This window comes from Oncorhynchus clarkii, chromosome 32, assembly GCF_045791955.1.
Source record: "Oncorhynchus clarkii lewisi isolate Uvic-CL-2024 chromosome 32, UVic_Ocla_1.0, whole genome shotgun sequence".
NCBI lineage: Eukaryota > Metazoa > Chordata > Actinopteri > Salmoniformes > Salmonidae > Oncorhynchus > Oncorhynchus clarkii.
The window spans coordinates 34,273,184-34,393,290 of record NC_092178.1 but is presented as its reverse complement, the minus strand read 5'-3'; the positions used below and the strand labels follow the sequence as shown (position 1 = coordinate 34,393,290).

General features: G+C 42.1%; 6 protein-coding genes across 8 annotated transcripts; 4 read left to right on the top strand and 2 right to left on the bottom strand.

The window, feature by feature from the left end:
* Nucleotides 1-554: 554 nt before the first annotated feature.
* LOC139391767 (large ribosomal subunit protein uL5-like) lies at nucleotides 555-2,891 on the top strand. The gene is made up of 6 exons (XM_071139304.1): nucleotides 555-605; nucleotides 1,315-1,465; nucleotides 1,590-1,696; nucleotides 2,075-2,206; nucleotides 2,335-2,445; nucleotides 2,812-2,891. The coding sequence occupies exons 1-6, from the start codon at nucleotides 600-602 to the stop codon at nucleotides 2,839-2,841; spliced, it is 537 nt and encodes a 178-aa protein (XP_070995405.1). The 5' UTR covers nucleotides 555-599; the 3' UTR covers nucleotides 2,842-2,891.
* Nucleotides 2,892-4,878: 1,987 nt separating this feature from the next.
* On the bottom strand, nucleotides 4,879-14,097 carry LOC139391765 (kelch-like protein 31). 3 transcript variants are annotated; one of them, XM_071139302.1, is made up of 7 exons: nucleotides 13,887-14,039; nucleotides 11,428-11,496; nucleotides 9,335-9,839; nucleotides 8,842-9,188; nucleotides 8,188-8,487; nucleotides 7,338-7,513; nucleotides 4,879-5,694 (listed from the first exon to the last, which is right to left on the bottom strand). In XM_071139302.1, exons 3-7 carry the CDS (start codon nucleotides 9,777-9,779, stop codon nucleotides 4,908-4,910), a joined length of 2,055 nt encoding a protein of 684 aa, XP_070995403.1. In that variant the 5' UTR covers nucleotides 9,780-9,839; nucleotides 11,428-11,496; nucleotides 13,887-14,039; the 3' UTR covers nucleotides 4,879-4,907. The 3 variants fall into 3 exon arrangements, with proteins under 3 accessions (XP_070995403.1, XP_070995402.1, XP_070995401.1); XM_071139301.1 differs by having other exon boundaries at nucleotides 11,428-11,536; nucleotides 13,887-14,032; XM_071139300.1 differs by lacking the exon at nucleotides 11,428-11,496 and having other exon boundaries at nucleotides 13,887-14,097.
* A 2,283-nt stretch (nucleotides 14,098-16,380) lies between these two features.
* Nucleotides 16,381-33,651, top strand: LOC139391766 (elongin-A-like). Its single transcript, XM_071139303.1, has 12 exons — nucleotides 16,381-16,490; nucleotides 17,533-17,589; nucleotides 18,184-18,299; nucleotides 18,420-18,946; nucleotides 19,358-19,698; nucleotides 19,909-20,020; nucleotides 21,459-21,614; nucleotides 22,034-22,131; nucleotides 25,277-25,457; nucleotides 29,795-29,924; nucleotides 31,321-31,466; nucleotides 32,818-33,651. Exons 1-12 carry the CDS (start codon nucleotides 16,419-16,421, stop codon nucleotides 32,877-32,879), a joined length of 1,998 nt encoding a protein of 665 aa, XP_070995404.1. The 5' UTR covers nucleotides 16,381-16,418; the 3' UTR covers nucleotides 32,880-33,651.
* Nucleotides 33,652-34,914: 1,263 nt separating this feature from the next.
* On the top strand, nucleotides 34,915-38,877 carry LOC139392261 (PITH domain-containing protein 1-like). The gene is made up of 6 exons (XM_071140117.1): nucleotides 34,915-35,170; nucleotides 36,705-36,748; nucleotides 36,876-36,953; nucleotides 37,168-37,238; nucleotides 37,372-37,473; nucleotides 37,979-38,877. Exons 1-5 carry the CDS (start codon nucleotides 35,000-35,002, stop codon nucleotides 37,467-37,469), a joined length of 462 nt encoding a protein of 153 aa, XP_070996218.1. The 5' UTR covers nucleotides 34,915-34,999; the 3' UTR covers nucleotides 37,470-37,473; nucleotides 37,979-38,877.
* A 166-nt stretch (nucleotides 38,878-39,043) lies between these two features.
* LOC139392001 (acyl-protein thioesterase 2-like) lies at nucleotides 39,044-47,778 on the top strand. Its single transcript, XM_071139630.1, has 10 exons — nucleotides 39,044-39,105; nucleotides 41,269-41,361; nucleotides 44,123-44,154; nucleotides 44,882-44,947; nucleotides 45,147-45,194; nucleotides 45,714-45,784; nucleotides 46,062-46,135; nucleotides 46,319-46,420; nucleotides 46,660-46,836; nucleotides 46,970-47,778. Exons 2-10 carry the CDS (start codon nucleotides 41,284-41,286, stop codon nucleotides 47,018-47,020), a joined length of 699 nt encoding a protein of 232 aa, XP_070995731.1. The 5' UTR covers nucleotides 39,044-39,105; nucleotides 41,269-41,283; the 3' UTR covers nucleotides 47,021-47,778.
* A 2,130-nt stretch (nucleotides 47,779-49,908) lies between these two features.
* LOC139391750 (titin homolog) lies at nucleotides 49,909-106,084 on the bottom strand. Its single transcript, XM_071139259.1, has 5 exons — nucleotides 105,874-106,084; nucleotides 105,323-105,396; nucleotides 104,683-104,931; nucleotides 95,073-101,107; nucleotides 49,909-93,285 (listed from the first exon to the last, which is right to left on the bottom strand). Exons 2-5 carry the CDS (start codon nucleotides 105,342-105,344, stop codon nucleotides 51,409-51,411), a joined length of 48,183 nt encoding a protein of 16,060 aa, XP_070995360.1. The 5' UTR covers nucleotides 105,345-105,396; nucleotides 105,874-106,084; the 3' UTR covers nucleotides 49,909-51,408.
* Nucleotides 106,085-120,107: the final 14,023 nt, after the last annotated feature.

The following is a 120,107-nucleotide window of genomic DNA, read 5'->3' as shown; positions in this document are numbered from 1 at the left end:
AATGTAACTCTAGGCAGCACCCAAGGGCTTGAATTTTCGAGCTGTCCCCTTAGATTTTGCGGTGACGTAGTGTCCCCATGAGTGACAGTACACTGAGCCAATCACGGCGCAACTAGAGGACATTACCAACCCCTAAGCTCCATATTTTCCACTTCTGCCCCACCACCACAGAAAGCACTGAGCTAGGCAGAAACACCTGCATTTTGGAGCAGCCTTAGTCCAAAAAAGAGACCACGTTTGCATGCAGCTTTATTAACTCAATTATTATTTTTATTTTTTACATTGTTTGAAAACTAATATGTGACACATATTAATTAATGCCAAAATAACATGCAAATCAGGCAAAAAAATAGGGATGACATTTTCCACTTGTAATTTTGCTTTAAATAAACAATTTTATTGTGTTCTTGAATCTAAACAGTCTTATCTAAGCGCAATTGAATAATGATATATACTGTTTTACTGTACATTATTATTGAATTTGTGCGCCTATGGAACCTTTCTTCAAATGCGTGATTTTACGTAGGGCTCATTTAGTTAAACACTTCCCTATAAATGCGCTGGCCCGGAAATGTGTCGTCCTCTTCAAGTGATCAAACATGGCGGTGAGTGCAGGTTTTACGTATAAGGAGGCAAGATTTCGCGGGTTACCTTTTAAATCCACAATCATCAGCGTTATACGGCCAAAAACCCATTGTTTTTATAACCAGATATGAGTAGGTTAATGTGCACTATTGAAACAAAGTTGTATTACGCACAAAATATGGGTCCTTGCTTTTAATTGAAGCGTATGTTGGGGAAAGTGACATGGCTGTTGAAGTCGAGGTTTCTCTCCGAATAGGTTTCTCAGTACTTTGTTACAGTTAACGTTCTACCGATGTCGCGTCAACATGCGAACAGTGAAAATATGAACATAAACGAAATTGTACAATTGACTGCAACATTGTAAACATGATACCTTAGCAAGGTGGCTAGTAGCAGCCGACGATAAGCCATAGGATATGCACCGGCATGTCCTGTTGGCAGGAATCTGGTTATTTAGCCAGGAAGTTAAACACATTGAATCACGTTTTTGAATATATTTGTCAGTGTAAACATGTGTGGCTGCTTGGAAACGGCCTAAAGATCGCCAGTTGGGTATCTATTGACATTGACCAGGATTTAATAGCTAGTTAATATCGACATGTTTCTATGTTGGCAACTAGCTAGCTATCCAGCCTGGCTGCATAGCGGACAGCTGATGTGGCTAGCGAAACTTACGAAACGTAACTGTTAACCTCCCAGCCACCTAATGCCAACGTTTGATTTCAACAGGAACAGAGCGAGAAAAAGGAGAACCCCATGCGTGAGCTTCGCATCCGCAAGCTTTGTATGAACATCTGTGTTGGGGAGAGTGGTGACAGACTGACCCGTGCTGCTAAGGTGCTTGAGCAGCTCACAGGCCAGACCCCTGTCTTCTCCAAGGGTAGGTATCCTATGCCTGTTTTGTTTATGATCATCTGTGGCTGTGTGTTTGATGGTTACCCTGTTGATTGACATGTTAGTGGAAAATGTTTGTGCTGAAGTCTTCCTCCCCCTGTACCCCTCAGCCCGCTACACTGTGCGATCGTTCGGCATCCGCAGAAATGAAAAGATTGCTGTCCACTGCACCGTCCGTGGAGCTAAGGCTGAGGAGATCCTGGAAAAGGGACTCAAGGTGAGTTTTCAATATTTTATACACTGTCCATTTACTACAACTATTTATTACAGCCACTGCATGGGTGTTTTGGGATGTGGGTTTGTTGACTATGCAAAACTCTTAATCACCATTAATTTGCCAAGGGAATGTTTCTTTCTGACACCCTTTAGGGTAGGGCTTAGTGTAGTCGTAACATTTACCCCTATTTATATTTTCCTAGAGTTCTGTATACTTATGGTTAAGTTGAATCACTTGTGTTCATCCTCAGCCAATGGTGATTTGATTTGGCAAGGTGTCAACTTTGACCATTGTCCACATTAGCAATGTATTTAGGCATATTGCCTAATGTTGCAACATGTTGCCCCTGCTAAATGGAATACCTCGTTTCTTCCAAAGGTGCGTGAGTACGAGTTGAGGAAGAACAACTTCTCCGACACCGGCAACTTTGGCTTTGGCATCCAGGAACACATTGATCTGGGAATAAAGTACGACCCCAGCATCGGTATCTACGGACTGGACTTCTACGTCGTGAGTGGCTTCACATATTTTAAAATAAATATTTTTAAAGTTGATTTTACCTGCCAGTTGGATACGATAGGGTTTTACATGTCTTCTAATCTGAACCACACTCTTTCTTTCACTCTTTTTGTTTTCAGGTCCTGGGCAGACCCGGTTTCAGCATTGCTGACAAGAAGCAGAAAACGGGCCGCATTGGTTTCAGGCACCGCATCCGCAAAGAGGAAGCCATGCGCTGGTTCCAGCAGAAGGTGTGTGGGTTCTCTTATACAGGGTGGGCAGTCATACCTGCAGATTATTTGCTGTGTGTTGCCAATTAAGCAGTAACGCACTCCTGAGTCTACTAATCAACAATTTAGTCTTCAATGTTGACTTTGATCATTTTGAATTGGCGGTTACTGTTTGGCTAAAATAAAAGCCTGCACTCAGTGCCCCCATGCAAGTATGATTGCCTTCTGCTGATTGAATGCTGTTGGTAAGAACTCTGCTGACTCGTATTGTATAGTAAGTCTGAATTACCTACCTGTGTAATATAAAATTGATGGCTTTTTTTGTGTGCAGCTTGAGTAGACTTCCTTGCTAAGCATCTAATTTTTTCCTTTTTTTCCCCCCTTTAGTATGACGGTATCATCCTCCCCGGGAAGTAAAGAACAATCGTTGACCTTGTTTATAACTATAATAAAAAGGAAAAATACCAGTGTTTGGTTCTGTGGTCATTGAAGTGATATGAATCATATGCTGAATTTTATGTTGAGTAATCCACATTTATAATTCTGCATAATAGGAGACTGTTGGCAGTAACCTGACTCAAAGGACAGACTGCGCTAATGGGTCTAGATTCTGGAAAGAATGGAGCTTGCTCCTTACAAGCACATGTTAGTATGTTCTCTTAGTCTCTCAAAATCAGAATACTAGGGGTCTGAGAAGCTTTTGCCTCTGAAGCTAAAATTTTAATTATACCATAAGCTGTTAAAGGGGAAATTAATATAAAATCAGAAAGCATGATGGAGACAATGTATTTGATTTGGAGTGATTTGCCCGATGTGTACTTTCCTAAGTGCAGCCAGTTGTATTGAACGGTTTGTGTGTGTAATACTTGGCGTTTCATTATTCTGGCACATGATGGCAGTATTGGCTCTTAAAATGAGTAGTCTGGGTGACTTGAGTTTGTCTGATACTATTTTTGGAGGTCACATGGCTCTTGAAATCATGAATTTAAGCAGCTGTCTCCTAGCTCTTCAGAATGCTTTTGGGAGGCTGTCGGAGACGAGTTGGTGCAGTCATGGGGGATTTTATGCTTCCAAATGCAGCTATTTCATGCCATTTTAGAGAAAGTGGCAATAGACAATGCAGAAATTGTTTCCTGGACAATGTGACCACAAGTTACCTTTGAGGTTTGAAATAAACCGATCCACCAAAGCCCCATACACTACCCACCATTGCGACCTGTATGCTCTCGTTGGTTGGCTCTCGTTTCATACTTGTTGCCAAACCCACTGGCTACAGGTTATCTACAAGTGTCTGCTAGGTAAAGCCCCGCCTTATCTCGGCTCACTGGTCACCATAGCAGCACCCACTCGTAGCACGCGCTCCAGCAGGTATATCTCACTGGTCACCCCCAAAGCCAATTCCTCCTTTGGTCGTCTTTCCTTCCAGTTCTCTGCTGCCCATGACTGGAACGAATTGCAAAAATCTCTGAAGCTGGAGACTCACATCTCCCTCACTAGCTTTAAGCACCAGCTGTCAGAGCAGCTCACAGATCACTGCACCTGTACTTAGCCTATCTGTCAACAGCCCATCTACCTACCTCATCCCCATAATGGTATTTTTATTTATTTTGCTCCTTTGCACCCCAGTATCTCTACCTGCACATTCATCTTCTGCCGATCTACCATTCCAGTGTTTAATTGCTATATTGTAATTACTTCGCCACCATGGCCTATTTATTTCCTTAACTTACCTAATTTGCACTCAATGTATATAGACTTTTTGTTTTCTTTTGTTCTACTGTGTTGACTATGTTTTGTTTATTCCATGTGTAACTGTATGTGTCGAATTGCTACGCTTTATCTTGACCAGGTCGCAGTTGCAAATGAGAACTTGTTCTCAACTAGCCTACCTGGTTAAATAAATGTGAAATAAAAAAGATCCTCTTAGGTCAGTTTGGCTTTATTCAGTGAAACACCAGGGTTACGTTGCCTCTGGAATTGCTTGTCTGGACAGACAATGGCTGTTTACACAGGCAGCCCTTTTCAGATATTTTTCTTTTTGTTTTTTTTAAATGAGAAATGTTTAACGTTTTGCTGAAAATCATATTGCAATATTTGTCATAAGATTGTATGACTTAATGTAGAACACCCAGACACTATCATTCACTCCAGAATGTTCACACACAAACACAAACACACACACGCAATCACCACAGTCGTTACATGTTCCACCTTACTAACTGCAATACATATTGTACACATACTGCAAATGTATTTAATTTACAGTCATATTCACATTCAACAAACACATAGGCCCCATTCCATTGAACTCCCTAATGTGCTGTTGTCATACCAGTATAGGAGTTAATTCACTCTGCCTTCCATCTTTAATTTTCCTTTCTTTACTGCTCTGTTCCTCTATCTACAGCTCTCCTCTCTCCTTCATCTCTATCACTCCTCCCTTACATCTTCCTCTTTTATTTTATTTTTTAAAAATCTCGCTCTTAGGCAGTGATGGACTGTGGGGCCACACTGCTCTCTCTCTGTGGCAGTTGCTGCTCCTCTTTGGTTGTTGGGGTGTTGCAGTGCTGTTGCCTGCGGGGGGTGTGGCGGGGTGGGAGGGTCAGGGTGCAGCAGGACACGCCCACAGTGGCCTCGGGCAGATTCTCCTCCATGGACCAGCTGTCTGTTGCCGGGGTGTACTTCTGCACGGCCGCCTTGTAGTGCTTCTCGGCCTCGTTCCAGCCACCCATCAGGTACAGCTGTTCCCCGAGGGGCGACAGGCCTGCCGTGCTCACGCCCAGGGGCAGGGGGGAGGCCCGGCTCCACTCACCGTTCTCTGGGGAGAACACCTCCATGGACAGGACGTCCACGCGGTCTCCGCTGGGGCCCAGCTGGCTACCACCCACCACGTACACCTTCCCTCCCAGGGTGGAGGAGCAGTGCCATCCTCGGGGGGTCTCCAGGCTGGCCTTCTCACTCCAGGTGTCCGTCTCAATGTTGTAGCAGGCCACGGAGCGCGAGTAGGCGCAGTTGATGTAGCCGCCGGTCACCAGGATGTCTCCGGAGGGCTGCACGGCACTGGCGTGGCAGCAGCGTGGCATCTCCATGGGCGTCTTGAGCTGCCAGATGTTGGAGGAAGGCAGGTAGCTCTCGGTGGTGGCCAGCAGGCCCTCCACGTTGCGGCCGCCAACAGCGTACAGGCGCCCACCGGTGGCTACCAGGCTGAAGTGGGTGCGGCGCTGGCGCATGCTAGCCAGATGCAGCCAGGTGTTGAAGCGAGGGTCGTACCTGAGGAGGAAGAGATAAACAGGGATGAGTAAGAATATGAAGTTGTCTAAATTGAAATGAAATCTACACATAATCAATGAACACTCAAGTATGCTTTGCTGCCTTATAATATGTTAAGGTCTGGACCTAGTCAGTGACTTTTCTCATGTGTGGGTGTTTGCTAATACATAAACTCAGCAAAAAAAGAAACGTTCCTTTTTCAGGATCCTGTCTTTCAAAGATAATTCGTAAAAATTGAAATAACTTCACAGATCTTCTTTGTAAAGGGTTTGAACACTGTTTCCCATGCTTGTTCAAAGAACAAACAATTAATGAACGTGCACCTGTGGAACGGTCGTTAAGACACTAACAGCTTACAGACGGTAGGCAATTAAGGTCACAGTTATGAAAACTAGGACACTAAAGAGGCCTTTCTACTGACTCTGAAAAACAAAAACAAAAAAGATGCCTGGGTCCCTGCTCATCTGCGTGAATGTGCCTTGGGCATGCTGCACGGAGGCATGAGGACTGCAGATGTGGCCAAGGCAATAAATTGCAATGTCCGTATTGTGAGACGCCTAAGACAGCGCTACAAGGAGACAGGACAGACAGCTGATCGTCCTCGCAGTGGCAGACCACGTGTAACAATCCGAACATCACACCTGCGGGACAGATACAGGATGGCAACAACAATTGCCCGAGTTACACCAGGAACGCACAATCCCTCCATCAGTGCTCAGACTGTCCGCAATAGCCTGAGAGAGGCTGGACTGAGGGCTTGTAGGCCTGTTATAAGGCAGATCTTCACCAGATATCACCGGCAACAACGTTGCCTATGGGCACAAACCCATCGTCGCTGGACCAGACAAGACTGGCAAAAATACTCTTCACTGACGAGTAGCGGTTTTGTCTCACCAGGGGTGATGGTCAGATTTACGTTTATCGTCGAAGGAATGAGCGTTACACCGAGGCCTGTAATCTGGAGCGGAATCGATTTGGAGGTGGAGGGTCCGTCATGGTCTGGGGCTGTGTGTCACAGCATCATCGGACTGAGCTTGTCATTGCAGGCAATCTCAACGCTGTGCGTTACAGGGAAGACATCCTCCTCCCTCATGTGGTACCCTTCCTGCAGGCTCATCCTGAGATGACCCTCCAGCATGACAATGCCACCAGCCATACTGCTCGTTCTGTGCGTGATTTCCTGCAAGACAGAAATGTCAGTGTTCTGCCATGGCCGGCGAAGAGCCTGGATCTCAATCCCATTGAGCACGTCTGGGACCTGTTGGATCGGAGGGTGATTGGGCCATTCCCCCCAGAAATGTCAGGGAACTTGCAGGTGCCTTGGTGGAAGAGTGGGGTAACATCTCACAGCAAGAACTGGCAAATCTGGTGCAGTCCATGAGGAGGAGATGCACTGCAGTACTTAATGCAGCTGGTGGCCACACCAGATACTGACTGTTACTTTTGACCCCCCCTTTGTTCAGGGACAAGTTATTCCATTTCTGCTAGTCACGTGTCTGTGGCACTTGTTCAGTTTATGTCTCAGTTGTTGAATCTTACGTTCATACAAATATTTACACATGTTAAGTTTGCTGAAAATAAACGCAGTTGACAGCGAGAGGACGTTTCTTTTTTTGCTGTTGTTATACAGGATATCCATGTACCTGCTGAGGGTGCTGACAGCGTGCTTGGCCTGGTTGCGTGCATCGTTCTGGTCCTCTCCTCCTGCCACGTACAGAAAGCCGTCCATCACAGCCACACACTGGTTGAAGCTCTTAGCGGGTAGCTGGGAAAGGTGGCGCCAGGTGGCCGCACCCTCACGTGGATCTCTCCACAGCACCTGGAAGGGAACCAACGTCAACAACATAGCACTTCTCATTTCGGATAATACGGTTGGTGATTGGTGAAACAGTAGTTTTCTAAAATGTTGGTTAACTTCTTCATCATGTTTTTTTTTTTTTGTTTTTTTTTTTTTGTGTGTGAATTTTACCCCTTTTTTCTCCCCAATTTCGTGGTATCCAATTGTTGTAGTAGCTACTATCTTGTCTCATCGCTACAACTCCCGTACGGGCTCGGGAGAGACGAAGGTTGAAAGTCATGCGTCCTCCGATACACAACCCAACCAAGCCGCACTGCTACTTAACACAGCACGCATCCAACCCGGAAGCCAGCCGCACCAATGCGCCGGAGGAAACACCGTGCACCTGGCCACCTTGGTTAGCGCACACTGCGCCCAGCCCGCCACAGGAGTCGCTGGTGCGCGATGAGACAAGGACACCCCTACCGACCAAGCCCTCCCTAACCCGGGCGACGCTAGGCCAATTGTGCGTCGCCCCACGGACCTCCCGGTCGCGGCCGGTTACGACAGAGCCTGGGCGCGAACCCAGGGACTCTGATGGCACAGCTGGCGCTGCAGTACAGCGCCCTTAACCACTGCGCCACCCGGGAGGCCTCTTCATCATGTCTTTGACCTCTGCCTAATGTTTAGCCCACCACAAGATCCGCCACACTCACCACTCTGCTCAGTGCCCGCTCGGTGATGGAGGGACGCCCCCCAACAGTCAGCAAGGTGGCCTGTCCTCCACGCACCTGCGTGCGACGAGACTGCAGTGTGTTCTGTTGGTGGGGCAGCAGGTGGTAGTTCATGGCATCCACTAGCAGGCGGTGGCAGTGAGGGTCCATCATCATCCTCGCCACGGGCTGGATCTCGCTGACCAGCTCGCTGGCAGGAATGGTCTCGAAGCGCACGTGGGACAGCAGCTCGGCGGCGTGCACCTGGCGCTTGGGGTCGAAGTCCAGCCACTTCATGGCCAACTGTGGTTGAATGAAACCAGAAATATACTCCTATTCGATTCGGCTTATAAATACCACTCCCTCTCTGCTTCCTTGCTATGTCTCTTATTCCTACTGGTATTGTGTATTAATAACCATGCATACAGAGAGTTATACTGACTGAGTATTTCTATTCACAGTAGGATGTCAAATAGCCTGCCAAGTGTCTGTGTACTAGGGTCATGTGGCTATATCATGTCCTTAACAGCTGGTCTGAGGATTGATTTAGGTTTCACTCAAAATGGTTGTAGTTGGGGGTAGGGAATGAGGAGACCTGATCCTAAGTCAGTTATTACATGCAGAAAAGTAGGGTAAAGCAAGGTGAGCGGAGCTGACCTGGAAGGCGGTGACTTCAGATGGCAGCAGCAGGCTGTCCTCCTGGAGGAAGGCTGTGATCTGTTCCAGGGTCAGCTGGTTGAACAGGGGCGTCTCTGTGAACGCGACAAAGTTCTCCAGCACAAAGCGGCGGGCCGCGTCGCGCACGGGAATCAGGCCGTAGGCGGCGGCGATGTTCCACACGTACACGCACGTCTGCACGTTCATCTCGGCCAGCAGGAAGTCCATGCACATCTGGAGCAGCTGGGGGATCTGGAGGGTGGCAGCGGCGGACACAGTGCAGCCGATGGTGTACAGGGACATGTGGACGCGGCCCAGGTAGGCGAAGGTGATCACGTTGGCCAGGCCTGAGAATAAGTGGAAAATATCATCGCTTTATTCATGTGTTTTTATCTATTCATGTGGACTTTGACAGATACGTTTCCAAACAAGACAGTTCCTGCCTTTAATAAATGTCAGCTATAGATGCTAGGCGGTTAAGTTTGAAACCTACCGAGGGGGGAGAGCGACGACAGCTCTAGACGCTTCATTCCGGGGTCCTTGGCCAGGATCTCCCGGAAGTACTGGCTGACGGAAGAAATGACCAGCTTGTGCACGTCGAAGGCCTTGGTCTTACAGGCCAGCTCCAGGTCAGTGAGGAAGCGCTCCTGGCGCATGCGGCTCAGCTCCTCCAGCAGGGCGTTGCCGTGGAGGGGGCGGGTCACTTCACAGCCCAGGCCCAGGCCCTTTTCTCCGGGCTTGATGATGGGAGGGGGCAGGGGGAGGTTGATGTGGTTGAGCTGCACGATATCCAGTGCAGCCATCTCCTCGATCTTCTTCACGCCCTCCACCACCACCACTCCTCCTCCTGTCATCTGAGTAGTAACAGTGCTCACCTGGGTGACAACTGGCTCCATGGCAATCTCCTTTGTACGATTGATCTTCTTCTTGGGGGCCATGGCGACAGCTACTTTAACAGTTGGGTTAAAGATTTTGGCTCTCGAGTTCTGACTGAAGCACTGAGGGATGAGGACAGACCAACTAATCAACAAATTGACAAAGTAGATGTTTTACTGAGTGTGATAACGGTGGACTTTCTTCATTGATAAACAACCACTGAAACACTGAGTGACTGTTGGACTAGCTATGTGTTCTCTACTGCTAACAGAAGGGGAACAGATTGACAGACACGTGTGTGTAAGGGTGGTGGGTAGGTGGGGTTGGTCAGTTTTAGTGCGACAGCACACAGGACCTGAAAAAGAGAAGTACTAAGTACCACAGCATCAGAGAAAAAGTCCATGGCGAAAAAGTAACGACATATACTCTTTATCTCGCTCTCTATCACAGACGGAGTCTAAAAAAAGAGGGGTGTGTGATTGACAGCTGCAGATTTCTGAGGGTGCTTTGGGTCAGGTTTATGGTTTATAGCAGCCAGACACACGTGCTTGTACTCATACTCAAATACAGACTCCCACTATATTTCAGCAACAGAAAAACTGTGAATCTTATTCATGTTTTAAATGGTCCTATATAAAAATGTGAAAAACTTGAGGGGAGTTTTAGAAGGACACTTGAAAAATATACCGTATGATCCTGTATAGTCTCTTAGTTTTGAATTAGAAATGAAGTATAAACGTTGCTTATACACATGCTGGTTATTCAAGTTTCAAAGTGTCTCAATCATTACGACAAACTAAGCACACACTTGTAACACATACTTGGAAAAATACACACATCTCACTAGCTCAACATCCATGGCAACTTCAATTACAGATACACAGGCGCGCTCATGTCACCTAAAAATACACGAAGGGCAAAGCGAGTATAGCTTTGGATTACTACCCAGTAAACCACCTCTCTGGTTCCACACCCCATACCTGCCCCTCATCATATCCTCCCAGTGATTTGACACACTATACCTAAATTACTTTCATTCAGTGCTTATCACTTTGTAAATAAACACAGAAGGACAAGCTGGGACTGTGGCCTTTATAGATATAAAATACAAATGACCACGGGCAATTAAAATGATCATAGTGGGACAACCTAATCATGACTAACCCTTTGATTACAAGGGTACAGTGTCATTATCATCAACAAGATCCCTTTACCCTGCCTTCATGTAAATATCTACCTCAAGTACCTCGTACCTCTGCACATTGATCTGGTACTCCTCATTCTTGTTTATTTTAATCCTCCTGTTATTATTTAAATTGTTCTTATTTTTAACTCTGCATTGTTGGGAAAGGACTCGTAAGTATTTCACGGTAATTTGTTGTAATGGAATTGACCCCTGGTTGTTCTACTCTGGCAAAGAGTCTCATTTTGAGTCTGTTTTGACATGTACAAATAGAAACAGAAATTCAGCATTTTACCTTGTGATATTCCTCTGCAGATTCATAAAAAAATAAAGTGGCAAGAAAGGAGATAATATGTATATGTTTTGTGTGAAAGGTCATTTGTTTCTCTCTCAAAAACCATGGAGATTTTTCACTCCATGCTGCTGATGTTCTCGGTAAACGTTATACCTTTCCATGGCCAAAGTCAGAGTAAACAACATGTCAGAGTGCAGGTGCTTTCCACCTTGTGTGTTATGAAAATACATACATGGAGATCCTGTCGGAGATTGACCCTCAGCCAAGGTTATTTATGTCCAGACTGTTGTTTACAGATCACCTACAGAAGCAGTGGATATGGGTCACCAATCATCCTTGACCTATCAAAGGGGTGTACATCTCCTCAATATATGAAGTACCAGTACCAATTTCATTGAATAAATAGATGTGCTGCTATTTCTGGTTCCTGTGATGAAGTCGGATGTTCTATTGTTGTGTCTATTTGCCATGGGGCGTCCAGTATGGGAGATGACACAGCAGCTGTGACTCCCACCAACCGTTGTTACAGATATTTGTGAGGGTTAATGTGCTATGTGAAGGTTATTTTCATTTGATGTAATCATGTCACATTGTTAGCTACATTTCTAGAACCTTGCTGAACATTCTTAGACCTTTGCAAATGTCTTCCTTTGGTGGTCAGGTTCTTGCCCACCAGCGGAGAAGATTTAAGAAAGTGGTCTCAGAAATATCAGGTTCTTTCTTACATAAGCAGCCTCTACTTGTGTTGTTGACGTTTCAGTGGATGCTTATCTTCACTTGCACTTCTCAAGAAGGCCTGGCCAGGCAACAATTTAGGTCAAACTGTCAGGGATCACTTTCCCCCATCATTCCGATAGTTATCATCCCACTGGGCACACACTGGAACCAACGTGGAATAGACGTTGAATTGACGTCTGTGCCCACTGGAATCTCTGGTGCAGACCAGCTATAGGTCAGTAATGGTAGGTTATAATTTTGGCACCCAGAACTAATCTTGAGTAAGCGGTGGCCTCTGGCCATCTACTCGATTTTGGCAAGTCTGTCACAGGATATTATTAGTGGTACAGTACATCACTGGTCACTGCTGTTTCATCTCTTTTGCGGTGTGTTGCGACATCCAACTAGGTGGCTACTCACACCCGCCCTTTGGCATGTAACTAACTATCTCCCAGTGTCAGCTCTCTATCATATGACACCAACAACAGCTGCTGTCCTGTTCCCCTCTCCATATGGGGGGGAACACAGCCCAGTCACAAGCATCATCCACTGCACTGACCGGGGATATTTGAAAACATCAAGTTCAGAGAGAATGAGTAGGAGGGGAGTGAGAGAGGCAGAGAATCTAATACAGTATGCATGTGAATCTTTGTGAAAAAATAATGTAAGCTAGTTGAGGTCTGAGGCAGAGCTTAATGTTGGGAGGTAGTGGTGAACATTTTCATTGGTTGCTGTTTGTGGGTTTAGCCTGGGTTTCTGTATAGCACTTTGTGACATCTACTGATGTAAAAAGGGCCTTATAAATAAATGTGAATGATTGATTGAGTGTACTTCTCAAATGTGTATTGGAGTGACCGAGTATGCCATAACCTCCATACGGAAAAGGTGTCTTTGTCGAGGATGATGAGGGTCAGAGTTGGTAGGAAAACAGGACAATAATGTGAAGGAAAGATGAAATACCAGATCCTATGAAAAACATCATATGAGATAGGCTAGGAACAGACAGAACATCTTATGAAGCTAAAGAAAAAGGAGGACAGAAATGAAAAGGGGGCATGAACATAAGGAAAATAGCAGAGATGGATCAAAATCGACAGGAAAGATATTGGAACGTGGTAGAGGTAGCTGAGTAGGTGACACCGTGACAAAACAAAAACAAAGCCTGAAAGAATGTTCCTTAGCACTAACACCACCTGTTGTCTAACAGTGTTGATGCAAAATTGGGCTCCTGAGTGGCGCAGCGGCCTAAGGAACTGCATCTCAGTGCTAGAGGTGTCACTACAGACCCTGGTTCGATCCTGGGCTGTATCACAACCGGACGTGATTTGGAGTCCTATTGCACATTTGGCCCAGTGTCCTCCGGGTTAGGGTTTGGCCGGGGTAGGCCGTCATTGTAAATATGAATTTGTTCTTAAGTGTCTTGCCTGGTTAAATAAAATCTCAAAGCTCAGAACTCTGTGCGGTACACAATGCCATCATGCGTCCGAATCCCACCTCCCCCAGTGTCAGATATCCTTTGCCTATCTCCAGAGATTATTTATAGATGCTGAGCAACACTGTGCCTTTGAGGCTATAGCTCGTATGCATCCTGCTATCAACTTGGCCTCACGTGAACTGTTTGTGAGTGTGAGTGAAATAAAATGCAACTTCAGATTCTACATAGTGTGTAATTGATGCTATAGTCAATGTGATTACATCCATTATTTTAGGTGATGAAATGTTTGAAAAGGTTCTTATTTGGGTATGTCTTTCATGCCAATGTCTGCACACTTGTAGTTTGTATTATTGGCAATGGTTAAGTTGTAAGGTTCTGGTGAAATACAAGAGCGCAGCAGTGCAACTTCTAATGTCAACATATTACTTAATATATATAAATGCTTTATGATTAGGATAGGCTATCTCATTAAGTTGGATAAATCATGAGTCGAAGAATCATGCAAATAGTTAGAGAAAAATACAGTCAATATGCTTTACCTGTCTCTCCACCCACTTTCCTCTCACTCTTCTTTCTTTGTTTCTTGGCTTTCTTTCACTTTGTTGATTTTCTCTCACAGGTTGCTCTCTCTTCCTCTGTCCCTCCGTCCTCTGTCTGTCTTTCAGTGCACTGTGGTTCAGTGTTTGAGCGAGTCGGGTTCCAACCAAGTCTATGAAATGAGACCCCCTCCCTCCCTAATTTCCAGCTCACACCACCTACAACTCCAAATGCAGGCACCCTCTCCCTCCCCACCAAAAATACTCCATATGTGGCCAGCCCTCTGCCATCCACCCCCTTCAGCCACTAGGCTGAGCAGACTATGCCAATATGCTGTGCTCAAGTTTCTGTTGTCTCACAGTCTATCTCTCTGTGTGTGTGTGTGTGTGTGTGTGTGTGTGTGTGTGTGTGTGTGTGTGTGTGTGTGTGTGTGTGTGTGTGTGTGTGTGTACACGCATCAGGAAGGGCCTCCGGTGCTATTTTAACAAAGTAGTGGATAACCTTGATGGGGTTGTTGATGCACAGGATGTTGTAGAGATTCTATCAACAAGAAAGGAGGCATGCACTATGATACTGACAACAACATAATTGTATTGATTATTAATACATTAGCATCTGAATACCAGTATTGTAAAGGCAATAACTAATGATGGCAAAAATATATGATAAAAACTGTAATAGGTAACATTTATATAGGGCCATATCAGTATATTATCACCAATATCATTGAGGTCACAAAGGATATTAAAGGCCCAGTGCAGTAAATACGTAATTCTCCTGTGTTTTATATATATTTCAACATTATGAGGTTGGAATAACGCTGTGAAACTGTGAAAATGATGATAATCCCCTTTAGTGTAAAACAGTGGTTCCCAAACTAGGGTTTGCGAACCCATGTGGGGACGGCCTGATATGAAAATGGGGTCATGGGAGAATTTCCAAAATCCGGAAAAGAATGTAACATTATAGTAGACGATCTTATACAGAGTGACTTACATGAACAATTAGTGTTAAGTGCCTTGTTCAAGGGCACATAGACAGAGTTTTAACCTAGTGGGCTCGGGGGTTACTGGGCGAATGCTCTTAACTGTTGGGCTACCTGCCACCCTGAAAATGCTGTCTTTGTCTCTCAAAATCATTATAATGTGGTTAACATAAAACATCTAAATGAAAATTATTTCAATGTAAAAGTTAAAATTCAACCAGAGAGCCCCTTAGATCGTGGGAACGGCCGAACTTGACCGTTGTACTTGAATCATTCCCACCGTGAATGTGTAAGCCTGCTATGCTATGAAACCCCGTACTATTCCAGATACTTTGATATTACCAACCACAATTAATATGTGAAAAAAATGTGTGGGGAGGCAGAGAAACTCACATCAATACCTTTGTCAGATAACACTGTGAAACTAAGAATTGATGCTATCCTAACTATCAAGAGGAAACTGACTGAACGACTCAAAAACTCCCCACACTATGCTCTATTAGCTGTGACTTTGCATTGACTTTTGTTTTCTAGGGGCATGCTATTCACAAGTAAACATTGTTCTGTCTCACGATTCCCAAGCATGAAATTAAGCAGGGGATATTCAGTGTGCTGCGTGGCTATATTGACGAAAAACAGGTTCCATGAGATCTAATGGTGGGCTATTGCACAGATGGGGCTACATCTATTAAGGGACGGCAGAAAGCCTCTGTACTCTAGTTATGAATATGTCTCCCTCTGCTATGTGGACGCACTATATGATACACCCTCTTTTGCAACTGGCGGCAAAAGAGCTGTGCGCCCAACTCGGGGGATATGCAGCAGGTAACTTCGATTGTAACCTAAATCGCGCACGCCTGTTGGCAAAACTATGTGGAGATATGGGATCAGAGCATGACAATGTTCTATTGCACACGGAGGCTTGGTGGTTATCGAGGGGGAGTGTTGGGGGGAAAAAATAATTGAGAGAGAAACTGCTGTCAATAAAAATGTCTGTGAAACAAAAAAATATACTTTGTTGACTTTCTGTATAACAAAATAAAATGTGGCTATGTAACAGACATATTTGGGAAACTGAACGAACTAAACGCAAACATGCAGAGGGAAATACACCAAAATTCTACGAAATACGTTTGACTATGATCCTGGCTGTGTTGACATGCTGGTAAATCAAATCAAACCGCTGATCGAGCTGTCATGTGACCAAATGCTGCAGACAACACATTAATGGGCCACTGTGTCGATGTTCTGGTTCCGGACTCAAAGGGATATTTTTTTCTTTTTGACCATTTTAATTTAACTCAATCACAGTAAGGTACTTAATTGTTACCCAGAAAGGATTTTACATTGAGATAAAAAATAATTTAAAAAAACGTCTGCATTGGACCGTTCATCTTCAAACAGGTTTATCCTTTGTCAGCTGTTTTATTACGTAGTTCCGTCAATCTCCATGTCAACTGCAGGCTGACTGAAGCAGCGGATAGGAGAGCGCTGACCCATTTCTGCTGTAATGAAGCAGCTTCCGGGTCACAGGACACCAGCACTAAACATGGCGGAGGAGCTGTTGGAAGTGGTGGAGAGACTTCAGTCTCGGCTCTCCGAAAACCTAGAGCCTCGCAAGGTAATAGTCGTAAGGCCCAGAATGAAATGGCAAGGCTGTAGCGGATGGCTTCGCCTCGCTAGAATGTTTTCAAATATTGTCGCGTGGCAGGTAGTTCCGCGAATGTCGCTAGCGACTGATTTTTCTAAGATCACGATGCGTAACTTAGCCAACTAACTGTGTTTCTTAACCATAGTTCATGTTAAGTTTAACCGAGTCCCCGAGCTAGCTGCCAAGTCCGCAGAACTGTTCTTTATGCATTGGAGCCAACGGACATTGCCACTTTCAAATGCTAATAATGTAGCCATCTAGCTAGTGTTCAAGAAACGACACCGATTGTATAAGCTCCACGATCGAGTGACAGCAACATCAGCACGGGCCTAGTTGGTAGATTGTTGCACTTCACTCATGGACCAGTCCAAATTTGAAGGGCAACAACAATACATTGGGTTGTGCTGCGTTATTGTGATGTCGGCAGTTTCTTGATTGTGTCTCATTGAACAACGCACTCCCTACACACACACACACTGCCGTGTCGGGGTGGATTTTTATCAGCTGATCGACTTTAGTAAACACAACCCCCTCTCCGGATATGCGTAACTAGTCTACCTCACAACCCCCATAGGCCACGACAACGGACACATCTTGATGAGCCATGACAGTGCGCAATTCGGGCACATTTGTCAATTTCTGACTCAAATACGTCCTCAAAGTACGACACAGTTTGACATATATAGCCTACAAAGTCAACTACCAGTAGGCCTACACTTTTACACAGATAACGCTATCGTACGCTTTCACACAGTAGACCCATGTCATCAATGCTGTGATTTTGTAAATATTGTTATGTCGCTATGTTTTCATTCATTCAATGCTCAGCAGCCTTGAATTAACCTGACCATTACCTTTAACCAGCTATGTCCTCCCTTTTGTCATACCTGAATTTTGTGCACTTTGCTAGTGTGCAGACTGTCCTGTTTTTCTCAGAATCCGGCTAGTTAGGTCAATCAGTACCAAGGATGTAGTGAGCACAGTGTAAATCTTCTGTATTTGCACTATTTAGCTCCTGAAGACCCTCAGAAGGCTGGGGGAGCTGCCTATGACTGTGGATATCCTTGTGGTAAGATTTTGAAATAATGTGTGGCTGTTGGTAGAGCATGGTGCTTGCAACGCCAGATTGCAGGTTCTAATTTGTATTTATTTTTTTATAAATCAGTGCACGCTCACTACTGTAAGTTGCTCTGGATAAGAGCGTCTGCTAAATGACAAATGTAAAAATGCTCATGTCACGATTTTGATAGTATCTCTTTCTTTAGTCTCAAAGCCCCACATTGATTGCATTGCGCCCTAGTTCCTCAGTCACTGCAAAGTGTTCTTTAGAAGAGGAAGCCAAATACAGTCTTCGGTTATGCAACCGGATGATGTGGCCCTGTGTAGCCAGTTTCCCTATAGGAGTTGATGTGCTTTTTAATATTGTCAAGCAACCTTCAGAGCATGCTCACTTCCTTTTACCATGGGCAATAATGCTAATTTGGCCTATTTTATGTGCAATACTAAGAGTGCTGGCCTGCTCACTTAACCATTAGAGCTCCTGAATCTATACAAACCACCCATGTTTCTATCAGTGACACTAGTGTCAAAACATAATGTACAGATGAGGAGGACACCCTACTACTATCTGTGTCCCGCTTATATTTTGTTCTCTCCGGTGCAGGAAACTGGAGTAGGAAAAACTGTGAATTCGTTCCGGAAACATGATCTTGCTGGAGATCTTGCGAAGAGCCTTGTGGCCAAGTGGAAGAAACTGGTTCCCACCCCGTCTGCTGAAAGGTACATTTATTATTGAGGGGATTTCTTCTGATTCTTCGTCTTCATTTTCTTCATCATCGAGCGTATTTTCATCTGGATTCTACTGAAGTGTAGCTTTAATGTTTTTCTTCTTCCTCACAGACCCGGCAACGCGAAGGATGTACGGACACACGCGCACCCTCGCAGCTCCGAGGGAAAGGACGGGAGGCGCGAACGTGTCCGGGAACTATCCCCGGAGGAGCCGCCTCATCATGTAGAGGACAACGACGAAGAGGAGGAGGAAAGAGGCTACCGCACAAACTACTCCCCCTCCCCCCCTCAGCACCACTACAGCCCCCCACAGGTTGGCCACGGTGGCCAACGAGGGGGGTACCAGTCGGAGGGCTACGAGAGCCCCACGGAGGAAGAGCCAGAGCCCGTGCCCAGCCCCCCTCGCAAAGAGGTCCGACACGCCAAACCGCAAAAAGAGCCTGGGAGGGAGCATCACAGTTCCCACGGCGACCGGGGCGAGGAGAGACGGCAACGTCACGCCCAGGCGAGCAGCCGTGGTGGCGAAGGGAAGAAGAGCAGTGTGGGAAAGGAACCGCAGCACAGTGGCAAGGCCTCCAAGCACAGTCGGCACTCTACGCAGCACGAGAGCAAGAAGGACAAGAGAGGGGGAAGTGATGGTGAGTGTGCTGCCGAGTGAGTTTGCTGAGAGAAGTTCGCTGTGACTTCTGTGTCATTGTGACATTTACAGAGAGGCTGGTTCTCAAATGACATCCTATTCCATAGATGCCTCTTTCAATCTTTGAGTCAGTATTGGTCTGTTAACAGATGGTTTTCCAATTGTATATTATATTTATACATGTGGGATAATAAGAACTTTACTGTATTGTGGATATGGTGACCCATGGTCTTTTTCATCAGAACTCTGTAACAGTACTGCTATGGGTGATTAAAATATGCGATGATAGTAGTGATTGTTACCATTTCCCCATTAATTTGACCCTTAAAAGATGTGGGTTGTCTCACGTCTACACCCCCCCCCCCCAAAAAAAAATATATACATCCCATAACATCCTTCCCTTATTCTTTAGGGAGGTCACGTGAGCCTAGGGACTCTCCTATATTAGCCCAGACACCTGAGGAGCAGGCAGAAGAGGCATTTGATACCCCCACCGTGTCGTTTGAATCCTTCCTCACATATGACGCCCCTACGCCCACTAAGAAGAAGAAGAAGCCCGGCAGCAGCAGTCGGCCCTCCTCCCACCACACCTCCCACCACCACACACCTCGTCCTCCTGTCCAGCCTTCGCCTGCTGCCCCTTCCTCCTCCAAGGAGTCCAAGCCCAGCAAGGCAAACGGGAACCGCAGTAAGAGGGCTGATCCAGCCCAGACCCCAACGGCAACGACCCCGGTGCCTGAGAAACGCAGGAGGGTAAGAACAGACTTTCACTGAACTTTTCCTCACTCAATCATGCGTATGTCCAATTGGAGAATGTTATATTTGCTGTCACTTTTTTTTTTGGTGCTGGACAGTAAGTCCTTTCCGATCGTGTATGTTTTTATTAACCAGTTGCCCTGACCCTGATTTTCCCATAGATGTTGTTCTCAGCTTGTTGACTGAACTCTTCCTCTTTTACCCCAGGTGGTCGAGGTTGTGTCCACACTGCCTGATATCCCTCTGCCGGCCATCCAGCCTTACTACAGACCTCTGCCTTCCATTGATCTCACACCATTGTCCCCTCAGCGGCGCAAAGGTACTTAAAAAAAAAGTTGGTTCCTCCTTCACACTGTGTGTGTGTACTTTCCAATATCCATAATACTGTACAACAGATTGCATTCCCAATACATTGATTAATTATGTGTTATGATAGCGTGGATATTGGTAGTAGAATTTGTATGTGCTGGTCTGGACTTGTAATTTGGGTAAATGTGTATTAAGATACAGTATGTATTAGTCTCTAGGACTTTTGTTTTCTAGGGGCATGCTATTCACAAGTAAACATTGTTCTGTCTCACGATTCCCAAGCATGAAATTAAGCAGGGGATATTCAGTGTGCTGCGTGGCTATATTGACGAAAAACAGGTTCCATGAGATCTAATGGTGGGCTATTGCACAGATGGGGCTACATCTATTAAGGGACGGCAGAAAGCCTCTGTACTCTAGTTATGAATGTGTCTCCCTCTGCTATGTGGACGCACTATATGATACACCCTCTTTTGCAACTGGCGGCAAAAGAGCTGTGCGCCCAACTCGGGGGATATGCAGCAGGTAACTTCGATTGTAACCTAAATCGCGCACGCCTGTTGGCAAAACTATGTGGAGATATGGGATCAGAGCATGACAATGTTCTATTGCACACGGAGGCTTGGTGGTTATCGAGGGGGAGTGTTGGGGGGAAAAAATAATTGAGAGAGAAACTGCTGTCAATCACAATGTCTGTGAAACAAAAAAAGATACTTTGTTGACTTTCTGTATAACAAAATAAAATGTGGCTATGTAACAGACATATTTGGGAAACTGAACGAACTAAACGCAAACATGCAGAGGGAAATACACCAAAATTCTACGAAATACGTTTGACTATGATCCTGGCTGTGTTGACATGCTGGTAAATCAAATCAAACCGCTGATCGAGCTGTCATGTGACCAAATGCTGCAGACAACACATTAATGGGCCACTGTGTCGATGTTCTGGTTCCGGACTCAAAGGGATATTTTTTTCTTTTTGACCATTTTAATTTAACTCAATCACAGTAAGGTACTTAATTGTTACCCAGAAAGGATTTTACATTGAGATAAAAAATAATTTAAAAAAACGTCTGCATTGGACCGTTCATCTTCAAACAGGTTTATCCTTTGTCAGCTGTTTTATTACGTAGTTCCGTCAATCTCCATGTCAACTGCAGGCTGACTGAAGCAGCGGATAGGAGAGCGCTGACCCATTTCTGCCTTCACTGTGTGTGTGTACTTTCCAATATCCATAATACTGTACAACAGATTGCATTCCCAATACATTGATTAATTATGTGTTATGATAGCGTGGATATTGGTAGTAGAATTTGTATGTGCTGGTCTGGACTTGTAATTTGGGTAAATGTGTATTAAGATACAGTATGTATTAGTCTCTAGGCCTAAACCAGTTCTGATTGTCAGCAATTTGTCATGCTTAACTTTTCACCTCTTTCCGGCAGGTCCTGTGTCAAATGACGCCGAGGAGGACACCGGCTTCACTGGGAGACGCTTTAACTCTAAAATGACTGTCTACTCGGGTTCAAAGACGTCTTATCTGCCCAAGATGATGAGCCTGTACGAGCAGTGCATCAGGGTGCTACAAAACAACATTGACTGTGAGTGTTGTCTCCTAGTGACACTGTGAATGCCATGTAATCATAATGCTTAAGTTTTATTTCAGTGTCTTATCACATTATGTACATGTTAATGTCCTACACCTAACATCTCCCAGAAGGCAAAGACAATTTACAATGGTCTATTGTTCAAACACCAACTTAATTGAGTGGTTTCTTATGGCTGCTGGCCAACTTAGATCTACTTGTACACACTCTCAAAATCATTAAAACATAACGTCATGTGTTGCTCTTAGTTAACATTACACTCCCACAAAACATTGACTTCTTATATTTGTATAAAATCCAGGAAATGTGTTCCTGCCACAATTTTCAAATCACATTATCATTGTTTATCTTAGAGGTGCTTGACACCCTGGCGATTGTGTCATTGTATAATGAGATACTGTATGTTTGTCCAGCAATTGATGAGGTGGGAGGCGTGCCTTTTGAGATACTGGAACCAGTACTAGAGCGATGCACCCCAGAACAGCTTTACCGCATTGAGCAGTGCAATCAGGTAACACACACAAGTATGAATGCACAAACCCACAGGCGGTATGAAATGGTCAGTTGTCAGTTGTGCCTTTAAAAACTTTAAAATTCCTGCAAATAATGTCATGGCTAATTGACAATTTGAGTCAATTGGAGGGATACCTGTGGATGTATTTTAAAGCACGGGGTGCTTTGCTGCAGAGGGACTGGTGCACTTCACAAAATAGATGGCATCATAGGTAGGAAAATTGTGGATATATTGAAGCAACATCTGACAGTCAGGAAGTTAAAGCTTGGTCGCAAATGGGTCTTCCAAATGGGCAATGACCCCAAGCATACTTCCAAAGTTGTGGCAAAATGGCAACAAATTCAAGGTATTGGAGTGGCCATCAAAGGCCCTGACCTAATCCTATAGAACATTTGTGGGCAGAACTGGAAAAGCATGAAAAACCTGACTCGGTCATGAGGAATGGGCCAAAATTCACCCAATTTATTGTGGGAAGCTTGTGGAAAGCTACCCAAAACGTTTGACCCAAGTTACACAATTTAAAAGGCAATGCTACCAAATACTAATTGAGTGTATGTAAACTTCTAACCCACTGGAATCTGAAATAAAATCAGTACTATTGTTCTGACATTTCACATTCTTAAAAAAAATTGGTGATCCTAACTGACCTGAGATGGAATTTTTACTAGGATTAAATTTCAGGAATTGTGAACCTGAGTTGATGTATTTGTCTAAGAAAAAAATTAACCAGGAAGCACCAGTGACTCAGTCAATAAAAGTGTACATACCAACCAGAAGCCATGGATTACAGGCATCATCTGAGCTAAAGGGTAGAGCTGCCACTTTCAAGGAGCGGGAATATAACCCGGAAGCTTATAAGAAATCCCGCTATGCCCTCTGATGACCCTTCAATACAGGCCTAAGATCGAATCGTACTACACCGGCTCTGACGGATGTGGCAGGGCTTGCAAACCATTACACACTACAAAGAGCAGCACAGCGACGCGAGCCTACCAGACGAGCTAAACTAATTCTATGCTTGCTTCGAGGCAAATAACACTGAAACATGCAGGAGACCATCTGTTCCGGATGACTGTGTGATCACACTCTCCGCAGCTGGTGTGAGTGAGACCTTTAAACAGGTCAACATTCACAAGGCCCTCGGGCCAGACAGATTACCAAGACGTGTACATGCGCTGACCAACTGGCAAGTGTCTTCACTGACATTTCCAACCTGTCCCTTAGTCTGTAATACCAACATGTTTTAAGCAGACCACCATAGTCCCTGTGCCCAAGAACACTGCGGTAACCTGCCTAAATGACTACCGACCTGTAGCGCAACGACATTAGTCCCCCGGATGTGCCGCACATCGAGATGGAATGCAACATCAAATGTGTCCGGGGCACGACCAAAAGAGGAGCGACCCCTAGGTACATCTGGGTCACCCAGAGCAAACTCTCCCCTGAGTTTTCCTTCCCTAACCAGCTCTAGCCGCTCTTGTTGCAGCTTGATTTTTAGCACGCCCCAAAACCTTTTTAAATTCCAATTCATTTTCATATTTTACACAATCATGCTCTAGGTGTAACAGAAGCAGGTTTCTGCTGTTCAAAAAGAACACTAGGACTAACCGATGGCGTGGCCATTGTGACATTACAGGGAGACGGAGAGTCCTCAGCAGAGGCTGCCCCAGTGGTAACTTCAAGAATACCTCTCCATCAGATTAACCTAATAGAATTTGACATTTATCACCAATTTCAACCTTGTAGTGTTCAGCAACCTTCAGCTGTTCTTTAGTACATAGTTCTAACAGTTCCTCTGATGAAAAGCAAATGAACTCATCTACATAAGACACGATAGTCGCAAGAAAAAAATACAAATAATCTCGCTCTTCCCCTCTGCTGAACACACCAGACCACACAGAGAAATGACAATCATACTGGGCATCACAGAAGAGAGATGAGATATGGAGCTTCCCCAAAACCTACAGTAACTCAACTCTAATCTTTATGTGGATTTGCAGTGGGTAGTTAGGCACTGTAGCCCACTGGCAAGGAAATAAGCCACACTGGCAGAGTCCCAAGCCACGGATGTGCCCCCGAGACAACCGCTCAGTCCAGACACCACACAATAATAAAACTAAATAAGCATGCCCAACGTATTCCAAAGTGAAACATGTCACTAAGCCTAACAGAGTTAAAAAGGCTATAGCTCCGGGTAGCTAGTGTCACTACCGTCCCAAATCGCCCACTGAGGTACACAGCCAATTGTACTCACTTCAGACCGATTAACCAACAGCGAGTAGAACAAGTCTCCAGCCTTTGCAGGGGCCTGGAAACTAACCAATGTACTTTCTCCAACGCCGCACACAAACTATCCACCGCAGTGGCAAGTTTACCAAACAAACAAAGGCAACTAGTACTGGCCACCAAACATTACAACTCAAACAAGCTGTAACAAAAGATGCAAACAATGCCCCTACAGAGTTTAACATTAATTCCACATTTTCTCCCAAACACAACACACATACTAGCAAGCCAAACGACACTAGTATTAGTCCTTCATAATACAATAAAGTGCTATACGCCAAAATGTCTAGGAACCAACCTTATGATCCCGGACGAGCCCCTACTTGTCACAAACGGCTCAAAGTGCGTAACAAAAAGGGAGACAACGTGAAGATAAGGAATAACAAAATATATTTATTAACAAAAGTTAACTAAATAGAATTAACAATGGTGTGAGTGGTTACGTGCATAAATGTGATAATGATGGGTGTTGAAAGTTACCAACGCAAACAACCAAAATCTGTCTGCATGGAGAGAGTCTCCTCAATGAATGGGGAACGAGGTGCATTTATGCTGGGACACACCCGAACCCAGGTGTGTCCCACTTCACTGACGACCCTCCCGGCTCCGCCCACTGACATCCTATTAAGGAAAACAAGAGCAAAGAGAGAGAATTCGGCAGACAGAGTGGGAGGGTCGTCACAATGGGGTATGGGTAGATGAGTGAGGGGAAAAAATATATATTCAATCAATTTTGACAACAAAATGTGGAATAATTCAAGGGATATGAATACTTTCTGAAGGCACTGTATTTCGTGTCAACACTCTTGTAAATTGTATTGTATTTTATAATTTTAACCCAAAATTTTCCTCTCAGTGTTTTATGGAGGACTCTGATGAGCTTTGGCAACGCCACTGCCAGCGTGACTTCAAGCGTGAGACGCCCCAGGAGTACGAATCATGGCGGGAGATGTACCTGCGGAAACACGACGAGCGGGAGGAGCGCCTGCGCAAGCTCACCCAAAACATCAGCTCGGCCCATGCCAACAAGCCCAAAGGTTTTCTATGTCCTATCTATGAACTGGATCCTACTATACAGTACTTATTACTAGGAGTTATTTAATCCATGAAAGTGTACTGAGGGTGTTTATTTTGAGTGAGCATATGTGTGTATATACAGTACCAGTCAAAGGTTTGGACACACCTACTCATTCCAGGGTTTTTCTTTATTTTTACTATTTTCTACATCAAAACTATTAAATAACACATATGGAGTCATGTAGTAACCAAAAAAGTGTTAAACAAATCAAAATATATTTGAGATTTTTCAAAGTAGCCACCCTTTTCCTTTGAAAGCTTTGTACACTTGGCATTCCCTCAACCAGCTTCATGAGGTAGTCACATAGAATGCATTTCAATTAACAGGTGTGCCTTGTTAATTTGTGGAATTTCTTTCCTTCTTAATGTGTTTGAGCCTATCAGTAGGGGTGGAATACCGAAGGTAGCCCTATTTGGTAAAAGACCAAGTCCATATTATGGCAAGAACAGCTCAAATAAGCAAAGAGAAACAACAGTCCATCATTACTTTACGACATGAAGGTCAGTCAATCCAGAAAGTTTCTTCAGGTGCAGTCGCAAAAACCATCAAGCGCTATGATGAAACTGGCTTTCATGAGGACTGCCACAGGAAAGGAAGACCCAGAGTTACCTCTGCTGCAGAGGATAAGTTCATTAGAGTTATCTGCCTCAGAAATTGTAGCCCAAATAAATGCTTGACAGAATTCAAGTAACAGACACATCAACATCAACTATTCAGAGGAGATTGCGTTAATCAGGCCTTCATGGTTAAAATACTGCAAAGAAACCACTACTAAAGGACACCAATAATAAGAAGAGACTTGATTGGGCCAAGAAATACGAGCAATGGACATGAGACTGGTGGAAATCTGTCCTTTGGTCTGTGTCCTGATTTTGAGATTTTTTGTTCTAACCGTCTTTGTGAGACGCAGAGTAGGTGAACGAATGTTATGTTTCACTATATTGGATCACGCCATTATATTGGTATCACTCTGCGGCGGAGGGATACATCCGAGGTGAGGATTTACAGATTTACTCCTGTGTACACCTGTATCACGGCTAGGGTCCGCCCCTATATATAGACCCCATGGCCGCGACACACGTTCTCTTTCATTTTCTCGGTGGATGTCCGTGTGGTTTGAGGTACAAACTTTCTGCGGTTTGCTCTGGTAAGTCACTTGTGTACAAGTGTAATATCTTTCATGGAAGTGCTCCACTCGCTGCACTCGTTTGATCTGTATCTTCCGCCCGTGGTTTGTCGTACTTGTTTCGTTAGCGTTACACTACGATTCCGTATGCATGCGATTCCGTCTTGCGTCAGGAGGTTGATAGGCTGTTCCTGGGGGACGATGCTGGCACTGTTCACCACCGTGAGTGGGGCTGACAGGCCATCAGAAGCCGGCAGCGGGGATTCATCGCCCCCGGCGGCTCGAGAGGCTATGAGGAACCTACTCACTCGGGTAGCCACTGCACTGGACATCAAACTAGTGGATAGTGATGACTCTCCATCTCTGCTGAGTTCTGCGAGGTGTTGAAGAAGAGCTGGGCCTCTGTCAGGGGGTGCTTCTGACTCACAGCAGAGACTGGACCATGGAGTTATGTTTGCAGGCACAGAGTCATTTGGCCTCTGGGAGTACCCGATCAAAGACACCATGATAGCTGCCATGGTCCTCCCGCACCGGGAGATTATAGGACGGAACCTGCGACTGAAGCCGGGACCCCCCAGAGTCTTTGATGCAGACTTGAAAGCCACACATGGGTCCCTCTGCTTTCTTGGTCGCCCTACCAACTGCCTTACCATGCAGCTGCAGGCCTACCTGCATACTCTGTTGCCCCGGCTGCAGAAGGGCACAGAGGAGCTCCTCCGGGAAGCGATGGAGGTGTCTTGCCTGCTTTCCCTGCTCCAGCAGGGATGTGGCCCGTGCCAACAGACGGGCCATGGCGCAAGTGGTTACCTCCTGTCGCCATCTCTGGCTGGCCCAATCCCGTCTGCCAGCTGCTCTCCAGAGCCACTCTCCCAGTGCCACTCTCCCCATCACCCTAGCGCTGACGTTTGGCTTAGGGGTTGATGACATTCTGGAACAGACCGATAAGGTTCGTAGGGATTGGGAGACCCTGAGACGGTTCATGCTGCCACCTCAGGCCATAGGTCCAAGGCAGACGGACCGTCACCTTGGACCCGGGAGAAGCGGCCGTGGGGGAACTCTGGGGTATCCGAGACCCCACCGCCTCAGTCTGTGGGCTTGGCCACTGAACGACACCAATGGTCCACATAAGGGCTACAGGAGGGTGTAATGAACACCATTCAGAGCGCTAGGGCACCGGCTACAACCGCGGCATGCCAGTTGCGCTGGTGGTTGTTCTGCTTTTGCCGCACGGTTATTGAGGTTGTGCCTCGTGGGGTGCAGAGTGTCCTCCAATACTTGCAGTCTCACTTGGATGAAGGCTTTGCAGCCTCTACACTGAGAAGGTATTTGGCTGCTATATCTGCCTGCCATGTGGGGTGGATGGACAGGCCAGTGGGGCGCCATCCCTTGGTCTCCAGGCTTATGAAGTGGGTTCGTTGCTTGCGTCCAGCTAGGACCCGCTCGATGCCGAGCTGGGATCTGGATGTGGCAAAGCTGCCTTTCGACCCGTTGGGAGTCTGCCTCCCTGTAACACCTCTCTATGAAGGTGTTTTTCTTGGTAGCGATTACTTCCATGATGAGGGTGGGTGAGCTCCATGCTCTTTCGGTAAGTTCTGAGTGCTACCAGATGGACCCTGGTGGGAGGAGTATATCTCTCAGCCCCAACCCTTCATTCCTCCCGAAGGTTCTATCAGACAGGCATGTGAACATCCCTTTTATATGCCTACGACCCCCCCCCCCCCCCCCCGGGGGGAGTCTAGGCCTCACTCTGGCATGCTTTGCCCTGGCTGCCTATTTGCCCGGGCACTGGCTGCCTATGTGGAGCGGACACGGTCAGTGAGAACAACAGACCAGCTTTTTGTCTGCTATGGTGAGAGAGTCCTGAGGGCCGGGCTCTCAAAGCAGAGGCTCTCTCACTGGATCGTGGACACGATTACCACAGCATACCGCCTTGACTGGCAGGCCAGTGCTGGGATCTGTGGTGGCACATTCAACACGAGGTGTGGCTGTGTCCTGGGCTCTACTGAGAGGAGTGCCCCTCATGCTTTCTGTGCTGCGGCCAGCTGGGCTTCCTCTTGCACCTTTGCTAGGTACAATCGGGTAAATGTGGCACCTCCCTCTGCGGTTGGTTCAGCAGTCATGGGCGTCGCCTCCCCTTCCAGGGACTGTGCCGAGACCCCCCCTTCCACATTGGCGAACCCTGCATCTCGGTCCTGTGCTGGGATTTCGCTGTTGGCTGGCCAGTTCCCTCTACCACCAGCTAAATCTGGTACGGGTATACTAATGTATTGGAGTGATCCAATAGAGTGAAACATAATGAAGGTTACGTGAGCTATATGGATCACTCCAATCCTCGACATTGCTAGAGGTGCTTCAAAAATTATTTGGAGAACATGTGTCGCAGCCATGGGGTCTATATATAGGGGCGGACTCCAGCCGTGATACTGTGTACACGGGAGTAAATCTGTAAATCCTCACCTCGGATGTATCCCTCTGCCGCGGAGTAATACCAATAAATTGGAGTGATCCATATAGCTCACATAACCGTGGTTACATACATAACCTTTTATCTCCACATGTGTGGTTCCGTCCGTGAAGAATGGAGGAGGAGGTGTGATGGTGTGGAGATGTTTTGCTGGTAACACTGTCTGTGATTTATTTAGAATTCAAGGCACACTTAACCAGCATGGCTACGCCAGCATTCTGCAGTGATACGCCAGTCCCACTAAGTGCAAACCAGATTGGATATAATTTGTTTTTCAACAGGACAATGACCCAACACTCCTCCAGGTTGTGTAAGGGCTATTTGACCAAGAAGGAGAGTGATTGAGTGCTGCATCAGATGACCTGTCCTCCACAATCGCACGACCTCAACCCAATTGAGATGATTTGGGATGAGTTGGACCGCAGAGTGAAGGAAAAGCAGCCAACAAGTGCTTAGCAAATGTGGGGACTCCTTCCAGGCTGTTGGAAAATGATTCCAGGTGAAGTGGGTTGAGAAAATACCAAGAGTGTGCAAAGCTGTCAAAGGCAAAGGGTGGCTACTTTGAAGAATATAAAATATATTTTGATTTGTTGTTTGGTTACTACATGATTCCATATGTGTTATTTCATAGTTTTGATGTCTTAGATATTATTATTTAACTGGTTGTGTGTGTGTGTGTGTGTGTGTGTTTGTGTTTTCCTCGCAGGTCGACAGGTTAAAATGGCATTCGTGAACTCAGTCGCAAAACCTCCACGTGATGTCCGCCGGCGACAGGAGAAGTTTGGCACCACAAGCACCTCCACTGCCAGCTCCACCGCAGCTGCTGCTCCGATCAAGTATGTGGACACTAGTGTGCATACCACTATCAAACACTGCATAGTACTGCATGCACTTCCGTGTTTATTTTTTCCTACTTACATTTCCTTATCTGAAGATATGATTGGCTGAATGGTAACTTTGTTTGCTAACATGTAATTCAGACTCTCAAACTTATTCTCAAAGGTTCACTAGATCATATTTTCATCAACAAGTTGACCGTTATGATTTTCACCCCAATTTTTATCTTGTCTCATCTCTGCAACTCCCCAACTGGGTCGGGAGGCGAAGGTCGAGTCATGCGTCCTCAGAAACATGACCCACCCAACCGTGCTCTTAACACCCGCCCGCTTAACCCGGAAGCCAGCTGCACCAATGTGTCGGAGGCCTGCCACAAGGAGTCGCTAGATCGCGATGAGCCAAGTTAAGCCCCCCCCGGCCACACCCTCGCCTAACGACGCTGGGCCAATTGTCTGCCGCCCTATGGGACTCCCGATCATGGCCGGTTGTGATACAGCCCGGGATTGAACCCGGGTCTGTAGTGACACCTCTGCACTGCAGTGCCTTAGACCGCTGTGCCACTCGGGAGGCCGACCGTTATGAGTCTATGTGAATTGTTACAACGTCATCATGGGAAGTTATAAAGGTTATCAAGTTCACACAGGGATTACGATTCCTTACATTTAAATAAAATGCTGAAACTCCCCCTGACATTTTCTGGCTGTTCTGAACTTGCAGGAGGACACACAGCTTCAGGGATGCCAGAGTAGCCAGAGGACCATATGTTAAACAGGAAAAGCAAGAGACTAAAGTGAAAGATTTCCCAGTGTTCAATCTGGTGTCAGGGTGAGGATGGAGAGGCTGAAAGAGAAGAGCACATACAAACATTCCAGAATTCCTTTAATCTCTCCACCACCATCAAACATTCTGATATGCTGGCACTTACATTTTCATATACACAGAAATGCTTGGCTGAATGCTAACTTAAGATAATATGCACTTCAGCATATTTGTATCCAAAATTTGATGAAAATATGTCCTGTTTTGAAGAATGAATGAGTAGTCATAATATATCATAAAGTTTCAACACACTGGAGGATGAAATGGAATAGAGGCAGACATTCTGACGTTTTCTGGCCGTTCCCGAACATGCAGGGAGACGGAAAGCTTCAGAGACATTGTGAAAGCTTGACAGGAAAAGAAAGCGAGACAGTTGTTCAATCTGACGACAGGTTGAGGATATAGCAGCTGGACTACATGAGTAAAGAAGAGCAAATAGAAACTTTCTTGAAATGTTGATTTTGAGAACTATTAAGTGATGTAGACGGGCTTGAAAACGTACTATTATGAAACTATACTGTTTTGTATATTCCTGTACACTGATTGGATCGTCCTTCCTGCATTTTTTTTCTTCAGAATAAGGCCAGCCATGTCTTATAGCTCTCACTTGGCTGAGCCCAGCCTCTCCTCCTCTCACGACAGTCCCCCTGAGACCTCTCGCTCCTCAGGCCCCAGCGGTGGGGGTTGCCCCAGCGCAAGAGACAACAAGCCACAGGTCAAAAGTGAGTATCGTGTGTGTGTGTGAGAAAATGGGTGCAGAAATGTACGCTAACGTTCAAACGTTTGGGGTCACTTAGAAATGTCCTTGTTTTTGAAAGAAAAGCACAGTTTTTGTCCATTTTAAAATAACAAAATTTATCAGAAATACAGTGTAGACATTTGTTAATGTTGTAGATGACTACTTCCTTCACAGAACAGCAAAAACTGTAGAAAGAGGAGTGGGAGGCCCCGGTGCACTACTGAGCAAGAGGACAATAGTACATTAGAGTGTCTAGTTTGAGAAACAGACGCCTCACAAGTCCTCAACTGGCAGCTTCATTAAATAGTACCCGCAAAACACCCGTCTCAACAGTGAAGAGGTGATTCTGGGATGCTGGCCTTCTAGGCCAAGTTCTTCTGTCCAGTGTCTATGTTCTTTTGCTCATCTTAATCTTTTATTTTTATTGGCCAGTCTGAGATAATGCTTTTTCTTTGCAACTCTGCCTAGAACGCCAGCATCCCGGAGTCGCCTCTTCACTGTTGCTGTTGAGACTGGTGTTTTGTGGGTGCTGTTTAATGAAGGTGCCAGTTGAGGACTTGTGAGGACTCTGTTTCTCAAACTAGACAGACTAATGTACTTGTCCTCTTGCTCAGTGGTGCACCGGGGCCTCCCACTCCTATTTCTATTCTGGTTAGAGGCAGTTTGCGCTGTTCTGTGAAGGGAGTAGTACACAGCGTTGTACGAGATCTTCAGTTTCTTGGCAATTTCTCACATGGAATAGCCTTAATTTCCCAGAACAAGAATAGACAGACGAGTTTCAGAAGAAAGTTATTTGTTTCTGGACATTTTGAGCCTGTAATCCAACCCTCAAATGATGCTTCAGATACTCAACTAGTCTAAAGAAGGCCAGTTTTATTGCTTCTTTAATCAGAACAACAGTTTTCAGCTATGCTAACATAATTGCAAAATGGTTTTCTAATGATCAATTAGCCTTTTAAAATTATAAATTTGGATTAGCTAACACAACGTGCCATTGGAACACAGGAGTGATGGTTGCTGATAATGGGCCTCTGCACGCTTATGTAGATATTCCATTAAAAACCTGCCGTTTCCAGCTACAGTAGTCATTTACAACATTAACAATGTCTACACTGTATTTCTGATACATTTGAAGTTATTTTAATGGACAAAAAATGTGTTTTTCTTTCAAAAACAATTGGACCCAACATTCATGTAAAAAAAAAATATATATATATATATAATTATTATAATTTTTTTCTGTTTTAAAACATTTTGTCTTTAATCTGTGTTGAGGACATGTCTGCGTGGCTAACTTTTCTGCTGTTACAATGTCACGTCTGTTTATCTTGCAGAAATCGCCCCCATGATGGCTAAAACTATCAAAGCTTTCAAGAACAGATTCTCCCGCCGATAGAGTTGGAGAGAGATGAATGTATGGAGTTATTGAGAGGAAGAGAGATTGTAGGAGCTAAGTGAGCTAAGCTCTTTTTTTTTTTTTTTTATTCAATGAATTATGGAAGATCTACAAACCCCGACCAGACATGTGTACACACACACAGACACACACACAGATTTATTCCATTATTTTAGCATTTCTTAAATACACACACAATTATGTCCTATTTTTTTAACTGTTCCCAGTTTGACCCTGGCAAACACACACTTGTACACACACAGACAAAATAACATTTCAAAGGTGAAACTAGTAATTTGTTACAAGTTCATACAAGCAGTATCACACTACAGAGGGACTCTGACAGACAGAACTATTCTTTATTATGGTACTCATAAGTTAAGACATCAAACTACATAGTGCTGTTACAGTCAGTCATGTTTTTTTAAATACAATTGAGTAGACATCCTTTTACTCCAGTGTATTCCCACTTTCTTTTCCTACTGTGTTCAGTGTTGAACCACATGTGCATCCCTACTTTTATCTGGTTCACTGTGATGAGTGAGGAAAGAAGTGACTGTGGGAAGAGGAAAACACAAAAAGGGAGAGAGTAAAGAGCAAGTGATAGGACCCTGCAGCTTCACTCGTATGTATTTATTTTAAACTCTGGGACCCCGGGGTCACCCTGAACCCAGACCCAAATGGAAGTGGATGAAATAGTAATTTTAATAGATTTTAATAAATGTTATATGGACATTTTTAATAAAATTGACTTTTTGCCCTCATATGTTAATGGTCTATTTTCTTCAGTCTGTGTTGATGTTGAAAAACACAGCTCAAATCTAGCAATGGAACCAAGCAATAGTGCACTGAATAAATTGCTGTAATAGGGTATATTCTGTATGCCCCACACTGAGAACAGAGAATGTCATTGTTCAGCTTTATATTGTATCACTGTAATAATGACTACTGAAAGAAATGTGCAATGGATGTTGGGTGCAAAACAAATGGGAGTAGCTTTCCACTAGACACTGATCTAAGCTCAGTTATTGATTTTACATGTGTGTGTGCTTGGGTTGCCACTACTTTGTATACTCAAAGTCATAAACCCTGCCCATTTTTACAATTTATCTTTAAATTTAGATTTTAAACTGAACTTTAACCACACTGCCAACCTTATGCCTAACCCTGACCTTAAATCAAGACCAAAAAGCTAATTTCTGTAGCTAATTTTGACTTTGTGGCTGTGCAATCTGACTGTGCATAAAGCAATTATGTATACAAACCCTGCTTTGCAGATGCTGTGTATTGGCTATTGAGAGGCTTTGAAGCCAAGCCAGTAGGAGCAGTTCTCCACAGGAATTAATGGAATTCCATGGTATTTCAATTAAATGTTTTGTTGTAGTGGGGACGGTAACATTAGTGATCTCTAAAAGTTATACTTTAAAGAATTTTATATTTTTTTATGTTTACTCACCTAGTATAATTTAAAGTATGCATTAAGGCACGTGTCAAACTCCATGGCGGGCCAAGTGTCTGCGGATTTTCGCTGCTTCCTTGTACTTGATTGAGGGGAGTAGGAACTCTCCTCACCTGGTTGTCTAGGTCTTAATTCGACACAAACTGACGGGAAATAACGAAAACCAGCATACACTTGGCCCTCCATGGAATGAGTTTGAAACCCCTGCATTAAGGTGTCTAATAGAATAAACGTCGCAAAAAGGAATGTAGATTTACATAAATGCATTTCAATAGCTTCCAAACTATGTTTTACAATGTTGGGGTAGTGCCAAAATGGAGGCACAGTGGCTTCAACACGGCGTCCCCAATCAATTAGTAATTCTAGTGTATATATAAATGATTTATAACTCATTGGTCAAAAATCTAGTGAAACCTTGTGCTTGTTCATTGGTGTTGGCCAGGCCAATCAGAGAGCACTTTGGCGTTGTGCGTCTGTACGTCAATCTTGATTGGCTATTAACGTAAGCGAAATTTTAAAATGTTTCCTCTCCTGAACGTTGTGGAAAAGTGAAACCAGTCAAGTCAGTCTGAAACAAATAACTTAGCTAGTTAGACAGCCCGTATCATCACTAGCTAGGACTTACATTTCCCTAAAGTGCGATATATAGTTAGTACCCGCGATGTCTGGTCACTGCTGCTGTGAAGACGAGCACGAGCCAGCGGAACGGGGCATGGAGTATACACTTTATCAGCGCATTGACTTCGAGAAACTGCAGTGCCTCAACGAAGCAAGAGAAGGCGATGGGAAACTCGTATTTAAACCATGGGATCAACGGACAGACAGGGAGAAGGTAATGTTATCGACTCATTAAACGTATAACGTAACATCATCTTAAATGAACCATTTTGGTGTAGAATCAATGAACCCCCCCCACTAAAATTACGTGGTTCTGCGTTAAATCAAACATTGAAAAAATGAACACCCATGTTTACTAATTTTGTACACTGAACGAAATATGTACACAGGTGGTGGAATATTTTAGTGTCAATGAGCCTTTCCTTAAAGCTGATCTGGACCTCTTCCATTGATGAAGTCAAATGTCCTCTTCTTCCATTGAAGGCCAATTTCTTATAACCTTTCTAATGTGATAAAGGGGTTATCTCACTCACTGTTGGTTAACTTTATCATAACTGTTATGTGATACTAATTAATTAATAATTTTTTATTTCACCTTTATTTAACCAGGTAAGCTAGTTGAGAACAAGTTCTCATTTGCAACTGCGACCTGGCCAAAATAAAGCATAGCAGTTCGACACATACAACAATACAGAGTTACACATGGAATGAACAAAACATGCAGTCAATAATACAGTAGGAAAAAAAGCCTATATACAGTGAGTGCACATAAGGAAGTTAAGGCAATAAATAGGCCATGGTGGCGAAGTAATTACAATATGGCAATTAAACACTGGAATGGTAGATGTGCAAAAGATGGATGTGCAAGAAGAGATTGTGGTGCAAAAGGAGTAAAATAAATAAATACAGTATGGGAATGAGGTAGATAGATGGGCTGTATACAGATTTGCTATGAACAGGTGCAGTGATCTGTGAGCTGCTCTGACAGCTGGTTCTTAAAGCTAGTGAGGGAGATGGGAATCTCCAGCTTCAGTGATTTTTGCAGTTCGTTCCAGTCAGTGGCAGCAGAGAACTGGAAGGAAAGGCGACCAAAGGACGAATTGGCTTTGGGGGTGACCAGTGAGATATTCCTGCTGGAGCGCGTGCTACGGGTGGGTGCTGCTATGGTGACCAGCGAGTTGAGATAGGGCGGGGCTTTACCTAGCAGAGACTTGTAGATAACCTGTAGCCAGTGGGTTTGGCGACGAAAATGAAGCGAGGGCCAGCCATCTAGAACGTACAGGTCGCAGTGGTGGGTAGTATATGGGGCTTTGGTGACAAAACGGATGGCATTGTGATAGACTACATCCAGTTTGCTGAGTAGAGTGTTGGAGGCTAATTTATAGACATCGCCGAAGTCAAGGATTGGTAGGATGGTCAGTTTTACAAGGGTATGTTTGGCAGCATAAGTGAAGGAAGCTTTGTTGCGAAATAGGAAGCCGATTCTAGATTTAATTTTTGATTGGAGATGCTTAATGTGAGTCTGGAAGGAGAGTTTACAGTCTAGCCAGACACCTAGGTATTTGTAGTAATCCATGTATTCTAAGTCAGAACCGTCCAGAGTAGTGATGCTGGATGGGCGGGCAGGTGCGGGCAATGATTGGTTGAATAGCATGCATTTAGTTTTATTTGCATATAAGAGCAGTTGGAATTATCTTGAATTAATTATCTTGAATTAATTATCTTGAAACGGTCTCCATCTTCTGCAGTTTGTTGAGAGTGATGCTGATGAAGAGCTCCTGTTCAACATCCCGTAAGACCCCCCCCCCCCCCCCCCCCTTCAACCCCCTTTTCACCCTTTCTTATTCTGTCATTTTAACTTTAAACTTGTTTCATCATATTATGTTTGTGTTATTTTTCACAAATCATATTTTTCTCAGGTTCACCGGAAGGGTCAAGCTGAAAAGGATCGGCATCGCCGGTGAAGACGGTGAATCGCATCCTGCTGAAATGAGACTGTGAGTGAGTACTGTTTCACCTTGAGCCAGTGTAGCATGTATCAACTCTTTGAGATTTGGTGGTTATTACTCACAACAAGTCAACAGGTGTGTATTAATTTGTGCAAAAGGGGTTACAACGGGAAATGTTTTACAAGTTTCTATTGGACATATTCCGGTAGGTCCCTCCCTGTTTAATTCTGTTTTCTTCTGTTTGCTTTCGTTTGGTTCATAGTGAATACACCCCCAGCTCTGAGACCGCTGTGCAAACTGAAAGAGCAAGTATTGTAGTTAGCTTATTGCTCCGTGAGTGACATTTGACTCATTCTTCACACCGTGAGATCAAGACAGCTTCTGCTACATCGGCATGGAATTGCATTTTATTTATTGTCAGCGTGTGTGGTTTTTATAACTATGTGTTGTTGCATTCTCCCTGTAGATACAAGAACATACCCCACATGTCCTTTGACACATGCAGAGAACCTGAGGAAGTCTTCCGTCTCAATAGAGATCCACTGGCTCAGCTGGAATACCTAACTAGGTAAGAGCAACAGAAGTGCGCAAACACACTAAAAGTTGTATTGTTTTCCAAGAAAACAATGGGGTTTATGGTCATTGCTCACCCATAGACTATTTCTGAGACAAAATAGCAAAACCATTATGCCTAAGTACCCACCAAACCTAAAACACACCAAACGAATCAATCCTAAATTGACATTCTTTCCAGAGTTGCGCGTTTTTCCAACGTTAATCACTTGTCAGTTCACATATCACGGAACTTTGGGACAGAGTACACACGGGTCTACTACATTGGGCTGAGAGGGGAGTACTCACAGGTGAGAACAAACATGAGACCAACGTTCAGTAAATTATCTCATACAGCTCAGACAGTGTATGCCTCAGCTGAGTTTATTTTTCTTATTGCTCTAAGGATTTCCAGAATTGTTTCACTTTTGTATCAGGCTTTACTTTGACTGTTATATGTTGTCCATTTTTTTAAATGGCAAAACACCTCACCTCTGTCTCATCTGTTTTCTTCCTCTCAGGCTCATAGACATGAACTGACCATCTACAACTACGAGGTGTCCGCTAACCCCGCAGACCATAAAGTCGACAGCATCATCCCACAAACAAATGTCATCTCCTGAGAGAAAGGAGGGGTGGGATAGTTGCATTGACAGAGATGGGTCAAAAGCAAGTGTGATGGATACTTAGGCCTGGTGGGTGAACTTTCTCATTTGGAGGTCAGGTATGCCTAATACTGAACATAAGTGTCTAATCTGGATTTTCTCAGTTACACTTATTGTACCACCGAGTGGAGGCTGAAAGAAGTACGTTTTCGTTTGGTAAATTAATACATTTAATGTCAGTTGCTGGTAACCCTGTGATAAAGCATCACGGTGCTTTTATCTAAAACTATATCTGGTCGCTGTCTGCCACCTAGTGGTTTGTTGTAATATGACAACTTGTCTCAGCAAAACTGGAATGACTCAAGTCCCCTGCAGTGGGAGCTCACTCACATTCTTTCATCCAAGCTCTGAATGGCATGGCAATAATGTGACTATGTAGACATTTTGACACAACCAAAGTAGATCAGCATAAGGTTTTCATTTGATTAGACTCATATACACACACTTACTTTAGGGGTGAGTTGCTTACTATACCACACAGCTTTCTTTGACACCCACCAAACACAAAAGCTAGTTAACTCATGATTTCATTGCATTATTAATGTGGTGTCACATTGCGGTCTATGACCGCCAGTGGCTGAATGTGATGGCTTGGTGCGACATATTGGAGTTGGGAATTTGCTGTATGCGTAGGCTGAGAAATAGAAAATGTCCTCAGCTGTTGTGTGTAATGTAATTATTTGAAGAATAAAGATGCGTTACATAATATATGTTTTAATTAGTATAGAATTTAATTGAAATGTAGATTTTGGATTAATAAAAGGCAGTTTTGTTATGTGTAAAAATATGCTCTTTGCATTTGGTATAATTTATTTGTTTAGTGTAAATTGGACTAGAATATATTGCCTATCGATTGATGGAGGGGTGTACGGTAAGCGCGAGCTGGAGAAAGGGTTTGTACGTCATCATGACATCACGTCGAAGAATCCCCGCCCCTCCACACCAGTAGCGGAAGTTCTGTTGATATTCTTGGACAGCAATTGGTGAGTGTATGAATTTGTATTAGCGGGCCGCGGTTTTACAATAATCATTTACCCCGTCCGTACCGAACCCACATGGGCCTTCGGTTACCACTGGGGTTCAAGGGCATGGGAAAATGATGTATTCAAATACCTGGTCGAATTTAGGCCACATGTCAATTGAACCAAGCTCGAATGGCAGCGGAAGGCAGTGTACTGAGACGATACAGATTGCTGCTGTGTGGTTATCTTTCTAAACTAGTCATTGTGCGGATTTATAGCCCGCTAAACGGGATTAAACTGACTACTTGGATGTAGCTAACTAGCTTTTCCGTGTTTGAAACAATCTAGCTAGTGGCTTTGCACTAATCCTCTCCCGAATTCTCCCACCGGGTCGCTCAACGACTGGGTTAGTGAGCTAAGCTGCTTCTCAGCCCCATTGTTTCTTCATCCCCACCCCCTTCCTTTCCTTTAGCTAACTAATGAACAAAATATCCGTAACCTGAATCGCAGGTTGTCTATGTATAGCCACACGTCTACCTCAAATTATCGAAATAAAGTCATGTAAAAAGAACTGACTTGTGTTGCAAGTAGCCACACCAACTAGCTAGCCTGCATAACCAAGCTGGCTTTTAAAATTAGGGGGTGTAATCATTAGTCCAAACAGTTCCGTTTTGCAACTACAGCTAGATTTTCTATTGGAAAAATTCAGGTAGGTCCCTCCCTGTTCCGTTTAAGAACCGTTTTGCAACATAATCGTCGGAATGAATACACCCATGTGTTGCTGGTGAAAGACTGCTATACTGACTGCCGCATATGACTTGATGCTTGCCAGGTGGATAGAATTTATGCACCGGGTTTACCTTACAGGGCCTTTATCCCAATAATTATTGCTCTTGACTACTGAGGAAATCGAGCCATTAGCTGCTGTAAATGCAAGTGAATAAAGAGCCAAGGCGGGACATTTTCTTACGCCAACCACGGAACCAGTCAACGTTTAGTTTGTCCTAGACAGTTTAATGCAAGTCAGATGGGAACTCGTGATGTTGTAGCCGTGCATGGACGGCATTGTTTGTATCACAAGCAGAAGCCTTGCGCAGAGGGAGAGAGGGGTGACTGAAATCAGTGTATTTCCACCCAATTAGCTATTTGTGGTCTTTCTGTTATCTCTGAAGGGACTGAGAATGTTTGCCTTGCAAACACAATTATAGTCTGCCTAACATTAAGTGGTGGTATAAAGTCAAAGGACTACATTGGCATGCTGGAACAAAGCCTCCTCTGTGTCATTGATGCTAGATGCTACTATCCAAGTGCTCTCTGATAGGCCTGTTCTGAAGCAAATCTCTGGTTAATGCAATCTGGGGTCCTTGGTACGTCCCTACCGTAACCATAACTTATACCTAACCTTAACCATTTTAAATGTCAACTTCAATTTGGTATGGATGTCCCAAGGATCCTGGATAGCAATGGACCAAATGCTGTAGGCCTACCTGCCTGGGGGAATCGTATAGTTTGGTCTATTAACGCGTGCAATAGCTGACACGGTCGCAAGGAAATGAGGCAAAGGCACAATGAGCATGCGTGTCACTGCAGTTCAGAAAGTTATTGTGATGTGTGATGCACGGCCCTGTTCTTTCTCCCTATTGAGCCTGTCATTATCATTCCCCTGATTTGGCTCTTTTCTGTCTCTCCCTTTGCTTTCACTAACTGCCGGTCATTAGGTGGTTGGATTTGTAACTAACTCGGTGTATGATCTCCCTAAGATTAAACCTCCTTATGTTTCCTTTTATTTTCTCCTCCCATTGTTTCTTTCTCTTGCTCGCCACATCTTTTGGTTGTCATATGTCACTCAACCTGACTTTGAGGGTATTAAAAGTTGACTTTGAAAACAATATGCTCTAGCTAGCCAATATCCATTATCAGTGGATAGGCAGTGGCATCAGTCCTAGCCTATTGGCATCTTGGTTAATTACATAAATACAGTTAGGAGGAGTACATTTAGTTGAGTTTCAAAACTTGCTGACTGAAGAGATTCTTCTCAGTATTCAGCCTGTCTCTTTGGTTCAAAGCAGCCATAATCTGTGGGATGTTCAGTTCTTTTGTCATCATGTCTGTCCCTATGCTGAATAGCTGCGTTGATAACCAGCCAACGTCATTGATATGCCACCCCCCCCGTCCTCTCTCTAGCACCCCTTACAGTGTATGTGTGGCAACAACATGTCTCTGCCGCTGCTTGCCGAGGCTGTGACGGTGTCTGGGACAGAGAAGGAGACCGCTGCGGTGAGAGACCACACCAACACCATACTGTAACTTATGGCATCCATCAGCAAATTTGCCCACTTGTTGCAAAGTATCAAAGGAAGGGGAAGAGTTGCCTTGCTAAACCTAATTTGTAGTTCAGAGGCACTGTAAACTAGGGCTGGGACGATACTAGTATTGCAGTATTTTTTTCCATGGCAAAAATTTTAAACAAATCTTTAGTTCTTTAAAAACCTGCTGTAGGTAAAATATTGGGTTCTTTGAATTGGAAAATAAATAAATGATGACAATGATGTTTCTCTAAAATTAGGACTTTTTCCTAAAGAAGTTAAATCTGCTTCGTATTTTGTTTACTTGCCAAGATACTGACAAGTATTTATTTGTTTTCCAATTCAAAGAACACTATGTTTTTATATAATTACATTTTTTATTTGTAATAATGACAATTACAACAATACTGAATGAACACTTATTTTTACTTAATATAATACATCAATAAAATCTCCAGTAAATTGGGGCGGCAGGGTAGCCTAGCGGTTAGAGCGTTGGACTAGTAACCGGAAGGTTGCAAGTTCAAATCCCCGAGCTGACAGGGTACAAATCTGTCGTTCTGCCCCTGAACAGGCAGTCATTGAAAATAAGAATTTGTTCTTAACTGACTTGCCTAGTAAAATAATAAATAAATACATAATGAAACATGTTCAATTTGGTTTAAATAATGCAAAAACAAAGTGTTGGCGAAGAAAGTAAAAGTGCAAAATGTGCTATGTAAGAAAGCTAACGTTTAAGTTACTTGCTCAGAACATGAGAACATATGAAAGCTTGTGGTCCCTTTTAACATGAGTCTTCAATATTCCCAGGTAAGAAGTTTTAGGTTGTAGTTATTATAGGAATTATAATATATACCATTTTGTATTTCATTAAAATTTGACTATTAGATGTTCTTATAGGCACTTTAGTATTGCCAGTGTAACAGTATAGCTTCCGTCCCTCTCCTCGCACCTCCCTGGGCTCGAACCAGCAACACGACAACAGCCACCATCGAAGCAGCGTTACCCATGCAGAGCAACTACTAGAAGGCTCAGAGCGAGTGATGTTTGAAACGCTATTAGCGTGCACTAACTAGCTAGCCATTTCACTTCGGTTACACCAGCCTCACCTCGGGAGTTGATAGGCTTGAAGTCATAAACAGCGCAATGCTTGACGCACAATGAAGAGCTGCTGGCAAAACGCACGAAAGTGCTGTTTGAATGAATGTTTACGCGCCTGCTTCTGCCTACCACCGCTCAGTCAGATACTTAGATGCTTGTATGCTTGTATGCTCAGTCAGATTATATGCAACGCAGGACACGCTAGATAATATCTAGTAATATCATCAACCATGTGTAGTTAACTAGTGATTATGATTGTTTTTTATAAGATACGTTTAATGCTAGCTAGCAACTTACCTTGGCTTACTGCATTCGCGTAAGTCCTTGTGGAGTGCAACGAGAGAGAGGCAGGTCGTTATTGCGTTGGACTAGTTAACTGTAAAGTTGCCAGATTGGATTCCCCGAGCTAACAAGGTGAAAATGTGTCGTTATGCCCCTGAACGAGGCAGTTAACCCACCACCGTTCCTAGGCCGTCCATTGAAAATAAGAATGTGTTCTTAACTGACTTGCCTAGTTAAATAAAGGTATATATAAAAAAAAATTGGCAAATAGGCTACCAAAAATACTGATTTCCGATTGTTATGAAAACTTGAAATCGGCCCTAATTAATCGGCCATTCCGATTAATCGGTCGACTTCTAGTACAGATGCATCAAAACGGGGACCGAGAGACTGAAAAACAGCTTCTATCTCAAAGCCATCAGACTGTTAAACAGCCATCACTAACATTAAGTGGCTGCTGCCAACATACTGACTCCAATCTCTAGCCACTTTAATAATGAAACATTTATTACATCAATTTATCACTAGCCACTTTATATAATGTTTACATACACTACTCATCTCATATGTATTTACTGTACTCTATACTATCTACTGCATCTTGCCTATGCTGTTCGGCCTTCGCTCATTCATATATTTTTATGTACATATTCTTATTCATTCCTTTACACTTGTGTGTGTAAAAGGTAGTGGTTGTGAAATTGTTAGGTTAGATTACTTGTTCGATATTACTGCATGGTCGGAACTAGAAGCACTAGCATTTCGCTACACTCGCATTAACATCTGTTAACCATGTGTATGTGACAAATAAAATTTGATTTGACGTTAGTTAACAATTCAACCAAATGTAAATAACATAAAAACGTTGAACTGCCTGCCGTCTGTGCCCTGGGGGAAATTATTTGGTATGGTTGCACATCCCTATCAGAACTGTGCTATGTTAAAATATTGCAGCTTGAAGGCATAACAAACTGATTACACCAGTTATTTGGGTCTGTAAGCACTTGTAAGGTCAAAACCAACTCGATTTAATTCACTTGTGAATGCTCATATTTGATTTTTACAGAATTAAAATTCATTTTAATTAAAAAAAAAAAAAACACATTCTTACGTTCTATCTGGCTCGCCAAATTCATTTTCTTTCTCTTATGCTGCCTCTGATTAAATACTATTATTTAGCGTTGGCAAGCAGTAATATCAACTGAGTAGGAATTTGCCCTTTGTTGTTGTTTGGCCTGATTGACTTGTACATGGTGTTCATATGCAAATACAGTGCAGTAGCCATTGGTGTTCTTTGTGGTTCGTAATGCACCGTTGACCATTTTACAATCTCCCCAACTCTACCACAGGTGATCTTCCTTCATGGTTTGGGTGACTCAGGGTGAGTTTTCTGTCTGAAGCCTGTTGCATGCTTCCCAGCAAACATTTTGCATATATTTTTACAACATTTTGAGGCGTTTTGGTGTTCGGCAGGTTTTTTTCCGGCTGTTCATGTACACGTTTTTTTTCTTTTTTTCTTGAGGCAAGTCGAAGTTCGGTAGCCGAAGTCTGCGCCCCTTTGTCAGTGATTGATCAACCGTACTACTCCTAGTAGGATTAGGTACTATGGACGGGATTCTTCAATTAAAGTGTTGCTTGTCATTCAACGACAGACGACTAGTTTTCATGCAAATGTTTTCACTTGAGAAATACTGCACCAAACATCTTAGTTAGATGTAAAATTGCGCGACTAAGACATCCTCTGCAAAAACGTGAAAATCAAGATAATTTATTACAGTTAGATTAATTCAGACTATTTTGAGCAAGTGTGCACCTTCATATATACATACGGTCATGGTGTATACTGACTATGTTGTTGCTACGGCGTCTCAAGAGGGACAAACGGTAAAAATGGCTTATTTAAAAAATTTATAAAAAAAAGCGATAGTCTTTTAAGGGAGTATGAGAGGCACAGACATTCACTTTGCCTAGCCAAGTTCTGCTATGAGGAAACCGAACCTAGTATGCGGGCACCTTTATACTCTGTATAAATCGTTCTGTCTTATAGCCTAATCTGTAAAGAGTACAACGTTCTCTCTCTGATTTGCTCTTTTTATTCCTGTTGTCAGGCATGGCTGGGCAGATGCCATGACGGCTATCCGACTGCCACATGTAAAGTATATCTGCCCCCACGCGTAAGTCTGTATGATTATCTGTCATTTTCTGACAAGTTTATTTCTCTGCTTAAGTGCCTCTGTCTCAATTTCCAGAGTAGGCTGTAATAAGAGAGTTGAGTCTTATATTTGGTAGTGTCTCATCTCTGATCTTTCTATACAACCACTTTGTATTCCTCCACCCATGTGTACTTACATTGACTCACTTGTTTGTCCGCAGGCCCAGAATCCCCGTCACTCTCAATATGAAGATGACCATGCCCTCATGGTGAGTCATATGTTTGCCTTGATCTGAAAAATATGTCATTGGCCAATTGACTCTAACCTACACTTCAGTGTGAAAATATTTCCTTTTGGTAAGATTTGTTGAACAAGGATTTCCTTCAAAGACGGATTCACACACACTACCAGGATACCAGGGGCACATAAGATATACAGTGAGCTCCAAAAGTATTGGGACAGTGACATATTTTTTGTTGTTTTGGCTCTGTACTCCAGCATTTTGGATTTGAAATAATACAATGATTGAGGTTAAAGTGCAGACTCTCAGCTTTAATCTCTAAAATATAAAACAAGTGCTGTAATTTCTAAGCGGTTCATCCGATATGGATGAAAAAAACCCACATTTAAAGCTGACAGTCTGCACTTTAACCTCATTGACATTGAATCATTTCAAATCCAAAGTGCTTGAGTACAGAGCCAAAACAACAAAACATTTCACTGTGCCAATACTTTTGGAGGTCACTGTATGAGATGCGTATTAAATCGACTGACCATGGATCTGTAGGTTTGACCTGATGGGTCTCAGCCCAGATTCTCCAGAGGACGAGGCTGGCATCAAGAGGGCAGCGGAGAACAGTAAGTCATTCAGTGTGACACCAGTACTATATATATATATATATATATATATATATATATATATATATATATATATATATATAAAATAGCAATGTAGATGCATATAGGTATCATACCAAGCAAGCCCTATTCCCATAACCATGTTAGATAAAGCACAGTATGCATCATTATTAGACATTATCATGTTAGCTAAAGCACAATATGCATCATTATTAGACATTATCAGCCCCACTATGTACTGTAGATGTTCAATTTCCGTTTTCACTCTATTCCACAGTCAAGGCCATAATCGACCATGAGGCAAAGAATGGGATACCCGCCAATCGTGTGCTGCTTGGAGGGTTCTCTCAGGTAAGCGTCAATGTGAATCACTATGGAGGTGTTGTGCAAATGAAGTCCTCTTTTTCGAGTTCCTGATTCTCAGTGATTTCTTTTTGTCAACATTGCTGTTTAAACTGTGTAAACCATGTGAACATCTCTATAGCTCTAAACCCATTCTACCTCTCTTTCCCTCTATTGTTCCATTTCTCCCAGGGTGGGGCTCTGTCCTTGTATACCGCTCTCACCTGTCAGCAGCAATTGGCGGGCGTGGTCGCTCTCAGTTGCTGGTTACCGCTTCACAAGAGTTTCCCACAGGTACAGCTACACAGCTTACTTGTTTGTACAGTACTCTCGGGGCCCCTGAACATTCCACAGAGCTGTTTCTTTTATTACTGGGCTGGATTCCAAACTGGAAAATGTACTCTCTGTTTGTCTTGATGATTTTGCTGTGTAGATATTAATGAGCTGAATATGTGATTTGGTGTTAGAACCTGGTCTTGGTCTTCACTTTTTGCTTGTATTATTTGGATGTAATGGTCTGTTGTTCCCATTAGGCGGCGAGCGCCAGTGGGAACAGAGACATGCCCATACTGCAGTGTCATGGGGAGATGGACCCCATGATCCCAGTGCAGTTTGGGGCCATGACGGCCGAGAAGCTCAAGGTCATCGTCAACCCTCAGAAAATCACCTTCCGGACCTACCCGGGACTCATGCACAGCTCCTGTCCTCAGGTAAAAGGGGATTTTGGTTGTAACATGCATGAGTATCAATGTTCTATATGTGTTAATATCTTTCTATGAGTATCGGTGTGGAAGTATTCATGGTGTTCGGTTTCTTATAAGCCTCTTTATTTTGATTTTGCAGGAGATGGCAGCAGTGAAGGAATTCATTGAGAAGCAGTTGCCCCGAATCTGACCTCACCTCAACCCCACTGTGACCCTTAAACACTGACTTCTCACCTCTGACCTGCCATTCTCCCACTGGAAACAGCCATGAGCACTGCCCCCTCCCTCCCCATACATACACAGTAACACTTACTTTCACATATCATCATCATATACACACAATAAATTCCATAAAAATCCAACCAACGCACATTATACTGGACACACCATTTATAAACGCACATTTGTTAACACACTGAAGTGCACACACAAGTCTTACCTTTTTGAGCGAGAATCACACACTCGCACAGTACATTCCCCTGGGATTCTTTTCTCTCTTATCCAACCCGCCATTGTCCCCTCTTTCTTTCTCTCAATCTCTCCTCCTTTCACAACCTCCACTCCTGTTTCCCTCCTATGCTGTGTGTGTGTCAGTGAGTCAGTGAAGCAGTTAGTGTGCAGGTGGCCCTGTTGCTAGATGCCACCCGGTGTCAGAGAGCCTGGCTCAGGTTTAGCAGCCTGTGGTTCTGGTCCTCAGGCCCCGAGGTCTGGTGCCGTCTGGAGTGACTCTGGTGCCGTCTGGAGTGACTGGTGCCGTCTGGAGTGACTCTGGTGCCACGCTGCTCTGCATGCTGTTCCCAACGGGTTCACGGCCACTGGTGGGGTTGTGGTCACACCCCAGCTACCCATGGGATGCCCCTGTTACTCCTGGGTGCCCCTACTTGTGCTGATTCAAATATCTGACATTATTATTAAAATAAATAAATAAAGGAAACCTATGGATCATTACTTTTGCCACCATCTTCTGTTCTTTACCGCAATTTAGGGCTATTGATGATGTGGATAAAGTGTACATTTATGATTTATTTTGTTTGACATGAATGGGAATGATAACAAAACTGAAGTGGCAGGATTTCATAAAAATGTATTGACTGACAAAAGATTAAAATGTTGAATTACATGAACCTTAAATGGCTTAGGGCTTTAAAAAAAACCTAGAAATGAAAGCTAAACCTAGATTGGTCGTGTCTCACACCAGATGGAACCAGAACAGGACATAAAGTGTAGTAGACACAACTGGACTCATTTGACTGCAGCTCTTCCTAGCTGTTCCCTCTCAGCATCTAGCATTTGACCAGTGAGTCAAGTTCCATTCCATCCATGTGTCCAGCACAAATCAGTCTCGGCTCTCACGCTGACAGGTCATTTTTACAGTCGGAACAAAACCATTTACTCATTTGACAACTTACTGGCACCCACTAGTAAAGTGTGAAAAGGTCAGAGTTAACGCTGAAAATGGTTATACACTGGGAAGGCTTTGATAGAAAGAAGCTGTTCCTTTTAATTGAAGGGTGATTTTTAAAAAGCATTAATCTTGAACAACTTGTGGCTCTTGGGTGTATGACTTTTAACTGAGTTAGTGTGCTAAAATAAGATGTTCTGTCTTTTCCTTTTGTCAATGTTTTCTCTCTTTATGATGACCTATTCTGTGTTACTGAAACCTCATTTAAAAGGGTAGACATTGGAGAATAAAAAAATCTGTATTGATTGTTCCGCTATTTAATGAATGTCTCTTACTCCTTAATTTGTCTCTTATGACATCTTTCCTCATGTCATCTTCCTTGACCCAACACATCTGTTGTTTACTTTTCACTTGTACTAGTGGGCTACATTTTGTATTTTCTCTGTTCCTTTCTCTTTTCTTTGTCTTCCATCCCTTTTTTGCCTTCTAGTCCCATCCTATCACCTAATTCCATGTGGGACAAGGTTGGATAAAGTGTCTCCTCATATGTTCTCCTGAGTTGTACTTTGTCTTTGTTAGAATTTTTACAGTTGTGACTCATTTTGATCTGTCATTTTGTCTCAATGTGTTTGGTCACTTTGTCATCTCATCTTTGTGTCTGTTAATTTGACTGGCTAAAACATGTTGAGTGACTGCCTGTCCCTCAGGTTATTTTATTTTTCCAAGACACCTGTATGTGTGGAATAAATGATGCAAATAACAACAGTGCATTTGAGTTGAGTGTTTTTGTGGAATGGTTATGGTAGTAATATTCTGGTCTGTGAACTGTGCATCACATCGTTCAAGAAATTGGGGACATCCAAAGCGTGCATGTGTACGTCTCTTGTGCAGACTTCTGCAGTGCAGACCATAGAGAATGATAGAGGCCTCTAGTGGCCCAAAGGGCCATTGAGGGCTTCCACCCCTTTTAAAGTAGCCAATTGTTTGGGACTTCCTATGGGTTGTAGCCTCAATGGCCGCTGCCCATGCTATCACAGATGCTATAATGGCACCGATATAAAGTTGAGTCCTCTATTTCTATGTTGCAGACTAAGAAATGTGTGTATTTGGGTAGTTAAGTGGTAGTTACCACGCTAAGTGAACAGGACAAGCCATATAACATCAATGTTTCAGGGATTGAAATGATCGAGTCTGTTTGAAAGGAGTCTGTCACTTAAGTGTAGCCTAATGACATGAATGAATTGATCTACTACTGTAACGGCATCAGAAAGGTAAACGTAATGTTTCTTGAGACATTTAGCTATATAATAGTTTTTCCTTCGCCTTCTCGAATGTCCTTTTTCTTTTTGCCTTTGAGTTGTGTCAACAAAAGTCGACCTGTACCCCAGAGGAGTGAGGTGAGTTCAGAAACTCAGGAAATGGCATTTGTTTGCAGCACTGCATTGTAGTTAACCAGGCACATATAGTTAACCACTGCCTGCAAATCTCTCAAAATATAATATGTAGGCTAGGAGATAGCCTACCACAGATGCATTCTTGCCACCGATGCAATTGTTAGTCCTTTTTCCAGACATGGGGGTGCTTATTACATTTGATAATGCGAAGCATAAATTAACAGATAAGCTATGATGATGTGAGAGACCAGTATGAGGGATTGACGAAAGAAACAGAACACATTTATTAATGGTGTCTTTATTGGGTTACAGGCAAACAGTAATTTGACAACAATGGTAAATAGTATCCAGGTACATGAGTGATTGGTCGATTTCCCAGGCATTGCAGCTGTGCTTTTCCACAGGAATATGAATGTTCCATCCAATGTCAGAAACGTACTTTTTGTATTGGCGTATTCTCGCACTTTTAATAGTGTCTGTCAAATTGTGAGTGAGAATTGCTTTTTATTCCTCTATCGCCACCATCAGCCTTTGGGTCAACATTATTCAACATTATTCTTATTCTTCATTTAGTTAAACCTATTCCTGAACTAAAAAACTAAAGTATGGATAGTCTCCATAGAGTATCCTTTTAGGTCCAGGAAACCGGCCCATAGTGCATTGATTCTTTTGACATGACATGAAGTTTTCGCAAAACTTCAAACTCAGCTCTCATAGACCACTGTCGTGGGGCAAGAGTGAACTGCCAAGTTCCTGTGCCAACTTTGAGTAACTTTCCTTGCCATTCACGACAAGGAACAGGTTATAACAGGTTATAAGCAATTTCCTGGGTAATGACTACTTTATTAGTGTCCCCTTTCAGTTGCCCCCCGACAACAATGGTTTAGGTCTGCTGAGGCCAACCTAACCCTCTGTGTCTGGGTTACTGTCATTGCTGATTATTGACCCAACCTTGCAATGTAAATGCTTTTCAATTAGGACTGACTGAGTGAATCCCAGACCCCACTGAAGTTCCTGAAGGGAACCATTGCTCATATCAAAAGAATCAAGTGTATTTTGTACTTCTTCAGTCACTGCTAGTATCCATTACTGCACTGTGAATTCATCCCATCTGAGAACATAATAGCACATGTTTGTTGTAATTGTGGATGTATAGAGAAAGAGATGCAGAAATAACCAAATTAAATACATTAGAATGACACGCTTATAAATGAATTTACAAGGCTTTTACACTTACAAAATACTGGCTTAAAGAACAACAGCTGTCCCTGAGAAAATGATAGAATAGCGCTTTGTTTACTGCAACTTCCGTGTGTATAAAAATAAGAAAACTAAAAGTATAAAATAACTTGTTTTGACAAATTATGACGACAAATCGTGATAAGAGTCCATTCAGTATCCAGTGCACCTTTAACAAAAGCTGTAAAGAGATATAATAAATACATGTTTTATAATAAATATAACAAATAAATAAAACGACATGTTGCTCTCTCTAGATCTAATATTCAGTGCAAACTTAGTTGACCATCATTGTAAATACATAGCACTGCAATACTGCACAACCCTTACAACACCGCATATAAATCAGGTTGTTGCATATCATCATCTCGACATGATTTCTTATCACTTGGGCGTTGTAGAATAGAGATCATACGTGATGTAACTGAATGAATGATAACTGATGGTGTTGTTTCACAATTCATATTACTGAACCAGATTTTTTCCCACACAGCCTTTACATAGCAAATTTATTTATTTTAAGCCCCACTGATATAGTTGGGACTATACTATGTTCTCCTCCTCTTCTTCTTCACACTCCCTTCCGCAGCAGTCACAACAGCGGCAGCAGCCACAGCAGTAGCGCCAAAGCCACCGTAGCAACCTGCTGAATGGAGAAGCCTCTGCTCTTACTACGCTCATCTGAGCATCCTCTATCACTGTGTGCTCCTCTGATTGACCCTGGAGCTCCAGTGATGAACTGGCGAATGTCATATCCACTGTGGTTTGCTCTGTTTCTTGACTTATTTCTGCCAGCATACTGTACTCCTCTGTCGTTGAGTCCTCCATCAACCACATTCTCTCTTCTTCTATGATTAATACCACGTCTGAGGTTTGGACACCTTTGTCACTTGTCTCCAGTGTTTCCATCTCTTTTTCCATATGAACCTGCAGTCTCTCGATCTCTCGGAACATCTCCACCTTTAGCATCTCAAGCTCCTGGTCCTTCTCCTGAAGTTTCCTCCTACCTCTGTCCCACTCTGTTTGCCGAGCTTGGCTGTCTCTCTCCAACTCTTCCTTCATCTTCTTTAGCTCTTCTTTCTCTCTTTGTATCCTTGTTCTCTGTACCAACTCGTGTCTCTGAATCACTGCTAGTCTTCCCTCTAGATGTTCTTTCATCTCATGAACTCTGTGCTTAATCTTCTCAATCTCCTCCTTTTCTGCCTGAGCCTCCTGACGGATTTTCTCCAAATGATCTCTCTTTGGGAGCCTTTCATCTGTTGCTCTCATTTGTTCTAGATCATCTCTGTCCTTCTTGACTGAGTCCATCGTTTCGTCCTGTGTCTGAAGTGTCTCAACCGTGCTTTGTTCGGGTTCATCCTTTATTTTTTCTGTCTGTGTTGTGTCTGAGATGAAGACAACTTCATCACTCTGTTTCTGAACGCTGTCTTCTCTTTCCTCCAGCAGAGGCGCCTCCATCATTGCTGCACCCTTTCTTTTGTCAATCTTCTCCTTCGGTCTTTCTATTTCAGCTGCCATGTGTTCCAACTCATCCATCTCCGACCTCGTCTTTCCCAGTTCATCTCTCTCTCTTTCCACCAAGTCCATATTGTTCATCATCTCCTGTCGCTGTCTTTCCATATCAGTCTTAAATTGCTCAAGAGTGTCCCTCTCGTCCCTTAAGACGGCGGTAATTTGTTCAATTTCGCATCTCTGCCGCGTAATCATAGACTTCATTTGTTGCAGGTCATCCTTCTCCCTTTCAATCATGGCCTTGTTAGAGTCTATTTCTTCTCTCTCACTTTGCATCTTAATGTTCATCAGCTCTAAATATGCCTTCTCTTGCTCCATCTCCTCAATGATTCTCACATTGTCCTCCATTTGCTTTTGTATTTGGATAGCCATTTCCTCTGCACCCTCGTTCTCCATGGTTTCCTCCACAACGTTCTCCAGATCTTCCAGCGCTCTCTGGGACTCTATGTTAACCCGTTCTAACCCCTCCGTCTCCCTCCCTGTCTTCTTTTTAATGTCCTTAGTTTCCTCCTTTCTTTCTGTTTCTTTTAGGCGTTCAAGTTCTTCTCTGTCGTGTTTCAGAGTTTCCATCAGGTTGTCTTCCATTTGATCTTTCTGTTCCTCTGTTTCAGCCTTTATCCTCGCCACATCCTCCCTCTCCCTCTTTGTCATTTCAATGATGGCTTCCACCTCCTCTGTTTGTTTTTGCACGCCAGCAAGCTTCTCTTCCAGTTCATTCTTTTCCATGATTATAGCATTTTGTGTTTTGCCCATCTGTTCTATTTGTCTGTCGATGTCCATTTGAATGTTTTCCAGCTCTTCTTTCTTGACATTTAACTCTTCCATTTGTGTTGCAATGTCATCTCTCTGTACTTGTATTTCAGCATTAATCTGCTCTAAATTTTCTTTCATCTTCCCAATATTCTCTTTCATACTCTGCTCTTCCTCTGTCAGTGAAGCCATCCGATTTTTCACTCCATCTTCTTCTCCTTCTAACTCAACTCTTCTTTGTTCCAGCCGACTAATATCAATTTCTGTCGTTTCCTTGGTGTTCTCCAGTTCTTGTATTTCTTTCTCCATCTTCACTTTAATTTGTTCCAAGTTACGTTTCTCCTTTGATGTCATGTCCTTCAGGTTGAATGTTTCTTGTTTCTCTGTCTTTATCTCAGCTTTCAACATTTCCAGTTCAGGGCTCTTTGTCTTGATATCCTCAATAACACGTTCAATTCCCTCCTGACCCTTCTGGATTTGAGCAGCCCTGTCCTTAACATTCTCCTTTTCCCTCTTTGTCTCTTCCACGAGGTTGTCTAGATTATCTGACAGTTTCTGTAAATCATTCTTGATCTTTTCAATCTCAGCCTTCTCATCCTGTATCTTTTGATTGTTCTCCTCTATTTCCTGTCTTTCTTTTCCTATTTCAGACTTCATGGATTCCAACTCATCCCTCTCTATCATTGCCAGCCTGTTGGTTTGTTCCAGGTCCTCTTTCTCTTTGTCTATGTCATGACCTTCAACTTCTTCCATGTCCCCTTTGAGCTGTTCCTCCAAGCTGTCTTCCATGGGCTCTGTCTGTGTTTGTGCTTCAGCCTTTATCACAGCTGTTGGTTCCATGATTTTATCCATCTCCTCCCTTTGTTTTTGCAAGGCAGCATTCCTCTCGTCCAGTGGATTCTTTCCCACAAATATGTATTTTCTCATGTCATCATGTTCTACTTTCTGTCTGTCTAGATCAGCTTGAATGTTTTCCAACTCTGCTTTTTTGACATTTAACTCAGCCATTTGGGCTGCAATGTCCTCTCGCTGTAATTGTATTTCAGCATTCAACTGCTCTTGGTTGTCTTTCATCTTCTCGATATCCTCCCTCATTTGTCGTTGTTCTTCTTTCAGTTGTCTCTCTATTACAACTTTTGTCGCTTCCAGCCTTTCCATATCGATTGCTATCTTGATCTTGGTATTATCAATTTCTTCTCTTTCTCTTTCCATCTCAATCTTCATTTGTTCCAGATATTTCTGATCCTTTAATACAATGTCCTTGATGTTCTCCGTTTCTTCCTTCTCTACCTCCACTTTTGTAAATTCCAGTACTTGTCTTCTTATCTCGGGTTCTACCATGACACTTTCAATTTCCTCCTTTTCCATCTGGAATTGGACAGCCATGCCCTCAACATTCTCCTTTCTGCTCTTCATTTGTAAATCAGCCTTGATGTGTTCCAGCCCACCCTTTTCATCTAGTATATTTTGTTTGTCTTCTTCTATTTCCTTTCTCTGGTTTTGTAGTTCCTCCTTTTCTCTGTAAATATCGGTCCACATGTTTTCCAGCTCTCTCTTTTTGACATCCAACTCTTCCATTTTACTTTCAATACCATCTCTCTTCAGCTGTATTTCAGTGTCTAGGTTTTCTTTCATCTTCCTGATATCCTCCCTCATTCTTTGGTGTTCCTCCTTCAATTCAGCAATCTCCATCTTAATCCTTTCCAGATCATCCTTTTCCTTGATCATCTTTTGTTTGTCTTGTTCAATTTGCTGTCTTTGGTTTTGCATGTCCTTTTTTTGTCTGTCGATATCTGTCATAACACTTTCCATCTCAGCCTTTTGGACATTCAGCTCCTCCATCTTGCTTTCAATGTCTTCTCTCTGTGGTTGTATTTCAGCTTTGATCTGCTCGAGACTGTCTTTCATCTTGCAAATTTCTTCCCTCATTCTTTGCTCTTCCTCTTTCAGTTCAGCCATCAACATTTCTGCTTCATATTTATCATTCTCGATCTCAGCTTTTCTCTGTCCCAGCTCATCCATCTCCGTCACCATCTTGCCCTTGGTGATCTCAAATTCGTTACTCTCTCTTTCCACTTCAATCTTAATTTTGTCCATGTTGTCTTTTTCTTTTGAGATCATTTCCATGATATTATCTGTTTCTCGTTTCTTTGTCACAATCTCAGATTCCATCACTTCCTGATTAGCTTTTGCTCTCTTGATATCTTCAATAACACTTTTCATTTCCTCCCTTTCTTTCTGGATTTGTTCTATTTCCTCCAATTGTCTCTGGGTTTCAGACTTCATCAGATCAAACTCATCTCGTTCTTTCATGGTCAATCCCTTCTTTCTCTCAAAGGCTTCTTTTTCCTTCTGTATCTCCTCCTTTACATCTTCAAGTTGTTGTCTTTCCCTCGTGAGCTTTTCCTTCCAGTCTTTTTCCATAGCCTCGGTCTGTACTTCTGCTTCAGCGTTCAAGCTCGTCAAGTCTTCACTTTGTCTTTTCATCAGTTCAAGACTGATATCAAATTCCTCTTTCTCCTTGCTCATCTTACCTCGCCTCTCTTCCAACTGATCTATCTCTTTCAGTGTTTCATCCTTCCTGTTGTTCACTTCCTTCTTCTCTCTTTCTAGTTCTTCACGCATTTTCTCCAACTCAAGCAATTTTGCATTCAGCTGGTCCTTTTCACTGTCAATTTCATCTCTAAGTCTTTTGATTTCACAACTTTCCTGCTTTAAGATGTCCATCTTCCTTCCTATTTCTTCCCGCATTCCATCGTCTTCCTCTTTGAGCCTAGCCATCTTGTTATCCATGTTGTCTATTTCTCTCGCCATTTCTGCCTCTTTCACTCTCAGTTCACCCATTGAGCTTTGTATCATTTCCTTGTCATTGTTCACCTCTAGCAACTGTTTTTTCATGTCCGTCGTCATTTGTTCCAAATGTTCTTTCTCTTTCCTTTGGTCTTCCATGTGAGATTCTGTCTCCTCTCTCTGTTGCTGTATCTCACTCCTCATTTGTTCCAGCTCCTCTCTCTCCTTTGTTAGCACATCCCGACTGTCTTCGATGTCTTGTTTCTCTCTTTCAATCTTGTCATTCATGAGTTCCAGTTCGTTCTGCTTTTGTTTGTTCTTTTCCATAAAACCCACCATTTCTTCTCTTTGTTTTTGAGTTTGGATAGCCAGTTCTTCAACCTTCCCCCTCTCCCGTCTTGTCTCATCCATGAGCTGATTGATGTCTTCAGACCGTCTTTCTAACTCAGCTTTGATCTGATCCAGCTTTTCCTTCTCCACACGAATGTCTTGTTTGTTTTGTTCTATTTCCTCCAATTGTCCCTGTGTTTCAGACTTCATCAGATCAAACTCATCTCTTTCTTTCATGGTCAATCCCTTCTTTCTCTCAAAGGCTTCTTTTTCCTTCTGTATCTCCTCCTTTACATCTTCAAGTTGTTGTCTTTCCCTCGTGAGCTTTTCCTTCCAGTCTGTTTCCATAGGTTCGGTCTGTACTTCTGCTTCAGCCTTCAAGCTCGTCAAGTCTTCCCTTTGTCTTTTCATCAGTTCAAGACTGATATCCAATTCCTCTTTCTCCTTACTTATCTTACCTCGCCTCTCTTCCAACTGATCTTTCTCTTTCAGTGTTTCATCCTTCCTGTTGTTCACTTCCTTCTTCTCTCTTTCTAGTTCTTCACGCATTTTCTCCAACTCAAGCAATTTTGCATTCAGCTGGTCCTTTTCACTGTCAATTTCATCTCTAAGTCTTGTGATTTCACAACTTTCCTGCTTTAAGATGTCCATTTTCCTTCCTATTTCTTCCCGCTTTCTATCCTCTTCCTCATTGAGCCTAGCCATCTTGTTATCCATGTTGTCTTTTTCTCTCACCATTTCTGCCTCTTTCACTCTCAGTTCACACATTGAGCTTTGTATCATTTCCTTGTCATTGTCCACCTTTAGCAACTGTTTTTTCATGTCCGTCGTCATTTGTTCCAAATGTTCTTTCTCTTTCCTTTGGTCTTCCATGTGAGATTCTGTCTCCTCTCTCTGTTGCTGTATCTCACTCCTCATTTGTTCCAGCTCCTCTCTCTCCTTTGTTAGCACATCCCGACTGTCTTCGATGTCTTGTTTCTCTCTTTCAATCTTGTCATTCATGAGTTCCAGTTCGTTCTGCTTTTGTTTGTTCTTTTCCATAAAACCCACCATTTCTTCTCTTTGTTTTTGAGTTTGGATAGCCAGTTCTTCAACCTTCCCCCTCTCCCGTCTTGTCTCATCCATGAGCTGATTGATGTCTTCAGACCGTCTTTCTAACTCAGCTTTGATCTGATCCAGCTTTTCCTTCTCCACACGAATGTCTTGTTTGTTTTGTTCTATTTCCTCCAATTGTCCCTGTGTTTCAGACTTCATCAGATCAAACTCATCTCTTTCTTTCATGGTCAATCCCTTATTTATCTCAAAGGCTTCTTTTTCCTTATGTATCTCCTCCTTTACATCTTCAAGTTGTTGTCTTTCCATCGTGAGCTTTTCCTTCCAGTCTTTTTCCATAGCCTCGTTCTGTGCTTCTGCTTCAGCCTTCAAGCTCGTCAAGTCTTCCCTTTGTCTTTTCATCAGTTCAAGACTGATATCCAATTCCTCTTTCTCCTTGCTCATCTTACCTCGCCTCTCTTCCAACTGATCTTTCTCTTTCAGTGTTTCATCCTTCCTGTTGTTCACTTCCTTCTTCTCTCTTTCTAGTTCTTCATGCATTTTCTCCAACTCAAGCAATTTTGCATTCAGCTGGTCCTTTTCACTGTCAATTTCATCTCTAAGTCTTTTGATTTCACAATTTTCCTGCTTTAAGATGTCCATCTTCCTTCCTATTTCTTCCCGCATTCCATCCTCTTCCTCTTTGAGCCTAGCCATCTTGTTATCCATGTTGTCTTTTTCTCTCACCATTTCTGCCTCTTTCACTCTCAGTTCACCCATTGAACTTTGTATCATTTCCTTGTCATTGTCCACCTCTAGCAACTGTTTTTTCATGTCTGTCGTCATTTGTTCCAAATGTTCTTTCTCTTTCCTTTGGTCTTCCATGTGAAATTCTGTCTCCTCTCTCTGTTGCTGTATCTCACTCCTCATTTGTTCCAGCTCTTCTCTCTCCTTTGTTAGCACATCCCGACTGTCTTCGATGTCTTGTTTCTCTCTTTCAATCTTGTCATTCATGAGTTCCAGTTCGTTCTGCTTTTGTTTGTTCTCTTCCATAAAACCCACCATTTCTTCTCTTTGTTTTTGAGTTTGGATAGCCAGTTCTTCAACCTTCCCCCTCTCCCGTCTTGTCTCATCCATGAGCTGATTGATGTCTTCAGATCGTCTTTCTAACTCAGCTTTGATCTGATCCAGCTTTTCCTTCTCCACACAAATGTCTTGTTTGTTTTGTTCTATTTCCTCCAATTGTCCCTGGGTTTCAGACTTCATCAGATCAAACTCATCTCTTTCTTTCATGGTCAATCCCTTCTTTCTCTCAAAGGCTTCTTTTTCCTTCTGTATCTCCTCCTTTACATCTTCAAGTTGTTGTCTTTCCCTCGTGAGCTTTTCCTTCCAGTCTGTTTCCATAGGTTCGGTCTGTACTTCTGCTTCAGCCTTCAAGCTCGTCAAGTCTTCCCTTTGTCTTTTCATCAGTTCAAGACTGATATCCAATTCCTCTTTCTCCTTACTTATCTTACCTCGCCTCTCTTCCAACTGATCTTTCTCTTTCAGTGTTTCATCCTTCCTGTCTTTCACTTCCTTCTTCTCTCTATCTAGTTCTTCACGCATTTTTTCCAACTCAAGCAATTTTGCATTCAGCTGGTCCTTTTCACTGTCAATTTCATCTCTAAGTCTTTTGGTTTCACAACTTTCCTGCTTTAAGATGTCCATCTTCCTTCCTATTTCTTCCCGCATTCCATCCTCTTCCTCTTTGAGCCTAGCCATCTTGTTATCCATGTTGTCTTTTTCTCTCACCATTTCTGCCTCTTTCACTCTCAGTTCACACATTGAGCTTTGTATCATTTCCTTGTCATTGTCCACCTTTAGCAACTGTTTTTTCATGTCCGTCGTCATTTGTTCCAAATGTTCTTTCTCTTTCCTTTGGTCTTCCATGTGAGATTCTGTCTCCTCTCTCTGTTGCTGTATCTCACTCCTCATTTGTTCCAGCTCCTCTCTCTCCTTTGTTAGCACATCCCGACTGTCTTCGATGTCTTGTTTCTCTCTTTCAATCTTGTCATTCATGAGTTCCAGTTCGTTCTGCTTTTGTTTGTTCTTTTCCATAAAACCCACCATTTCTTCTCTTTGTTTTTGAGTTTGGATAGCCAGTTCTTCAACCTTCCCCCTCTCCCGTCTTGTCTCATCCATGAGCTGATTGATGTCTTCAGACCGTCTTTCTAACTCAGCTTTGATCTGATCCAGCTTTTCCTTCTCCACACGAATGTCTTGTTTGTTTTGTTCTATTTCCTCCAATTGTCCCTGTGTTTCAGACTTCATCAGATCAAACTCATCTCTTTCTTTCATGGTCAATCCCTTATTTATCTCAAAGGCTTCTTTTTCCTTATGTATCTCCTCCTTTACATCTTCAAGTTGTTGTCTTTCCATCGTGAGCTTTTCCTTCCAGTCTTTTTCCATAGCCTCGTTCTGTGCTTCTGCTTCAGCCTTCAAGCTCGTCAAGTCTTCCCTTTGTCTTTTCATCAGTTCAAGACTGATATCCAATTCCTCTTTCTCCTTGCTCATCTTACCTCGCCTCTCTTCCAACTGATCTTTCTCTTTCAGTGTTTCATCCTTCCTGTTGTTCACTTCCTTCTTCTCTCTTTCTAGTTCTTCACGCATTTTCTCCAACTCAAGCAATTTTGCATTCAGCTGGTCCTTTTCACTGTCAATTTCATCTCTAAGTCTTGTGATTTCACAACTTTCCTGCTTTAAGATGTCCATTTTCCTTCCTATTTCTTCCCGCTTTCTATCCTCTTCCTCATTGAGCCTAGCCATCTTGTTATCCATGTTGTCTTTTTCTCTCACCATTTCTGCCTCTTTCACTCTCAGTTCACACATTGAGCTTTGTATCATTTCCTTGTCATTGTCCACCTTTAGCAACTGTTTTTTCATGTCCGTCGTCATTTGTTCCAAATGTTCTTTCTCTTTCCTTTGGTCTTCCATGTGAGATTCTGTCTCCTCTCTCTGTTGCTGTATCTCACTCCTCATTTGTTCCAGCTCCTCTCTCTCCTTTGTTAGCACATCCCGACTGTCTTCGATGTCTTGTTTCTCTCTTTCAATCTTGTCATTCATGAGTTCCAGTTCGTTCTGCTTTTGTTTGTTCTTTTCCATAAAACCCACCATTTCTTCTCTTTGTTTTTGAGTTTGGATAGCCAGTTCTTCAACCTTCCCCCTCTCCCGTCTTGTCTCATCCATGAGCTGATTGATGTCTTCAGACCGTCTTTCTAACTCAGCTTTGATCTGATCCAGCTTTTCCTTCTCCACACGAATGTCTTGTTTGTTTGGTTCTATTTCCTCCAATTGTCCCTGGGTTTCAGACTTCATCAGATCAAACTCATCTCTTTCTTTCATGGTCAATCCCTTCTTTCTCTCAAAGGCTTCTTTTTCCTTCAGTATCTCCTCCTTTACATCTTCAAGTTGTTGTCTTTCCCTCGTGAGCTTTTCCTTCCAGTCTGTTTCCATAGGCTCGGTCTGTACTTCTGCTTCAGCCTTCAAGCTCGTCAAGTCTTCACTTTGTCTTTTCATCAGTTCAAGACTGATATCCAATTCCCCTTTCTCCTTACTTATCTTACCTCGCCTCTCTTCCAACTGATCTTTCTCTTTCAGTGTTTCATCCTTCCTGTCTTTCACTTCCTTCTTCTCTCTATCTAGTTCTTCACGCATTTTTTCCAACTCAAGCAATTTTGCATTCAGCTGGTCCTTTTCACTGTCAATTTCATCTCTAAGTCTTGTGATTTCACAACTTTCCTGCTTTAAGATGTCCATTTTCCTTCCTATTTCTTCCCGCTTTCTATCCTCTTCCTCATTGAGCCTAGCCATCTTGTTATCCATGTTGTCTTTTTCTCTCACCATTTCTGCCTCTTTCACTCTCAGTTCACACATTGAGCTTTGTATCATTTCCTTGTCATTGTCCACCTTTAGCAACTGTTTTTTCATGTCCGTCGTCATTTGTTCCAAATGTTCTTTCTCTTTCCTTTGGTCTTCCATGTGAGATTCTGTCTCCTCTCTCTGTTGCTGTATCTCACTCCTCATTTGTTCCAGCTCCTCTCTCTCCTTTGTTAGCACATCCCGACTGTCTTCGATGTCTTGTTTCTCTCTTTCAATCTTGTCATTCATGAGTTCCAGTTTGTTCTGCTTTTGTTTGTTCTTTTCCATAAAACCCACCATTTCTTCTCTTTGTTTTTGAGTTTGGATAGCCAGTTCTTCAACCTTCCCCCTCTCCCGTCTTGTCTCATCCATGAGCTGATTGATGTCTTCAGACCGTCTTTCTAACTCAGCTTTGATCTGATCCAGCTTTTCCTTCTCCACACGAATGTCTTGTTTGTTTTGTTCTATTTCCTCCAATTGTCCCTGTGTTTCAGACTTCATCAGATCAAACTCATCTCTTTCTTTCATGGTCAATCCCTTATTTATCTCAAAGGCTTCTTTTTCCTTCTGTATCTCCTCCTTTACATCTTCAAATTGTTGTCTTTCCATCGTGAGCTTTTCCTTCCAGTCTTTTTCCATAGCCTCGTTCTGTGCTTCTGCTTCAGCCTTCAAGCTCGTCAAGTCTTCCCTTTGTCTTTTCATCAGTTCAAGACTGATACCCAATTCCTCTTTCTCCTTGCTCATCTTACCTCGCCTCTCTTCCAACTGATCTTTCTCTTTCAGTGTTTCATCCTTCATGTTGTTCACTTCCTTCTTCTCTCTTTCTAGTTCTTCACGCATTTTCTCCAACTCAAGCAATTTTGCATTCAGCTGGTCCTTTTCACTGTCAATTTCATCTCTAAGTCTTTTGATTTCACAATTTTCCTGCTTTAAGATGTCCATCTTCCTTCCTATTTCTTCCCGCATTCCATCCTCTTCCTCTTTGAGCCTAGCCATCTTGTTATCCATGTTGTCTTTTTCTCTCACCATTTCTGCCTCTTTCACTCTCAGTTCACCCATTGAACTTTGTATCATTTCCTTGTCATTGTCCACCTCTAGCAACTGTTTTTTCATGTCTGTCGTCATTTGTTCCAAATGTTCTTTCTCTTTCCTTTGGTCTTCCATGTGAAATTCTGTCTCCTCTTTCTGTTGCTGTATCTCACTCCTCATTTGTTCCAGCTCCTCTCTCTCCTTTGTTAGCACATCCCGACTGTCTTCGATGTCTTGTTTCTCTCTTTCAATCTTGTCATTCATGAGTTCCAGTTCGTTCTGCTTTTGTTTGTTCTTTTCCATAAAACCCACCATTTCTTCTCTTTGTTTTTGAGTTTGGATAGCCAGTTCTTCAACCTTCCCCCTCTCCCGTCTTGTCTCATCCATGAGCTGATTGATGTCTTCAGACCGTCTTTCTAACTCAGCTTTGATCTGATCCAGCTTTTCCTTCTCCACACAAATGTCTTGTTTGTTTTGTTCTATTTCCTCCAATTGTCCCTGTGTTTCAGACTTCATCAGATCAAACTCATCTCTTTCTTTCATGGTCAATCCCTTCTTTCTCTCAAAGGCTTCTTTTTCCTTCTGTATCTCCTCCTTTACATCTTCAAGTTGTTGTCTTTCCCTCGTGAGCTTTTCCTTCCAGTCTGTTTCCATAGGTTCGGTCTGTACTTCTGCTTCAGCCTTCAAGCTCGTCAAGTCTTCCCTTTGTCTTTTCATCAGTTCAAGACTGATATCCAATTCCTCTTTCTCCTTACTTATCTTACCTCGCCTCTCTTCCAACTGATCTTTCTCTTTCAGTGTTTCATCCTTCCTGTCTTTCACTTCCTTCTTCTCTCTATCTAGTTCTTCACGCATTTTTTCCAACTCAAGCAATTTTGCATTCAGCTGGTCCTTTTCACTGTCAATTTCATCTCTAAGTCTTTTGGTTTCACAACTTTCCTGCTTTAAGATGTCCATCTTCCTTCCTATTTCTTCCCGCATTCCATCCTCTTCCTCTTTGAGCCTAGCCATCTTGTTATCCATGTTGTCTTTTTCTCTCACCATTTCTGCCTCTTTCACTCTCAGTTCACACATTGAGCTTTGTATCATTTCCTTGTCATTGTCCACCTTTAGCAACTGTTTTTTCATGTCCGTCGTCATTTGTTCCAAATGTTCTTTCTCTTTCCTTTGGTCTTCCATGTGAGATTCTGTCTCCTCTCTCTGTTGCTGTATCTCACTCCTCATTTGTTCCAGCTCCTCTCTCTCCTTTGTTAGCACATCCCGACTGTCTTCGATGTCTTGTTTCTCTCTTTCAATCTTGTCATTCATGAGTTCCAGTTCGTTCTGCTTTTGTTTGTTCTTTTCCATAAAACCCACCATTTCTTCTCTTTCTTTTTGAGTTTGGATAGCCAGTTCTTCAACCTTCCCCATCTCCCGTCTTGTCTCATCCATGAGCTGATTGATGTCTTCAGACCGTCTTTCTAACTCAGCTTTGATCTGATCCAGCTTTTCCTTCTCCACACGAATGTCTTGTTTGTTTTGTTCTATTTCCTCCAATTGTCCCTGTGTTTCAGACTTCATCAGATCAAACTCATCTCTTTCTTTCATGGTCAATCCCTTATTTATCTCAAAGGCTTCTTTTTCCTTCTGTATCTCCTCCTTTACATCTTCAAGTTGTTGTCTTTCCCTCGTGAGCTTTTCCTTCCAGTCTGTTTCCATAGGTTCGGTCTGTACTTCTGCTTCAGCCTTCAAGCTCGTCAAGTCTTCCCTTTGTCTTTTCATCAGTTCAAGACTGATATCCAATTCCTCTTTCTCCTTACTTATCTTACCTCGCCTCTCTTCCAACTGATCTTTCTCTTTCAGTGTTTCATCCTTCCTGTCTTTCACTTCCTTCTTCTCTCTATCTAGTTCTTCACGCATTTTTTCCAACTCAAGCAATTTTGCATTCAGCTGGTCCTTTTCACTGTCAATTTCATCTCTAAGTCTTTTGGTTTCACAACTTTCCTGCTTTAAGATGTCCATCTTCCTTCCTATTTCTTCCCGCATTCCATCCTCTTCCTCTTTGAGCCTAGCCATCTTGTTATCCATGTTGTCTTTTTCTCTCACCATTTCTGCCTCTTTCACTCTCAGTTCACACATGGAGCTTTGTATCATTTCCTTGTCATTGTCCACCTTTAGCAACTGTTTTTTCATGTCCGTCGTCATTTGTTCCAAATGTTCTTTCTCTTTCCTTTGGTCTTCCATGTGAGATTCTGTCTCCTCTCTCTGTTGCTGTATCTCACTCCTCATTTGTTCCAGCTCCTCTCTCTCCTTTGTTAGCACATCCCGACTGTCTTCGATGTCTTGTTTCTCTCTTTCAATCTTGTCATTCATGAGTTCCAGTTCGTTCTGCTTTTGTTTGTTCTTTTCCATAAAACCCACCATTTCTTCTCTTTGTTTTTGAGTTTGGATAGCCAGTTCTTCAACCTTCCCCATCTCCCGTCTTGTCTCATCCATGAGCTGATTGATGTCTTCAGACCGTCTTTCTAACTCAGCTTTGATCTGATCCAGCTTTTCCTTCTCCACACGAATGTCTTGTTTGTTTTGTTCTATTTCCTCCAATTGTCCCTGTGTTTCAGACTTCATCAGATCAAACTCATCTCTTTCTTTCATGGTCAATCCCTTATTTATCTCAAAGGCTTCTTTTTCCTTCTGTATCTCCTCCTTTACATCTTCAAGTTGTTGTCTTTCCATCGTGAGCTTTTCCTTCCAGTCTTTTTCCATAGCCTCGTTCTGTGCTTCTGCTTCAGCCTTCAAGCTCGTCAAGTCTTCCCTTTGTCTTTTCATCAGTTCAAGACTGATATCCAATTCCTCTTTCTCCTTACTTATCTTACCTCGCCTCTCTTCCAACTGATCTTTCTCTTTCAGTGTTTCATCCTTCCTGTCTTTCACTTCCTTCTTCTCTCTATCTAGTTCTTCACGCATTTTTTCCAACTCAAGCAATTTTGCATTCAGCTGGTCCTTTTCACTGTCAATTTCATCTCTAAGTCTTTTGGTTTCACAACTTTCCTGCTTTAAGATGTCCATCTTCCTTCCTATTTCTTCCCGCATTCCATCCTCTTCCTCTTTGAGCCTAGCCATCTTGTTATCCATGTTGTCTTTTTCTCTCACCATTTCTGCCTCTTTCACTCTCAGTTCACACATGGAGCTTTGTATCATTTCCTTGTCATTGTCCACCTTTAGCAACTGTTTTTTCATGTCCGTCGTCATTTGTTCCAAATGTTCTTTCTCTTTCCTTTGGTCTTCCATGTGAGATTCTGTATCCTCTCTCTGTTGCTGTATCTCACTCCTCATTTGTTCCAGCTCCTCTCTCTCCTTTGTTAGCACATCCCGACTGTCTTCGATGTCTTGTTTCTCTCTTTCAATCTTGTCATTCATGAGTTCCAGTTCGTTCTGCTTTTGTTTGTTCTTTTCCATAAAACCCACCATTTCTTCTCTTTGTTTTTGAGTTTGGATAGCCAGTTCTTCAACCTTCCCCATCTCCCGTCTTGTCTCATCCATGAGCTGATTGATGTCTTCAGACCGTCTTTCTAACTCAGCTTTGATCTGATCCAGCTTTTCCTTCTCCACACGAATGTCTTGTTTGTTTTGTTCTATTTCCTCCAATTGTCCCTGTGTTTCAGACTTCATCAGATCAAACTCATCTCTTTCTTTCATGGTCAATCCCTTATTTATCTCAAAGGCTTCTTTTTCCTTCTGTATCTCCTCCTTTACATCTTCAAGTTGTTGTCTTTCCATCGTGAGCTTTTCCTTCCAGTCTTTTTCCATAGCCTCGTTCTGTGCTTCTGCTTCAGCCTTCAAGCTCGTCAAGTCTTCCCTTTGTCTTTTCATCAGTTCAAGACTGATATCCAATTCCTCTTTCTCCTTACTTATCTTACCTCGCCTCTCTTCCAACTGATCTTTCTCTTTCAGTGTTTCATCCTTCCTGTCTTTCACTTCCTTCTTCTCTCGATCTAGTTCTTCACGCATTTTTTCCAACTCAAGCAATTTTGCATTCAGCTGGTCCTTTTCACTGTCAATTTCATCTCTAAGTCTTTTGGTTTCACAACTTTCCTGCTTTAAGATGTCCATCTTCCTTCCTATTTCTTCCCGCATTCCATCCTCTTCCTCTTTGAGCCTAGCCATCTTGTTATCCATGTTGTCTTTTTCTCTCACCATTTCTGCCTCTTTCACTCTCAGTTCACACATTGAGCTTTGTATCATTTCCTTGTCATTGTCCACCTTTAGCAACTGTTTTTTCATGTCCGTCGTCATTTGTTCCAAATGTTCTTTCTCTTTCCTTTGGTCTTCCATGTGAGATTCTGTCTCCTCTCTCTGTTGCTGTATCTCACTCCTCATTTGTTCCAGCTCCTCTCTCTCCTTTGTTAGCACATCCCGACTGTCTTCGATGTCTTGTTTCTCTCTTTCAATCTTGTCATTCATGAGTTCCAGTTCGTTCTGCTTTTGTTTGTTCTTTTCCATAAAACCCACCATTTCTTCTCTTTGTTTTTGAGTTTGGATAGCCAGTTCTTCAACCTTCCCCATCTCCCGTCTTGTCTCATCCATGAGCTGATTGATGTCTTCAGACCGTCTTTCTAACTCAGCTTTGATCTGATCCAGCTTTTCCTTCTCCACACGAATGTCTTGTTTGTTTTGTTCTATTTCCTCCAATTGTCCCTGTGTTTCAGACTTCATCAGATCAAACTCATCTCTTTCTTTCATGGTCAATCCCTTATTTATCTCAAAGGCTTCTTTTTCCTTCTGTATCTCCTCCTTTACATCTTCAAGTTGTTGTCTTTCCATCGTGAGCTTTTCCTTCCAGTCTTTTTCCATAGCCTCGTTCTGTGCTTCTGCTTCAGCCTTCAAGCTCGTCAAGTCTTCCCTTTGTCTTTTCATCAGTTCAAGACTGATATCCAATTCCTCTTTCTCCTTACTTATCTTACCTCGCCTCTCTTCCAACTGATCTTTCTCTTTCAGTGTTTCATCCTTCCTGTCTTTCACTTCCTTCTTCTCTCTATCTAGTTCTTCACGCATTTTTTCCAACTCAAGCAATTTTGCATTCAGCTGGTCCTTTTCACTGTCAATTTCATCTCTAAGTCTTTTGGTTTCACAACTTTCCTGCTTTAAGATGTCCATCTTCCTTCCTATTTCTTCCCGCATTCCATCCTCTTCCTCTTTGAGCCTAGCCATCTTGTTATCCATGTTGTCTTTTTCTCTCACCATTTCTGCCTCTTTCACTCTCAGTTCACACATGGAGCTTTGTATCATTTCCTTGTCATTGTCCACCTTTAGCAACTGTTTTTTCATGTCCGTCGTCATTTGTTCCAAATGTTCTTTCTCTTTCCTTTGGTCTTCCATGTGAGATTCTGTCTCCTCTCTCTGTTGCTGTATCTCACTCCTCATTTGTTCCAGCTCCTCTCTCTCCTTTGTTAGCACATCCCGACTGTCTTCGATGTCTTGTTTCTCTCTTTCAATCTTGTCATTCATGAGTTCCAGTTCGTTCTGCTTTTGTTTGTTCTTTTCCATAAAACCCACCATTTCTTCTCTTTGTTTTTGAGTTTGGATAGCCAGTTCTTCAACCTTCCCCCTCTCCCGTCTTGTCTCATCCATGAGCTGATTGATGTCTTCAGACCGTCTTTCTAACTCAGCTTTGATCTGATCCAGCTTTTCCTTCTCCACACGAATGTCTTGTTTGTTTGGTTCTATTTCCTCCAATTGTCCCTGGGTTTCAGACTTGATCAGATCAAACTCATCTCTTTCTTTCATGGTCAATCCCTTCTTTCTCTCAAAGGCTTCTTTTTCCTTCTGTATCTCCTCCTTTACATCTTCAAGTTGTTGTCTTTCCCTCGTGAGCTTTTCCTTCCAGTCTGTTTCCATAGGTTCGGTCTGTACTTCTGCTTCAGCCTTCAAGCTCGTCAAGTCTTCCCTTTGTCTTTTCATCAGTTCAAGACTGATATCCAATTCCTCTTTCTCCTTGCTCATCTTACCTCGCCTCTCTTCCAACTGATCTTTCTCTTTCAGTGTTTCATCCTTCCTGTTGTTCATTTCCTTCTTCTCTCTCTCTAATTCTTCACGCATTTTCTCCAACTCAAGCAATTTTGCATTCAGCTGGTCCTTTTCACTGTCAATTTCATCTCTAAGTCTTTTGATTTCACAATTTTCCTGCTTTAAGATGTCCATCTTCCTTCCTATTTCTTCCCGCATTCCATCCTCTTCCTCTTTGAGCCTAGCCATCTTGTTATCCATGTTGTCTTTTTCTCTCACCATTTCTGCCTCTTTCACTCTCAGTTCACCCATTGAACTTTGTATCATTTCCTTGTCATTGTCCACCTCTAGCAACTGTTTTTTCATGTCTGTCGTCATTTGTTCCAAATGTTCTTTCTCTTTCCTTTGGTCTTCCATGTGAAATTCTGTCTCCTCTTTCTGTTGCTGTATCTCACTCCTCATTTGTTCCAGCTCCTCTCTCTCCTTTGTTAGCACATCCCGACTGTCCTCGATGTCTTGTTTCTCTCTTTCAATCTTGTCATTCATGAGTTCCAGTTCGTTCTGCTTTTGTTTGTTCTTTTCCATAAAACCCACCATTTCTTCTCTTTGTTTTTGAGTTTGGATAGCCAGTTCTTCAACCTTCCCCCTCTCCCGTCTTGTCTCATCCATGAGCTGATTGATGTCTTCAGACCGTCTTTCTAACTCAGCTTTGATCTGATCCAGCTTTTCCTTCTCCACACGAATGTCTTGTTTGTTTGGTTCTATTTCCTCCAATTGTCCCTGGGTTTCAGACTTCATCAGATCAAACTCATCTCTTTCTTTCATGGTCAATCCCTTCTTTCTCTCAAAGGCTTCTTTTTCCTTCTGTATCTCCTCCTTTACATCTTCAAGTTGTTGTCTTTCCCTCGTGAGCTTTTCCTTCCAGTCTGTTTCCATAGGCTCGGTCTGTACTTCTGCTTCAGCCTTCAAGCTCATCAAGTCTTCACTTTGTCTTTTCATCAGTTCAAGACTGATATCCAATTCCCCTTTCTCCTTACTTATCTTACCTCGCCTCTCTTCCAACTGATCTTTCTCTTTCAGTGTTTCATCCTTCCTGTCTTTCACTTCCTTCTTCTCTCTATCTAGTTCTTCACACATTTTTTCCAACTCAAGCAATTTTGCATTCAGCTGGTCCTTTTCACTGTCAATTTCATCTCTAAGTCTTTTGGTTTCACAACTTTCCTGCTTTAAGATGTCCATTTTCCTTCCTATTTCTTCCCGCTTTCTATCCTCTTCCTCATTGAGCCTAGCCATCTTGTTATCCATGTTGTCTTTTTCTCTCACCATTTCTGCCTCTTTCACTCTCAGTTCACCCATTGAGCTTTGTATCATTTCCTTGTCATTGTCCACCTTTAGCAACTGTTTTTTCATGTCCGTCGTCATTTGTTCCAAATGTTCTTTCTCTTTCCTTTGGTCTTCCATGTGAGATTCTGTCTCCTCTCTCTGTTGCTGTATCTCACTCCTCATTTGTTCCAGCTCCTCTCTCTCCTTTGTTAGCACATCCCGACTGTCTTCGATGTCTTGTTTCTCTCTTTCAATCTTGTCATTCATGAGTTCCAGTTCGTTCTGCTTTTGTTTGTTCTTTTCCATAAAACCCACCATTTCTTCTCTTTGTTTTTGAGTTTGGATAGCCAGTTCTTCAACCTTCCCCCTCTCCCGTCTTGTCTCATCCATGAGCTGATTGATGTCTTCAGACCGTCTTTCTAACTCAGCTTTGATCTGATCCAGCTTTTCCTTCTCCACACGAATGTCTTGTTTGTTTGGTTCTATTTCCTCCAATTGTCCCTGGGTTTCAGACTTCATCAGATCAAACTCATCTCTTTCTTTCATGGTCAATCCCTTCTTTCTCTCAAAGGCTTCTTTTTCCTTCTGTATCTCCTCCTTTACATCTTCAAGTTGTTGTCTTTCCATCGTGAGCTTTTCCTTCCAGTCTTTTTCCATAGCCTCGTTCTGTGCTTCTGCTTCAGCCTTCAAGCTCGTCAAGTCTTCCCTTTGTCTTTTCATCAGTTCAAGACTGATATCCAATTCCTCTTTCTCCTTACTTATCTTACCTCGCCTCTCTTCCAACTGATCTTTCTCTTTCAGTGTTTCATCCTTCCTGTCTTTCACTTCCTTCTTCTCTCTATCTAGTTCTTCACGCATTTTTTCCAACTCAAGCAATTTTGCATTCAGCTGGTCCTTTTCACTGTCAATTTCATCTCTAAGTCTTTTGGTTTCACAACTTTCCTGCTTTAAGATGTCCATCTTCCTTCCTATTTCTTCCCGCATTCCATCCTCTTCCTCTTTGAGCCTAGCCATCTTGTTATCCATGTTGTCTTTTTCTCTCACCATTTCTGCCTCTTTCACTCTCAGTTCACACATGGAGCTTTGTATCATTTCCTTGTCATTGTCCACCTTTAGCAACTGTTTTTTCATGTCCGTCGTCATTTGTTCCAAATGTTCTTTCTCTTTCCTTTGGTCTTCCATGTGAGATTCTGTCTCCTCTCTCTGTTGCTGTATCTCACTCCTCATTTGTTCCAGCTCCTCTCTCTCCTTTGTTAGCACATCCCGACTGTCTTCGATGTCTTGTTTCTCTCTTTCAATCTTGTCATTCATGAGTTCCAGTTCGTTCTGCTTTTGTTTGTTCTTTTCCATAAAACCCACCATTTCTTCTCTTTGTTTTTGAGTTTGGATAGCCAGTTCTTCAACCTTCCCCCTCTCCCGTCTTGTCTCATCCATGAGCTGATTGATGTCTTCAGACCGTCTTTCTAACTCAGCTTTGATCTGATCCAGCTTTTCCTTCTCCACACGAATGTCTTGTTTGTTTGGTTCTATTTCCTCCAATTGTCCCTGGGTTTCAGACTTGATCAGATCAAACTCATCTCTTTCTTTCATGGTCAATCCCTTCTTTCTCTCAAAGGCTTCTTTTTCCTTCTGTATCTCCTCCTTTACATCTTCAAGTTGTTGTCTTTCCCTCGTGAGCTTTTCCTTCCAGTCTGTTTCCATAGGTTCGGTCTGTACTTCTGCTTCAGCCTTCAAGCTCGTCAAGTCTTCCCTTTGTCTTTTCATCAGTTCAAGACTGATATCCAATTCCTCTTTCTCCTTGCTCATCTTACCTCGCCTCTCTTCCAACTGATCTTTCTCTTTCAGTGTTTCATCCTTCCTGTTGTTCATTTCCTTCTTCTCTCTCTCTAATTCTTCACGCATTTTCTCCAACTCAAGCAATTTTGCATTCAGCTGGTCCTTTTCACTGTCAATTTCATCTCTAAGTCTTTTGATTTCACAATTTTCCTGCTTTAAGATGTCCATCTTCCTTCCTATTTCTTCCCGCATTCCATCCTCTTCCTCTTTGAGCCTAGCCATCTTGTTATCCATGTTGTCTTTTTCTCTCACCATTTCTGCCTCTTTCACTCTCAGTTCACCCATTGAACTTTGTATCATTTCCTTGTCATTGTCCACCTCTAGCAACTGTTTTTTCATGTCTGTCGTCATTTGTTCCAAATGTTCTTTCTCTTTCCTTTGGTCTTCCATGTGAAATTCTGTCTCCTCTTTCTGTTGCTGTATCTCACTCCTCATTTGTTCCAGCTCCTCTCTCTCCTTTGTTAGCACATCCCGACTGTCCTCGATGTCTTGTTTCTCTCTTTCAATCTTGTCATTCATGAGTTCCAGTTCGTTCTGCTTTTGTTTGTTCTTTTCCATAAAACCCACCATTTCTTCTCTTTGTTTTTGAGTTTGGATAGCCAGTTCTTCAACCTTCCCCCTCTCCCGTCTTGTCTCATCCATGAGCTGATTGATGTCTTCAGACCGTCTTTCTAACTCAGCTTTGATCTGATCCAGCTTTTCCTTCTCCACACGAATGTCTTGTTTGTTTGGTTCTATTTCCTCCAATTGTCCCTGGGTTTCAGACTTCATCAGATCAAACTCATCTCTTTCTTTCATGGTCAATCCCTTCTTTCTCTCAAAGGCTTCTTTTTCCTTCTGTATCTCCTCCTTTACATCTTCAAGTTGTTGTCTTTCCCTCGTGAGCTTTTCCTTCCAGTCTGTTTCCATAGGCTCGGTCTGTACTTCTGCTTCAGCCTTCAAGCTCATCAAGTCTTCACTTTGTCTTTTCATCAGTTCAAGACTGATATCCAATTCCCCTTTCTCCTTACTTATCTTACCTCGCCTCTCTTCCAACTGATCTTTCTCTTTCAGTGTTTCATCCTTCCTGTCTTTCACTTCCTTCTTCTCTCTATCTAGTTCTTCACACATTTTTTCCAACTCAAGCAATTTTGCATTCAGCTGGTCCTTTTCACTGTCAATTTCATCTCTAAGTCTTTTGGTTTCACAACTTTCCTGCTTTAAGATGTCCATTTTCCTTCCTATTTCTTCCCGCTTTCTATCCTCTTCCTCATTGAGCCTAGCCATCTTGTTATCCATGTTGTCTTTTTCTCTCACCATTTCTGCCTCTTTCACTCTCAGTTCACCCATTGAGCTTTGTATCATTTCCTTGTCATTGTCCACCTTTAGCAACTGTTTTTTCATGTCCGTCGTCATTTGTTCCAAATGTTCTTTCTCTTTCCTTTGGTCTTCCATGTGAGATTCTGTCTCCTCTCTCTGTTGCTGTATCTCACTCCTCATTTGTTCCAGCTCCTCTCTCTCCTTTGTTAGCACATCCCGACTGTCTTCGATGTCTTGTTTCTCTCTTTCAATCTTGTCATTCATGAGTTCCAGTTCGTTCTGCTTTTGTTTGTTCTTTTCCATAAAACCCACCATTTCTTCTCTTTGTTTTTGAGTTTGGATAGCCAGTTCTTCAACCTTCCCCCTCTCCCGTCTTGTCTCATCCATGAGCTGATTGATGTCTTCAGACCGTCTTTCTAACTCAGCTTTGATCTGATCCAGCTTTTCCTTCTCCACACGAATGTCTTGTTTGTTTGGTTCTATTTCCTCCAATTGTCCCTGGGTTTCAGACTTCATCAGATCAAACTCATCTCTTTCTTTCATGGTCAATCCCTTCTTTCTCTCAAAGGCTTCTTTTTCCTTCTGTATCTCCTCCTTTACATCTTCAAGTTGTTGTCTTTCCCTCGTGAGCTTTTCCTTCCAGTCTGTTTCCATAGGCTCGGTCTGTACTTCTGCTTCAGCCTTCAAGCTTGTCAAGTCTTTACTTTGTCTTTTCATCAGTTCAAGACTGATATCCAATTCCCCTTTCTCCTTACTTATCTTACCTCGCCTCTCTTCCAACTGATCTTTCTCTTTCAGTGTTTCATCCTTCCTGTCTTTCACTTCCTTCTTCTCTCTATCTAGTTCTTCACACATTTTTTCCAACTCAAGCAATTTTGCATTCAGCTGGTCCTTTTCACTGTCAATTTCATCTCTAAGTCTTGTGATTTCACAACTTTCCTGCTTTAAGATGTCCATTTTCCTTCCTATTTCTTCCCGCTTTCTATCCTCTTCCTCATTGAGCCTAGCCATCTTGTTATCCATGTTGTCTTTTTCTCTCACCATTTCTGCCTCTTTCACTCTCAGTTCACACATTGAGCTTTGTATCATTTCCTTGTCATTGTCCACCTTTAGCAACTGTTTTTTCATGTCCGTCGTCATTTGTTCCAAATGTTCTTTCTCTTTCCTTTGGTCTTCCATGTGAGATTCTGTCTCCTCTCTCTGTTGCTGTATCTCACTCCTCATTTGTTCCAGCTCCTCTCTCTCCTTTGTTAGCACATCCCGACTGTCTTCGATGTCTTGTTTCTCTCTTTCAATCTTGTCATTCATGAGTTCCAGTTCGTTCTGCTTTTGTTTGTTCTTTTCCATAAAACCCACCATTTCTTCTCTTTGTTTTTGAGTTTGGATAGCCAGTTCTTCAACCTTCCCCCTCTCCCGTCTTGTCTCATCCATGAGCTGATTGATGTCTTCAGACCGTCTTTCTAACTCAGCTTTGATCTGATCCAGCTTTTCCTTCTCCACACGAATGTCTTGTTTGTTTGGTTCTATTTCCTCCAATTGTCCCTGGGTTTCAGACTTCATCAGATCAAACTCATCTCTTTCTTTCATGGTCAATCCCTTCTTTCTCTCAAAGGCTTCTTTTTCCTTCTGTATCTCCTCCTTTACATCTTCAAGTTGTTGTCTTTCCCTCGTGAGCTTTTCCTTCCAGTCTGTTTCCATAGGCTCGGTCTGTACTTCTGCTTCAGCCTTCAAGCTTGTCAAGTCTTCACTTTGTCTTTTCATCAGTTCAAGACTGATATCCAATTCCCCTTTCTCCTTACTTATCTTACCTCGCCTCTCTTCCAACTGATCTTTCTCTTTCAGTGTTTCATCCTTCCTGTCTTTCACTTCCTTCTTCTCTCTATCTAGTTCTTCACACATTTTTTCCAACTCAAGCAATTTTGCATTCAGCTGGTCCTTTTCACTGTCAATTTCATCTCTAAGTCTTGTGATTTCACAACTTTCCTGCTTTAAGATGTCCATTTTCCTTCCTATTTCTTCCCGCTTTCTATCCTCTTCCTCATTGAGCCTAGCCATCTTGTTATCCATGTTGTCTTTTTCTCTCACCATTTCTGCCTCTTTCACTCTCAGTTCACACATTGAGCTTTGTATCATTTCCTTGTCATTGTCCACCTTTAGCAACTGTTTTTTCATGTCCGTCGTCATTTGTTCCAAATGTTCTTTCTCTTTCCTTTGGTCTTCCATGTGAGATTCTGTCTCCTCTCTCTGTTGCTGTATCTCACTCCTCATTTGTTCCAGCTCCTCTCTCTCCTTTGTTAGCACATCCCGACTGTCTTCGATGTCTTGTTTCTCTCTTTCAATCTTGTCATTCATGAGTTCCAGTTCGTTCTGCTTTTGTTTGTTCTTTTCCATAAAACCCACCATTTCTTCTCTTTGTTTTTGAGTTTGGATAGCCAGTTCTTCAACCTTCCCCCTCTCCCGTCTTGTCTCATCCATGAGCTGATTGATGTCTTCAGACCGTCTTTCTAACTCAGCTTTGATCTGATCCAGCTTTTCCTTCTCCACACGAATGTCTTGTTTGTTTTGTTCTATTTCCTCCAATTGTCCCTGTGTTTCAGACTTCATCAGATCAAACTCATCTCTTTCTTTCATGGTCAATCCCTTATTTATCTCAAAGGCTTCTTTTTCCTTCTGTATCTCCTCCTTTACATCTTCAAGTTGTTGTCTTTCCATCGTGAGCTTTTCCTTCCAGTCTTTTTCCATAGCCTCGTTCTGTGCTTCTGCTTCAGCCTTCAAGCTCGTCAAGTCTTCCCTTTGTCTTTTCATCAGTTCAAGACTGATATCCAATTCCTCTTTCTCCTTGCTCATCTTACCTCGCCTCTCTTCCAACTGATCTTTCTCTTTCAGTGTTTCATCCTTCCTGTTGTTCATTTCCTTCTTCTCTCTTTCTAGTTCTTCACGCATTTTCTCCAACTCAAGCAATTTTGCATTCAGCTGGTCCTTTTCACTGTCAATTTCATCTCTAAGTCTTTTGATTTCACAATTTTCCTGCTTTAAGATGTCCATCTTCCTTCCTATTTCTTCCCGCATTCCATCCTCTTCCTCTTTGAGCCTAGCCATCTTGTTATCCATGTTGTCTTTTTCTCTCACCATTTCTGCCTCTTTCACTCTCAGTTCACCCATTGAACTTTGTATCATTTCCTTGTCATTGTCCACCTCTAGCAACTGTTTTTTCATGTCTGTCGTCATTTGTTCCAAATGTTCTTTCTCTTTCCTTTGGTCTTCCATGTGAAATTCTGTCTCCTCTTTCTGTTGCTGTATCTCACTCCTCATTTGTTCCAGCTCCTCTCTCTCCTTTGTTAGCACATCCCGACTGTCCTCGATGTCTTGTTTCTCTCTTTCAATCTTGTCATTCATGAGTTCCAGTTCGTTCTGCTTTTGTTTGTTCTTTTCCATAAAACCCACCATTTCTTCTCTTTGTTTTTGAGTTTGGATAGCCAGTTCTTCAACCTTCCCCCTCTCCCGTCTTGTCTCATCCATGAGCTGATTGATGTCTTCAGACCGTCTTTCTAACTCAGCTTTGATCTGATCCAGCTTTTCCTTCTCCACACGAATGTCTTGTTTGTTTTGTTCTATTTCCTCCAATTGTCCCTGTGTTTCAGACTTCATCAGATCAAACTCATCTCTTTCTTTCATGGTCAATCCCTTATTTATCTCAAAGGCTTCTTTTTCCTTCTGTATCTCCTCCTTTACATCTTCAAGTTGTTGTCTTTCCATCGTGAGCTTTTCCTTCCAGTCTTTTTCCATAGCCTCGTTCTGTGCTTCTGCTTCAGCCTTCAAGCTCGTCAAGTCTTCCCTTTGTCTTTTCATCAGTTCAAGACTGATATCCAATTCCTCTTTCTCCTTGCTCATCTTACCTCGCCTCTCTTCCAACTGATCTTTCTCTTTCAGTGTTTCATCCTTCCTGTTGTTCATTTCCTTCTTCTCTCTTTCTAGTTCTTCACGCATTTTCTCCAACTCAAGCAATTTTGCATTCAGCTGGTCCTTTTCACTGTCAATTTCATCTCTAAGTCTTTTGATTTCACAATTTTCCTGCTTTAAGATGTCCATCTTCCTTCCTATTTCTTCCCGCATTCCATCCTCTTCCTCTTTGAGCCTAGCCATCTTGTTATCCATGTTGTCTTTTTCTCTCACCATTTCTGCCTCTTTCACTCTCAGTTCACCCATTGAACTTTGTATCATTTCCTTGTCATTGTCCACCTCTAGCAACTGTTTTTTCATGTCTGTCGTCATTTGTTCCAAATGTTCTTTATCTTTCCTTTGGTCTTCCATGTGAAATTCTGTCTCCTCTTTCTGTTGCTGTATCTCACTCCTCATTTGTTCCAGCTCCTCTCTCTCCTTTGTTAGCACATCCCGACTGTCCTCGATGTCTTGTTTCTCTCTTTCAATCTTGTCATTCATGAGTTCCAGTTCGTTCTGCTTTTGTTTGTTCTTTTCCATAAAACCCACCATTTCTTCTCTTTGTTTTTGAGTTTGGATAGCCAGTTCTTCAACCTTCCCCCTCTCCCGTCTTGTCTCATCCATGAGCTGATTGATGTCTTCAGACCGTCTTTCTAACTCAGCTTTGATCTGATCCAGCTTTTCCTTCTCCACACAAATGTCTTGTTTGTTTTGTTCTATTTCCTCCAATTGTCCCTGTGTTTCAGACTTCATCAGATCAAACTCATCTCTTTCTTTCATGGTCAATCCCTTCTTTCTCTCAAAGGCTTCTTTTTCCTTCTGTATCTCCTCCTTTACATCTTCAAGTTGTTGTCTTTCCCTCGTGAGCTTTTCCTTCCAGTCTGTTTCCATAGGTTCGGTCTGTACTTCTGCTTCAGCCTTCAAGCTCGTCAAGTCTTCCCTTTGTCTTTTCATCAGTTCAAGACTGATATCCAATTCCTCTTTCTCCTTACTTATCTTACCTCGCCTCTCTTCCAACTGATCTTTCTCTTTCAGTGTTTCATCCTTCCTGTCTTTCACTTCCTTCTTCTCTCTATCTAGTTCTTCACGCATTTTTTCCAACTCAAGCAATTTTGCATTCAGCTGGTCCTTTTCACTGTCAATTTCATCTCTAAGTCTTTTGGTTTCACAACTTTCCTGCTTTAAGATGTCCATCTTCCTTCCTATTTCTTCCCGCATTCCATCCTCTTCCTCTTTGAGCCTAGCCATCTTGTTATCCATGTTGTCTTTTTCTCTCACCATTTCTGCCTCTTTCACTCTCAGTTCACACATTGAGCTTTGTATCATTTCCTTGTCATTGTCCACCTTTAGCAACTGTTTTTTCATGTCCGTCGTCATTTGTTCCAAATGTTCTTTCTCTTTCCTTTGGTCTTCCATGTGAGATTCTGTCTCCTCTCTCTGTTGCTGTATCTCACTCCTCATTTGTTCCAGCTCCTCTCTCTCCTTTGTTAGCACATCCCGACTGTCTTCGATGTCTTGTTTCTCTCTTTCAATCTTGTCATTCATGAGTTCCAGTTCGTTCTGCTTTTGTTTGTTCTTTTCCATAAAACCCACCATTTCTTCTCTTTGTTTTTGAGTTTGGATAGCCAGTTCTTCAACCTTCCCCCTCTCCCGTCTTGTCTCATCCATGAGCTGATTGATGTCTTCAGACCGTCTTTCTAACTCAGCTTTGATCTGATCCAGCTTTTCCTTCTCCACACGAATGTCTTGTTTGTTTGGTTCTATTTCCTCCAATTGTCCCTGGGTTTCAGACTTCATCAGATCAAACTCATCTCTTTCTTTCATGGTCAATCCCTTCTTTCTCTCAAAGGCTTCTTTTTCCTTCTGTATCTCCTCCTTTACATCTTCAAGTTGTTGTCTTTCCCTCGTGAGCTTTTCCTTCCAGTCTGTTTCCATAGGCTCGGTCTGTACTTCTGCTTCAGCCTTCAAGCTTGTCAAGTCTTCACTTTGTCTTTTCATCAGTTCAAGACTGATATCCAATTCCCCTTTCTCCTTACTTATCTTACCTCGCCTCTCTTCCAACTGATCTTTCTCTTTCAGTGTTTCATCCTTCCTGTCTTTCACTTCCTTCTTCTCTCTATCTAGTTCTTCACACATTTTTTCCAACTCAAGCAATTTTGCATTCAGCTGGTCCTTTTCACTGTCAATTTCATCTCTAAGTCTTGTGATTTCACAACTTTCCTGCTTTAAGATGTCCATTTTCCTTCCTATTTCTTCCCGCTTTCTATCCTCTTCCTCATTGAGCCTAGCCATCTTGTTATCCATGTTGTCTTTTTCTCTCACCATTTCTGCCTCTTTCACTCTCAGTTCACACATTGAGCTTTGTATCATTTCCTTGTCATTGTCCACCTTTAGCAACTGTTTTTTCATGTCCGTCGTCATTTGTTCCAAATGTTCTTTCTCTTTCCTTTGGTCTTCCATGTGAGATTCTGTCTCCTCTCTCTGTTGCTGTATCTCACTCCTCATTTGTTCCAGCTCCTCTCTCTCCTTTGTTAGCACATCCCGACTGTCTTCGATGTCTTGTTTCTCTCTTTCAATCTTGTCATTCATGAGTTCCAGTTCGTTCTGCTTTTGTTTGTTCTTTTCCATAAAACCCACCATTTCTTCTCTTTGTTTTTGAGTTTGGATAGCCAGTTCTTCAACCTTCCCCCTCTCCCGTCTTGTCTCATCCATGAGCTGATTGATGTCTTCAGACCGTCTTTCTAACTCAGCTTTGATCTGATCCAGCTTTTCCTTCTCCACACGAATGTCTTGTTTGTTTTGTTCTATTTCCTCCAATTGTCCCTGTGTTTCAGACTTCATCAGATCAAACTCATCTCTTTCTTTCATGGTCAATCCCTTATTTATCTCAAAGGCTTCTTTTTCCTTCTGTATCTCCTCCTTTACATCTTCAAGTTGTTGTCTTTCCATCGTGAGCTTTTCCTTCCAGTCTTTTTCCATAGCCTCGTTCTGTGCTTCTGCTTCAGCCTTCAAGCTCGTCAAGTCTTCCCTTTGTCTTTTCATCAGTTCAAGACTGATATCCAATTCCTCTTTCTCCTTGCTCATCTTACCTCGCCTCTCTTCCAACTGGTCTTTCTCTTTCAGTGTTTCATCCTTCCTGTTGTTCATTTCCTTCTTCTCTCTTTCTAGTTCTTCACGCATTTTCTCCAACTCAAGCAATTTTGCATTCAGCTGGTCCTTTTCACTGTCAATTTCATCTCTAAGTCTTTTGATTTCACAATTTTCCTGCTTTAAGATGTCCATCTTCCTTCCTATTTCTTCCCGCATTCCATCCTCTTCCTCTTTGAGCCTAGCCATCTTGTTATCCATGTTGTCTTTTTCTCTCACCATTTCTGCCTCTTTCACTCTCAGTTCACCCATTGAACTTTGTATCATTTCCTTGTCATTGTCCACCTCTAGCAACTGTTTTTTCATGTCTGTCGTCATTTGTTCCAAATGTTCTTTCTCTTTCCTTTGGTCTTCCATGTGAAATTCTGTCTCCTCTTTCTGTTGCTGTATCTCACTCCTCATTTGTTCCAGCTCCTCTCTCTCCTTTGTTAGCACATCCCGACTGTCCTCGATGTCTTGTTTCTCTCTTTCAATCTTGTCATTCATGAGTTCCAGTTCGTTCTGCTTTTGTTTGTTCTTTTCCATAAAACCCACCATTTCTTCTCTTTGTTTTTGAGTTTGGATAGCCAGTTCTTCAACCTTCCCCCTCTCCCGTCTTGTCTCATCCATGAGCTGATTGATGTCTTCAGACCGTCTTTCTAACTCAGCTTTGATCTGATCCAGCTTTTCCTTCTCCACACAAATGTCTTGTTTGTTTTGTTCTATTTCCTCCAATTGTCCCTGTGTTTCAGACTTCATCAGATCAAACTCATCTCTTTCTTTCATGGTCAATCCCTTCTTTCTCTCAAAGGCTTCTTTTTCCTTCTGTATCTCCTCCTTTACATCTTCAAGTTGTTGTCTTTCCCTCGTGAGCTTTTCCTTCCAGTCTGTTTCCATAGGTTCGGTCTGTACTTCTGCTTCAGCCTTCAAGTTCGTCAAGTCTTCCCTTTGTCTTTTCATCAGTTCAAGACTGATATCCAATTCCTCTTTCTCCTTACTTATCTTACCTCGCCTCTCTTCCAACTGATCTTTCTCTTTCAGTGTTTCATCCTTCCTGTCTTTCACTTCCTTCTTCTCTCTATCTAGTTCTTCACGCATTTTTTCCAACTCAAGCAATTTTGCATTCAGCTGGTCCTTTTCACTGTCAATTTCATCTCTAAGTCTTTTGATTTCACAACTTTCCTGCTTTAAGATGTCCATCTTCTTTCCTATTTCTTCCCGCATTCTATCCTCTTCCTCTTTGAGCCTAGCCATCTTGTTATCCATGTTGTCTTTTTCTCTCACCATTTCTGCCTCTTTCACTCTCAGTTCACCGATTGAGCTTTGTATCATTTCCTTGTCATTGTCTACCTCTAGCAACTGTTTTTTCATGTCCGTCGTAATTTGTTCCAAATGTTCTTTCTCTTTCCTTTGGTCTTCCATGTGAGATTCTGTCTCCTCTCTCTGTTGCTGTATCTCACTCCTCATTTGTTCCAGCTCCTCTCTCTCCTTTGTTAGCACATCCCAACTTTCTTCGATGTCTTGTTTCTCTCTTTCAATCTTGTCATTCATGAGTTCCAGTTCGTTCTGCTTTTGTTTGTTCTTTTCCATAAAACCCACCATTTCATCTCTTTGTTTTTGAGTTTGGATAGCCAGTTCTTCAACCTTCCCCCTCTCCCGTCTTGTCTCATCCATGAGCTGATTGATGTCTTCAGACCGTCTTTCTAACTCAGCTTTGATCTGATCCAGCTTTTCCTTCTCCACACGAATGTCTTGTTTGTTTTGTTCTATTTCCTCCAATTGTCCCTGTGTTTCAGACTTCATCAGATCAAACTCATCTCTTTCTTTCATGGTCAAACCCTTCTTTCTCTCAAAGGCTTCTTTTTCCTTCTGTATCTCCTCCTTTACATCTTCAAGTTGTTGTCTTTCCATCGTGAGCTTTTCCTTCCAGTCTGTTTCCATAGGTTCGGTCTGTACTTCTGCTTCAGCCTTCAAGCTTGTCAAGTCTTCCCTTTGTCTTTTCATCAGTTCAAGACTGATATCCAATTCCTCTTTCTCCTTGCTCATCTTACCTCGCCTCTCTTCCAACTGATCTTTCTCTTTCAGTGTTTCATCCTTCCTGTTGTTCACTTCCTTCTTCTCTCTTTCTAGTTCTTCATGCATTTTCTCCAACTCAAGCAATTTTGCATTCAGCTGGTCCTTTTCACTGTCAATTTCATCTCTAAGTCTTTTGATTTCACAATTTTCCTGCTTTAAGATGTCCATCTTCCTTCCTATTTCTTCCCGCATTCCATCCTCTTCCTCTTTGAGCCTAGCCATCTTGTTATCCATGTTGTCTTTTTCTCTCACCATTTCTGCCTCTTTCACTCTCAGTTCACCCATTGAACTTTGTATCATTTCCTTGTCATTGTCCACCTCTAGCAACTGTTTTTTCATGTCTGTCGTCATTTGTTCCAAATGTTCTTTCTCTTTCCTTTGGTCTTCCATGTGAGATTCTGTCTCCTCTTTCTGTTGCTGTATCTCACTCCTCATTTGTTCCAGCTCCTCTCTCTCCTTTGTTAGCACATCCCGACTGTCTTCGATGTCTTGTTTCTCTCTTTCAATCTTGGCATTCATGAGTTCCAGTTCGTTCTGCTTTTGTTTGTTCTTTTCCATAAAACCCACCATTTCTTCTCTTTGTTTTTGAGTTTGGATAGCCAGTTCTTCAACCTTCCCCCTCTCCCGTCTTGTCTCATCCATGAGCTGATTGATGTCTTCAGACCGTCTTTCTAACTCAGCTTTGATCTGATCCAGCTTTTCCTTCTCCACACGAATGTCTTGTTTGTTTTGTTTTATTTCCTCCAATTGTCCCTGTGTTTCAGACTTCATCAGATCAAACTCATCTCTTTCTTTCATGGTCAATCCCTTCTTTCTCTCAAAGGCTTCTTTTTCCTTCTGTATCTCCTCTTTTACATCTTCAAGTTGTTGTCTTTCCCTCGTGAGCTTTTCCTTCCAGTCTGTTTCCATAGGTTCGGTCTGTACTTCTGCTTCAGCCTTCAAGCTCGTCAAGTCTTCCCTTTGTCTTTTCATCAGTTCAAGACTGATATCCAATTCCTTTTTCTCCTTACTTATCTTACCTCGCCTCTCTTCCAACTGATCTTTCTCTTTCAGTGTTTCATCCTTCCTGTCTTTCACTTCCTTCTTCTCTCTATCTAGTTCTTCACGCATTTTTTCCAACTCAAGCAATTTTGCATTCAGCTGGTCCTTTTCACTGTCAATTTCATCTCTAAGTCTTTTGATTTCACAACTTTCCTGCTTTAAGATGTCCATCTTCCTTCCTATTTCTTCCCGCATTCTATCCTCTTCCTCTTTGAGCCTAGCCATCTTGTTATCCATGTTGTCTTTTTCTCTCACCATTTCTGCCTCTTTCACTCTCAGTTCACCGATTGAGCTTTGTATCATTTCCTTGTCATTGTCTACCTCTAGCAACTGTTTTTTCATGTCCGTCGTAATTTGTTCCAAATGTTCTTTCTCTTTACTTTGGTCTTCCATGTGAGATTCTGTCTCCTCTCTCTGTTGCTGTATCTCACTCCTCATTTGTTCCAGCTCCTCTCTCTCCTTTGTTAGCACATCCCGACTGTCTTCGATGTCTTGTTTCTCTCTTTCAATCTTGTCATTCATGAGTTCCAGTTCGTTCTGCTTTTGTTTGTTCTTTTCCATAAAACCCACCATTTCTTCTCTTTGTTTTTGAGTTTGGATAGCCAGTTCTTCAACCTTCCCCCTCTCCCGTCTTGTCTCATCCATGAGCTGATTGATGTCTTCAGATCGTCTTTCTAACTCAGCTTTGATCTGATCCAGCTTTTCCTTCTCCACACGAATGTCTTGTTTGTTTTGTTCTATTTCCTCCAATTGTCCCTGTGTTTCAGACTTCATCAGATCAAACTCATCTCTTTCTTTCATGGTCAAACCCTTCTTTCTCTCAAAGGCTTCTTTTTCCTTCTGTATCTCCTCCTTTACATCTTCAAGTTGTTGTCTTTCCATCGTGAGCTTTTCCTTCCAGTCTGTTTCCATAGGTTCGGTCTGTACTTCTGCTTCAGCCTTCAAGCTTGTCAAGTCTTCCCTTTGTCTTTTCATCAGTTCAAGACTGATATCCAATTCCTCTTTCTCCTTGCTCATCTTACCTCGCCTCTCTTCCAACTGATCTTTCTCTTTCAGTGTTTCATCCTTCCTGTTGTTCACTTCCTTCTTCTCTCTTTCTAGTTCTTCACGCATTTTCTCCAACTCAAGCAATTTTGCATTCAGCTGGTCCTTTTCACTGTCAATTTCATCTCTAAGTCTTTTGATTTCACAACTTTCCTGCTTTAAGATGTCCATCTTCCTTCCTATTTCTTCCCGCATTCCATCCTCTTCCTCTTTGAGCCTAGCCATCTTGTTATCCATGTTGTCTTTTTCTCTCACCATTTCTGCCTCTTTCACTCTCAGTTCACCCATTGAGCTTTGTATCATTTCCTTGTCATTGTCCACCTCTAGCAACTGTTTTTTCATGTCCGTCGTCATTTGTTCCAAATGTTCTTTCTCTTTCCTTTGGTCTTCCATGTGAGATTCTGTCTCCTCTCTCTGTTGCTGTATCTCACTCCTCATTTGTTCCAGCTCCTCTCTCTCCTTTGTTAGCACATCCCGACTGTCTTCGATGTCTTGTTTCTCTCTTTCAATCTTGTCATTCATGAGTTCCAGTTCGTTCTGCTTTTGTTTGTTCTTTTCCATAAAACCCACCATTTCTTCTCTTTGTTTTTGAGTTTGGATAGCCAGTTCTTCAACCTTCCCCCTCTCCCGTCTTGTCTCATCCATGAGCTGATTGATGTCTTCAGACCGTCTTTCTAACTCAGCTTTGATCTGATCCAGCTTTTCCTTCTCCACACGAATGTCTTGTTTGTTTTGTTCTATTTCCTCCAATTGTCCCTGTGTTTCAGACTTCATCAGATCAAACTCATCTCTTTCTTTCATGGTCAAACCCTTCTTTCTCTCAAAGGCTTCTTTTTCCTTCTGTATCTCCTCCTTTACATCTTCAAGTTGTTGTCTTTCCATCGTGAGCTTTTCCTTCCAGTCTGTTTCCATAGGTTCGGTCTGTACTTCTGCTTCAGCCTTCAAGCTTGTCAAGTCTTCCCTTTGTCTTTTCATCAGTTCAAGACTGATATCCAATTCCTCTTTCTCCTTGCTCATCTTACCTCGCCTCTCTTCCAACTGATCTTTCTCTTTCAGTGTTTCATCCTTCCTGTCTTTCACTTCCTTCTTCTCTCTATCTTGTTCTTCACGCATTTTTTCCAACTCAAGCAATTTTGCATTCAGCTGGTCCTTTTCACTGTCAATTTCATCTCTAAGTCTTTTGATTTCACAACTTTCCTGCTTTAAGATGTCCATCTTCCTTCCTATTTCTTCCCGCATTCTATCCTCTTCCTCTTTGAGCCTAGCCATCTTGTTATCCATGTTGTCTTTTTCTCTCACCATTTCTGCCTCTTTCACTCTCAGTTCACCCATTGAGCTTTGTATCATTTCCTTGTCATTGTCCACCTCTAGCAACTGTTTTTTCATGTCCGTCGTCATTTGTTCCAAATGTTCTTTCTCTTTCCTTTGGTCTTCCATGTGAGATTCTGTCTCCTCTCTCTGTTGCTGTATCTCACTCCTCATTTGTTCCAGCTCCTCTCTCTCCTTTGTTAGCACATCCCGACTGTCTTCGATGTCTTGTTTCTCTCTTTCAATCTTGTCAGTCATGAGTTCCAGTTCGTTCTGCTTTTGTTTGTTCTTTTCCATAAAACCCACCATTTCTTCTCTTTGTTTTTGAGTTTGGATAGCCAGTTCTTCAACCTTCCCCCTCTCCCGTCTTGTCTCATCCATGAGCTGATTGATGTCTTCAGACCGTCTTTCTAACTCAGCTTTGATCTGATCCAGCTTTTCCTTCTCCACACGAATGTCTTGTTTGTTTTGTTCTATTTCCTCCAATTGTCCCTGTGTTTCAGACTTCATCAGATCAAACTCATCTCTTTCTTTCATGGTCAATCCCTTCTTTCTCTCAAAGGCTTCTTTTTCCTTCTGTATCTCCTCCTTTACATCTTCAAGTTGTTGTCTTTCCCTCGTGAGCTTTTCCTTCCAGTCTGTTTCCATAGGCTCGGTCTGTACTTCTGCTTCAGCCTTCAAGCTCATCAAGTCTTCCCTTTGTCTTTTCATCAGTTCAAGACTGATATCCAATTCCTCTTTCTCCTTACTTATCTTACCTCGCCTCTCTTCCAACTGATCTTTCTCTTTCAGTGTTTCATCCTTCCTGTCTTTCACTTCCTTCTTCTCTCTATCTAGTTCTTCATGCATTTTTTCCAACTCAAGCAATTTTGCATTCAGCTGGTCCTTTTCACTGTCAATTTCATCTCTAAGTCTTTTGATTTCACAACTTTCCTGCTTTAAGATGTCCATCTTCCTTCCTATTTCTTCCCGCATTCTATCCTCTTCCTCTTTGAGCCTAGCCATCTTGTTATCCATGTTGTCTTTTTCTCTCACCATTTCTGCCTCTTTCACTCTCAGTTCACCCATTGAGCTTTGTATCATTTCCTTGTCATTGTCCACCTCTAGCAACTGTTTTTTCATGTCTGTCGTCATTTGTTCCAAATGTTCTTTCTCTTTCCTTTGGTCTTCCATGTGAGATTCTGTCTCCTCTCTCTGTTGCTGTATCTCACTCCTCATTTGTTCCAGCTCCTCTCTCTCCTTTGTTAGCACATCCCGACTGTCTTCGATGTCTTGTTTCTCTCTTTCAATCTTGTCAGTCATGAGTTCCAGTTCGTTCTGCTTTTGTTTGTTCTTTTCCATAAAACCCACCATTTCTTCTCTTTGTTTTTGAGTTTGGATAGCCAGTTCTTCAACCTTCCCCCTCTCCCGTCTTGTCTCATCCATGAGCTGATTGATGTCTTCAGACCGTCTTTCTAACTCAGCTTTGATCTGATCCAGCTTTTCCTTCTCCACACGAATGTCTTGTTTGTTTTGTTCTATTTCCTCCAATTGTCCCTGGGTTTCAGACTTCATCAGATCAAACTCATCTCTTTCTTTCATGGTCAATCCCTTCTTTCTCTCAAAGGCTTCTTTTTCCTTCTGTAATTCCTCCTTTACATCTTCAAGTTGTTGTCTTTCCCTCGTGAGCTTTTCCTTCCAGTCTGTTTCCATAGGCTCGGTCTGTACTTCTGCTTCAGCCTTCAAGCTCATCAAGTCTTCCCTTTGTCTTTTCATCAGTTCAAGACTGATATCCAATTCCTCTTTCTCCTTACTTATCTTACCTCGCCTCTCTTCCAACTGATCTTTCTCTTTCAGTGTTTCATCCTTCCTGTCTTTCACTTCCTTCTTCTCTCTATCTAGTTCTTCATGCATTTTTTCCAACTCAAGCAATTTTGCATTCAGCTGGTCCTTTTCACTGTCAATTTCATCTCTAAGTCTTTTGATTTCACAACTTTCCTGCTTTAAGATGTCCATCTTCCTTCCTATTTCTTCCCGCATTCTATCCTCTTCCTCTTTGAGCCTAGCCATCTTGTTATCCATGTTGTCTTTTTCTCTCACCATTTCTGCCTCTTTCACTCTCAGTTCACCCATTGAGCTTTGTATCATTTCCTTGTCATTGTCCACCTCTAGCAACTGTTTTTTCATGTCCGTCGTCATTTGTTCCAAATGTTCTTTCTCTTTCCTTTGGTCTTCCATGTGAGATTCTGTCTCCTCTCTCTGTTGCTGTATCTCACTCCTCATTTGTTCCAGCTCCTCTCTCTCCTTTGTTAGCACATCCCGACTGTCTTCGATGTCTTGTTTCTCTCTTTCAATCTTGTCAGTCATGAGTTCCAGTTCGTTCTGCTTTTGTTTGTTCTTTTCCATAAAACCCACCATTTCTTCTCTTTGTTTTTGAGTTTGGATAGCCAGTTCTTCAACCTTCCCCCTCTCCCGTCTTGTCTCATCCATGAGCTGATTGATGTCTTCAGACCGTCTTTCTAACTCAGCTTTGATCTGATCCAGCTTTTCCTTCTCCACACGAATATCTTGTTTGTTTTGTTCTATTTCCTCCAATTGTCCCTGGGTTTCAGACTTCATCAGATCAAACTCATCTCTTTCTTTCATGGTCAATCCCTTCTTTCTCTCAAAGGCTTCTTTTTCCTTCTGTAATTCCTCCTTTACATCTTCAAGTTGTTGTCTTTCCCTCGTGAGCTTTTCCTTCCAGTCTGTTTCCATAGGCTCGGTCTGTACTTCTGCTTCAGCCTTCAAGCTCATCAAGTCTTCCCTTTGTCTTTTCATCAGTTCAAGACTGATATCCAATTCCTCTTTCTCCTTACTTATCTTACCTCGCCTCTCTTCCAACTGATCTTTCTCTTTCAGTGTTTCATCCTTCCTGTCTTTCACTTCCTTCTTCTCTCTATCTAGTTCTTCATGCATTTTTTCCAACTCAAGCAATTTTGCATTCAGCTGGTCCTTTTCACTGTCAATTTCATCTCTAAGTCTTTTGATTTCACAACTTTCCTGCTTTAAGATGTCCATCTTCCTTCCTATTTCTTCCCGCATTCTATCCTCTTCCTCTTTGAGCCTAGCCATATTGTTATCCATGTTGTCTTTTTCTCTCACCATTTCTGCCTCTTTCACTCTCAGTTCACCCATTGAGCTTTGTATTATTTCCTTGTCATTGTCCACCTCTAGCAACTGTTTTTTCATGTCCGTCGTCATTTGTTCCAAATGTTCTTTCTCTATCCTTTGGTCTTCCATGTGAGATTCTGTCTCCTCTCTCTGTTGCTGTATCTCACTCCTCATTTGTTCCAGCTCCTCTCTCTCCTTTGTTAGCACATCCCGACTGTCTTCGATGTCTTGTTTCTCTCTTTCAATCTTGTCAGTCATGAGTTCCAGTTCGTTCTGCTTTTGTTTGTTCTTTTCCATAAAACCCACCATTTCTTCTCTTTGTTTTTGAGTTTGGATAGCCAGTTCTTCAACCTTCCCCCTCTCCCGTCTTGTCTCATCCATGAGCTGATTGATGTCTTCAGACCGTCTTTCTAACTCAGCTTTGATCTGATCCAGCTTTTCCTTCTCCACACGAATATCTTGTTTGTTTTGTTCTATTTCCTCCAATTGTCCCTGGGTTTCAGACTTCATCAGATCAAACTCATCTCTTTCTTTCATGGTCAATCCCTTCTTTCTCTCAAAGGCTTCTTTTTCCTTCTGTAATTCCTCCTTTACATCTTCAAGTTGTTGTCTTTCCCTCGTGAGCTTTTCCTTCCAGTCTGTTTCCATAGGCTCGGTCTGTACTTCTGCTTCAGCCTTCAAGCTCATCAAGTCTTCCCTTTGTCTTTTCATCAGTTCAAGACTGATATCCAATTCCTCTTTCTCCTTACTTATCTTACCTCGCCTCTCTTCCAACTGATCTTTCTCTTTCAGTGTTTCATCCTTCCTGTCTTTCACTTCCTTCTTCTCTCTATCTAGTTCTTCATGCATTTTTTCCAACTCAAGCAATTTTGCATTCAGCTGGTCCTTTTCACTGTCAATTTCATCTCTAAGTCTTTTGATTTCACAACTTTCCTGCTTTAAGATGTCCATCTTCCTTCCTATTTCTTCCCGCATTCTATCCTCTTCCTCTTTGAGCCTAGCCATATTGTTATCCATGTTGTCTTTTTCTCTCACCATTTCTGCCTCTTTCACTCTCAGTTCACCCATTGAGCTTTGTATTATTTCCTTGTCATTGTCCACCTCTAGCAACTGTTTTTTCATGTCCGTCGTCATTTGTTCCAAATGTTCTTTCTCTATCCTTTGGTCTTCCATGTGAGATTCTGTCTCCTCTCTCTGTTGCTGTATCTCACTCCTCATTTGTTCCAGCTCCTCTCTCTCCTTTGTTAGCACATCCCGACTGTCTTCGATGTCTTGTTTCTCTCTTTCAATCTTGTCAGTCATGAGTTCCAGTTCGTTCTGCTTTTGTTTGTTCTTTTCCATAAAACCCACCATTTCTTCTCTTTGTTTTTGAGTTTGGATAGCCAGTTCTTCAACCTTCCCCCTCTCCCGTCTTGTCTCATCCATGAGCTGATTGATGTCTTCAGACCGTCTTTCTAACTCAGCTTTGATCTGATCCAGCTTTTCCTTCTCCACACGAATGTCTTGTTTGTTTTGTTCTATTTCCTCCAATTGTCCCTGGGTTTCAGACTTCATCAGATCAAACTCATCTCTTTCTTTCATGGTCAATCCCTTCTTTCTCTCAATGGCTTCTTTTTCCTTCTGTATCTCCTCCTTTACATCTTCAAGTTGTTGTCTTTCCCTCGTGAGCTTTTCCTTCCAGTCTGTTTCCATAGGCTCGGTCTGTACTTCTGCTTCAGCCTTCAAGCTCATCAAGTCTTCCCTTTGTCTTTTCATCAGTTCAAGACTGATATCCAATTCCTCTTTCTCCTTACTTATCTTACCTCGCCTCTCTTCCAACTGATCTTTCTCTTTCAGTGTTTCATCCTTCCTGTCTTTCACTTCCTTCTTCTCTCTATCTAGTTCTTCATGCATTTTTTCCAACTCAAGCAATTTTGCATTCAGCTGGTCCTTTTCACTGTCAATTTCATCTCTAAGTCTTTTGATTTCACAACTTTCCTGCTTTAAGATGTCCATCTTCCTTCCTATTTCTTCCCGCATTCTATCCTCTTCCTTTTTGAGCCTAGCCATATTGTTATCCATGTTGTCTTTTTCTCTCACCATTTCTGCCTCTTTCACTCTCAGTTCACCCATTGAGCTTTGTATTATTTCCTTGTCATTGTCCACCTCTAGCAACTGTTTTTTCATGTCCGTCGTCATTTGTTCCAAATGTTCTTTCTCTTTCCTTTGGTCTTCCATGTGAGATTCTGTCTCCTCTCTCTGTTGCTGTATCTCACTCCTCATTTGTTCCAGCTCCTCTCTCTCCTTTGTTAGCACATCCCGACTGTCTTCGATGTCTTGTTTCTCTCTTTCAATCTTGTCATTCATGAGTTCCAGTTCGTTCTGCTTTTGTTTGTTCTTTTCCATAAAACCCACCATTTCTTCTCTTTGTTTTTGAGTTTGGATAGCCAGTTCTTCAACCTTCCCCCTCTCCCGTCTTGTCTCATCCATGAGCTGATTGATGTCTTCAGACCGTCTTTCTAACTCAGCTTTGATCTGATCCAGCTTTTCCTTCTCCACACGAATGTCTTGTTTGTTTTGTTCTATTTCCTCCAATTGTCCCTGGGTTTCAGACTTCATCAGATCAAACTCATCTCTTTCTTTCATGGTCAATCCCTTCTTTCTCTCAATGGCTTCTTTTTCCTTCTGTATCTCCTCCTTTACATCTTCAAGTTGTTGTCTTTCCCTCGTGAGCTTTTCCTTCCAGTCTGTTTCCATAGGCTCGGTCTGTACTTCTGCTTCAGCCTTCAAGCTCATCAAGTCTTCCCTTTGTCTTTTCATCAGTTCAAGACTGATATCCAATTCCTCTTTCTCCTTACTTATCTTACCTCGCCTCTCTTCCAACTGATCTTTCTCTTTCAGTGTTTCATCCTTCCTGTCTTTCACTTCCTTCTTCTCTCTATCTAGTTCTTCATGCATTTTTTCCAACTCAAGCAATTTTGCATTCAGCTGGTCCTTTTCACTGTCAATTTCATCTCTAAGTCTTTTGATTTCACAACTTTCCTGCTTTAAGATGTCCATCTTCCTTCCTATTTCTTCCCGCATTCTATCCTCTTCCTCTTTGAGCCTAGCCATCTTGTTATCCATGTTGTCTTTTTCTCTCACCATTTCTGCCTCTTTCACTCTCAGTTCACCCATTGAGCTTTGTATCATTTCCTTGTCATTGTCCACCTCTAGCAACTGTTTTTTCATGTCCGTCGTCATTTGTTCCAAATGTTCTTTCTCTTTCCTTTGGTCTTCCGTGTGAGATTCTGTCTCCTCTCTCTGTTGCTGTATCTCACTCCTCATTTGTTCCAGCTCTTCTCTCTCCTTTGTTAGCACATCCCGACTGTCTTCGATGTCTTGTTTCTCTCTTTCAATCTTGTCAGTCATGAGTTCCAGTTCGTTCTGCTTTTGTTTGTTCTTTTCCATAAAACCCATCATTTCTTCTCTTTGTTTTTGAGTTTGGATAGCCAGTTCTTCAACCTTCCCCCTCTCCCGTCTTGTCTCATCCATTAGCTGATTCATGTCTTCAGACCGTCTCTGCATTTCAAAACTTTTCTGCTCTGTGTTCTTTCTCATCCTGTTCATCTCATTCGTTATACTCTCTTCTTCTTTTCTCAGTTCGATAATTATGTTTTCTACTTTTCTCATCTCACACTTTCTCTGCTCTAGCTCATCCATATTCTGCTCTATCATTTTCTTTTTTCTGTCCATCTCACATCTCTCTTTTTCCATCTCTGTCTTTGTCTGATTAATTAGAAATGTTTCTTTAATTTGCTCTTGCGTGATATTTTCAATCTCTTCTCTCTGATTGTTTACCTCTGTTCTGAGTTTATTCAGATCTTCTCTCTCATTTGATAGAATGTCTTGTTTGCTGTCTATCTCCTCTTTCTGTCTTTTTATTTCAGCGCTCATCAATTCTTCTTCGATTTTACTCCTCTTTGTCTCTTCCACAAAACAATCAATTTGGTTCTTTTGTTGTATTTGGACAGGAATTTGTGATGCACTGACTTTCTCCCTCTTTGTGTCTTCTATGATCATATCTAGGTCGTTGGACTTTCTCTGTAACTCCAGTTTCATTTGTTCAAGCTTTTGTCTCTCAACTTGTACCTTAAGCTTCTCTTGTTCCATCTTCCCCTTTTCTTTCTGCATTTCAGATCTCATCAGCTCCAAGTCCTTTTTCTCTTTTTCCGAAATGTTCCTGTTTCTTATCGTATCCTCTTTTTCTTTTTGAATCTTACTTTTCAGATATTCAAGTTCCTTTCTCTCCCTGTTCAGGCGTTCACCCCGTTCGTCTTTGTCTTCTTTCCATCCCTCTATTTGAGCTTTTAAGTTCAGCAGATCTTCATTCTCCTTCTTTGTCGTTTCCAGGATGGCTTCCATCTCCTCCTTACGTTTCTCTATGTAAGCTTGCTCTACTGCTAGTTTATTTCTTTCCGCCAAGGTAGCCTTTTTGATGTTTCCCATTTCAATTTTCTCTTTGCTAAATTTAACTTGCGTTTGTTTAAATTTATCTTTTGCTTTTTTTAAATCCTGCATCTTTTGTGTTTTATATTGCATTTCCCTTACGATGACCTGTCTTTTCCTTTGCATCTCTGCATCCATTTGCTCGAGATTTTCTTTTTTCTTTTCTATGTCCTCAATCATTTGTCTGCTCTCCTCTCGTTGTTTTGTGATCATGTTCTCCATCCCCGCCTTTTCCTTCTCAAACTCGGCTTTTGACTTTTCCAGGTCATACTTCTCTCTCATAATCATTTTCTCTCTGCGTTCCAAGTCTCTTCTTTCTTTTTCAATGGCGGTTCTTAGCTCTTGTGACTCAAATGGTATCTCAGTTGTCGTATCTCCAAGGTAGGCTTTCTCTGTTTCATCCTGTGGCCTCTGGACCGTGGTCTTCATCATTGGCATTTCTTTTTTCCTTCTGTTTTTTCCCTCTTTCTGTCTGTCAAGCTCAGCTTTCATAGACTCCATCATATCCTTTCCAAAGCAGAAAATTGATTTGAGCATAGAAACTTGCCTTTTGGGCACTTTACATAGAAACTACATTATGTCTTAATGAATCAAATTTCACAGTTTGACATTCACCCTGTGGATAACGGTAATGAGGATGGAGAGCTCCATATACATAGTTACTTAAAGTTACTTATCTGATTCATTTTGAAATATACATTGAACAAAAATATAAAAACAACATGCAACAATTTCAGTTCAGTTCATATTAGGAAATTAGTCAATTTAAATCAATTCATTAGGTCCTAATCTATGGATTTCACATGACTGGGAATACAGGTTTGCATCTGTTGGTCAAAGATACCTTAAATAAAGTAGGGGTGTGGATCAGAAAACCAGGCAGTATCTGGTGTGACCACGATTTGCCTCATGCAGCGCGACACATCTCCTTCACATAGACTTGATTGTGGCCTGTGGAATGTTGTCCCGCTCCTATTTAATGGCTGTGCAAAGTTTCTGGATATTAGCATAAACTGGAAAACGCTGTCGTACACGTCGATCCAGAGCATCCCAAACATGTTTCAATGGGCGACATATTTTGTAAGTATGCAGGCCATGGAAGAACTGGGACATTTTCAACTTCCAGGATTTGTTTTTACAGATCCTTGCAACATGGGGCCGTGCATTATCATGCTGAAACATGAGGTGATGGTGGCGGATGAATGGCATGACAATGGGCCTCAGGATTTTGGCACGGTATCTCTGTGCATTCAAATTGCCATCGATAAAATGCAATTGTGTTTGCCTGCCCATACCATAACCCCATCGCCACCATGGACCACTTTGTTCACAACATTGACCTCAGCAAACCGCTCACCCACACGACGCCATCTGCCATCTGCCCGGTACAGTTGAAACCGGAATTAATCCGTAAAGAGCACACTTCTCCAGCGTGCCAGTGTCCATCAACGGTGAGCCTTTGCACACTGAAGTTGGTTATGACGCCAAATTGCAGTCAAGTCAAGACCCTGGAGAGGATGACGAGCACGCAGATTAGCTTCCCTGACGTGGTTTCTGACAATTTGGGCAGAAATTCTTCGGTTGTGCAAACCTACAATTTCATCAGCTGTCCGGATGGCTGTCCGACCAACCCGCAGGTGAATAGCCGGATATGGAGGTCCTGGGCTGGCGTGGTTACACGTGGTCTGCGGTTGTAAGGCCAGTTGGATGTACTGCCAAATTCTCTAAAATGACGTTGGATGCAGCTTATGAGATATTAACATTCAATTATCTGGCAACAATTCTGATGGACGCTCGTGCAGTGAGCATGCCAATTGCATGCTCCCTCAAATCCTGAGACATCTGTGGCATTGTCTTGTGTGACAAAACTGCACATTTTAGAGTGGCCTTTTATTGTCCTCAGCACAAGGTGCACCTATGTACTGATCATGCTGTTTAATCAACTTCTTGGATTAACTTGGCAAAAGATAAATGCTCACAAACAGGGATGTAAACAACATTTGAGAGAAATATGTTTTTTGTCCAACACTTCACATGTTGCGTTCATATTTTCTTTCCAGTATATTTTCTTGATGGCATTCCAAAAAAAGTGCAAGTTTCTGTTTACTTCAATTCCTGTTCTGATTTATTTTGAGTTTGGACTTTAATTAGCAGGCCTGCATTTTTTGTGAATAAATCAGAGATTTTTGCGTGTGAATCAGAGACTTTTCCACAACAAATTTGACAACCAATCTTTGGGATGTTGGCCCTATAAATCTTGTAAAAAATATGTAACACAATAATTCGGTACATACCTTCTCTTTCCTTGCATTGTCCTCTTTAATCTTCCTTTTTTCCCTTTGTATCTCATCCCTTGCCAGGTCTATCTCTGCAACCGCTCTCTGTATTTCATCTTTCATCTGTTCCATCTTTTCACTCTCAGTCTTTCCATCTTCCATCTTCTGTTTCAGCTCTTCCCGTTGTCTCTGTATCTTTGACTTCACCAGTTCTAACTCATCCCTCTCTCGCATGATCTTCTCCATCCTTTGCTCCAGCTCTTTTTTTCTTTTTTGTGTCTCCGTCTTCATCAGTCTGATTTTGTCCTTTTCCCCTTTTAACTCCCCCTTGCTCAGTTCCATTTCTTCTTTCACCCTTCTTAACACCTCTCTGGTTTGTTCCACCTCTAGAATCAACCTCTGGATTACAGCATTCACTCTGTCTTTGTCACCCATCTCCATATTGCTTTCTTCCATCCTGTTTTCCATTGCCACTTTTGTTTGTCGTACCATTTCTCTGGTTCGCTCTACCTCTTGGATTAATCTCTGTATCTCAGCGTTCATCTGTTCCTTCTCATCAATATCTCTAAAGCCCTCTTCCAGACGAATCTCCAGTTCCTCTTTTGCTCTTTCTATTTCAGCCTTCGCCTGTTCAATTGCATCTCTCTCCCTTTTGGTCTCTTCCCTTCTTTGTTCCATCTCTTCTTCCGCTCTCTCTATTTCATCCTTCATCTTTTCCATTTCTTCCCTTTTTCTCTTAGTCTTTCTCATCATCTGTTCAAGGTCCTTTTTCTTCCTTTGCATCTCAGTCTTCACTAGTTCCATCTCTCCAATCTCTCTCTTGGCCTTCTGCATCATGTTCTCAACCTCTTGTCTCTGCCTCTGAATATCTTCCCTCACACTTTTCAGCTCATCCATTTCTGTCTCTGCTTGTTGCATTTTGTTTTCAATTTCCTCTTTCTGCTTCTGTATCTCAGATTTGATCCTTTCCATCTCCTCTTTCTCACTCTTTGTTTCTGTCATCTTGTTTTCAATGTCCTCTTTCTGTCTTTGTATTTCAGCCTTTGTTTGTTCCAGCTTGTCCATCTCTCTCTTTGTCTTCTCCATCCTTACTTCAATCTCATCTCTCTGTCTCTCTAGGTCAAATTTAATTGTTTCTATCTGGTTAATCTCTGTCTTAATTTCCTCCATTCTCTTATTCAGCTCCACATTATCTCGATGCAGTTTGGCTCTCTCTTCCTGCTCGTCCCTCTGTACCTCGTCCCAGAGTTTTTCCATCTCTTCTTTTACTCTGCTTAGCTCATCCTTGACCGTTTCATAGGGTTCTTTCTCTCTTATTGTTTCTTCCCTTATTCTCTCCAAAAGTTGTTTTTCTCTCTGAATTTCATCCTTCATCTGTTCCATCACGTCTCTGGCTTGCCTTGTCCTCTCAATGGATCTAGTCATTTCCTCATGCTGGTTCTGTACTTCAACCTTCATCCGTTCCACTTCGCCTCTCTCTAGACTTGTGGCATCCCTGCCTTGTTTTAACTCCCTCTCTATTTTCTTCTTGGTTCTCTCTATCTCTTCTCTATCTCTCTGTATTTCAGCTCTCAGTTCAAGCTCTTCCTTGACAACTTCCTCCTGCTTTTTCTCAAGCTCCAGCTTTTTCTTCAGGGTTTCACACCGAAGCAATTCCAAGTCCTCTCTTTCTCTTGTGGTTTCATGGATTTGTCTTTTCAACATGGCCCTTTCTGACAAAACCTCTGTTTTAATTTGCTCAAGCATCTCCCTCTCTTGCTTTGTTTCATCCATCTTCTTTTGTAAGTCCCCTTTTTCGCTCTGAAACTGTATTTCTTCGGAATCGTCTTCGGCTCTCCGTATCTCGTCTCTTACTTTCTCCAACATTTCTCTTTCTCTTTGGATTTCAGCTCGTTGTTCACATCTCTGTTTCTCAATTTCATCTTTCATCTGTTCCATCTTTTCACTCTCAGTCTTTCCATCTTCCATCTTCTGTTTCAGCTCTTCCCGTTGTCTCTGTATCTTTGACTTCACCAGTTCTAACTCATCCCTCTCTCGCATGATCTTCTCCATCCTTTGCTCCAGCTCTTTTTTTCTTTTTTGTGTCTCCGTCTTCATCAGTCTGATTTTGTCCTTTTCCCCTTTTAACTCCCCCTTGCTCAGTTCCATTTCTTCTTTCACCCTTCTTAACACCTCTCTGGTTTGTTCCACCTCTAGAATCAACCTCTGGATTACAGCATTCACTCTGTCTTTGTCACCCATCTCCATATTGCTTTCTTCCATCCTGTTTTCCATTGCCACTTTTGTTTGTCGTACCATTTCTCTGGTTCGCTCTACCTCTTGGATTAATCTCTGTATCTCAGCGTTCATCTGTTCCTTCTCATCAATATCTCTAAAGCCCTCTTCCAGACGAATCTCCAGTTCCTCTTTTGCTCTTTCTATTTCAGCCTTCGCCTGTTCAATTGCATCTCTCTCCCTTTTGGTCTCTTCCCTTCTTTGTTCCATCTCTTCTTCCGCTCTCTCTATTTCATCCTTCATCTTTTCCATTTCTTCCCTTTTTCTCTTAGTCTTTCTCATCATCTGTTCAAGGTCCTTTTTCTTCCTTTGCATCTCAGTCTTCACTAGTTCCATCTCTCCAATCTCTCTCTTGGCCTTCTGCATCATGTTCTCAACCTCTTGTCTCTGCCTCTGAATATCTTCCCTCACACTTTTCAGCTCATCCATTTCTGTCTCTGCTTGTTGCATTTTTTTTTCAATGTCCTCTTTCTGCTTCTGTATCTCAGATTTGATCCTTTCCATCTCCTCTTTCTCACTCTTTGTTTCTGTCATCTTGTTTTCAATGTCCTCTTTCTGTCTTTGTATTTCAGCCTTTGTTTGTTCCAGCTTGTCCATCTCTCTCTTTGTCTTCTCCATCCTTGCTTCAATCTCATCTCTCTGTCTCTCTAGGTCAAATTTAATTGTTTCTATCTGGTTAATCTCTGTCTTAATTTCCTCCATTCTCTTATTCAGCTCCACATTATCTCGATGCAGTTTGGCTCTCTCTTCCTGCTCGTCCCTCTGTACCTCGTCCCAGAGTTTTTCCATCTCTTCTTTTACTCTGTTTAGCTCATCCTTGACCGTTTCATAGGGTTCTTTCTCTCTTATTGTTTCTTCCCTTATTCTCTCCAAAAGTTGTTTTTCTCTCTGAATTTCATCCTTCATCTGTTCCATCACGTCTCTGGCTTGCCTTGTCCTCTCAATGGATCTAGTCATTTCCTCATGCTGGTTCTGTACTTCAACCTTCATCCGTTCCACTTCGCCTCTCTCTAGACTTGTGGCATCCCTGCCTTGTTTTAACTCCCTCTCTATTTTCTTCTTGGTTCTCTCTATCTCCTCTCTATCTCTCTGCATTTCAGCTCTCAGTTCAAGCTCTTCCTTGACAGCTTCATCCTTCTTTTTCTCAAGCTCCAGCTTTTTCTTCAGGGTCTCACACCGAAGCAATTCCAAGTCCTCTCTTTCTCTTGCGGTTTCATGGATTTGTCTTTTCAACATGGCCCTTTCTGACAAAACCTCTGTTTTAATTTGCTCAAGCATCTCCCTCTCTTGCTGTGTTTCATCCATCTTCTTTTGTAAGTCCCCTCTTTCGCTCTGAAGCTGTGTTTCTTCTGAGTCTTCTTCGGCTCTCCGTATCTCGTCTCTTACTTTCTCCAACATTTCTCTTTCTCGTTGGATTTCAGCTCGTTGCTCAAGCTCTTCTTTCACTGCTTCATATCTCTGTTTCTCAATTTCCTCTTTTGTTCTTCCAGCCTCGTCTCTTTGCTTTTTCAGCTGGGACTCCACTTTTTGTACGACCAGCTTTGCCTGATCCACCTCATATTTTGCTCTGTTTGTCTCCTTCACACGGTTCTCTATTTCTGTCATTTGTCTTTGGAGTTCAGCCTTCATCTCTACGATCTCTTCCTTCTCTTGCTTTGTGACTTGCTTGCTCCTCTCGATCTCTTCCCTTTCTTCCTGAAGGTTACGCTCCATTTCCGTTAAGTCCTCATTCTTTATCTTGGCCTCTTCTGATATTTTCTCTGCAATGTTCTTCTCGTCTTTCACACGGGCTTTCATTTTTTCTAGGTTCTCTCTTTCTCGTTGCGTTTCCACCTTGTTTCTTTCTATTTCCTCTCGCACTTTCTGTTTTTCCTCCTTCAACCTTTCAAGTGTTTCCGTCTCTTGCTGCGCTCTTGCTCTCTGTTCCACCTCGTCTTTCTCTGTTTCACACCATTTCCTTTCCATTTCCTCTTTCAATTGAATTATCTCACACTTAACCTCTTCATAATGCTCTCTCTCTTTCTCTGTCTTTTCCCTTCTACTCTCCAAATCTTCACGTTGTCTCTGTATCTCTGCTTTAATTTCTTCCATTTTGTCTTTTGCTTGTTTTGTCTCTGTAACTTTTTCTTCTATATCTTCTATCTGTCTCTGTATATTAACTTTCATCTGCTCCATTTGCTCCTTTTCTCTTCTTGTGATCTCCCTGCTTTGCTCATTCTCCTCTTTCATTCTCAGCGTTTCAAAATGAATCCTCTCCAATTCTTGTCTCTCTCTCATTGTCTCTTGCTTTTTCCTCTCCACGTTGTCTTTTTCCTTCTGAACTTCAGCTCTCAATTGTTTGATCCCATCTCTCTGTCGTTTTACTTCTTCACTCCACTTTTTGGCTTCCTCTCTCTCTCGGTTTCCTCTTGTTTTTTCAACGTCCTTGGCTTTCTGCATTTCAGACTTGAGCATTTCCACTTCTTCTCTCTGTCTCTGTATTTCAGCTCTCTGCTCCAGCTCCTCCTTGACAGTCTCATACCTTCTTTTCTCCATTTCCTCCTTCACTCGCCTGGTGTCATCTTTTTGTTTCTCCAGGGCTTCTTTCGTTCTCTGTATCTCTGCTTTTACGTTTTCCATTCTGTAATTTTCTTGCTTTGTCTCCTCAATGTTTCTCTCAATCTTTTCCACTTGTCTCTGCAGTTCAGCTTCCCTCTGTTCCATCTTATCATTCTCTCGCTTTGCTTCCTCTCTGTTTTGCTCAATCTCCTCTTTGTCCATTTGAATCGCATACTTGATCTGCTCCAACTCCTTTTGTTTTCGTAATGTTTCTTGTTTGTCCTTCTCAAGTGAATCCTTTTCTAGAAGAATCTCTGCTTTCATTTTGTTGACCAGGTCCTTCTCTTGCTTCGTCTTCTCCCTGTTTTGATCAACCTCCTCTTTAGCTCTCTGCAGCTCAGCTTTTACGTTGGCAAGTTCCTCTTTCTCTTGCTGGATCCTAACTCTCTGCTCAAGCTCTTCTTTCTCCGTTTCATACCACCTTCGATCCATCTCTTCTTTTACTTTGTTTATCTCACATTTAATCTGCTCAAACTGTTCTTTTTGTCTTTTAATGTCATCTCTTTTTGTCTCCAGCTGACCTTGCTCCCTGTGTACATCGGCCTTCATCGCTTCCATTTTTTCTTTTACTTGATTGGTTTCTGCAATTCTTATTTCCATGTCCTCTATCTGTCCCTGAATGTCAGCCTTAATCTGTTCCATTTTCTCCTGCTCTTGTTTGGTTGTTTCCTTGCAGTGCTCCATCTCCTCTTTTGCTCTCAATGTCTCATACTTGATCAATTCCAAACTCTGTCTCTCGTTAATGGTCTCATTGTATCTTCTCTCCAGAATGTCTTTCTCTGTTTGGACATCAGCCCACATTTGTCGTATTCCGTCTTTCTCTATATTTATTTCCTCCATGTTCTGTTTCAGTTTTTCATTCACATTCTGGATCTCCATCCTCATCAGCTCCATCTTTGTGTTTTGCTCTTGTTTCTCAGCCATTAGCCTTTCTATTTCCTCTTGTTGTTGCTTAATCTTTGCTTTCATGTAGTTAGTTTCATTTCTCTCCCTTCTTGACCCCTCCCAAAGTTTTTCAATCTCCTCAATTGCTTGCATTGTTTCTTGTCTTCGTCTCTTAAGAGATTCTTTTTTTGTCTGTATGCCAAGTTTTGGTGTGGTCTTATCCTCTAATGTTGTGGTATCTCCATACCTTTGATCCAATCCTGTCTGTGTCATCTTACTGTTTCGTTGTCTCTGCTCTGTTGTGGGTGAGGAAGAGCAATACATCAGAGTTTTCTCAAAGCAAACCAGTGATCATAGCATTTATAAAAAGGTGAGCACTTTTTCAGATAAAGAACACCTGGCCATACTTTAAAGCGGCCTTTCTTAAAGGTGCTACATGCAGAATGTCTCACCCATGTGGAAGCTAGATGAATTGCAACAACAACTAGCCCCCCACACACACAACACAACACTAAACAATACATTAATTCTACTATAACGGTAACAAACGGTGCCCACAAACTGTTAGGGCCTTAAGCTGTCCCAACCGCAGAGCCCCAACAGGAGTCCCAATACCTTACCACTGCTACACCAGCCAAGCCTTTTCTGGCAGCGAAACAGTTCATTCAGCCTCATTTACTGCCTTAAAAAAAAACACATCTGATATGGCTGACTTTCTTAAACAAATGTTGTTTCTACTGACAATTGAGATGTACAAACTATGGCATAAGGGGACGACAAGTGGATAAGAAGCAATCCGCAATATCGATAAAGATATTAATGAGCGAGCTAGGACGGATGTAGTCAGTATAAGTATTTGTTCAGCACTTTTGAAATGTACAGTGACAGAATTCAGAACATGGGCCGGTCTTATAGTATTCTCCCTGTACACCAAGTCAGAACCGTAGGATAAATAAAGGGGGTATATAAGAAGACAATGAAAGCTCTTAAAATATTCGATGATTACATTTCTCTAAAAGTGGTTCTAGACTACATGTGCACCACCAAGTCAGAACAGTAGGCAAAATTAAGAGGGGAAAATAGACCAGATTATTAGGGTGAGGCACATGGGCTACTAATAGCTTACTACACAGCATACATTTAGTATTACTTTCTTAGCTACAGTATACATACAGTATCTCTCTGGCATATTACATCATTATAGCAGCAGCATACAATACATTTTTGGACTCACTTGAACAGGAAGGTGGCGCGACGGTCCTTCGTGGACAAATTTTGTCAAGAAACTTTGTCATCAAAGTCTAGCATTCTCTGGATTTATGATGCTTTCAAGACAACTGGGAAAAAAACAAGTATTGCCTCTAGAAAGAGGCCTGAGTTCCCGACTTACAATTCCGAGTTGGAAATGTATTTTCCCAGTCGGATTGCGTTTTTCCCCCGAGTTCCCAGTTGTCTTGAACTCACTGAAGTCAGATTTGAGAGCATGGCCAATGTTGAATGTTTATAATTTAAGCTTGGAAAAAAGACCGTTAAGGCTAGTGATTGCATTGCAATGCTTGCAGTTAGCCACTGATTCCTTCCAAACTACTCATTGTTGAATTTGCGATTTCCGTCTTGTTGTGTATGTTTATGTCCAATTTCTCTTCATATGACAAGGATTGAAAAGGATTTGCCAGTAGATTGTTTGCTTGATTCATGATGATAACAGCTAGTTAAGATTTTGAAAGTATGATGTTGAGTCCAATCAAAGCAACTGTAGATATAACGTGATTTGATGTCATTTTATCAGTGGGTAATGACCTTGAGCCTTCTTGGATGGTATGTATTGAACAGTGTGTATTGTATTTTCTCACATGAACTGAAATGTATGTATGTGAAGAGTGTAGAATTTTAGCAAGCAGGACATTTTTGCAACCAGGAAACTATTTCTACATTGGCCACTTTCCACAGGCTGCCATTGTTCGTTGTGCTCGAGGAGGACATGACCACCACGCCTCTTAGCGATGCCGATGGAAGAGAGGGAAAGTGCAGTTTTCCCATCTTGTCAAATAGAAAGTCTGCATTTTAGAATGTGATTTTAGAATAATTTTGCACGCCCAATTTTTCAGTTTTTGATTTGTTAAAAAAGTTTTAAATATCCAATAAATGTCATTCCACTTCATGATTTTGTCCCACTTGTTGTTGATTCTTCACAAAAAAATACAGTTTTATATCTTTATGTTTGAAGCCTGAAATGTGGCAAAAGGTTGCAAAGTTCAAGGGGGCCGAATACTTTCGCAAGGCACTGTATTATGGACATTTTCCGAAGTTACAATTCAAAAACTCTACATATAGCTCCTTTAAAGTATGGGTCGTGACCCAAAGTAGACATGCAAAAATGTACTTTATTTTTTGGGGCGGGGACATATGGAAGTCTCAACTTACTGTTTAGAGTTAGCATAGTAGAATATAAGGTGCAATTTCGAAAATGGTTGTTCATGAGAAGTTTTTCTCTTGTTATATCAGTCACTGACAGTTACTCAATTAGCCATGTCAGCTAACAATTTTTGAATTCCTAAGTTAGTCTAGCCAGCTATCGAAACTTGTAGTAATCATGGCCGAATACTGACCAGGCAGGTGACCTAGGACCCTGACCTCCAGGGGGTCATTGATTTTGTTTGTCACTCCAATTCAGATATAATATTACATGGCATAAGTCATGGAAAAATGTGTAGAATTGCAGGAAATTGCAAAATAATTTTCCTTATCGTTTCATTCTGACAAGGAACCAGTATTTGTGAAATTGACATTGTTTTTACATTTAGCTCATTATTAGTCCACTAATCAGTGCAGATAGAGCAGCTTTCCATGGACGGGCAAGGTAGTTCTTTACATGCTTGATGGACAGACAAGTGTAGGGCTGCGAGATGCAACTGAAATGGTTGAGGCTTGGTTTGAAGCGCTGGGCATCATGATTTGACGTGCATTATAATATGTTTACGATATTAGTAGGCCTATCATTACTTAACTGAATTATATAATTATATACTAGCTAGATACCTACGGAGGAGCAGCTAATATTGAGGAACTTTGAACGTCTGAGAGTTGGCTCAACGCTAAGGCTAGATCAACGCCCTGGACCAGAGATAGCTAACAAGTTTGTGTTCCCAGCAACGCTGGAATTTAAAACATGTCTTACCTTTTTGTAGGTAATACATCCAACGTGAAACGTGATAACTATAGTATCCTTAGCTAGCCTAGAAAACGAGTAGGCAGAAACTGGAAGGAGACGTTTCTGAGTGACAGAATGAGTGCTTGTTTAGGTGCTTTGATTGAGTTTTTTGAGGGACTGAAAAAAAAATGCTTGGAACATTATTAACCAGTTCCTATACTTTCAAAATAATGTTTCTGTTCCGGAACACTAGAGATCTCTTTCATGCCTGGTTCTGTTTCGTTCCTCGAAAATGTTTACTATTTTGCGGTTTTAGGTTTTGTTCCCTGAACCGGTTCCAACCCCTGTTTAAAACGGCAAAGATTTCTCTACACCCTATGGCAAAATGGGTAGAATTGCAGGAGATTAGCTGTAAAACAGCAACAAAAAAAGATCACTGATCCATGGCAAAATTTGTAGAATTGCATGAAATTTGTATAAACATTTCAGAATTTTCAGAAACGTTCTTTAAAACAGCAATATTTTCTTTACACCTCATGATAAAAAGTTTAGAATTGCAGGAAATTAACTTAAAAACCGCCGTCAACAAAATCTTGCTCTTCTTCATTCGTTTAATAACAACTTTATGGCAGATACATTTATGGTGAAGAGCATGCCTAGAATGTTCCAACAATTTTATAATAAAGTGGACCGAAGATTAGAAATATGAATTAATCTTACCTAGCTTGTCCATGAGTTCAGGCTCTTTCCGTCTCAATATCAGATGGAATGCAAGTTTGGTTTGTGGTGTCTCTCTCTCTACGGCTTCAAACAGAGCCCTCATCTGGTCTTGTGTGGTCTGGGCTGCACGGACGCTGTGTGCCAGCTCTTCTGGGATAAGATGTTGTGAGATCACAGCGTCTACTATGGGCCCAGATAATCTCACCTGCGCAATGATCTGCTCTCTGAACTCCTCCAAGAAGTCCCCCACTAGGATTAAATAAATTAATTTCAATGAGTTGCTGAATGTATTAATTAATTCATTATCATGTAGCTTTATTTGAAGTATAACTGGTTAAGATTTTTGTAAGATTCTATACAATTTTATATAGTTACAGGCGACTCCTGATAAGTACAAACTGAATAAATTGTCATTTTTACTTTCTCTAGATGTCATTATTATATGATTCAATGCACACACATGCCAAGGGTGAACTGTCAATCACAAACACATATCGAAAGATGCCACAAAAGATAATTATAGTTTCATTTTTAATCATTGAAAATAATATAATATATATTATATATATATAAATAAGAAGAAGAACTCAATCCTGAAGAGCAAAAGGGTATATACTGTTTTGCAGAATGCAAATTGTACCGTGGTTTCTTGATTTTGCCATGTTTGCCTCTTCCAATGTTCCTTAGGGGGCTGCTGTCCATGAGATCACTGGCCTGGTTGAAATGGATAAGGTGGCTTTATGTTATCAAACTCAGTTTGAACACGCACGCAGGCAGGCTCACACGCGCGCGCGCGTGCATACACCCCAAATATTTATACTCATATAGTATGATTCACACAAAAATATCACGACAAGATGAGAAATAGGTTTCAAATTTCACATTTACAAAACATATTGATATGCCAAAAAATAACACCTTTAAAGACCGTTTCTTTTTTTCAAAGAACAACTTTCTCACTTCTGTCCTGTACTGTATGTCCCTGAATTTTCTCTATAAGGTTTTGGTTCAGTTTTTTTGTAGTACACATTTTTTATAGAAAATAATATTTAATATATTGGTGTATTGGTAGATAATCTACAGTATGTCATATCAGAGGAGTTGGGGAAAAAGCAGAAGACACTTTTCCATCTAGAATGTACCAATAAAGTATATAGTATCTTATCTGAGTCAATTAAAACAACAACTCACCTTAGTAGTCGCCGATCTGTGAGTAGAATTTATTCCGTTTACTTGTCTGATGTGGTGTTAGTGTAGGTTTTGCAGTCATACCAGAGAAAGCAAATAGGCAGAGGTTTCATAAACATTTGATATCTTCTCTTTCCACACCATTGGTGTCCACTTCATTTGAAGGTGGATAAATGTAACAGAAAGTGAGCTTCCGTTTGATTGGTTGGAAGGCAACGCAGGGGTGGTAAAATATCTTAATACGCATCTTGCCCTTAGTCTGGCCCTCTCTGATAAGGGTGGGGTCCATCTCTGCCCTTTGATTGGCATGGTGCCAGACAACCCGAAGTCCCCAACCCAGAACTTGCAAAATAACAATGTGAACACAACAGTGACGATTTTAGCATGTAAATCTTGGTGGGACAAACTCATCATTTCTTTTTTAGATGCATGCCAGCAAAGGCACAACACAACACTAAACATTAAATTAATTGCACTATAACGGTGAACAACGGTGCACAGAAACTGTTAGGGCAATACATAAAGCTGTCTTTCTTTTCAGCACCATGGAGTGAATCCTTACCACCGCTACACCTGGTTATCAGACTTGTCTGGTAGCAAAACAGTTCATTCAGACTAAGTTACTGCCTTTTAAAAAAACATAGCTGATATGGCTGACTTGCTTAAAAATGTGGTTTCTACTGACAATTGCGATGTACTGACTATGGCATAAGGGGAAGACGAGCAGATAAGAGGCAATATCTGTAATTTCAATTAAGACATTAATGAGTGAGCTAAGACGGATGTAGTCAATATACAGTTGAAGTCGTAAGTTTACATACACTTAGGTTGGAGTCATTAAAACTCGTTTTTCAACCACTCCACAAATTTCTTGTTAAACAAACTATAGTTTTGGCAAGTCGGTTAGGACATCTACTTTCTGCATGACACAGGTAATTTCTCCAACAATTGTTTACAGACAGATTATTTCACTCACAATTCACTGTATCACAATTCCAGCGGGTCATAAATTTACATACACTAAGTTGACTGTGCCTTTAAACAGCTTGGAAAATTCCAGAAAATTATTTCATGGCTTTAGAAGCTTCTGTTGGGATAATTGACATAATTTGAGTCAATTAGAGGTGTACCTATGGATGGGACTGGTGCACTTCACAAAATAGATGGCATCATTAGGTAGAGAAATTATGTGGATATATTGAAGCAACATCTCAAGACATCAGTCAGGAAGTTAAAGCTTGGTCGCAAATGGGTCTTCCAAATGGACAATGACCCCAAGCATACTTCCAAAGTTGTAGCAAAATGATTTAAAGACAACACAGTCAAGGTATTGGAGTGGCCATCACAAAGCCCTGACCTCAATCCCATAGAAATTTTTTGGGCAGAACTGAAAAAGCGTGTGCGAGCAAGGAGGCCTACAAACCTGACTCAGTTACACCAGCTCTGTCAGGATGAATGGGCCAAAATGCACCCAACTTGTTGTAGGACGCTTGTGGAAGGCTACCTGAAACGTTGAACACAAGCTAAACAATTTAAAGGCAAATACTAATTGAGTGTCTGTAAACTTCTGACCCACTGGGAATGTGAATAAATAAATAAAAGCTGAAATAAATAATTCTCTCTACTATTATTCTGACATTTCACATTCTTAAAACAAAGTGGTGATCCTAACTGACCTAAGACAGGGAATTCTTACTAGGTTTAAATGTCAAGAATTGTGAAAACTGAGTTTAATTGTCTTTGGCTACGGTGTATGTAAACTTCCGACTTCAACTGTAACTAAATGTACAATATAGATTTCAGAAAATGGGCCATTCTTACAGTATTCTCCCTGTACACCAAGTCTGAACTGTAAGATAAATAAAGGGGTCATATAAGAAGACAATGAAAGCTCATTATCATTGAGTTAATAAAGCCGCATATAAACATGGTCTCTTTTTTTTGCTTTCTTGTGTAAAGCAGCTCCAATCATCAGGTATCACTGTTGAAATATCAAATGTGTAGAGGAGCTCTAGCTGAGCCATGCTATTAAGGGTATTCCGCAGAAGGACAGCACTTATTATCATTGAATAGAGGACACCTGAAAATGCTTCCAGTGATGGGTCGTTCCACCAATTCGATTGGGGGGGGGGGGGGGGGGGGGATTTTAACATTCTGTCATAAGCACATGTTCAACTTAATAAAAAAATATTTTTCCCATCTAAAGAGGTTAAATAAAAAAATACCATAGTAAGTGCCGATTAAGTGCCATATAAGGTAACAGGGTTGACAATTTCATCTTAAATCAGCCATAAATCCCATTGTGACAGGGTGCTTCTACACCTGCATTGCTTGCTGTTTGGGGTTTTAGGCTGGGTTTCTGTACAGCACTTTGAGATATCAGCTGATGTACGAAGGGCTATATAAATAAATTTGATTTGATTTGAATGGAAACTTGTGTGCAACAGGAAGCGGCAATTGAATGCAAGCTTCACCAAACATTTGTATTGTTAAAACATTCTAGCCTGTCTATCTAAAGGAGCCAGGGTTGACGTGTTATGTTCGACCTGCTCAGTTATCAACCACAAAAAAACAGATAATGGCCGGAAATAGCAGAACCAGCTCACCTGCTTTTACACTATTTTTCCTATTAGATGTTCAACATTTCATTGTAAAATATATTTTAAAAAAGTTTCACCATATTAAAATGAGAGTTCAGTTCACGTAACAGGGTTGACATTAAAATAAGGGACAGAGGTAACTGAATCACTACCCACAAATACTAGTTTACTATAGAATTCTGTAGTATCCTATACTCCACACTATCCCTTGATCGTGAAGTGCTTACACTTTTTTTTAGGGTTCTATATAATTGTTGGGTTCTTTGGACGAGATTAAAGGACCATTTACTAAAAAAGGCTATATATATATACACTATATATACCCAGTGAAGGCAAAGAACCGTGAGGGTTCTATCCCTACCCCAAAGTGTAATAGGGATTTTAGAATTGAATAGCTAACAAAAGCTAACCCAGTCACATCAAACTCTGAAATGACAGCGAACAGTCCCTTTAAATTTGATTTACCTGTTTTCCATTGACATTTACAGTGTATTTGAATTCAGAGCTCTTGACTATTTCCACATTTTGTTACGTACAGCCTTGTTTTAAAATGTATTAAATTGTTTTTTCCCCACTCATCAATCTACACACAATACCCCATAATTACAAAGCAAAAACAGGTTTAGAAATGTTTGCTAATTTATGTATATAAATATATATATATATATATATAGTGGGGCAAAAAAGTATTTAGTCAGTCACCAATTGTGCAAGTTCTCCCACTTAAAAATATGAGAGAGGCATGTAATTTTCATCATAGGTACACTTCAACTATGACAGACAGAAATGACTATGACTCATCAGAAAATGAGGGAAAAAAATCCTGAAAATCAATTTGTAGGATTTTTTATGAATTTATTTGCAAATGATGGTGGAAAATAAGTATTTGGTCAATAACAAAAGTTTATCTCAATACTTTGTTATATACCCTTTGTTGGCAATGACAGAGGTCAAACGTTTTCTGTAAGTCTTCACAAGGTTTTCACACACTGTTGCTGGTATTGTGGCCCATTCCTCCATGCAGATCTCCTCTGGAGCAGTGATGTTTTGGGGCTGTTGCTGGGCAACACGGACTTTCAACTCCCTCCAAAGATTTTCTATGGGGTTGAGATCTGGAGACTGGCTAGGCCACTCCAGGATCTTGAAATGCTTCTTACGAAGCCACTCCTTCGTTGCCCGGGCGGTGTGTTTGGGATCATTGTCATGCTGAAAGACCCAGCCACGTTTCATCTTCAATGCTCTTGCCGATGGAAGGAGGTTTTCAATCAAAATCTCATCATACATGGCCCCATTCATTCCTTCCTTTACATGGATCAGTCGTCCTGGTCCCTCTGCAGAAAAACAGCCCCAAAGCATGATGTTTCCACCCACATGCTTCACAGTAGGTATGGTGTTCTTTGGATGCAACAACTCAGCATTCTTTGTCCTCCAAACATGACGAGTTGAGTTTTTACCAAAAAGTTATATTTTGGTTTCATCTGACCATATGACATTCTCCCAATCTTCTTCTGGATCATCCAAATGCTCTCTAGCAAACTTCAGATGGGCCTGGACATGTGCTGGCTTAAGCAGGGGGACACGTCTGGCACTGCAGGATTTGAGTCCCTGGCGGCGTAGTGTGTTACTGATGGTAGGCTTTGTTACTTTGGTCCCAGCTCTCTGCAGGTCATTCACTAGGTCCCCCCGTGTGGTTCTGGGATTTTTGCTCACCGTTCTTGTGATCATTTTGACCCCACGGGGTGAGATCTTGCGTGGAGCCCCAGATCGAGGGAGATTATCAGTGGTCTTGTATGTCTTCCATTTCCTAATAATTGCTCCCACAGTTGATTTCTTCAAACCAAGCTGCTTACCTATTGCAGATTCAGTCTTCCCAGCCTGGTGCAGGTCTACAATTTTGTTTCTGGTGTCCTTTGACAGCTCTTTGGTCTTGGCTATAGTGGAGTTTGGAGTGTAACTGTTTGAGGTTGTGGACAGGTGTATTTTATACTGATAACAAGTTCAAACAGGTGCCATTAATACAGGTAACGAGTGGAGGACAGAGGAGCCTCTTAAAGAAGAAGTTACAGGTCTGTGAGAGCCAGAAATCTTGCTTGTTTGTAGGTGACCAAATACTTATTTTCCACCATAATTTGCAAATAAATGAATAAAAAATCCTACAATGTGATTTTATGGATTTTTTTCCCTCATTTTGTCTGTCATAGTTGAAGTGTACCTATGATGAAAATTACAGGCATCTCTCATCTTTTTAAGTGGGAGAACTTGCACAATTGGTGGCTGACTAAATACTTTTTTGCCCCACTGTAATAAAAATAAATATCAATTTACATAAGAATTCAGACCCTTTACTCAGTTCTTTGTTGAAGCACCTTTGGCAGTGATTACAACCTAGAAGCTTGGCACACCTGTATTTGGGGAGTTTTTCCAATTATTCTCTGCAGATCCTCACAAGCTCTGTGAGGTTGGGTGTAGAGCGTCGCTGCACAGCTATTTTCAGGTCTCTCCAGAGATGTTCGATCGGGTTCAAGTCCGGCCTACTCAAGGACATTCAGAGACTTGTCCCGAAGCCACTCCTTTGTTGTCTTGGCTGTGTGCTTAGGGTCGTTGTCCTGTTGGAACCTTTGCCGCAGTCTGAGGTCCTGAGTGCTCTGGAGCAGGTTTTCATCAAGGATCTCTCGGTTCATCTATTCCTCAATCCTGACTAGTTTCCCTGTCCCTGCCACTGAAAAAACATTCCCACAGCATGATGCTGCTACCACATGCTTCACTGTAGGGATGGTGCCAGGTTCCTCCAGATGTGACGCTTGTCATTCAGGCCAAAGAGTTGAATCTTGGTTTCATCAGACCAGAGAATTTTGTTTCTCATGATCTGAGAGTCCTTTTAGGTGCCTTTTGGCAAACTCCAAGCGGCCTGTCATGTGCATTTTACTGAGGAGTGGCTTCCGTCTGGCTACTCTACCATAAAGGCCTGATCGGTGGAGCACTGCAGAGATGGTTGTCCTTCTGGAAGTTTCTCCCATCTCCACAGAGGAACTCTGGAGCTCTGGAGCTCTGACCAAGGTCCTTCTCCCCTGATTGCTCAGTTTGGCCGGGCAACCAGCTCTAGAAAGTGGCTTGGTGGTTCAAAACTTCTTCCATTTATGAATAATTGAGGCCATGGGGTTCTTGGTGACCTTCAATGCTGCAGAAATGTTTTGGTACCCTGCCCCAGGTCTGTGCCTCGACACAATCCTGTCCCGGAGCTCTACCTGACAATTCCTTCGACCTCTTGGCTTGTTTTTTTCTCTGACATGCACAGTCATCTGTGGGACCTTATATAGACGGGTGTGTGCACCTTTCCAAATCATGTCCAATCAATTGAACTTACCACGGGTGGACTCCAATCAAGGTGTAGAAACATCAAGGATGATCAATGGAAAACAGATTAACCTGAGCTCAATTTCGAGTCTCATCACAAATGGTCTGAATACTTATGTAAATAAGGTATTTGCCAAAACATTTTTATATGAAACGGTTTTGTGTGTAGATTGATGAGGATTTTTTTCATTTAATACATTTTAGAATAAGGCTGTGACGTAACAAAATGTGTAAAAAGTCAAGAGGTCTGAATACTTTCCGAATGCACCGTGCCTTTAAAAAAGGTAGGGGCGTGGATCAGAAAACCAGTCAGTATCTGGTGTGACCACCATTTGCCTCATGCAGCGCGACACATCTACTTCACATAAAGTTGATCAGGCTGTTGATTGTGGCCTGTGGAATGTTGTCCCACTCCTCTTCAATGGCTGTGCGAAGTTGCTGAATATTGGCGGGAACTGGTACACGCTGTCATACATGTCGATCCAGAGTATCCCAAACATGCTCAATGACATGTCTGTTGAGTATGCAGGCCATGGAAGAACTGGGACATTTTCAGCTTCCGGGAATTGTCTACAGATCCTTGTGACATGGGGCCGTGCATTATCATGCTGAAACACGAGGTGATGGTGGCGAGTGAATGGCACGACAATGGGCCTCAGGATCTCGTCAGGTTAACTCTTTGCATTCAAATTGCCTTTGATAAAATGCAATTTTGTTTGTTGACCCTAGTTTATGCCTGCCCATAACAGAACCTCATCGCCACCATGAGGCACTCTGTTCACAACGTTGACATCAGCAAACTGCTCGCCCACACGAGTACCACTCTGTCATCTGCCCGGTACAGTTGAAACGAGGATTAATCTGTGAAGAGCACACTCCCCCAGCGTGCCAGTGGCCATCGAATGTGAGCATTTGCCCACTGAAGTCAGTTAGGACGCCGAACTGCAATCAGGTCAAGACCCTGGTCAGGTCAACGAGCACGCAGATGAGCTTCCCTGAGACCATTTCTGATAGTTTGCGCAGAAATTCTTTGGTTGTGCAAACTCACATGTTTCCTCAGCTGTCCAGGTGGCTGGTCTCAGACGATCCCACAGATTAAGAAGCGGGATGTGGAGATCCTGGGCTGGTATGGTGACACGTGGTCTGCGGTTGTGAGGCTGATTGGACGTACTGCCAAACTCTCTAAAATGATGTTGGAGGCGTCTTATGGTAGAGAAATTAACATAAAATTCTCTGGCAACAGCTCTGGTCGACATATCTGCAGTCGGCATGCCAATTGTACGCTCCCTTAAAACTTGAGACATCTGTAGTTGTATGTGGTTGTATGACAAAACTACACATTTTAGAGTTAACTTATCACAAGGTGCACCTGGGTAACGATCATGCTGTTTAATCATCTTCTTGATATGCCACACCTGTCAGGTGGATGGATTATCTTGGCAAAGGAGAAATGCTCACTAACAGAGATGTAAACACATTTGTGCATACAATTTGAGAGATATAAGCTTTTTGTACGTATGGAACATTTCTGGGATCTTTTATTTCAGCTCATGAAACATGGGACCAATTCATTACATGTTGCGTTTATATTTTTGTTCAGTGTAGTTACCCAATCAATGCAGGGCCTCCCATTTACCACTTTTGCCCCCTTCCACCTCTTCTCCTCCCCATCTGACGATTAACTGAGTGGCAGCAGGCAGTAGCAGCCTGTCTACACTCATTGAGAGCAGGCTCCTGAATCCTCCTGTGAGTAGACGGAAAGAGGTATCCTGCACGTTTTCAAGTTAAAAGTCTCCATTACTCAGTTCAGTTTACTTCACATTTAGTTAGCTAATGTAATGGATTTGTTTGCCAGCGCAAGTCTTGATAGCACTAGCTGTATTATGCCTACAACAGTGAAGTTTCAGTCCGCTAGGTGTATCTCTAAATCATGGGTATATCTCTGGCTGACGTGGACATCCCCATGCATGCCCCTTATCAATATATGACTAATTAAATATTACACCATCCCATTCTCTGGGCTCTGTCTGCAATCACAACCAGTAGTATCTACCAGGAATAATGAATCATAACCAGTAGTATCGACCAGGAATAATTAATCATAACCAGTACTCTCTACCAGGAATAATGAAACAATAGATGTTTGGTGCATCTATGAATTATGTATGACAGAGAGAATATAGTAGACAGCATGTGTCCAAAAGTGATTGATGATCTATTTTTAGTGTCACGTGTTTATGCCCTTTTGTGGACATCCTGTCCGGATGTTCTCACGCTATGGACATCCTGTCCAGATGTTCTCACGCTATCGAGTGAGTGCTTATGTAACATGATAGTACAGCTGTTCCTTTGAAGTAAAGCATATGTTTGCAATAAAAATGTCATGTTAGTTGATGTGTAGTGACCTTGTTGAACCGTTGAATGTGTTTGAAAAGTTTAAACAGTTGGAAATGTTTGTAGTAAACTTATGGAGTGAGCTTGTGAGCCCCTGTAGAATGAAAAAAAAAAGCTATTTCCGTGGTAGGTATGCCTGAGTATAAGTAAGACCTGTGAACACTACGAGCAAGAAACCTCAAGAGAGATTAACTTCAGAAAACTCGTTGAGTATAAATCAGCAATATATGATGCGTCAAAAAAGGCATTTTCAAAATTTGTATAGAACCCAAATACCTCCCGTAACTGGACTGAAAGATCAAGTGTTGATGTCTAATGGACAACTGTGGGGGTATATGTTTAATTACCCGGCCTGTAAAGTGAAACTCTATACCTTAGCCGAAGGAGAAGAACGTACAGACCAGACCTTAGGAGTGGACCACAGGATTGAAGACTGGCATGTGTTTCGCAAGGTGGTGTGTCCTGAACTGAGAGTTAGCTCAAAGGGTTATAACGTGTACACGGGCTAGGAGGCCCATTGGGAAGTTGCCCCTGCCTCCTCAGGAAGAATATTTCATAGGGTGAAAATACAAAGAAAGAATTGGACTTCCTTGTGGACTCGTGTAGAGTTCTATATCAGCAACGAGAAAATACACAACGGGAACTTCAGTGATGGTGGCCTGACAGGGGATTTTAGGTTACGTATGCTTATTTCTTTTAAAGGTTGGGATAATAATGGAATTGAAATAGTTTTTAGGTAGTGGATGCTCTCTTGTTACAGAGCCAGTGCATTATAAATATGAATACTAAGGATGTTGATTCAAAGGAACCCCCAGAAGTGTCAACCCCTGAAAAAAACAAAGTATGCTGGTGTTACGTTAACCACGCCCCGATCCCAAAGGAATGGTTCACCAATAAAAGGGGTGACCATAACTCCTGCGGTTCTTCATTTCAGCATATACCATGGATATTCATATGCCATATGAGGACTCCGATACGTTGTGGGTACCAGACCCTGAAGACTCTATGCCTCACAGCCCTCCTTTCTACTCCCCTTAGTCATGTCCTCCGACACCCCCTACATGTACACAGCCTGAGGATGTGTTTGATGTGGTGGTCAGTACTATTTTTGTGGATACCATCAAGGCCTCTGTAGCCACACTTTTAGATGTGGTGATTGGAGAGTATATAAGAGAAAAATGCCATGGTTGTGAGATCAATCACCCCAGCCAACGACGACATCCGTGTTCACACCCAAGTACTTCTTCTTCAACCACTGTGAGGAGCTGGAGAAAAGACTGTGGTCCAGCCGCTTTATACCATTGATGGTCAGAGCCCTGGAGTCTATGGGTCTTGTGCCATCTATTCCCAGGGTTTACGGTGTAACTGAGGCTTTCCTACATGAACTGAAGGAGGTGATCTACATACATGAGAAACTCAAGGAAATCAGGCAAGCACTGGTGGACGACAACAAATACAAGGAAGCTTTGGTGGCGGATGTGGTTACGTTAAACCCCAAGAAAACGAGTAACATTAATATATATTTTTTAAATTAGATATAAAAAAAATGGGTAACTTTGCATACTATGTTAGAGAGAATAACTACATCTTTTCTTTGGAGATAATTTACAACTCTTATGCAACAAATTATTGAAAATAAAGTGGACAATGTCTCGCTCTACACAGCCTACAGTACAGGGGTTAATGCAGAGCGTGTGTTAAAAATGTAAGACATACGGGGAAGACTACAATGGTCACAACTGGTATCACGTCTTGTGGATAATTCTGAAGAACTAGAAACATCCTTGTCTAAGATTACTTTATTTGTTTGAGCCATCATTTAATTGTAACATGTATCATATTTTTTGTGTATATACTTATATAACGGATGTTATGTCAGAGATATAAGCCTATAAATGTAAACCAAGTATACCATGTGTTGCATGCCTGGGTCATTGAGAAAAAGGGTAATAATATCTTGCTACATATCCTAAATTGTATGGATACGTAATACTTAAAAATGTATGCAAAAATAAAATGCAAAATGAAAACGAAATGGGTTCATTATTGTTATTGTCCATCAAAGAGGCAAGAAGGATGGCTGAGCAGATGCTGAAAAACATGTATTATACCCCCTCTAACCAAGGGTCTTTCGGGGGAAGGAGAGGTTTCAGAGAGCTATAGCTGAAGAAACAGGCAGCAGGTTAAGCGGTGCTCAAGTGAATGATTGGCTGCTTACATTCTGCATAAACCTGTGCGAAAACAATTTCCTCGAAATATAGTTTTTTCTACTCATTCTCTTGTCCCAGTATCAGGCAGGAACTTGCTGATAAAGATGATGGAAATTGATACATTTTCTCTAAAATAGCATTTGTAAGGGTCTTAAAAAATAAGAGTGGGGCAGAGGTGACCCAGGCCTTTGACTCTATCTTGGAGGACGGAGGAGCACCTAAGAAAGTGCAGACTGACGGCGGTAAATGCTATTTTAATAATACTTTTCAGAAACTAATGAAGAAGCACAATATCGTACATTTTGCTTTCAGGCTCGGATTTGAAAGCTTCAGTTGTTGAACACTTTAACAGGACTTTGAAGGAGAGAATGTGGAAATACTTTACTGCTCATAACACCCATAGATACAGATGAAGTCGGAAGTTTACATACACCTTAGCCAAATACATTTAATCCTAGTAAAAATTCACAATCTTAGGTCAGTTAGGATCACCACTTTATTTTAAGCATGTGAAATGTCAGAATAATAGTAGAGAGAATGATTTATTTCAGCTTTCCTTTCATCACATTCTCAGTGGGTCAGAAGTTTACATACACTCAATTAGTATTTGGTAGCATTGCCTTTAAATTGTTTCACTTGGGTCAAACGTTTCGGGTAGCCTTCCATAAGCTTCCCACAATAAGTTGGGTGAATTTTGGCCCATTCCTCCTGACGGAGCTGGTGTAACTGAGTTAGGTTTGTAGGCCTACTTACTCACGCAAGCTTTTTCAGTTTTGCCTACAAAATTTCTATAGGATTGAGGTCAGGGCTTTGTGATGGCCACTCCAATACCTTGACTGTGTTGTCCTTAAGCCGTTTTGCCACAACTTTGGAACTATGCTTGGGGTCAATGTCCATTTGGAAGACCCATTTGCAACCAAGCTTTAACTTCCTGACTGATGTCTTGAGATGTTGCTTCAATATATCCACATAATTTCCCTACCTAATGATGCCATCTATTTTGGGAAGTGAACCAGACCCTCCTGCAGCAAAGCACCCCCACAACATGATGCTGCCACCCCCGTGCTTCACAGTTGGATGGTGTTCTTTGGCTTGCAAGCCTCCCCCTTTTTCCTCCAAACATAACAGTGGTCATCATGGCCAAACAGTTCTATTTTTGTTTCATCAGACCAGAGGACATTTCTCCAAAAAGTACGATCTTTGTCCCCATGTGCAGTTGCAAACCGTAGTCTGTCTTTTTTATGGCAGTTTTGGAGCAGTGGTTTCTTCCTTGCTGAACGGCCTTTCAGCTTATGTCGATATAGGACCTTTGTACCTGTTTCCTCCAGCATCTTCACAAGGTCCTTTGCTGTTGTTCTGGGATTGATTTGCATATTTCACACCAAAGTACGTTCATCTCTAGGTACGTTCATCTTTAGGAGACAGAACGCATCTCCTTCCTGAGCGGCATGACGGCTGCGTGGTCCCATGGTGTTTATACTTGCGTACTATTGTTTGTACAGATGAACGTGATACCTTCAGGCATTTGGAAATTGCTCGCAAGGATGAACCAGACTTGGGGAGGTCTACAATTCTTTTTTTTTGGCTGATTTTTTTCTTGGCTGATTTCTTTTGATTTCCCATGATGTCAAGCAAAGAAGCACTGAGTTTGAAGGTGGGCCTTGAAATACATCCACAGGTACACCTCCAATTGGCTCAAATTATGTCAATTAGCCTATCAGAAGCTTCTAAAGCCATGACATAATTTTCTTACATTTTTCAAACTGTTTAAATGCACAGTCAACTTAGTGTATGTAAACTTCTGACCCACTGGAACTGTGATACAGTGAATTATAAGTGAAATCATCTGTCTGTAAACAATTGTTGGAAACATTACTTGTGTCATGCACAAAGTAGATGTCCTAATCGACTTGTCAAAACTATAGTTTGTTAACAAGAAATTTGTGGAGTGGTTGAAAAACGAGTTTTAATGACTCCAACCTAAGTGTATGTGAACTCCTGACTTCAACTGTATGTGGATATGGTTCAGGATTTGGTAAAGGGTTATAACTACAGTTACCACAAGAGTATCCATATGAAACCCTCTGAGGTGTCTTCGGAAAACTATTTTCAAGTCTTTAAAAATCCGTGTGGTTTGTTTCCCCTTTGCCGTAAGATTTTTTCACATTTTAAATTCATAGTGGCTGACTTGGTACATATATCCAAGTTGAGGGGTGTTTTCAACAAAAAATATGAGCAAGGTTACAGCGACGAGTTGTTCACAGTTACTGAATGTCTACCACGTATACCCCCTGTCTACAAGTTCAAATATTATGATGGGGAGCTCTTAGAGGGTTCCTTTTATGAGAAGGAACTACAGAAGGTAAAGCTGGGTAAAGACAAAGTCTTTCACGTGGAGGAGATTCTGGATCAAAACAGAGAAAAGGGGATAAAATGGGTGCTGGTTCGTTGGGAAAACTGTCCACAAAAGTTCAACAGTTGGGTATTAGAGGACGAGGTGGTGGCGGCAGTGGGGGTGTGAACTTCAACCCTCATGCAAGGATAAAAATACACCCATTCGAGTGTACACTGTAGTGCATCATGGAGCACCGTGGATTTTACCTGACTCTCCCCAGTAACACGTTTGCAGATATATATGGGAATAACAAAGTTAGAATTATACAACCAATTTTCCAAAGCCTATAGAGTTACCAGAGGCCTGGGAAGTAGGTCTCAGCGAGATTACATACCCCCATAGTTGGTATAATATCAAGGATAAGGACTGTGATTTTTTATTTTAAAATGATATCTGAACCTCCTAAACATCTTGAGCTTAAAAAATGATTATATAGAACTGTAGAGAGGATAAGCTTTGAGTTGAACGGCCTCCTAACCCTGAACCATATGAAAATGAACTACAACCCTATTCAAAAAACGTGTACAAATCACAGGGGATGATGAGCTAGCTATACAGACCAGTAGTAATTTAGCCTTCATGTTGGGGATGAAGCCCAATAAATGGTGGCTGTGAAAGATAAATTATTCCCACTCCCTGTGGATATGCATCCATGGTTTTACAACATGTTTGTGTATACCAGGTGGTATATTCCGCAACCTCTTTAGGATGGTTGTACACTTTATGAAGAGAGGCATTAGCATAGCCAAACCTTATTTAAAATCAGCAGCCAAAAACATCGTAAGTGAGATGGTGGCTAATGCTATGACTAGACGTGCGTCATCAGATCCTGAACATCAAGAAGGCTCAGGTCTTATGCTGTTGTCTCGAAGACCAACATAAGGCGTATGCCCGCCCTTAAAAAGTGATAGCTGAACATTAGAAGAAAGTCTGTAAGTCAAAGACGACGTAAAGTGAGGAGGTCTCGACCAAAATTGGTAAAAAGAATACTCAGAAGCATTTTCTAAAAGAACAAGCAACGTGACTCTTTTACACCGCATGTCTTCTGAAGCTATAAAGACAGAGCTCGATCTTTTCACGGCCCCCTTAACCCAACATTCAATAGAGAGGTCCAGTTACGTGGAGATAGCCCCACTCTCTGCCATTACAGACAATAGACCTATAGAGTTTTTCATCCCAGGCCGTGGTGACAACTACCTGGACCTCAACAACACCATATTACATTTACGTCTCAAAGTGACCAAAAGAGATGGTACCAATATTGGAAAAGATGCCAAGGTGAGC

Excerpts from the sequence above, each read along its gene's own strand:
- LOC139391767 (XM_071139304.1), top strand. Across the intron at positions 2,207-2,334 it reads ACGGACTGGACTTCTACGTC|GTCCTGGGCAGACCCGGTTT; the intron begins GTGAGTGGCTTC and ends TTTTGTTTTCAG. Across the intron at positions 2,446-2,811 it reads TGCGCTGGTTCCAGCAGAAG|TATGACGGTATCATCCTCCC; the intron begins GTGTGTGGGTTC and ends TCCCCCCTTTAG.
- LOC139391765 (XM_071139300.1), bottom strand. The coding sequence starts at position 9,779 with ATGGCCCCCAAGAAGAAGATCAATCGTACAAAGGAGATTGCCATGGAG. Across the intron at positions 9,189-9,334 it reads GTCGTCGCTCTCCCCCCTCG|GCCTGGCCAACGTGATCACC; the intron begins GTAGGTTTCAAA and ends ACTTATTCTCAG. Across the intron at positions 7,514-8,187 it reads AGCGGGCACTGAGCAGAGTG|GTGCTGTGGAGAGATCCACG; the intron begins GTGAGTGTGGCG and ends GTTCCCTTCCAG.
- LOC139391766 (XM_071139303.1), top strand. The coding sequence starts at position 16,419 with ATGGCGGAGGAGCTGTTGGAAGTGGTGGAGAGACTTCAGTCTCGGCTC. Across the intron at positions 18,300-18,419 it reads CCCACCCCGTCTGCTGAAAG|ACCCGGCAACGCGAAGGATG; the intron begins GTACATTTATTA and ends TCTTCCTCACAG. Across the intron at positions 31,467-32,817 it reads CAACAAGCCACAGGTCAAAA|AAATCGCCCCCATGATGGCT; the intron begins GTGAGTATCGTG and ends TTTATCTTGCAG.
- LOC139392261 (XM_071140117.1), top strand. The coding sequence starts at position 35,000 with ATGTCTGGTCACTGCTGCTGTGAAGACGAGCACGAGCCAGCGGAACGG. Across the intron at positions 35,171-36,704 it reads AACGGACAGACAGGGAGAAG|TTTGTTGAGAGTGATGCTGA; the intron begins GTAATGTTATCG and ends CATCTTCTGCAG. Across the intron at positions 37,239-37,371 it reads TGTAGTTAGCTTATTGCTCC|ATACAAGAACATACCCCACA; the intron begins GTGAGTGACATT and ends TTCTCCCTGTAG.
- LOC139392001 (XM_071139630.1), top strand. The coding sequence starts at position 41,284 with ATGTGTGGCAACAACATGTCTCTGCCGCTGCTTGCCGAGGCTGTGACG. Across the intron at positions 45,785-46,061 it reads CAAGAGGGCAGCGGAGAACA|TCAAGGCCATAATCGACCAT; the intron begins GTAAGTCATTCA and ends TCTATTCCACAG. Across the intron at positions 46,837-46,969 it reads TGCACAGCTCCTGTCCTCAG|GAGATGGCAGCAGTGAAGGA; the intron begins GTAAAAGGGGAT and ends TTGATTTTGCAG.
- LOC139391750 (XM_071139259.1), bottom strand. The coding sequence starts at position 105,344 with ATGGCAAAATCAAGAAACCACG. Across the intron at positions 101,108-104,682 it reads TGAACTCATGGACAAGCTAG|AGCAGAGACAACGAAACAGT; the intron begins GTAAGATTAATT and ends CACCCACAACAG. Across the intron at positions 93,286-95,072 it reads ACAATGCAAGGAAAGAGAAG|GATATGATGGAGTCTATGAA; the intron begins GTATGTACCGAA and ends TGCTTTGGAAAG.